General features: G+C 42.3%; 4 protein-coding genes across 10 annotated transcripts in view; all 4 read left to right on the top strand.

The window, feature by feature from the left end:
- LOC112227027 (cytochrome P450 7A1-like) overlaps positions 1–2531 on the top strand; it is a 4320-nt gene extending 1789 nt beyond the window's left edge. The window contains exons 3-6 of the mRNA XM_024391804.2: positions 1–175; positions 983–1113; positions 1253–1431; positions 1548–2531. The exon at positions 1–175 is cut by the window's left edge and continues 430 nt beyond it. Of these exons, the coding sequence (XP_024247572.1) occupies positions 1–175; positions 983–1113; positions 1253–1431; positions 1548–1847 (785 nt within the window). The 3' untranslated portion in view covers positions 1848–2531. The remainder of the gene's footprint in view (positions 176–982; positions 1114–1252; positions 1432–1547) is intronic.
- Positions 2532–37600: 35069 nt separating this feature from the next.
- LOC112227025 (xenotropic and polytropic retrovirus receptor 1 homolog) lies at positions 37601–81007 on the top strand. Its single transcript, XM_042307682.1, has 14 exons — positions 37601–38101; positions 47665–47716; positions 63754–63855; positions 64217–64437; positions 69769–69918; positions 70037–70202; positions 70474–70661; positions 71036–71215; positions 71549–71711; positions 72414–72614; positions 73067–73233; positions 75518–75657; positions 76640–76861; positions 77326–81007. Exons 1-14 carry the CDS (start codon positions 38033–38035, stop codon positions 77378–77380), a joined length of 2076 nt encoding a protein of 691 aa, XP_042163616.1. The 5' UTR covers positions 37601–38032; the 3' UTR covers positions 77381–81007.
- A 1035-nt stretch (positions 81008–82042) lies between these two features.
- On the top strand, positions 82043–86127 carry ttpa (tocopherol (alpha) transfer protein). 2 transcript variants are annotated; one of them, XM_024391802.2, is made up of 5 exons: positions 82043–82403; positions 83770–83923; positions 84377–84570; positions 85068–85178; positions 85401–86127. In XM_024391802.2, the coding sequence occupies exons 1-5, from the start codon at positions 82188–82190 to the stop codon at positions 85629–85631; spliced, it is 906 nt and encodes a 301-aa protein (XP_024247570.1). In that variant the 5' UTR covers positions 82043–82187; the 3' UTR covers positions 85632–86127. The 2 variants fall into 2 exon arrangements, with proteins under 2 accessions (XP_024247570.1, XP_024247571.1); XM_024391803.2 differs by having other exon boundaries at positions 82043–82391; positions 85401–86122.
- Positions 86128–94312: 8185 nt separating this feature from the next.
- Positions 94313–120185, top strand: LOC112227023 (aspartyl/asparaginyl beta-hydroxylase). 6 transcript variants are annotated; one of them, XR_002949810.2, is made up of 12 exons: positions 94313–94803; positions 103739–103894; positions 104240–104284; positions 105005–105073; positions 111142–111219; positions 112500–112562; positions 112762–113496; positions 113879–113980; positions 116338–116379; positions 116566–116610; positions 116833–116900; positions 117672–120185. XR_002949810.2 is itself a non-coding variant. In XM_024391801.2 (11 exons), the coding sequence occupies exons 1-11, from the start codon at positions 102562–102564 to the stop codon at positions 117677–117679; spliced, it is 1410 nt and encodes a 469-aa protein (XP_024247569.2). In that variant the 5' UTR covers positions 102453–102561; the 3' UTR covers positions 117680–120185. The 6 variants fall into 6 exon arrangements, 1 of the variants encoding a protein (XP_024247569.2); XR_002949811.2 differs by lacking the exon at positions 94313–94803 and adding an exon at positions 100537–100691; XR_002949809.2 differs by lacking the exon at positions 94313–94803 and adding an exon at positions 102447–102628 and having other exon boundaries at positions 113882–113980.
- The last annotated feature ends 23994 nt before the right edge of the window (positions 120186–144179 follow it).

Here is a 144179-nt window from a genome sequence, read left to right as displayed (position 1 = left end):
AGAACTTAAGCAAACGCCAGAACATATCAGACCTGATCTCATTGCGCATGCTTCTAAATGACACGCTGTCCACCTTCAATGACCTGAGCAAGGCCCGCACCCATGTGGCACTGCTGTGGGCCTCACAGGCCAACACACTGCCTGCTACTTTCTGGAGCCTGCTTTACATGATCAGGTATGTAGGGCTTAGTCTCATTCCCATCCTTTATGTCTCTTCTATAGACTTGTGTCATACGTTTGGCCAAGCTCACTCCATGTGAGACTAGTCAGGCCAGACTAGGTAGGCCAGAAAGTGTTACAAAGAGTTTAGTCTGTTAACCCAGAAGTAAAATCTTGCATAATGTGGTCAATTGCGTGAGTAACTTCTGTGTTCATACATGTTGAACACCCCCACCGGTTTAACCAAATCCTGATGCATCCAAATAACAAGTTACAACAACAACAAAAAGCAGAACTTATGCTCCTCGGATCTCACGCATCCCATTCAGTCCTGGCAGACTCTCTCGGTCTACACGCACATTCTGCCTTCCGGAGATTGGAAAGAGTTAACTGAACAGAACATTTAGTCCCGAAGAGAACACACAGAACAGTGCACACAGACACAGGCAACGCAGTACAGTACAGATAGCTGTTAGAACAAGCGATCTTGTTCTAACAGCTGGATATAGATGCTGTGCTCATTGTGGTGGAGTTAAGGCCAGAGTAATGTCTTTTGTAACAGTCCTGTACAGTACATTGGCATCTCAACAATGCTCTGACTGCGGCTTAGCACTGGCTCACAGTAACTCTTCGATAACAGAGGTGTCAAGAACCACTTATTAAATACAGTTGGAGAAACATAGCATTCCCTTTATGTCATAGAGCTGCATAGAATGACCATATCCTCCTCTACCAAATTGCACATTGAGAATATTGTGATTAATCAATCTGTATAGTCTGTACTTGATGGTTTTATTGACCCTATCTTGTCTTGTGTCTTCAGGAGTCCAGAGGCTATGAAGGCAGCCAATGAGGAGGTGAAAAAGATTCTGGAGAGTTCAGGTCAGCGTGTCGACCACAGCAAACCACAACTCACTCTCTCCCGGGAGGACCTGGACAACATGCCTGTAATAGGTAAGGGAAAGTTGCGATACACCTGGTGAAATAAAGCCAAAATTATTTAATAAATATTGTAACTAAATCATGTTTGATACCAAAGTCTAGCTGTCCATTCAATATGTGATTGTCAAAAGTATTGTCTTCTTGCCTACAGACAGCATCATTAAGGAGGCCATGCGTCTGTCAAGTGCGTCAATGAACGTCCGAGTGGCTAAAGAGGACTTCCTGCTTCACCTTGACAACCAGGAGTCGTACCTCATCCGCAAAGATGATGTCATCGCCCTCTATCCCCAGATGCTCCACTTTGACCCCGAAATTTACGAGGACCCCTTGGTGAGTGATGCTCGGGCTCTTTCTTTTAAAGGTGAAGGGGGTCTAGTATGAAGGCCTCTTAACTAGGGCCAGTTTTACTTGATTTTTCTAATACTCCTCTACCTGTCAATCCACAGACCTACAAATACGACAGATATTTGGATGACAATGGCCAAGAAAAGACAACGTTCTACAGGGAGGGGCGCAAACTGCGGTACTATTACATGCCTTTCGGCTCTGGGGTGACCAAGTGCCCCGGACGCTTCTTCGCAGTGCACGAGATCAAGCAGTTCCTAGCGCTGGTGCTCTCCTACTTCGACATGGAGCTCCTAGACCCAGCCGTTAAAGTGCCTCCTCTCGACCAATCACGTGCAGGCCTGGGGATCCTGCAACCCACCTATGATATTGACTTTAGATATAAACTGAAAACTCAGTAAGACAGACTCCACTGATCTACCTTCTCCATAATGTGAATTGCATATATTGTATATTTAAGAATTTAAGCCACAATGATCCCACTGGGCACACACTGGTTGAATCAACATTGTTTCCACATCATTTCAATGAAATTACGTGGAACCAACGTGGAATAGTCGTTGAATTGACGTTCGCACTCAGTGGGATTTAAATAAACTGAGATGTATTGTTATAATGTATTTTTAAAGTTGATACAGAGAGGTTTTTGTTAGCCTTAGAAAGGTAGCATTGGCGAAAAGGCCATTTTAGGAAGAGTCCTGTTTCAAAAGTGACTTTGATGGAACTCCGTACAAATGTTATCAGTAATATTTACTGAATCTTCCACGTAAGCATTATTACTGTATCACTATTGCCGACCGCAATCTTTGAACTATGAAATCATTCAACATTTCAGTTGTGCTTCTGTTTGTGACCTTCACAATCAGTAGTTGGTAATTGCCCCCCATTTACTGTGCTGTTGAATGACTCTTTTTGCGCTGATTGAGTAGTGTAATGTACATTCTAGTTCCGTTGAAGTATTCCCTATGCTGGGATAAAATAATTGTATTATCTGTATTAATGTTTACTGTGATATACCGTACAAAACAAGTATAAAAATGCATGTGATATTTACTTTACAAAACCAGTATAAATGCAATACATTTCTACAATGGTGTATTGTGCCACTAATTTCTTAATTTACCATTCAGTCATTACTTTGATCACTACTCACGCAAACATACACAAAGAAAAGCCACACTCATGGTATAGGTCATTCAATAAACCTCTAATAAAGTCTCTCTCTCTCTCTCTCTCTCTCTCTCTCTCTCTCTCTCTCTCTCTCTCTCTCTCTCTCTCTCTCTCTCTCTCTCTCTCTCTCTCTCTCTCTCTCTCTCTCTCTCTCTCTCTCTCTCTCTCTCTCTCTCTCTCTCTCTCTCTCTCTCTCTCTCTCTCTCTCTCTCTCTCTCTCTCTCTCTCTCTCTCTCTCTCTCTCTCTCTCTCTCTCTCTCTCTCTCTCTCTCTCTCTCTCTCTCTCTCTCTCTCTCTCTCTCTCTCTCTCTCTCTCTCTCTCTCTCTCTCTCTCTCTCTCTCTCTCTCTCTCTCTCTCTCTCTCTCGGGTCTGACAATCTGGATGGAAAATTACTGAGAATAATAGCAGGCGATATTGCCTGGAGGGAAGCTGAAGTCATTCCTCTACCCAAGAATAGTAAAGCCCCCTTAACTGGCTCAAATAGCTGACCAATCAGCCTGTTACCAACCCTTAGTAAACTTCTGGAAAAAATTGTGTTTGACCAGATACAATGCTCTTTCACAGTAAACAAATTGACAACAGACCTTCAGCACGCTTATAGGGAAGGACACTCAACAAGCACAGCACTTATACAAATGACTGATGATTGGCTGAGAGAAATTGATGATCAAATGATTGTGTGGACTGTCTTGTTAGACTTCAGTGCAGCTTTTAACATTACCGATCATAGTCTGCTTCTGGAAAAAACGTATGTGTTATGGCTTCACACCACCTGCTATAATGTGGATAAAGAGTTACTTGTCTAACAGAACACATAGGGTGTTCTTTAATGGAAGCCTCTCAAATATAATCCAGGTAGAATCAGGAATTCCCCAGGGTAGCTGTTTAGACCCCTTGCTTTTTTCCATTTTTACTAATGACATGCCACTGACTTTGAGTAAAGCCAGAGTGTTTATGTATGCGGATGACTCCACACTATACACATCAGCTACTACAGCGACTGAAATGACTGCAACACTCAACAAAGAGCTGCAGTTAGTTTCAGAGTGGGTGGCAAGGAATAAGTTAGCCCAAAATATTTCTAAAACTAAAAGCACAATATTTGGGACAAAACATTCACTAAACCCTAAACCTCAACTACATCTTTTTATAAATAATGTGGAAATTGAGCAAGTTGAGATGACTAAACTGCTTGGAGTAACCCTAGATTGTAAACTGTCATGGTCAAAACATATTGATACAGTAGTAGCTAAATGGGGAGAAGTCTGTCTATAATAAAGCAATGCCCTGCCTTCTTAACAACAGTATCAACAAGGCAGGTCCTACAGGCCCTAGTTTTGTCACAACTTGACTACTGTTCAGTCGTGTGGTCAAGTGCCACAAAAAAAGACTTAGGAAAATTGCAATTGGCTCAGAACAGGTCAGCACAGCTGTCCCTTGGATGTACACAGAGCTAATATTAATAATATGCATGTCAATCTCTCCTGGCTCAAAGTGCCCTGAAGTAACTTGTCCAGTCATCAGATCATAAAACATAGAGTTTTACATATATTTATGGATCAATGGATTCACATATTGATTTATGGATCCATATCTAGCTATCAGAGGTGGTGTCTACAACAAGGACACAGTCCACTAGCCATAACCATCCAAGGCCAGCTGTCGTCTGTACCATCCTGGCAGTGTATGTGTGCCAGCTGTGCAAGAGATCAACCCCAGGATGATAAGAGAACACTGTCACTGACACATTGTAACCCCAGCTGCAACCGTCAGCACAGCTGTCTCGCCAACATTACAACAGGCCAACAGGTTCATTTGTGAGCTATTGTCTTTCACAGCTGGAATGTAGTTATTGAATGATTATTCATGCCTTACTGTTGGTACAGCTGGGCTGAGCTGGCTTAATGATGAATGCAGCACAATTAATATGTTCGATCCTTTTTTATCTGTTTGTTGAAAAAAAAAATCTCAGCTTGATTTGATCACATAATATATATGATGCTCTCTCTGTGGTATCCTCTATGGGATTGGTGTCCCTATACCGGGACAGTTGAACTAACGTGCGCTAATGTGTCTAGCATGATGTTGTAAGTAACAGCAAACTTTCCAGGACATAGACATGTCTCATATGTGTAAAAAGCTTACATTCTTGTTAATCTAACTGCACTGTTCAATTTACACTAGCTATTACAGTGAAAAAAAACATGCTATTGTTTGAGGAGAGAGCACAACAACAACAAAACACTTTTATGACGGCAACTGGTTTGATACATTCACGTCTGAAGGTAAATAATGTACTTACATTCAGTAATCTTGCATTGATTTGTCATCCTGAGGGTCACAGAGATAAAATGTAGCATAGTTTTGTTTGATATACAGTATTCAAATGTAGGAACTGGGTTCTACAGTTTGAACCCCTGCTGTCTCTGGATCCACATCTACGCCGCCCGGCCATCTAGATGTGTCATTTTGGTATAAAAGGATCGGGAGACAGGCGCATGTCACGTTCTGACCATAGTTCTGTTATTTTATTCTTTGTTTTAGTATGGTCAGGGCATAAGTTGGGGTGGGCAGTCTATGTTTGTCTTTCTATGTTGGTTTTTGTGTTCAGCCTAGTATAATGAGGCAGGTGACGTTAGTTGTCTCTGATTGAAAATCATACTTAGGTAGCCTAGGTTTCACTGTTGGTTTGGGGGTGTTTGTTTCCGTGTGAGTGTTTGTCACCATACGATACTGTGTCGGTTTTCATTTTCATCACATCGTTTGTTTTGTATTTCAATGTTCAGTTCGTTTTTAATAAATCGTCATGAACACTTACCACGCTGCATCTTGGTCTGATCCTTACTCCTCTTCAGACGAAGAGGAAATCTGCCGTTACAGCGCAGGAATGCGTAATTTATTACCCCAAATTACAGCGTGCCATGTAAAGGCACAGGGACAAAGATCAAACACACATATACAACACACAGGGTTGAAACCCAAACAAAAGAGAGAGGAGTACCTCAAATAAATAACACTAGCGCACAATGATTATCACACGGGACGAGACCTGTAATCATCTGCGCACTCCACAATGGCACAAAAGTCAAAACAACACAGCACAGGTACTCACACTACAAACGGACATTGGAACAATAATCGACAGCCCACTGGTGAAATAAAAGGCACATTTATACAAATACAATCAGTGGGAATGGGGACCAGGTGTGCGTAATGACACAGTTACAGAGAGATCCGTGACAAGATGTGTGAAAGTTAGTGCATAAGCTAATGATCTATCATGTATGACATTCCTGGGAGTGTGTAAACTTAAATGTTGTATTACCATATAATTTTTGTATGTACTTGAACAAAATATTGTCCAGTATTGCAATGCTTCACTGGATCAATCTGAAACTTTGCACATGCACTGCTGCCATCTAGTGGCCAAAATCTAAATTGCTCCTAAATTCCTATATTATATTATGGCCTTTCTCTTGCATTTCAAAGATGATGAAAAAAATATATAATTTGAAAACGTGTTTTTTTGTTTGTATTATCTTTTACCAGATCTAATGTGTCATATTCTCCTACAATCATTTCACATTTCTACAAACTTCAAAGTGTTTCCTTTCAAATGGTATCAAGAATATGCATATCCTTGCAAGATCGAATCCCCGAGCTGACAAGGTAAAAATCTGTCGTTCTGCCCCTGAACAAGGCAGTTAACCCACTGTTCCTAGACCGTCATTGAGAATAAGAATTTGTTCTTAACTGACTTGCCTAGTTATTAAATAAAGGTCAAATAAATAAATATCTAGCCTTAATTCTTTGGAATTTGATCTGGTTATCTATAACCTGTATCCAAAAGTACATCCTTGATGCTAATGATGCTCCAGAAGTAAACATATACGCTTAGACTGATGTGCCCAGGATTTAATCTCGTTTAAACTAACGGGTGATTAGATTGTACAGCAATGGGACTCAAAGGTGGGTGCTCACAAACAAGACTCTAAACCTTGCGTGTGCCAGTTTTCACATAAAGGTTGGTATTGATCCATTTTGAACTTGACAGGTAAGTGTGTGTATCTCCACACAAATCTCAGACCATGCATGGAGAGTTGTATGGAGGAAAGGCGGAATTAGTGGCGGGGAGGATGGAGTCTCACAGTAAAAGCGATATGGATACTAATAGATATACAGTATATTTCCAGGCCTGAGGTTGATGAAGAGAGTAACCTCACAGAAAAAGAAGAAGAGGATAAGGAGAGTAAAGAAATCCGATGATGAGTTTGAATCTGATGAAGGTAGGGCTAGCCAGCTAGCTACCCCTGTCGGAGCTGGTGGGAACATGAAGGGAATTCAACATGGAGGACATTGTAGGGATCCCAACACCTGGGTGGCGGACGAAATTGAACATGACAAGAGTGAGGATGACTTTACCTGTAGTGATAGACAGCCGAGGTCGAACCTTGTCCCAATGATGATAAAGATGATTCTTGCCCAGTGTGAGTGAGAATTTGAGAGAATGGATAGTTGCCTTCTGACTTATCCATATTTTTTTATTTTTTTATTTATTTCACCTTTATTTAACCAGGTAGGCTAGTTGAGAACAAGTTCTCGTTTGCAACTGCGACCTGGCCAAGATAAAGCGTAGCAATTTGACACATACAACAACACAGAGTTACACATGGAATAAACAAAACATATAGTCAATAATACAGTAGAACAAAACAAAACAAAAAGTCTATATACAGTGAGTGAGTGCAAATGAAGTAAGTTAAGGAAATAAATAGGCCATGGTGGCGAAGTAATTACAATATAGCAATTAAACACTGGAATGGTAGATTGGCAGAAGATGAATGTGCAAGTAGAGATACTGGGGTGCAAAGGAGCAAAATAAATAAATACGGGGATGAGGTAGGTGTCAGGATGGGTGGAGACGAGGTTGGGGACTGAATCTCTTAATCTGAATCTGAAATGAGTTATAACTTCCATTAAGTGTTGAGGAGGGTCAACTGAAATGGAAGATTCCCGGTGTCTGTGATGCCTGCGGTTTGGTGCGACGCAGACCTGGTAGAGAGCGTGGTGAAACAGAGAAAACTCTACAAAGTCAAGTTAGGATGTGTCAGTTATCCCGTGAGAGCTTTTGTCCCGAACCCATTACAGTGTTTTAGGTGCCAAGCTTATGGTCATATTGCAGCAGTATGTAGGAGGGAGATTCCGAGATGTGAGAAGTATACAGGACAGCATGAGAAAAAGGGATGTGTAGTTTCGTGGGAAAAGTTGCATGTGTTAACTGTAGGGAGAAAGGCAGGTTGAGGTTTCCAGTGAAGAGTGTATTAGAGGAAGATGGGTCCAGGGCGAGTGAGTAGACTGAGGCCATTAGAGAGTGATAGGAATAACGTGCTTCAGTAAGGTTGGTATCTTAGCGTTCATAGCCATGGTTATCAACTGTACTGCAGAATGGAATGTAAATTATAGAAAATAGATGTTGTGGTGTCAGCTGCAGAGAAGTACTTGGGTGTACAAGATTTTACTGTGGAAGAGTTACAAGGTGTGTTGAACAATCGTGTCCTATCCTCCCAGGCTGTCGGGCTGGAGTAGGATCAGATAGGGCCAATTAGTGGAATAGTGGTGAGGTTTTAATGGCTGTAGGGGTAGTTGGTAGGGCAATTTTTCTTCCCCGTCCTTTTACCTTCCATTTTTGTGTCACAAAGTGTAATGAACTCACACTCTAGAACAGTAGGCAGGGATAGATAAGATAAATAGATTAATAGGGAGGCCGTGACCTGCATCACACACAGTAGGTGGTGGTGCATCCAACTTTCAGTTGGTTGCGATTCGTCAATAGAAATTTAAATAGAGTCGCGTGGAGACGAATGGATTTGGTTGTGTCAGTTGTCTTGATGAGCCCTTCCCAGCTAGCTAGTTTATGCTGGCTAGATGGCAACAACAACAGCATGGCACTAGTTAAAACTTATGAAAGAAAGTGATGTCTATTTTGATGGGCGAGGGAGAAATAACTTGTAGTATTGGTCACCATGTGGATGTCACCTTGACATGCCAATTATCTAAAGTAACGAGGTTGTATCAACGTGCTTCCCACTATTGCTTCTCAATGGGCTGCTGTTTCACATTTCGCTGGTGATAGCTAATGTGGCCTATTTGTTCCATCCCACTTAACTTGTAGTATTGATAGCAACTATCAAGATGTCACCGTGATTCAGTATACTGCTCAAAGGGGAGAGTTTGCACTGCAATCTGGCAACACAACAACACTGGACACCGTGTGTCCTTCATTCCTGCTTGCCGACGAAAACAGAGTACTGCTGTCCTGCAGTAAGGAGAGGGAAGTAGCTAGATATTGTAGCCATTACCAGGACAGGGTGCCAGCTAAAGCACATTTATTCTAGTGATTTTGACCGAAAATGTACATCTATGGCATTAACATTTACATTTTTGTAAAAAATATATATTACTTTTTTTTTTACTCAGATAAAAACTGAATGATTCTGAACACAAGATCATCTCAAGCAGTTTGTGGTTGCTGTGTATTGTGATGAACTCTCTGCCATGCAGATACTGGTCAAACGTGTCACATGCAAAAACAATGGATAGTTCTATCTCAATCTGTGCATATCCTTGTTGTGTCTGAGTCAATGTTCTGGAGGAAAATGCAACAGGATACAAACCTGTCTCACTGGCATCACACTGCAGTGTGACTTCATCACTCAGGTTGTAGTATTTGAGCACTGGGTGTTGTGTGACTAACTGTTTGATCGTCTCAACGGCTGTGTCATGCTGTGGTGTCCAGTCAATGTCCTTGTCAGTCAGCCTTCTGAGCGGCTCACACACATCAGATAGGCTGGGCATGAATTTTCAAGATAGTTAACAAACCTCAACATCTGCTGTAGTGACTTGATGTTGGTCGGTGTTAACCCATGTTCTGAACGGCTGTTATTTTCTCTGGGTCAGTGTGAAGGCCCTCTGCGGTGAGAAGATGACCCATGTGTGTCACACTAGGCAGCTTTAACCGGAGTTTATTTTTGTTCAGCTTCATGTTGACATCTCTTGCTGTCTGCAGGAGAGCTGTAAGGATTCTGTCATGATCTGCCATCGCCTCTTCATGTGTGTCACCACATCCACAGAGTAGAATGTCATCTGCGATCACACTCACTCCTTAAAGTCCCTGTAGTGCTTCACACTGTCTGTGCTGGTATTCAGCTGCTGGCTTGATTCCAAATGGCATTGTCAGCCATTTTCATCACATCACGTTTTTCATCTGTTATTTCCGGTCACAACTTGCAGACTTGTTTACGTGCTGCAGTGCATTTTGTTGCTAACTTTACTTTGCTACCTGACAAATTTACGTTTTTTACTTTTTAATTGCCGTTTATATTTTTAGTTTTTCCCTCACTCAACTTTTTTTTTTCATTCAACTTTTTCACTCCGGACGCTATATCTGGACGTGGTTCGTCAGGCCCTCCACCAGCAAGCTAAGTAGTAACATTAACATGATGCCTTCTAATTGCTGTCGCTGTACTCATAATATACAGGAGAACGACCGCCTTACGGCGAGGATAGCTGTGCTGCAAGCCTAGCTTCAGACGCGATCGTTAGGCAAGGGTAATTTCAGTGTAGGAAAGGATGAAACAGCGTCTATGCCACCAGTAAGTACAGATAGTAGTATAAATCCCCTCGTGCGGTCCCCGCAGCCGGACAACTTTGTCATGGTTTCTGAAGGAAAATGCTGTAGGAATGCTCAACCGGTGTCACTCATTCAGCCGACAGAAACTTTCAACCGGTTCTCCCCATTATGCAGCAAGTAGGAGTCAGAGGCCGAGCCTTCTCTGGTCTCTACTCCTCCCGTTACGGGGTCTGAGACGCCGAATCCTCCCACCATTAGCTCTGACAAATTGAAAACCCTAGTCATTGGCGACTCCATTACCTGCAGTATTAGACTTAAAACGAATCATCCAGCGATCATACACTGTTTACCAGGGGGCAGAGCTACCGACGTTGAGGCTAATCTGAAGATGGTGCTGGCTGAGGCTAAAACTGGCGAGTGTAGAGAGTATAGGGATATTGTTATCCACGTCGGCACCAAAGATGTTAGGATGAAACAGTCAGAGGTCACCAAGCGCAACATAGCTTCAGCGTGTAAATCAGCTAGAAAGATGTGTCGGCATTGAGTAATTGTCTCTGGCCCCCTCCCAGTTAGGGGGAGTGATGAGCTCTACAGCAGAGTCTCACAACTCAATCGCTGGTTGAAAACTGTTTTCTGCCCCTCCCAAAAGATAGAATTTGTAGATAATTGGCCCTCTTTCTGGGACTCAACCACAAACAAGACCAAGCCTGGCCTGTTGAGGAGTGATGGACTCCATCCTAGCTGGAGGGGTGCTCTCATCTTATCTACGAACATAGACAGGGCTCTAGCTCCACAATGAAATAGGGTGCAGGCCAGGCAGCAGACTGTTAGCCAGCCTGCCAGCTTAGTGGAATCTGCCACTATCACAGTCAGTGTAGTCAGCTCAGCTATCCCCATTGAGATCGTGTCTGTGCCTCGACCTAGGTTGGGCAAAACTAAACATGGCGGTGTTCGCCTTAGCAATCTCAATGGAATAAAGACCTCCTCCATTCCTGCCACGATTGAAAGAGATTGTGATACCTCACATCTCAAAATAGGGCTAATTAATGTTAGATCCCTCACTTCCAAGACAGCTATAGTCAATGAACTAATCACTGATCATAATCTTGATGTGATTGGCCTGACTGAAACATGGCTTAAGCCTGATGAATTTACTGTGTTAAATGAGGCCTCACCTCCTGGTTACACTAGTGACCATGTCCCCCGCGCATCCCGCAAAGGCGGAGGTGTTGCTAACATTTACGATAGCACATTTCAATTTACCAACAAAAAAAACTACGTTTTCATCTTTTGAGCTTCTAGTCATGAAATCTATTCAGCCTACTCAATCATTTTTTTTATAGCTACTGTTTACAGGCCTCCTGGGCCATATACAGCGTTCCTCACTGAGTTCCCTGAATTCCTATCGGACCTTGTAGTCATAGCAGATATTATTCTAATTTTTGGTGACTTTAATATTCACATAGAAAAGTCCACAGACCCACTCCAAAAGGCTTTTGGAGCCATCATCGACTCAGTGGGTTTTGTCCAACATGTCTCCGGACCTACTCACTGACACAGTCATACTCTGGACCTAGTTTTGTCCCATGGAATAAATGTTGTGGATCTTAATTTGTATTTATTTTTTTATTTTTCACCTTTATTTAACCAGGTAGGCTAGTTGAGAACAAGTTCTCATTTGCAACTGCGACCTGGCCAAGATAAAGCATAGCAATTCGACACATACAACAACACAGTGTTACACATGGAATTAACAAAACATACAGTCAATAATACAGTAGAACAAAAGAAAACAAAAAGTCTATATACAGTGAGTGCAAATGAGGTAAGATACGGGAGTTAAGGCAATAAATAGGCCATGGTGGCGAAGTAATTACAATATAGCAATTAAACACTGGAATGGTAGATCAGCAGAAGGTGAATGTGCAGGTAGAGATACTGGGGTGCAAAGGAGCAAAATAAATAAATAAATACCAGTATCGTAGGTAGAGGTAGGTAGATAGATGGGCTGTTTACAGATGGGCTATGTACAGGTGCAGTGATCTGTAAGCTGCTCTGACAGCTGGTTCTTAAAGCTAGTGAGGGAGATGTGAGTCTCCAGCTTCAGAGATTTTTGGAATTCGTTCCAGTCATGGGCAGCAGAGAACTGGAAGGAAAGATGACCAAAGGAGGAATTGGCTTTGGGGGTGACCAGTGAGATATACCTGCTGGAGCGCGTGCTACGAGTGGGTGCTGCTATGGTGACCAGTGAGCTGAGATAAGGCGGGGCTTTACCTAGCAGAGACTTGTAGATAACCTGTAGCCAGTGGGTTTGGCGACGAGTATGAAGCGAGGGCCAACCAACGAGAGCGTACAGGTTGCAATGGTGGGTAGTGTATGGGGCTTTGGTGACAAAACTGATGGCACTGTGATAGACTGCATCCAGTTCGTTGAGTAGAGTGTTGGAGGCTATTTTATAGATGACATCACCAAAGTCGAGTATCGGTAGGATGGTCAGTTTTACGAGGGTATGTTTGGCAGCATGAGTGAAGGATGCTTTGTTGCGATATAGGAAGCTGATTCTAGATTTAATTTTGGATTGGAGATGCTTAATGTGAGTCTGGAAGGAGAGTTTACAGTCTAACCAGACACCCAGGTATTTGTAGTTGTCCACGTATTCTAAGTCAGTGCCGTCCAGAGTAGTGATGATGGACGGGCGAGCAGGTGCGGGCAGTAATCGATTGAATAGCATGCATTTAGTTTTACAGTTGAAGGCCATGGAATGAGAGTTACAAGCTCGTCTGGAGGTTAGTTAACACAGTGTCCAAGGAGGGGCCAGAAGTATACAGAATGGTGTCGTCTGCGTAGAGGTGGATCAGAGAATCACCAGCAGCAAGAGCAACATCATTGATGTAAACAGAAAAGAGAGTCGGTCCTCACAATCCTGGACTATCGGACCACCATTTTATTACATTTGCAATCGCAACAAATAATCTGCTCAGACCCCAACCAAGGATCATCAGAAGTCATGCTATTAATTCTCAGACAACCCAAAGATTCCTTGATGCCCTTCCAGACTCCCTCCGCCTACCCAAGGACTTCAGAGTACAAAAATCTGTTAACTACCTAACTGAGGAACTCAATTTATCCTTGTGCAATACCCTAGATGCAGTCGCACCCCTAAAAATAAAAAACGTTAGTCATAAGAAACTAGCTCCCTGGTATACAGAAAATACCCGAGCTCTGAAGCAAGATTCCAGAAAATTGGAACGGAATTGGCGCTGCACCAAACTGGAAGTCTTCCGACTAGCTTGGAAAGACAGTACCGTGCAGTATCGAAGAGCCCTCACTGCTGCTCAATCATCCTATTTTTCCAACTTAATTGAGGAAAATAAGAACAATCCAACATTTATTTTTTATACTGTCGCAAAGCTAACTAAAAAGCAGCATTCCCCAAGAGAGGATGGCTTTCACTTCAGCAGTGATAAATACATTAACTACTTTGAGGAAAAGATCATGATCATTAGAAAGCAAATTACGGACTCCTCTTTAAATCTGCGTATTCCTCCAAAGCTCAGTTGTCCTGAGTCTGCATAACTCTATCTAGGATCAAGGGAGACACTAAAGTGTTTTAGTACTATATCTCTTGACACAATGATGAAAATAATCATGGCCTCTATAAACCTTCAAGCTGCATACTGGACCCTATTCCAACTAAACTACTGAATGAGCTGCTTCCTGTGCTTGGCCCTCCTATGTTGAACATAATAGACGGCTCTCTATCCATCGGATGTGTACCAAACTCACTAAAAGTGGCAGTAATAAAGCCTCTCTTGAAAAAGCCAAACCTTGACCCAGAAAATATAAAAAACTATCGGCCTATATTGAATATCCCATTCCTCTCAAAAGTTTTAGAAAAAGCTGTTTAGCAGCAACTCACTGCCTTCCTGAAGACAAACAATGTATACGAAATGCTTCAGTCTGGTTTTAAACCCCATCATAGCACTGAGACTGCACTTGTAAAGGTGGTAAATGACCTTTTAATGGTGTCAGACCGAGGCTCTGCATCTGACCTCGCTCCTAGACCTTAGTGCTGCTTTTGATACCATCGATCACCACATTCTTTTGGAAAGATTGGAAACCCAAATTGGTCTACATGGACAAGTTCTGGCCTGGTTTAGATCCTATCTGTCGGAAAGATATCAGTTTGTCTCTGTGGATGGTTTGTCCTCTGACAAATCAACTGTAAATTTCGGTGTTCCTCCAGGTTCCGTTTTAGGACCACTATTGTTTTCACTATATATTTTACCTCTTGGGGATGTCAATCGAAAACATAATGTTAACTTTCAATGCTATAGGGATGACACACAGCTGTACATTTCGATGAAACATGGTGAAGCCCCAAAATTGCCCTCGCTGGAAGCCTGTGTTTCAGACATAAGGAAGTGGATGGCTGCAAATTTTCGACTTTTAAACTCAGACAAAACAGAGGTCCCAATAAACAAAGAGATCTTCTGTTGAATCGGACAATTAATCTTGATGGTTGTACAGTCGTCTCAAATAAACTGTGAAGGACCTCGGTGTTACTCCTGGACCCTGATCTCTCTTTTGACGAACATATCAAGACTGTTTCAAGGACAGCTTTTTTCCATCTACGTAACATTGCAAATCAGGCATTTTCATGACAAAAATGATGCAGAAAAATGAATCCATGCTTTTGTCACTTCTAGGTTAGACTACTGCAATGCTCTACTTTCCGGCTACCCGGATAAAGCACAAAATAAACTTCAGCTAGTGCTAAATACGCCTGCTAGAATCCTGACTAGAACCAAAAAATTTGATCATATTACTCCAGTGCTATCCTCCCTACACTGGCTTCCTGTTAAGGCAAGGGCTGATTTCAAGGTTTTACTGCTAACCTACAAAGCATTACATGGGCTTGCTCCTACCTATCTTTCCGATTTGGTCCTGCCGTACATACCTACACGTACGCTACGGTCTCAAGACACAGGCCTAATAATTGTCCCTAGAATTTCAAAGCAAACAGCTGGAGGCAGGGCTTTCTCCTATAGAGCTCCATTTTTATGGAATGGTCTGCCTACCCATGTGAGAGACGCAGACTTGGTCTCAACCTTTAATTCTTTAGTGAAGACTCATCTCTTCAGTAGGCCCTATGATTGAGTGTAGTCTGGCCCAGTAGTGTGAAGGTGACAGCCCTTACTGTCTCTGCCTGGCCGGTTCCCCTCTCTAATAATATTACAGGGGCTGAGTCATTGGCTTACTGGTGCTCTTCCATGCCGTCCCTAGGAGGGGTGCGTCACTTGAGTGGGTTGAGTCACTGATGTGGTCTTCCTGTCTGGGTTGGCACCCCCCCTTGAGTTGTGCGGTGGCGGAGATCTTTGTGGGCAATACTCAGCCTTGTCTCAAGATGGTAAGTTGGTGGTTGAAGATATCCCTCTAGTGGTGTGGGGGCTGTGCTTTGGCAAAGTGGTAGGGGTTATATCCTGCCTGTTTGGCCCTGTCTGGGGGTATCATCAGATGGGGACACAGTGTCTCCTGACCCCTCCTGTCTCAGCCTCCAGTATTTATGCTGCAGTAGTTTATGTGTCGGGGGCTAGGGTCAGTCTGTTATATCTGGAGTATTTCTTCTGTCTTATCCGGTGTCCTGTGTGAATTTAGCCTGTAGTGACACCCCATCCCGTGAACGGGACCGTTATCATCATCTGACACTAATTAGCATAACGCAACGGACATAAATCTTCCTAGAAAATCTTCCTATTCATGAAAATCACAAGTGAAATATATTGGAACACAGCTTAGCCTTTTGTTAATCACCCTGTCATCTCAGATTTTCAAAATATGCTTTACAGTCAACTCTAGACAAGCATTTGTGTAAGTTTATCATAGCCTAGCATAGCATTATGCCTTGCTAGCAGCAGGCAAACTTGTCACGGAAATCAGAAAAGCAATCAAATTAAATCGTTTACCTTTGATGAACTTCGGATGTTTTCACTCACGAGACTCCCAGGTAGACAGCCAAAGTTCATTTTTTCTCAAAATATTATTTTTGTAGGCGAAATAGCTCCGTTTGTTCTTCACGTTTGGCTGAGAAATCGCCCGGAAATTGCGGTCACCACAACGCCGAAAAATATTCCAAATTAGCTCCATAATATCGACAGAAACATGACAAACGTTGTTTAGAATCCATCCTCAAGGTGTTTTTCTAATATCTATTCGATAATATATCCGTCGGAACAATTCGTTTTTCACTAGGACGATTGGAATAATAGTTACCTCTGTATTTTACGCGAGAATCTCTCTCGGAGCCACCATGTGACCACTTACACAATGTGGCCGCCTATGGCTATTCTTCAACAGAAATGCGTAAAACTTGATTGGATTTTTCTCAGGCTTTCGCCTGCAACATCAGTTCTGTTATACTCACAGATTATATCTTTACAGTTTTGGAAACGTTAGAGTGTTTTCTATCCAAAGCTGTCAATTATATGCATATTCTAGCATCTTTTCCTGACAAAATATTCAATATTTCATTTTTGAAAAAAAAACTTTCCCGTTTAAAACTTTTTTTAAACGGGAAAGTTTTTTTTTCAAAAATGAAAATACTGCCCCCTAACACCAAGAGGTTAGTTAAGTATGCTCTCTCTAATTCTCTCTCTCTCTCTCTCTCTCTCTCTCTCTCTTTCTTTCTTTCTTTCTTTCTTTCTTTCTTTCTCTCTCTCTCTCTCTCTCGGAGGACCTGAGCTCTAGGACCATGCCTCTACCTGGCATGATGACTCCTTGCTGTCCCCAGTCCACCTGTCCGTGCTGCTGCTCCAGTTTCAACTGTTCTGCCTGCGGCTATGGAACCCTGACCTGTCCCAGACCTGCTCTTTTCAACTCTCTAGAGACGTCAGGAGCGGTAGAGATACTCTCAATGATACTCCTGAGGTGCTGACCTGTTGCACCCTCGACAACCACTGTGATTATTATTATTTGACCATGTTGGTCATTTATGAACATTTGAACATCTTGGCCATGTTCTGTTATAATCTCCACCCGGCACAGCCAGAAGAGGACTGGCCACCCCTATAGCCTGGTTCCTCTCTAGGTTTCTTCCTATGTTTTGGCCTTCCTATGGAGTTTTTCCTCGCCACCGTGCTTCTACACCTGCATTGCTTGCTGTTTGCGGTTTTAGGCTGTGTTTCTGTACAGCACTTTGAGATATCAGCTGATGTAAGAAGGGCTAAATAAATACATTTGATTTGATTTGATATACCTACCTACAATTGTTAGATAGATGCTCACTTCATCAATTTTGACTTTCCATTATCCATCTTTGGCATTGAGTACTGAGAATACCTATGCGTTGGATATCTCTGGTAAAATCTCTTCTATTGTTGGCATCTGGAAGTGCGATCTCAGTAAAGCTTTGTTGAGTGCACTGGGGTCCATGTATATTCTTAGTTTATCAGGTTTTTCAATGACAACCATGTTGCTGATCCACGTTGTTGGCTGTGTGTGTTTCGTGATGATGTCTGCATTGTCCATTGAATGTATGGCCTTTGTGATCCTTCCCTTCAGTGGAATAGGTATGTTGATTAGAATGTATTTTTTTCAGCATCATTGAGTAGCATGCATACAGCTCCCTTCAGTGCATAGTAATGCCTTACTTGGCTCGCTCGTACTAAACACAGCAAAAAAAGAAACGTCCTCTCACTGTCAACTGCGTATATTTTCAGCAAACTAAACATGTGTAAATATTTGTATGAACATATCAAGATTCAACAACTGAGACATAAACTGAAGTTCCACAGACATGTGACTAACAGAAATGGAATAATGTGTCCCTGAACAAAGGGAGGGAACAAAACCAAAAGCAACAGTCAGTATCTGGTGTAGCCACCAGCTGCATTAAGTACTGCAGTGCATCTCCTTCTCATGGACTGCACCAGATTTGCCAGTTCTTGCTGTGAGATGTTACCCCACTCTTCCACCAAGGCAACTTCAAGTTCCGGACATTTCTGGGGGGAATGGCCCTAGCCCTCACCCTCTGATCCAACAGGACCCAGACCTGCTCAATGGGATTGAGATCCGGGCTCTACGCTGGCCATGGCAGAACACTGACATTCCTGACTTGTAGGAAATCACACACAGTATGGCTGGTGGCATTGTCATGCTGGAGGGTCATGTCAGGATGAGCCTGCAGGAAGGGTACCAAATGAGGGAGGAGGATGTCTTCCCTGTAATGCACAGCATTGAGATTGCCTGCAATGACAACAAGCTCAGTCCAATGATGCTGTGACACACTGCCCCAGACCATGACGGACCCTCCACCTCCAAATCTATCCCGCTCCAGAGTACAGGCCTCGGTGTAACGCTCATTCCTTCAACGATAAACGCGAATCCGACAATCACCCCTGGTGAAACAAAACCGCAACTTGTCAGTGAAGAGCACTTTTTGCCAGTCCTGTCTGGTCCAGCGATGGTGGGTTTGTGCCCATAGACAACTTTGTTGCTGGTGATGTCTGGTGAGGACCTGCCTTACAACAGGCCTACACGCCCTCAGTCCAGCCTCTCTCAGCCTATTGTGGACAGTCTGAGCACTGATGGAGGGATTCTGGGTTCCTGGTGTAACTCGGGCAGTTGTTGTTGCCATCCTGTACCTGTCCCGCAGGTGTGATGTTCGGATGTAATGATCCTGTGCAGGTGGTGTTACACGTGGTCTGCCATTGCGAGGACGATCAGCTCCCTGTAGCGCTGTCTTAGGCGTCTCACAGTACGTACATTGGAATTTATTGCCCTGGCCACATCTGCAGTCCTCATGCCTCCTTGCAGCATGCCTAAGGCACGTTCATGCAGTTAAGCAGGGACCCTGGGCATCTTCTTTTGGTGTTTTTCAGAGTCAGTAGAAAGGCCTCTTTAGTATCCTAACTGTGACCTTACTTGTAAGCTGTTAGTGTCTTAACGACCGTTCCACAGGTGCATGTTAATGAATTGTTTATGGTTCATTGAAGAAGCGTGGTAAAAAGTGTTTAAACCTTTACAATGAAAATCTGGGAAGTTATTTGGATTTTTACGAATTATCTTTGAAAGACAGGGTCCTGAAAAAGGGAGGTTTCTTTTTTTGCTGAGTTATTGTATCACACTCAGATACACTTAACAGCAGAGCCATCTATTGGCTTGGCGACATCTCGTAACAATAATCTATTGATAAACAAAATATTGAACAACAAGTTCATATTTTCCACAGAAGTGTGCTGTAGCATTTACTTTTAAATTGTTCAAAAAGACAATCGAACTTGCAGAATGTGCTGCCAGTGTTTGGCACTCATTATAGGTGGTATGCATTTTTTGAAAAAGTCACTGAAAAAGAGTAAAACATTCTGCCCACACCTCATACATGTGATCAAATTTGCCATTACGCTTTCTTTTAGAAACTACCATGTCCCAGTTTCAACATCTCCAAATCATCCAGCAAATGAGGGCTTTGTTTTACCATAAAAGGTGAATGGAGGACATTTTTCAGGCAGGGTTGTAACGCTCGTTCACAAGCGCAGAAATATAGTATGGCTCTGCTTTATCAATGAAAGCATGTACATGTTGCATGTGAGAGTTTGATAAATCCCAATAATTAGTTGCGCAAGCAAATCCTACAATCTCCAAGCACGACAGAATTTACTGAGAAATGTAGCTCTCTGTTGATAAATGAGGCCCCTGGTCTTACCGTTGAATTCCATGTTTGCTTTTCAGAGAGCAAAAGTTTCCTTATCTCTAGCTGATGCAGGAGTTGTTAGTGAAGGTTATGAAATAGGACAGTTGAGTTCACCACAGTCCAGATTCAAACCTGTCACTGCCAGCAGTACACATTTTGCAATGAGGCTGAGAGAAAATGTTGCAGTTTCAAAAGTCATTTCCTGTAATTCTAAATATTTTGCTATTTGAGGCAGGGCCCCTACCTCCAGGGTGCCCCCAACCCCCAAAATAATAACAGTAATCATATTTATTAAAAAATATATATATATTGGGGGCTGCCTACAGATCTGAGACAAGGCTAACCATTCCCACCATTCCAGTCTAAAGTAAACCTAAGACGAGGGCTATTTAGTAACACTAGACAGTGTGCCCGTTGAGCAGATGCAGTCATTGTGTTGAGGTCTGAGACACAAGCACAAGCTGAGAGAGTGTCTATGTGAGCTCATTTAGCTAGAACTTGAGGTTTCTCTGGGGCAAAATTTGAAACGCTATGAATAAATTCTGTACAGCTAGTAATTTCCACCTTTTGTTGTTGGGTGAATAAAGTTCAAACATTATGGAATTCCCCTAGTTAGGGGGTCAAGAATTTCAATAAGCATTTCTCTACAGCTTGTCATGCTTTCCTCCTGGCTAACCCAACCCCGGCCAACAGCTCCGCACCCCCCGCAGCTACTTGCCCAAGCCTCCCCAGCTTCTCCTTCACCCAAATCCAGATAGCAGATGTTCTGAAAGAGCTGCAAAACCTGGACCCGTACAAATCAGCTGGGCTAGACAATCTGGACCCTCTCTTTCTAAAATTATCCGCCGCCATTGTTGCAACCCCTATTACCAGTCTGTTCAACCTCTCTTTTGTATCGTCCGAGATTCCTAAAGATTGGAAAGCTGCAGCGGTCATCCCCCTCTTCAAAGTGGGTGACACTCTAGACCCAAACTGTTACAGACCTACTGTATATCCATCCTGCCCTGCCTTTCCAAAGTCTTCGAAAGCCAAGTTAACTAGCAGATCACTGACCATTTCGAATCACACCGCACCTTCTCCGATGTGCAATCTGGATTCCAAGCTGGTCACGGGTGCACCTCAGCCACGCTCAAGGTACTAAACGATATCATAACTGATAAAATACAGTACTGTGCAGCCGTCTTCATCGACCTGGCCAAGGCTTTCGACTCTGTCAATCACCACATTCTTATCGGTGTCACGAATACCACCGAAGGTGGCTCCCCTTCCTGTTCGGGTGGCGCTCGGCGGTCGTCATCGCCGGTCCACTAGCTGCCACGATCCCTTTTTAATTTTCGTTTGTTTTTGTCTAATTGTTTTCACCTGCTCCTTGTTGAGGTTTTGGGGTGGGTGTTATTTAAGTTTGTTTAGCCCGCTTGTGTTTGTGTGGGCTTGTGGTTATTTTACGTTAGTGGTGTTTGTGTACTTTTGGGTTTTCGCTGTCCGGTATTTTGGTAACAGTGGTTTTGGGTTTGTTGCGCCTGTGTTTTGGGCTTCACCCATGTTTGTACCTGTTACTGTTACTTGAGGACATTAAAGCGTTTTTTCCCGTCTACCTTCTGCTCTCTGCGTCTGACTCCACACCCATCACTCTCCCGACGTTACAATCGGCAGATTCAACAGCCTTGGTTTCTCAAATGACTGCCTTTCCTGGTTCACCAACTACTTCTCTGATAGAGTTCAGTGTGTCAAATTGGAGGGCCTGTTGTCCGGGCCTCTGACAGTCTCTATGGGGGTACCACAGGGTTCAATTATCAGGCAGACCCTTTTCTCTGTACACATCAATGATGTCGCTCTTGCTGCGGGTGATTCCATGATCCACCTCTACGCAGGCGACCCCATTCTGTATACATCTAGCCCCTCTTTGGACACTGTGTTAACAAACCTCCAAACGAGCTGCAATGCCATACAACACTCCTTCCGTGGCCTCTGACTACTCTTAAACGCTAGTAAAAGTAAATGCATGCTCTTCAACCAATCTCTGCCCGCACCCGCCCGCCTGACTAGCATCACTACTCTGGACAGTTCTGACTTTGAATATGTGGACAATTACAAATACCTAGGTGTCTTGCTAGACTATAAACTCTCCTTCAAGACTCATATTAAGCATCTCCAATCCAAAATGCAATCTAGAATTGGCTTCCTATTTTGCAACTAAGCCTCCTTCACTCACGCTGCCAAACATACCCTCGTAAAACTGACTATCCTACCGATCCTCGATTTCGGTGATGTCATTTACAAAACAGCCTCCAACACTCTACTCAGCAAACTGGATACAGTCTATCACAGTGCCATCCGTTTTGTCACCAAAGCCCCATATACCACCCACCACTGCGACCTGTATGCTCTCGTCGGCTGGCCTTCGCTACATATTCGTCGCCAGACCCACTGGCTCCAGGTCATCTATAAGTCTTTGCTAGGTAAAGCTCCGCCTTATCTCAGCTCACTGGTCACCATAACAACACCCACCCGTAGCATGCGCTCCAGAAGGTATGTCTCACTGGTCATCCTCAAAGCCTCCTTTGGCTGCCTCTCCTTCCAGTTCTCTAATGCCAATGACTGGAACGATTTACAAAAATTGCTGAAGTTGGAGACTTATATCTCCCTCACTAACTTTAAGCATCAGCTTAAAGCAGCTCACCGATCGCTGCAGCTGTACACAGCTCATATATAAATAGCCCATCCAACGATCTACCTCATCCCCATATTGTTTTTATTTACTTTTTTTTGCTCTTTTGCACATCATTATTTCTACTTGCACATCATCATCGGCACATCTATCACTCCAGTGTTAATTTGCGAAATTGTAATTAATTTGCTACTATTGTATATTTATTGCCTTACCTCCTTACTCCATTTTCACACACTGTATATAGATTTGTGTATTGTTATTGACTGTACTTTTGTTTATTCCATGTGTAACTGTGTTGTTGTTTTTTGTCGCACTGCTGGTTGTAAATGAGAACTTGTTCTCAACTAGCCTACCTGGTTAAAAAAAGGTGAAATATATATATTTTTTAAAAGGTGTGCACCCCTTTAATGAGTAGGAGGAAGTTATAGGGTAGCCAAGGACCATCCCCTTAATCAATGATTCATTAACCACGTTGTCACAAACAGCATGTAAAAATACTTTTGTCATATTGTGTTTTCTCCCAAAAGGAACGTGAACATATCCTGTTAAACTCTGAGCGGTTGTTTTAGGCCCGGCACCAGGTCCACGGAGGATAAGTGGTACCCACTCCCTCAATTTCAGGCAGAAAATAGAAAGTGACATATCATTCGAAAGCTACAGCACTTTTTGGAAATCAAACTCAAATCGTACTGCTGGAGATGCCCCAGCCCCAATGTGGTCATCAAAGTGCAATGCATTTCTTTTCCACCCACATTTAATATGACACTTTTGGCAATGAGACCCTTTATCTACTTCCCCAGAGTCAGATGAACTCGTGGATACCATTTTTACTGTATGTCTCTGCGTGCAGTTTAAAGGAAGTTGCTAACTAGCGTTAGCGCAATGACTGGAAGTCTGTGGGTATCTGTAAGCACACTAGTAGATACCCATAGACTTCGAGTCAATGTGCTAAAGCTAGTTGGCATTGGCTCACGAAACTACCTATAACTTCCTTCTTACTAGACACAGATACATAAAAATAGTATGGGGAAGTAGATAAATGTAGAGGCGAAAGAAACACACACCAGATTAGGTGAGGTGCTGGCTAACGGAGTAGAACACTTGGAAAAGAAAAGGAGAGCCGCACATTCTAAGAGCTCAGATGCAATAATTGAATAACCTAATAACCAACGTTTCAACAGACAAGCTGTCTTCATCAGGGTATAATGACAAACACTGTGGGTCACCAGTTTATAAAGTGTCAAAGAACACACACAGGTGTCTGTAATCATGGCCGGGTGTGACCTGATATCATTGGTTAATTCTCAGATATAAGAACATACAAAAACATGAATGGATAGCATACCATAATTAGATACAATTTCGATACATAGGCCTACAAACATTTACAATGAATAGCAAAATCACAATAATCACAAGAATGGCTTCAGCTCAAAGTCTACGTTTTGTAGGGTTAGGAGTTAGGTTAAAGAGTTAAGGTTAGGGTTAAGTTTGGGGGAAGAGTTAGCTAAAAGGGTTAAGATTAGGGTTAGAGTTAGGGGAAAGGTTAGCTAACATGCTACAGTATATCACAAAAGTGAGTACACTCCTCACATTTCTGTAAATATTTGAGTATATCTTTTCATGTGACAACACTGAAGAAATGACACTTTGCTACAATGTAAAGTAGTGAGTGTACAGCTTGTATAACAGTGTAAATTTGCTGTCCCCTCAAAATAACTCAACACACAGCCATTAATGTCTAAATCGCTGGAAACAAAAGTGAGTACACCCCTAAGTGAAAATGTCCAAATTGGGCCCAAACTGTCATATACAGTGCCTTGCGAAAGTATTCGGCCCCCTTGAACTTTGCGACCTTTTGCCACATTTCAGGCTTCAAACATAAAGATATAAAACTGTATTTTTTTGTGAAGAATCAACAACAAGTGGGACACAATCATGAAGTGGAACGACATTCATTGGATATTTCAAACTTTTTTAACAAATCAAAAACTGAAAAATTGGGCGTGCAAAATTATTCAGCCCCTTTACTTTCAGTGCAGCAAACTCTCTCCAGAAGTTCAGTGAGGATCTCTGAATGATCCAATGTTGACCTAAATGACTAATGATGATAAATACAATCCACCTGTGTGTAATCAAGTCTCCGTATAAATGCACCTGCACTGTGATAGTCTCAGAGGTCCGTTAAAAGCGCAGAGAGCATCATGAAGAACAAGGAACACACCAGGCAGGTCCGAGATACTGTTGTGAAGAAGTTTAAAGCCGGATTTGGATACAAAAAGATTTCCCAAGCTTTAAACATCCCAAGGAGCACTGTGCAAGCGATAATATTGAAATGGAAGGAGTATCAGACCACTGCAAATCTACCAAGACCTGGCCGTCCCTCTAAACTTTCAGCTCATACAAGGAGAAGACTGATCAGAGATGCAGCCAAGAGGCCCATGATCACTCTGGATGAACTGCAGAGATCTACAGCTGAGGTGGGAGACTCTGTCCATAGGACAACAATCAGTCGTATATTGCACAAATCTGGCCTTTATGGAAGAGTGGCAAGAAGAAAGCCCTTTCTTAAAGATATCCATAAAAAGTGTTGTTTAAAGTTTGCCACAAGCCACCTGGGAGACACACCAAACATGTGGAAGAAGGTGCTTTGGTCAGATGAAACCAAAATTGAACTTTTTGGCAACAATGCAAAATGTTATGTTTGGCGTAAAAGCAACACAGCTCATCACCCTGACCACACCATCCTCACTGTCAAACATGGTGGTGGCAGCATCATGGTTTGGGCCTGCTTTTCTTCAGCAGGGACAGGGAAGATGGTTAAAATTGATGGGAAGATGGATGGAGCCAAATACAGGACCATTCTGGAAGAAAACCTGATGGAGTCTGCAAAAGACCTGAGACTGGGACGGAGATTTGTCTTCCAACAAGACAATGATCCAAAACATAAAGCAAAATCTACAATGGAATGGTTCAAAAATAAACATATCCAGGTGTTACAATGGCCAAGTAAAAGTCCAGACCTGAATCCAATCGAGAATCTGTGGAAAGAACTGAAAACTGCTGTTCACAAATGCTCTCCATCCAACCTCACTGAGCTCGAGCTGTTTTGCAAGGAGGAATGGGACAAAATTTCAGTCTCTCGATGTGCAAAACTGATAGAGACATACCCCAAGCGACTTACAGCTGTAATCGCAGCAAAAGGTGGCGCTACAAAGTATTAACTTAAGGGGGCTGAATAATTTTGCACGCCCAATTTTTCAGTTTTTGATTTGTTAAAAAAGTTTGAAATATCCAATAAATGTCGTTCCACTTCATGATTGTGTCCCACTGGTTGTTGATTCTTCACAAAAAAATACAGTTTTATATCTTTATGTTTGAAGCCTGAAATGTGGCAAAAGGTCGCAAAGTTCAAGGGGGCCGAATACTTTCGCAAGGCACTGTAGTTTCATATAGAGCCAAAGCTGAATGGAACTTTTTACCAATCCTTATTTGTCAGGCAATAAGTAAATCCACCTTCAAGAAAAAAAAAAAAAAACATCTAATGTGATAGACCATATGACTGGACAGGAAATAGAAAGAACATCTAATGTGATAGACCATATGACTGGACAGGAAATAGACAGAACATCTAATGTGATAGACCATATGACTGGACAGGAAATAGAAAGAACATCTAATGTGATAGACCATATGACTGGACAGGAAATAGACAGAACATCTAATGTGATAGACCATATGACTGGACAGGAAATAGAAAGAACATCTAATGTGATAGACCATATGACTGGACAGGAAATAGACAGAACATCTAATGTGATAGACCATTAAAAACTGTTTATGCTTTGTCATTATGGGGTATTTTGTGTAGATTGATGAGGGGAAAAAACATTTTCATCAATTTCAGAGTAAGACTGTAGCGTAACAACAAAAAGTGGAAAAAGTCAACGGGTCTGAATACTTTTCGAATGCACTGTATAGCGCTTCTTAAACTTGCATTCAATGAGAATGACAGATCTATAACACTAATTTCTATGTGAATGTGGTCCCCTAAAAAGTTACATATTGCAGCTTTAAGTAAGCTTCTGTCTTATTTAACCATACCAAAGGTAACAACATATCATACTTATATGAGTGTCCTGTTTCAACATTTACTATGTTACATCTAGTCTATGAGACCAGGCTGCAGCGGTTTAATTAGAAGGCCACCCATTCAATCTCTCTATACTGTCCAGCTAGACTTGGATGTGGTGTAGCCTGCTGTCCACAAAGAGGCACATGGTTTGATGCAGGCTTAACTCCGAACAGATGATGTGGTTCCATCATAGGGAACTAGTAACTGAAAGTGCAAGGAAGAGGATAAGCAGAATATCAGGGGCATGTCTCTCTCTCTGTCCATAGCAAGTCTGTTTCACTATGTTATATGGCCATATATTCTGTTGAACATCAAGTTCACATTGTACAGAATATTGTGACAGGTTCATTATGGCATGACTTGCAGAATCTGAAGAGAAACAAATCATGTGTTTAGAGTGGACACGAGCACATCCATGGCTGGCCAAAGGCAATTACAAAAACCGAGCTAATCAGTCCATCCTAATCAATATAAATCTAACCTTCCTTCTCAGTGTGGCTGGATTTCTGTGAACTTTGTATCAACGTGCTGTGTGTGGTTATACTGCTCTCTAGTGGCAAACTCAGATCTGTACGTCCGTCACTGAATTATGCACACAGTTTATTTGAATGGCTCCTATGTATATCCTGTTAAGGGTTTGTACAATTTCTGATAGGCCTAATGCAAACGGCCCCAAAGTGTGTGCTGGATGGGTATTTGTCGAGAGTAGGCCTAATGGAATTAGGCCTACGTAATTGATTCGTGGTGTTTTTTCAAGTGTCATCGTGCGCAGTTATGTGCAAGCCAAGCATAGACACAAATGTTCACACTCTGCATATGAAAATATTGCTGACTTGTGCACATAAATATAGATGGACGTATTTGAAAATAGCTATTTGAGAAAAGGCTGGTAAAATTGCAAGTGCAACAGTCTCAAGGGCACAGGATGAGGACGAGAGGGATTTTGGAGCGTCTGGCTGCATAGTGACGTCACCGGCCCTGCGCGTAATCCTCTCGCGCTGAAAGGATGCTGAAATTGCCACCTTATTCTATCGTCTGGTCCAACATAATATAGTAAAACAAATCACCGAAGAAGAATGCTGAACGAGGACGGAGCCTATTAGATCAGATTTACATTTTTTAAATTCCGCAATGGAATCAGAATCCCTTGAATTCTGAAAAGGAACTCAGACGTGATAAGAGCTATGTGACTGGGGATCATTCCTGAGGAAAGAATGCGCCATGGACAAGAATAGCCTATATGCAGTTAAAAACCGATGCAGTTTTATTTTTGTGGGTTGCGTTTGAATAAAATGATGTTATTTCTCTTTCCAGAATAGACAACCTGTGCACGGTTGGTATTTAACAGCATTTGTACATTATTTTATACAGCCTAGCATTGTTACCCTTCAACAAAACACGGGTTACATTTGTACTCCTGTAGGTAATTGGTGTATTTATTTTCTTTGGGTTTTTCTGTGTATTAGGGCGTTGCAGAATTGTGAAATATTTGCATTCGATATCGAATTAGTGGTGTTGTAGGCTATGGTGGTTGTTGTTGTTGTTTGGCCTAGATGATCCCCCTTCCCATCTCTGAATGAATGATTGGGGAATAACGGCTTTTACTTGGTCTTTTTATGGGGTTATTGTAATCATCATATTATGGTGGTTAACAATTTTGCTTATGTTGTATTACAGGTGCGCAAGGACATTAAATGTGTTGTCGCTTTTCACTGTTAGGCGTTTTCATTGTTGTACAACCTCCAAAATCAGAGCAAGGACTAAAATGCAAGGCCTTGCCTGACCAATTTGATTCTCTTATAATGGCTGCCGTGGATTATCTCGTATGCGTATTGGTCCTTTCATTATGGATAGTCTAGGCTGAATTAACTATTTTTCAGGAGCAAAACATTATCCTAATTCGAATTGGAGACGGAGTTTTCAGGAATAGACAATGGAATTCTTGTTGACCGTTTGATCGCCCTAATTGGCTGTAACACCTTATATGGAAAATAGGTTATAGGGAATATTATGGATAGGCTTGCCTATCGAGACCGACGACGCCTTTTTCTCTCTGTCCATGATTTAGACTCCGGCTCCTCGTGTTCACGGCGGACCTTGATTTAAAGTCATTCAATTAAGGCACGCGGTGAATGCCAAGAGCCGAGCCCATACAGCACCAAATGGACGCGGTTAATCCATTATTTTGCGCGATGTTGTTTTGTTGTTGTTGTAATTTTATAGCATTGCATCTGTAGCCAAATTAATGTCGTTTGGGTCATCATAATAAATATAATTGCCCATGGAGATTTCACTCTGGTTCGTTGTCGTTGCAGAGAGACGTACGATTTGTGATTTCACGCCAACGTTATTTGGTGTGGCACAGAGGAGCTGTCCACGACGCGTGGTGCTGAATTTGACCAGCAGCGGAATGAGCGGCCATAGTGTCGTCATCATGGTGTTAGCAAGTCTCCTTTTGGCTGCTTAGAGCGACTCTGGGTGGATGTTTACATCAAAACCAAACAAACTCAACTCTTTTGTAATTGAAAGGCAAGAGTAATCTCAAATGCTGTCCTACATTGTGCATGGTGTGTTAGGCCCACTGTTTTTTGAGAATCACAGTTGTTTAACCTCATGCCTAATAAATATTTATTGAAAAAAAGTTGTGTTGCGGTATTTAAGAAATCTCTCTCTCTCACTCTCTCTCTCTCTCTCTCTCTCTCTCTCTCACACACAAATATACAGTGCCTTCGGAAAGTATTCAGACCCCTTGACTTTTTCCACATTTTGTTACATTACAGGCTTATTCTAATATATATATATTTTTAATCTACACACAATACCCCATAATGACAAAGGGAAAAGAGATTTTTTTTACATTTTTGGAAATGTAAAAAAAAAACAGATGCCTTATTGACATAAGTATTCAGACCCTTTGCTATGAGACCTTTGCTTCAGACCCTTTGCTATGAGACTCGAAATTGAGCTTAGGTGCATCCTGTTTCCATTGATCATCCTTGAGATGTTTCTACAACTTGATTGGAGTCCACCTATGGTAAATTAAATTGATTGGACATGATTTGGAAAGTCACACACCTGTCTGTGTAAGGTCCCACAAATTACAGTGCATTTAAGAGCAAAAACACAACCATGAGGTCTAAATAATTGTCCGTAGAGCTCAGAGACAAGATTATGTCCAGGCACACGTCTTGGGAAGGGTACCAAAACATTTCTGCAGCATTGAAGGTCCCAAAGAACACAGTGGCCTCCATCATTCTTAAATAGAAGAAGTTTGGAACCACCAAGACTCTTCCTAGAGCTGGCTGCCCGCCAAACTGAGAAATCGGGGGAGAAGGGCCTTCGTCGGGGAGGGGACCAAGAACCTGATAGTCACTTTGACAGAGCTCTAGAGTTCGTCTGTGGAGATGGGGGAACCTTCCAGAAGGACAACCATCTCTGCAATACTCCATCAATCGGGCCTTTATGGTAGAGTGGCCAGACAGAAGGCACTCCTCAGTAAGGGAAACAAGATTCTCTGGTCTGATGAAACCAAGACTGAACTCTTTGGCCTGAATGCCAAGCGTCACTTCTGGAGGAAACCTGACACCATCGCTACAGTGAAGCATGGGGGTGGCAGCACCATGCTGTGGGGATGTTTTTCAGCGGCAGGGACTGGGAGACTAGTCAGAATCGAGGCAAAGATGAACGGAGCAAAGTACAGAGAGATCCTTGATGAAAACCTGCTCCAGAGTGCTCAGGACCTCAGATTGGGGCAAAGGTTCCACCTTACAACAGGATAATGACCTTAACCACACAGCCAAGACAGCACAGGAGTGGCTTCGGGACATGTCTCTGAATGTTTTTGAGTGGCCCAGCCAGATCCCGGACTTGAACCCGATTGAACATCTCTGGAGAGACCCGAAAATAGCTGTGCAGCAACATTCCCCATCCAACCTGACAGAGCTTGAGAGGATCTGAAGAGAAGAATGGAAGAAACTCCCCAAATAGAGGTGTTCCAAGCTTGTAGCATCATACCCAAGAAGACTCAAGGCTGTAATTGCTGCCAAAGGTGCTTCAACAAAGTACTGAGTAAAGGGTCTGAATACTTATTTAAATGTGATATTTCAGTTTTGTATTTTTTTATATATTAGCAACAATTTCTAAAGTCCTGTTTTTGCTTTCTTTGTTATTATTGTGTGTAGATTGATGAGAAAACAACAACAATTTAATACATTTTAGAATAAGGCTGTAAGCTATCAAAATGTTTAAAAAAGTAAAGGGGTCTGAATACTTTCCAAAGGCACTGTATTCACAGACACACATGCACGCACGCACGCACATGCGCACGCACACACGCACACACACACATTGAAGTCAGGCAGGCAGGTAGCCTAGCGGTTAGAGCGTTGGGCCAGTAAACAAAAGGTTGATGTGCTCATGCGCAAGGCACTTACTCTAATTGCTCCAGAGTTGCTGTTGATAACAGAAAACCATGACCCAACTGCAGAAAAACATATTTCAATTCAACATGAGTATAATACATGTGTGAAATAGGATTAGTAAGCACCCACATTATTACATACAGCACCATTGCTAAACAGTTATATAACAGTACCAGTTTTACACAACAGGAGTGGAGCTGACTTCTGCAGCATATTCACTCATTTTCATGGCCAACAGGATATATACCCTGAGTCAATGCATGTTAGAATCACCTTTGGCAGCGATTACAGATGAGAGTCTCTCTGGAGAAGTCCCTAAGAGCTATGCACACCTGGATTGTACAAATATTTGCATATTATAATTTTTTGAATTCTTCAAGCTCTGTCAAGTTAGTTGTTGATCATAGCTAGAAAGTCATTTTCAAGTCAGGAATATTCAATGTCATCTTGGTAAGCAACTCCAGTGTATATTTAGTCTTGTGTTTTAGGTTGTTGTCCTGCTGAAAGATACATTTGTCTCCCAGTGTCTGTTGGAAAGCAGACTGAACCAGGTTTTCCTCTGGGATTTTGCCTGTTTTCTGTTCTGTTTCCTTTGAAGTCACCATTGGCCTCATGGTGAAATCCCTGATCGGTTTCCTTACTCTCCGGCAACTGGGTGTATTGATACACCATCCAAAGTGTAATTAATAACTTCACCATGCTCAAAGGGATATTCAGTGTCTGCTTTTTATTTTATTTTTACCCATCTACCAATAGGTGCCTTTCTTTGCAAGGCATTGGAAAACCCCCATGGTCTTTGTGGTGGAATATGTGTTTGAAATTCAATGCTTGACTGAGGGACTTTACAGATACTTGTATGTGTGGGGTGCAGAGATGAGGCAGTCATTCAAAAATCATGTTAAACACTATTATTTCACACAGTCTATGCACCATATTATGTGACTAGTTAAGCAAATGTTTATTCCTGAACGTATTTATGCTTGCCATAACAAACAGGTTGAATTCGTATTGACTCAAGATATTTCACCTTGTAAAAATGTCTAAAAACCTAATTCCACTTTGACATTATGGGGTTGTAACACAACAAAATGTGGAAAAAGTCAAGGGGTGTGAATACTTTCTGAAGGCACTGTAGCTTCGTGAGATCTTGTCACTCTTTCATATAGGGTTAGCATGCAAACCAACCTCTTAGGGAGTCAGTACTAGATGTCCTATTGATAACAGCACTTTGAATCCTTACAAGGAAATCTAAACATTTACCAAAAAAGTATGATTTAAGAGAATTACAGAGAATGACGCTGCCCGCACCGAACTTGTCTTTTTCTCGTCATTTAGACATGTAGTAATGGTCTTTGCTTGCAGTCAGGGGCCGAGCCCAGGGAGACAGGCATCATTTCCCATTAACATCTACTTTCAATACATGATACAACCAGTGCCATATACTTCAATGAGACGTTATTTCATCCCATTATTCACTTTCATTCAAACACCAGACCTTGTTGTAATAAACTATATAACCAAGTCATCATGACGGTAGCTGCCTGTACCTATGGGCACCGTTTGGATAAATTATGCTCTAGGCCTTTATCTGATATTCACACTTGAGGGCGCTGTTGCCACAAGAAAAACTTGACGTTCCTGTTTTGTGTTCAGGTCACTTATATAAAGAGTTATTTGGATATTTCAATGGTAAATATCGACAAATTAAAGAGCCTCTCAAAAAGCCTGCTGGTTTCGTCTGCGTGTTTTAACCAAGCCCTCTCTGTGTTCATTGTCATGCCAAAGAAGTATCTAAATGGGTTGACAAATAAGAATTACAGTCTAATTCATGTTGGTCAGGCTGAAACAGTAAAGACTGGAGATTACTGCAACTCAGTCAATGAAACAATGTAGCATGGAGTATGACCTGGGGTTGAATTTAGATTTTGTATGTGCTGGAGGACAGAAAACAGGCCTGACCCGGTGTTAGTGTAAGATGTAAACAAACCTTCTCAGGACACTGGCCCACACCCAGGGGTTAATAAAGGTCCAATGCAGCTCTTTTCATCTCAATATCAAATCATTTATGGGTAACAATTAAGTACCTTGCTGTGATTGTTTCAATTAAAATAGTCAAAAAGAAACAAAAATAGCTTCTTAGCAAAGAGCAATTTCTCAAGCAAGAATTTTGCTAGGATTGTCTGGGAGTGGTTTGAGTGGTGAAAACTGAAAACTAGCTGTTATTGGCAAAGAGGTTTGGAACACTCTTTCTTATTTTTCTATTAACTAATTTACCACCTGGCGATGTCACCAGGCAGGCCAAAACCCTAATCCCACCAAAACAGGCTGAAAATTCAGGTGGTCTTTTTAAACAGCTGTTACACAAAAAGGGAATTATCATCATTTTCACAATTTTACAGTATTATTCCTATCTTATAGTGTGGAAATACATATAAAACACAATAAAATTAACTGCACTTTCAACAGAGGGCTACAAAGATTATTTTATGAATGATTTGTTTCTCAAAATCGATTTGCAGGCCAGAAAAAGGGCAGTTATTTGAAATGAGAAACTGGGTGGTACGAGCCCTGAATGCTGATTGGCTGAAAGCTGTGGTATATCAGACCGTATACCACGGGTATGACAAAACATTTATTTTTACTGCTCTACGTTGGTAACTAGTTTATAATAGCAATAAGGCACCTCTGGGGTTTGTGGTATATTGCCAATATACCATGGCTAAGGGCTGTATCCAGGCACTCCGAGTTGTGTCGTGAATAAGAATAGCCCGTAGCCATAGTATATTGGCCATATACCACACCTCCTCGGGCCTTGTTACTTAAATACATTGGTCCATTATCATTTCTACCAGTGGAGGCTGGTAAGAGGAGCTATAGGAGGACGGGCGTGTTGTAAAAACTGGAATGGAATAAATGGAACAGTATCAAACACACAAAAGATATGGAAATCACATTTGACTCCGTTCTAATAATTCCATTCCAGCCATTACAATGAGCCCATCCTCCTATAGCTCCTCCCACCAGCCTCCGCTGATTTATACATACTTTCTATCTAGTTTAAGACATTCAAGTGTAGCCTGGAGTGTGTTTCTTTAAGCCAAAATATAAAAACAAATCATTGTCCACACCCCAAACAATTCTTCACAGTAGTTCCTCTCACAGAAATAAGCTTACACAGCAACAACACTGCACATACTACACATGACCTTCAGGTACAAAATGCTCTGACCTGAACATATCTGAGGAGTGATTTTATACCATTTAATTGTTCCCCAATAATTACGGTCCCCTGGGAACAGAGACTGAAACTATGGTTAGTACCCTTTCACATTAGGTTACCACCTTACAGTAACACGTGTATCCTGATGTACGATGCTCATGATAGAGTAGTTCACCATATAATGGTGACCTAACCCTAAACTCAAAATGAAGAGAAATTAGTTCATGTACTTGCTCTTTAAATCTGTACATATTGATATATTTTTTGGTGTCACCTCCCTCTATTTGAGTGCACTACCACCTCTGCCAAGAGGAGGTCTCGAGCTCTTTTGCCCTGTATATGCAAAGTTATTGGTTGAGGTCCTACTCTAGCTCTTCCCCTCAATCACTATGTTACTGGCAGCACTGAGATCATCCCTGTGGTCTCTCATTTTGTTGGTCTCTCATTGGGGTTGTGTGCGGGCCGTGTCTTGAGAGAGTGGGAATAGTGTAGTCTCCCTGTATGTATGCATAGCCAGTGCTTGACTTGGACTGAAATAGCTTCCGGTACTCATTGTGGGTGCCGGCCCAGTACTGTTTATATTTAGGTGCAGGAGCTCCACAAATTCTTTGGTTAATTTTCTGAAAGAAGAAGAGGAGTTTAGTTCATTAGGATCTACATTAGCACCTGCACATACAGCAGCTACTCTTCCTGGGGTCCACATAAAACGTACAAACACATGACAAAGTACAGAACAGTTATAGACAAGGACATTATTATATATATTTTTATATGTGTACAGTACCAGTCAAAAGTTTGGACACACCTACTCATTAAAGGGTTTTCTTTATTTTTACTATTTTCTACATTGTAGAATAATAGTGAAGACATCACAACTATGAAATAATACATATGGAATCATGTAGTAACCAAAAAAGTGTTAAACAAATCTAAATATATATTTTATTTGAGATTCTTCAAAATAGCCACCCTTTGCCTTGTTGACAGCTTTGCACACTCTTGGCATTCTCTCAACCAGCTTCACCTGGAATGTTTTTCCAAAGGTGTTGAAACAGTTCCCACATATGCTGAGCACTTGTTGGCTGCTTTTCTTTCACTCTGCGGTCCAACTCATCACAAACCATCTCAATTGGGTGGAGGCCAGGTCATCTGATTCAGCACGCCATCACTCTCCTTCTTGGTCAAATAGCCCTTACATAGCCTGAAGGTTTGTTGGGTCGTTGTCCTGTTGAAAAGCAAATGATAGTCCCACTAAGCACAAACCAGATGGGATAGTGTATTGCTGCAGAATGCTGTGGTAGCCATGCTGTTAAGCGTGCCTTGTATTCTAAATAAATCACAGACAGTGTCACCAGCAAAGCACCCCCACACCATCACACCTCCTCCATTCTTCACGGTGGGATCTATACATGCGGAGATCATCCATTCACCTACTCTGCATCTCACAAAGACATGGTGGTTGGAACTCAAAATCTCAAATTTGGACTCATCAGACCAAAGGACAGATTTCCAATAGTTTTCCATTGCTTGTGTTTCTTGGCCCAAGAAAGTCTCTTCTTAATATTGGTGTTCTTTAGTAGTGGTTCCGTTGCAGCATTTTGACCATGAAGGCCTGATTCACACAGTCTCCTCTGAACAGTTGATGTTGAGATGTGTCTGTTACTTGAACTCTGTGAAGCATTTATTTGGGCTGCAATTTCTGAGGCTGGTAACTCAAATGAACTTATCCTCTGCAGCAGAGGTAACTCTGGGTTTTCCTTCCCTGTGGCAGTCCTCATGAGAGCTAGTTTCATCATAGTGCTTGATGGTTTTGGCGATTGCAATTGAAGAATCTTGAAATCTTTTGGATTGACTGAGCTTCAAATCTTAAAGTAATGATGGCCTGTCATTTCTCTTTGCTTATTTTAGCTGTTCTTGCCATAATATGGACTTAGCCCTATTTGGTAAAAGACCATCTTTTGTATACCACCCCTACCTTGTCACAACACAGCTGATTGACTCAAATGCATTAAGAAGGAAAGAAATTCCACAAATTAACTTTTAACAAGGCACACCTGTTAATTGAAATGCATTCCAGGTGACTACCTCATGAAGCTGGTTGAGAGAATGCTAAGAGTGAGCAAAGCTGTCATCAAGGCAATGGGTGACTACTTTGAAGAATCTCAAATATAGAATATATTTAGATTTGTTTCACACTTTTTTGGTTACTACATGATTCCATATGTGTTATTTCATAGTTGTGATGTCTTCACTATTATTGTACAAAGTAGAAAATAGCAAAAAGTAAAGAAAACCCTTTGAATGAGTAGGTGTGTCCAAACTTTTGACTGGTACTGTATAGAAAAAAAAGAAGGTATATATAAATTAAACATTAAACAAATTATAATAAAATAAATAAATAAGAGTTATATATTGGAAAGACATCAAAAGACAACAAAAATACAATTTACACACTATTCATACATATGAATATTCTTGTATACAGTTAAATTACATTTTTAGAAAGAGGAGGAGGCACATCTATTTATTTGAAGTTAAACCTGCCTGAGCAACCTCTTTTGGCAGAGGTTGTTCTTAACTGACTTGCCTAGTTAAATAAAGGTTACATTTAAAAAATATATATATTTAACAAAATTCCATGATGACTTGACTCTATACTTAACTGAGTGACACATTAAATCTTCTTTTTTTTCAGTAGCTCAAATAATAGAACATCTGAGGTGCCCGTAGGCCTCCTCGGCTCTTGTGAGCTCCTGCCCAAATCAAGTACTGAGCATAGCCATAGTGCATTTGCCCTGTGCAGGATTTTTGGTTCAAGTCCTACTCTGACTCTTTCCCCTCAATCACTACATTGGTCCTTATTTTAACATGGCCATCTAGTGACTTCATCACATAAAGATTTGTGCATTTTTATGTTGGTTGCTAAACCAATGAATAGTCTAAGCTCTGTTCACCTTGGTGCCAGACCTTCTTGGGGCCAATCAAGCTCTGATTCATAGTCTGTTGATAAATATACACTGCTCTAGGAGACACTGATGTCCACAACGCAAATGTATGATAGGTCTAACCTTCTGGCAAGGGTTTGGACTTTAGTTTGTGAAACCAGTGGTTTAGAGTAGAAATTGTGGGGAAGGCACATGCTCTTGCCGTTTTCCAAATGAAGGGGGCGGTGAGAATTTAAAATCCACTTGCTGTTGTGTTTTCTATGAAGAGTGACGCCACATCCACGTCACTTTCTGCCCAACGATGGCGACTCAACGACCTCACAGCACAAGAGGCTAGGGGCTGTTACCTCAGAAACAATGTAGTCCAAGTAATAATCAAAGGCGAAAAAACATGTTATTATAGTGACAACGTAGCTAGTTAAGATAAAGGTGGAGAGGAGCATTTTCTTGAAGTAATGTTTCGTGGCTGTCACTCACGTTCTCCGACCATAATGTGAGACGGAGAAAAGGGGATCTTCGACCGAGCAGCACAGTCATAATCTGGATGACAAACATTGCTTAGTGGTGATTCTCTATCAAACCGGACTCGCTGGTTTTATTTTAGCTGGCTGGCTAGCTGTATGATATCCTCCATCGCAAAGAAAGTCATCTGACAGCAAGTATTTCAACGTCGAAACCCCAGAGGGGAACCACTGAGGAAGGATGAAATTCACGGAGCACCTTTCGGCGCACATCACCCCTGAATGGAGAAAACAATACATCCAGTATGAGGTAAACGGCTAGCTCGCGTTAGCTAGCTAACTGCCAAGAGAGGGAACTCTTGATAGAGCTCCGTTTTTATAACACACACAGCTAGTAATCATTACTAAGTCATGTCAGTTTATCTGGCTAGCAGATAAAGCAGCTAGCGAGTATAACAAATAACGTAGCATGAACTCCTAATGTTAGCGGTTAGCCGACAGTCTGCTAATATTGCTGGGGGGGGGGTTGCATCTAATGGGGTTTGCAGTGTGTGACAGTGAATGAACAGTTTTTTGAGACATTGAATGTCAAGCGTTTGAGCTATTTAGCGTATTTTACAAGTATTGCTTGACCTAATGTAACTCAGCGAGCCATACTAGACGTTACATTAGATGTATGGTTCATAATTCTTATTCTCTACCTTATTTTGCCAACATTACCTAGATAGAAAACTCTCTTGCAATTCAATTCTACAATTCCAACCAAATAGCTAGCTTGTTTAGTAGCGTTATAACGTTACAGTACCTGTAATACAGTGCACACTATTACACTGATCCCCTAACATTCTTCAGCACGGATCAACTACAAAACCCAATGCCCCTGTTTGATGGAGATGATTGAATATACCTGCAATCAATGGAACTGGTGTGGATTGCAGCAACATAGCTCTGCAATGAACACCTGCATTTGGAGGTGATCACTGCTGCAGTCCTCAATTCTACGCATTGCTGCTGCTTGCACCAGCACTGTCATGTTTACTGACACAGTCCCTGGGCTGGGTCCAATTCAGACCGCAGGACAAATGGCTACCTTGAAAATATTTGCTGGCAACCATCCTCTCATGTATCAACACCAACAAAGTCAAATTCAAGGACACTGACTTTTAATTAAAAAGCTCTGGAAAGGGTCAGCTTGCTCATTTCCAGTCTGCTGGAAAATATGTGCGCAAAATGGGTCCAGACCAGTGGTCCCTAGAGCATTTCTTTGTTATGAAGTAAGCATGCCAAATACATTTATGGCATATAGATCCAAAATAATTGTTATTGAGCTTGCATTCCTCAATGATAAACATTGTCTTTTTGAATTATGATCATGCAAGTGTGTGAAATATGGTCTAGTTGTGTCCACCATATCATCACTCTAAAACAGCAGTGCCCCTTTTCTACTCCCCCCACATCAGCACTCTAAAACGGCAGCACCCCTTTCCTACTCCCCCTACATCAGTACTCTAACCCCCCCACATCAGTACTCCCTCTGACTGCAGTACACATAATTGAATCATTTCACATCAGTGCTGCTGAGGTTTCTTCCGTTGGATTAGCCTACTGATTAGAGATGGTCAGGGCTAGAACAGAGAGTGAATGATGGCTCTGTGGCTCTTGCGGGGTCAGTTCTCCACACAATGATTACACAATTTGTCTTTCCAGACTCCTGCCAGTTGGCTAGAGTTGCACAACACATTGGGACGAAGTATCACTCGTGTATTGGTTTTCGGAAGTGTAGTCTCTTCATGTAGTGGTTTTCGGAAGTGTAGTCTCTTCATGTAGTGGTTTTCGAAAGTGTAGTCTCTTCATGTAGTGGTTTTCGGAAGTGTAGTCTCTTCATGTAGTGGTTTTCGGAAGTGTAGTCTCTTCATGTAGTGGTTTTCAAACTGTTTGTGAGAACATCAACCTAAGCCTGTTCATGACAACTTGTTTGTGAGATTCTGCCTAGGTGTGTGTGCGTTTATCTGTATGTGTTTGAATGTGTCCGCCCATACACATATATGCATGTGTGTGAATGCATGCATGTGCCGCTCTGAGAATATATTCTAATTCCTTGTAAAGGTGTTGTATTTGGTCACTGCTCTCTCTCTCTCTCTCTCAGTTCAAGAGGATAGCTGGACTCTGCACTCAACATTCTGTATGCGCAGAGCACTGTACTGCCTAAATTAGATTCATCAGGGAAACAGGCTGAGGCTTATTGTATTCATTTGCAGGCAGCAGACATTTTATGTCTGTCATTGTACTGTTTATTCTTGTCTGAATTCATGCGGTGCATGTACATGTGTGTTTGTGTACCATGTTCATGTCTGCCTTTATTCATGTCTGTGTGTCTGTGGTTACGGTTCTTGTTGAGAATAATTACCACTGCCTGTCTAAGTGACCTCTGTTATTTTTGTATCTTTTACTCTTGTGGAGACGATTTTTCTGGGTCATATTCATTATGGCAAAACAGTTTGCTTCTGTAAAGTGTTTCTTATTGGATACATTCTGGTAGTCCCTTCCTGTTTCAGTAAGTTTTTTTTTCAGTTCGGTGCCTGATGAATATGACCCTGATTATGGCTTACTGTTTTCTGAGCTCAGATTGGAGACGTGCAGTGGCTAACTCACCAGTAGTTAATAGCCTAATAACCACCTACTCCTTCATCTTGGCTTGTGCGTCATATATTTAATCCTATTATATATGCGTGACATGACACTCAAATACTTATATATATAATGTGTGTATATGGCAGTTTTCTTTTAGCTTATTAGCCTATTTGGCAGTTGACTGCAGTGAGATTGGAGGCAGAGAATGTGTAGCCAGTTGTGGTCAGAGAAGTCACTCAACGTTCATTCTAACCAGACTCTGTCTCGTAGGCTACTAGTGTAGCCTAACAGACACCATATCTCCACAGTCCACACTGCCTTGATTTTGTCTGGCCTTGTGTTGTAGTTTGGCCTGTATTACGGCCCTAAATGTGTAACACCCCTAGCAAGATACCACAGACCTGTGAAGGGCCAACAGGAGTACAACGGTAGAGGAGGGAGGGGGGCTGAAGGGATAATCGTTTGCCTGTAGTGGTCTGCTTTGTTTAGGAAACTTACGCTTTAGAACCCGCTGATGAACTTAGTGTACACTCACACAGGCTCAAGCATGGGAAGTTGCCCTTTCTGTCAAGTACAAACACCATACACACACACAAACATACACAGTGGGTAGTGTGGGGAAACAAGGCTTTGGCTACACTAGTAGCACCCTGCTGTGTAGGCTCTGTGCTGAGTATTGCATGACAGTTGGTGATCTTTGTAAGCACACCACACCATGCCATTCCTGTCTCTGTTGCTGTTATCATTCCTACGATCTCTGCCACAAACGGTTTTCTGCTCCGTAAAAACACTACCTGTTCCTCACATTCACCATTTAAAACAGAGCTAGGCTAGGGAAACACTGCTGCTAGTTCGAAAGTAGTGCAAAAAAGGGTTGATTTAAAATTAAAATCAAACACCTGCTCACGGTTTAACCTAAGGGCTAAATTCTCCCGTGGTTTTACTTACTAGCAAAGATTTGACCGCAAAGGGTCTTTGTCAGGCCTTCTCTGTGGTTAAAAACAAAAAACGCTTCTAATTAAACTACTGGAGCATTTAAACAGAGGATTGTCCCATTTATATTAGCTTGCTCTCACAGTGACAGTCCCACGATCATATCAGTGTCTTCTCTTACTGGCTGGCTGCTTGACTGGCTCAGCTCCAGGGAAGAGTAAGATACTGGTTGCGTTCCAGCCCGTCGCACTGTGCAAATTCTCACAATGCCTGGAGTAGTGTTTTAACATCTCAAGAACCACATTAATGATATAGCAGTCTTATGATATGCACAGTCCAACGGTGTAAAGATGGGCTGGAACGCAACCAGCGCCTCACAGAAGACCTTAGCTAACAAGCCAGCTACGCTACACCATAGACATTAAAACCAGAAGATAGTAGCGCTGACGTCATCCACATATTCCTATGGAAATGTCCCGATGGCACATGAAGCTGGAAATATTTGAATTTGAAGCGCGCCATATTAATGATTTGAGGCTGAATGGCACCAAAAAATTGCTAAGGATCATATTGAAAGTGGCCGTAACTAGCAAAGGATCATGGTTGATGTAGTCATTTTCATCCAGCCTGAGTTATGCACAAAGAGCATGCATGAGGGCGCAAGCCTCATCCGATTTTAGAGCTCAAAACACCATACAGAAAAAAAATTCTATTTTACATAGGCTTTCGAGTGAAGACAATGGGATTTTGGCACCGCTAGGTTTCTACACAGTAGCCCACCAGCAGAGCTCGTGACTTGACATTCCAGACCGGACACTGAGGGCCCGCACTACACACATTGCTATCAGTATTGTGTCAATGTGAAGTTCTTCCTGCTACACCAGAAACCAACCAAAATCAACTATTTTCTCATTTATTTCCATTCACAAGATAGAATGAATGTGTGCGTTAGGCATAGAGAATTGAACCTCAGCAATTCTTGCACTTTGAAGCTGCCATTGGATGTGACACAATGCGGGCAACATAGCAGCTTTCATTGATTTCAAAGGAATCATTCCCTAAATGACTGATGGCAATGCCGTGCTCCGATAGATCTAATGTAGCAGGGCTGTAAAATGGAGGACCATAGACTGGCCCCTTGTCTGTTGGTTCTCACTCTCTCACTATTTATGAGATTCTATATAGACAAGTTCCAAGGGGATAGATGCTAGGGGCCTTTTGGGCAAACATTTCTAGTGTAGGTAATTTTCCCCTCATAGATAGATAGATAGGTTGGCTAGACTTTACCCCCAGTCTCTTGTCTAGACTCTAGGAACAGTATTTCTAATAGCCCCCAAAGGCTTGGATTAAGGCAGTGAAAGCTGACCCTAGGCCTTTGCCTAGGAGTAACATTTATTTGGACACTCTAGGGGCATGTTTTGGGCTGGAGAACTGAAGAACCAGTAAACCAGCTTGTTATTGTAACCTGATGTTGAAGCTGTTGTTCCATGGTGTCACGTGATGAGAGAAGGAAACAAGCATGTGAGAATTGATCTACCTACATCTTTGTTGGGAACAGTGGGGGTTTATGGTGTTGGACAAGGATACAGTAAGTATGGAACCCTGATAAACGGCCAGCAATCATTACCGATTGATCGGTAATGATTGATTTGGGATTCCCGCTGTAAGATAATACACACACAACACAAGCATGCCAAGCAACTTTTAAAATGTGCTCAACTGACTTGACTAGTAAAATGAGAGCATTTTACAACACATCTTTCATTTAGGAAATAAAAAAACAAACTACTTTGTTTTAAATAAAATAAAAAATCTTGACCTATACCAGCCATGAATGAACAACAGAAAAGCCATTGGGCTTAGTAAACATTTTTCCAGTGACTGTAGATGTCTGGGTTAAAATATGACTGCCCATTTACAACTTTAACATTTGGAGGCTTTTCTTCACAAAGAGGACCAGCTTGGCTTTGTCACGAGAGTCTGTGTCTTTTTTTGTCTACAATGTGTGAAGCTGCACTGAAAAGGTGCTCACTGGCTACACTAGTACAGGGAGCACCAAGATACTTGTGCACAGCTTTAGCTAGGATGGGGAAACAGTGCCTGTTACTTCTCCAGTATCCAAGTGGAGGGGAATAGTAGCTTCTGCAAATAATGGGAAGGGGGGTCCTCTATTATTCTTGCATTCCAAACGTTCATTAGTCATAGATCAACATTGGCAAATGTTGGCCGATGTAAGTGTAAGTGTCACTCTCACACCCACTGACCAAAAAGTTATTTTGTTGGCATTTGCGTATGTCCCCATTACCAGTAAAACATAATCAAAACCTATTTTCAATTACTTGCTGTGCTGTTTTGTTAATTTGGCCAGTCGTTTCATTCTCAACCTGGATTTCCTCATACATGTCAAGCAGTGAAGTTTCAGCCCTGCCTGTCTGTGGCCTCTTCTGTCGTGGGTCCTCTTTGGTGAGCAGTGTCACTGTGTCCGTTTCCATCTTGTCCAGCTGTCTGTGTAACATTTCACATAAACCCTGCTTCTTGTCTGCATCGAAGTAGCGGGTCTTGTTCCTAGCATCAAGCATGGTGGCGACACAGTAAAGAGGCTCAGAGAGAATGCCACCGAATCACTTGTTCACAGCGTCTAGTAGAGTACTTTTGCAAGTTTTGACCCCATGGTCTGTGTCGGACGTTTTGTTGAGCAGAGAGTATCACGTCTGCTGCAGACTCAGTTGATGAGCTTATTTCTCGAGTCAGTTGTTCAAATGGAGCTAGGAGTGTGTTCATGTTTTCAATGAGAGTCCACTGGTTTGTACTGATTGTTGCAGGTAACTCATAGTCAGCTGCATACACGCCAAGCACTCATTTTTGTTCCAGCAGGCTCTCCATCGTGTAAAAAGTACTGTTCCATCTGGTGGAAACGTCTTGCTTAAGCCTTTCTGTTTTCACTCCAAGCTGCTTGTATTGCTTGCAGGTGGCTGTATGCTAGCTGTGAGTGTTTAACATAACCCACTATCTTCTTACCTGTTGCCACTGTCTCAGATATGCTGCGTTGGGCCAAAACATCTTTGTTCACAGCCAGTTCAAGCGTGTGTGCCATGCATGGCAAACTGGCGACTCCGCATTCTTCCAAAGCCTTTGTCATGTTACGTGCATTATCACGTAGCACAGCATGTACTTTGTTCTTTGGAATTTTCCAAGTTTCAAACATTTTCACAAATGCCATTGAAATTGCAGAAGCGGTATGAGAACCAGCACATTCTTGAGCATGCAATATTGCTTTCCTCAATACGAAATCCTTGTCGACCCACTGTGCTGTCAGACTCCGCATGTTCGTGGGGCTCACGTCGCTAGTCCAAATGTCAGTCGTGAAGCTAATAGCAGTGACGCCCATAGCAAGTAACTCGTGGATGTGCATTTCAACAATACTGTGTAACTCCGGTAGCACAACATCTGAAAAATAGTGCCTACTTGGTAGTGTGTACTGGGGCTCGAGGTGCTTGACCAGTCGGCGAAATCCAACATCATCCACAACAGAGAATGGTTGATTGTCAAGGGCAATGAATTCCATTATCTTGGCTTTAATGGATTTCGCCTTTGAGTTGTCTCGCTAAAATGTTCTTACTCTTTCAAATGACTGCTCGACTTGAACTTGTTTAGTTGTTGGAAGTGTGCGCTTAGTTTCTTTTCTGCTTTTGTTCCAAGTAGTCGCTGAACATCTGGGGGTGATGCACGTTCAAATGAGTAATTAGGTTTGTGGTATTGAAAGATTTCACTTTCTCCCCTCGGGAAATAATAGCAGTACAAACGTTGCATATGGCCATTCTGTTATCTTCCTTTGAAACGTCAAAATAGATCCACACAGCAGACATTGTGGGCCAGGTTAGGAATGCTGTGTTGCACATGTAGCGCTGTATTTTTCGTGGCGTCATTACGTCACCGACCTACGTTATATAGGTATACACTTCAGCTTTGACATCGGTTTTCGACATCTGCGTTAAACTAGACATCGGGCCGTTGTCAATGTCGTCATTTTTGGCTAATATTGTCCGATTCTGATATTCTCACCGATATATCATGCATCCCTATTACCAATGTGTTATCTTCCAGGACACTAGACTTCTTTCCCAATCATTTGTTAATTTCTCTTCATTCGTTGCTCTTGTTTGTAAATCTACTGAATCCACTCATTCATCAGAGCATGAGTGACCTTGACCATGCAGCTCTATTGGCACTGAGGACTTTCATTGTCCTCAGACTTGCTTGCTTTTCCACAATAATAAGTGACTTCTTGTTCTCTACTCTAGGGCACAGAGAGCGACTGTATAGCAAGGGTAGGCAACTAATTTCAGCAGAGGCTGGATGGTCGGGGGGCTGGAAAATAATTATTATAATTTGTGCAGTGCAAATTAACCACAACTAATCCCAATGTGTTGTATTTGAAAATAAAAATAATTTCATTCCTTGATTACATTGAGATGATCACATTGTGGGAATGCTTGGCAACAGATTTCCTAAACTAATACATTTGAGCAGAATTCATGGTAATTTGTCATCATGTAGTAACCAAAAAGGTGTTAAACAAATCAAAATATATTTTGTATTCTTTAAAGTAGCCACCCTTTGCCATGATGGCAGCTTTGCACACTCTTGGCATTCTCTCAAGGACAGCCAGGATGGAACACTTACCCCTTTTCACCCTTCTTCTTCTCTATTGTTATATCTATTGTTATATTTACACCCCTGAATATCATGACCTGTTTTATCCCTCAACTTTCTGCTGCTTCCTCTGGCCTTCTGTCTGTCTGTATACCAACATGCTGAAAGAGTATTGTACAGTGTAGCTTCCCTTATAGGTTGGAAAGGGTTTACTATGAAACGTCTGCCTGGCCGCCTGCTTGCTCCTGGGCAGAAATTCCCTGGCTGTTTTAGCTAGTCGGTGGTACAATAATCTGGGTGCCCATGTTAAAGAGGGGCTGAACTCACTGATTTGGCCTGGCTTTTTAGCTTGTCTATTAAGAAATGCAAGAAGCCATGTATAGTACTAATGAGTGAAATCAATAGTTACATGTCAGGATACTATTTTTGACAATATACTGTATATTAATATTATTTTTGACTATTGGAATATTAAACAGCCACCACTAACATTGAGTGGCTGCTGCCAACACACTGACTCAACTCCAGCCCCTTTAATAATGGGAATTGATGGGAAATTATATAAAATATATCACTAGCCACTTTAAACAATGCTACCTAATATAATGTTTACATACCCTACATTATTCATCTCATATGTATATACTGTACTCTATATCATCTACTGCATCTTTATGTAATACATGTATCACTACCCACTTTAACTATGCCACTTTGTTTACATACTCATCTCATATGTATATACTGCACTCAATACCATCTACTGTATCTTGCCTATGCCGCTCTGTACCATCACTCACTCATATATCTTTATGTACATATTCTTTATCCCCTTACACTTGTGTCTATAAGGTAGTAGTTTTGGAATTGTTAGTTAGATTACTTGTTGGTTATTACTGCATTGTCGGAACTAGAAGCACAAGCATTTCGCTACACTCGCATTAAACATCTGCTAACCATGTGTATGTGACAAATAAAATTTGATTTGATTTTGATTTGATATTATGTTTGTGCTAGCTGTCTGTACCTGTACCTTTCCCTCTTGTCTCTCAGCAGCAGGCATGGTGACGAATATATGTTTGGAACATCGAATCACTATGAAATCGCAGTATCGCTTCGCAATGCATATAGAATCGTGAGAATTGCAATACATGTCGTATCAGCACCTAAGTATCGTGATAATATCATATCCTGAGGTCTCTGGCAATTCCCATCCCTAGCGTATAAAGTTCCAGCAACCCAAATGTTGAATGTTCGAATCACATCATGGAGAACTTTAGCATTTTAGCTAATTAGTAACTTTGCAACTACTTACTACTTAGCTAGCATGTTACCCAACCCCTCACCTTAAACCCAGGCCTAGCTAACATTAGCGCTAGATTAGAGCAAATACTGGAAGTTATATCCCTTTTAAGCAGTGGCAGCTGCTGACTCATACACTACATTACATCATGTGCTGCTCTACCACATTGAGCTGTTGGCTTACTTGGTGTATTGCTGCATTATTGAAGGAGTCCTAGTGTCGAAACACAAGTGATGTTACGTTGAACACAACACAATGTCTGCAGTTCATTTTATAAATGTGTCATCCCATTAGTTAGGTCAGTGACTTTATTTTTTACCCCTTTCTCTTGTTTTTCTCTCTCTGTTCTGCAGGCTTTCAAGGATATGCTGTATTCTGCCCAGGACCAGGCTCCCTCTATCGAAGGTAAAATAAGATGTGTGTGTGTGTGTGTGTGTGTGTGTGTGTGTATATGTTCGTGCATTCTGCACACTATTAGGGCCTGTCACCCTCCCCCCCCCACCCCCCACATCTTCCCAATTCTACTATTACAGTGGGGCAAAAAGTATTTAGTCAGCCACCAATTGTGCAAGTTCTCCCACTTAAAAAGATGAGAGGCCTGTAATTTTCATCATAGGTACACTTCAACTATCACGGACAAAATGAGAAGGGAAAGAAAATCCAGAAAATCACATTGTAGGATTTTTAAAATTAATTTATTTGCAAATTATGGTGGAAAATAAGTATTTGGTCAATAACAAAAGTTTATCTCAATACTTTGTTATATACCCTTTGTGGCAATGACAGAGGTCAAACGTTTTCTGTAAGTCTTCACAAGGTTTTCACACACTGTTGCTGGTATTTTGGCCCATTCCTCCATGCAGATCTCCTCTAGAGCAGTGATGTTTTGGGGCTGTTGCTGGGCAACATGGACTTTCAACTCCCTCCAAAGATTTTCTATAGGGTTGAGATCTGGAGACTGGCTAGGCCACTCCAGGACCTTGAAATGCTTCTTACGAAGCCACTCCTTCGTTGCCCAGGCGGTGTGTTTGGGATCATTGTCATGCTGAAAGACCCAGCCACGTTTCATCTTCAATGCCCTTGCTGATGGAAGGAGGTTTTCACTCAAAATCTCACGATACATGGCCCCATTCATTCTTTCCTTTACACGGATCAGTCATCCTGGTCCCTTTGCAGAAAAACAGCCCCAAAGCATGATGTTTCCACCCCCATGCTTCACAGTAGGTATGGTGTTCTTTGGATGCAACTCAGCATTCTTTGTCCTCCAAACACGACAAGTTGAGTTTTTACCAAAAAAGTTATATTTTGGTTTCATCTGACCATATGACATTCTCCCAAACTTCTTCTGGATCATCCAAATGCTCTCTAACAAACTTAAGACGGGCCTGGACATGTACTGGCTTAAGCAGGGGGACACGTCTGGCACTGCAGGATTTGAGTCCCTGGCTGCGTAGTGTGTTACTGATGGTAGGCTTTGTTACTTAGGTCCCACTTCTCTGCAGGTCATTCACTAGGTCCCCCCGTGTGGTTCTGGGATTTTTGCTCACCGTTCTTGTGATCATTTTGACCCCACGGGGTGAGATCTTGCGTGGAGCCCCAGTTCGAGGGAGATTATCAGTGGTCTTGTATGTCTTCCATTTCCTAATAATTGCTCCCACAGTTGATTTCTTCAAAACAAGCTGCTTACCTATTGCAGATTCAGTCTTCCCAGCCTGGTGCAGGTCTACAATTTTGTTTCTGGTGTCCTTTGACAGCTCTTTGGTCTTGCCCATAGTGGAGTTTGGAGTGTGACTGTTTGAGGTTGTGGACAGGTGTCTTTTATACTGATAACAAGTTCAAACAGGTGCCATTAATACAGGTAACGAGTGGAGGGCAGAGGAGCCTCTTAAAGAAGAAGTTACAGGTCTGTGAGAGCCAGACATCTTGCTTGTTTGTAGGTGACCAAATACTTATTTTCCACCATAATTTGCAAAGAAATTAATTAAAAATCCTACAATGTGATTTTCTGGTTTTGTTTTCTTCTCATTTTGTCTGTCATAGTTGAAGTGTACCTATGAAGAAAATTACAGGCCTCTCATCTTTTTAAGTGGGAGAACTTGCACAATTGGTGGCTGACTAAATACTTTTTTGCCCCACTGTAGCTAACCCTTAGCCTTTCAGTATCAAACTAATTCTGCAGAAATCAATGCAAGAACAAAGTCAGTCCTCTAGGAGAGATGAGCAAGTGAAAAAAACTGAGAAAGAGCGAGAGGAGGAAAAGAGTGTTGAGCCTGGGAGAGAAAGCGACGTGCACAATAATCACATCTCATCAAGTACCCCTCCCTCTAAATGAAGCTTCTGGCTATCAGTCTTTGGTCTAACAGCGAGGAGAATGACAATGCATTGCTCATGCCTTTTTCTAGTGTCGCTGGCTACGTCATAGCCGCTTTCAGTTTCATTGGAAGGCTGATCTGTTTCTACAGCGGGATTCTCAGTGAAACACCTCGTGTCCCTTTTAAGAGTTCCCTGTGGTGTTTCTGCATGGCATTGTGTGCTTGGAGACTTAATCCAACTTGTTACGTTTGACTAGCAACAGAGGCTACTCTGAACCACTGGTGGGAACTGCAGTATAGACATATATAGGTGGAGGATTGTATAGTGTAGCTATGCTCATTAGGGTAGCAACCCTCAGATGAGCCTGAAGTTAGACATAGGCGTTAGGCTAGGCAAAGTTGGAAGGATCTCAAGCAGACATGTAGGTGGAGGATTGTACAGGGTAGCTTCTCTCAAAAGAGAATGGGTTTACTAAACCTGTGTATGTCTCTGTATCAGACCTGGGTTCAAATACAATTTTAAAACATTTCAAATACGTTAGTCACCTACCTGGCACTCCAGGCAGGCGAAAGCAAACGCTCAAAGTACTTGAAACGGTTCAAATATTATGTGTGTGTGCGATAGATAGATAGATATGAGCCTGACTGATATGGGATTTTTGAGTCCGATACTGATTTTAGGGAGCTAACGATATATCTGCCGATACATGTTTTTTAACAGGTAGAATGAAAAACAGACCTTTTTTTTCACAAATTGTGCTCCAAAGGATTAACAGATACTCTAAATTATGATTTCGTAACTAAATATAAAAATTTACATTATTTAAGAACATTTAGTTTTTTAATTTTTTAAAAAGCCAATTCGACAGAATTGGCTGTAGGGCAAACTATTTTCAAGGGAAGTGGGTGACAACTATCAGCCCTCAACAAACTGTTACGATCAGTAGGCTTCCTGTAAAAATCAGTGTATAGAACATTATCTTCACACAAGATCAGAAGATCAAGAATGCATAGTGAATCTCAGATGCTCAGAACAGTAGTTAAGAAAAGCATGGAACGCCTGGAGCTGTTTTGCATCACCCCTCCATAGAACAAAAATATCATCAATATACCGTTTCCAAATAATGATGTGAGGCAAGAATACTTATGAAAATAAGGTATTTCTGTTTTTATTTTTAATACATTTGCACAAAAAAAATCTAAAACTGTTTTTGATTTGTTATTATGGGATATTGTGTGTAGATAAAATAAAATTAAAAAGCCATTTTAGAATAAGGCTGCAACGTAACAAAGTTGAAAAAGTCAAGGGGCTGAATACTTTACAAAGGCACTGTATATCCTCTATAAATACAAAGTCAGTTTAACACTTGTTCAGTTTACCTTCTTAGTTACAACTTAAAGATGTCTGTCTATGGCTGTGGATAAGAAGGCAGAAGTGTTTGTGCGGAAGCACCACAAGTACACTAATAAACAAGAAGGGCTGAATGAATTGAGCTTTGTCTCAACGTTAATCTGATATTAAATCTGAATCTGCACTGTTCACAAGATCACAAACTATGCAGTGAAATCATGTAACATGCAGTTCATAATGTCACCACTTTAGCATTCACTACGGTGCTTTACAACAGTCAAAGGTCATGTAAGGAAACACTTTGGCAACCTGCAATGAGAGCTTGTTCAGAGATACTTTTAAGGAGATGGGGAAACTCCATTGGAATTGTATCAACGGCAGGTTGTGTATGTTTTCCATGCGTCGTCAATGGACTGCTGTGCATTCTGGGCGATTCCCGGGGCAAGAAGGGCTGTCCTTCAAGGAGTGCAGGGGTCAATTAGGCACTAGCTCAAAACTCAACATTAGCATGAATTTCACCAACAAGAAGTACAACATTACATTTAACTTGTTATCTGTAATATCGTTTAGCTTTGAAATTGTGACATTACATACTTTAGAGGAAAATAGGCAGGTTTCTCGACGCATACCCTGACTTTGAGAAGGGGCTGCATGATGATTAGCAACCGCGTGAGGCAGCATGACAACCTGAATGCAATTGGCCGACTGTCTGCTGTGTGAGGTGTTATATGTTCCTCCATTCATTGCCCAATGGGATTCCTAGCTCTTCTTTTCTCTGTCTTTGGCTTGTTGTTGCGTAATGTATTGTGTATTATGACAAGCACATTCTAGCTGTTATTTAATTTTTTTGTATTTCATTTTATTAGGATCCCAATTAGCTGCTGCAAAAGCAGCATCTACTCTTCCTGGGGTCCACACATTCATTCCGAAAATGTTTTCGTACACTGTTATTCAGTACAAAACGTGTCTGCTATATATTTCAACTGCAAATGGCTTGTGCTGATGACTGAAACATTAATGCAGGAAGATGCTTGCCGCACTGGTTTTAGTCACACATGACTAATTGAACTAGCTGGCTAACAATCTTCTCTCATCATGAATTAAGCAGACAGACTGAATTCTAGATCTGCTCCAACTAACTAAAAAAATCCCACTAACACAATAAGCCCAGACAGTAACAGTGTTCTTTTGTGTGAAGGATGAGTCAGTGTTGACTGTCGTCAGTCCTGTGTTCATGAATAAATAGCACAGATTGCTTGCTAGCTAGCTAGCTAGGCTAAATACATTGCTGGTTAGCCAGTGAACGTTAACCAAATGAGCATGTGATGAGGACTTTTGATTGAAGGATGAAGTGTACTTTTGATTTACTTATCCAAATACGCTGTCCCTGGCAAGCTACTCAATGTCAAACCACCATGCTCACTCTGACTCTCACGTGGTGATTTACAAGCTGAATGATGTTAAATGAGCAGCTCGTAGAGCGCTCTCTTCAGGCAATCATTACCTTTTAATAATGACGATTTTAATATCGGTCTACCGATTTATCGGTCGGGCTCTAATAATATCCCTCTGGGTTTATTTTTGATTTAATCATAAAAATCCCATTGAGAAGGGAGACCTGCCTAAGATGGCAGCAGCAATCAATACAACATTTTATTAATTCAATCAGCACAACAATACAATGCAGCATTCAGGAAACATTTACTCTACTCCTGAACAGAGTTTTGTACCAGAGTTTTAAACTCAATGAGGGTCACTAGTACATCTAGTTTTAGTATACTTTGTAGAAAATTCCATGCCTCAGAGGCCATTTCTTCTGAGCAACAACAAACACAGATTCCTGTGGTCATCTGAGGTCATAGTTCAACCAGCACTATCATTGATAGGATTGGCAATAAACATATCTAGCCTACCTTTGGGTCTGTGTGTGCTGTTGCTATGGCTGGACATTGGACACTAGGCCTGGAGTGTTGCCAATGTTAGAAGTCAACTCATCAGTGTATCAGTAAAACAATCTCCGGACACTGTTGTGCTCCCAGTGTGTTTTAATATAACAACGTTGTAACCAAGCAGTGTTATATAACCAAGAGAACGCCGCAGTCAGCACACAGTGAAACACGTACTCCCAACCAAGCGTTTGTTTTTTGTTAATAGCCTTAGCTCTTTGTTCAGTAGGCCTACCTGCAATTATCCTTGTTTAAGTTGCTTTAATACACCATAGATACATTTCATTTAAAAAAGAATGTAGGGTTTTAATGGTTCACCAAACCCACTGTTCGGTGCCTATTGCAGTTTTTGGGTCACGGTTCGGTTTTGGTACAGAGCCAAAATTAAAATGCCATGGAATTTACCAGTTGTGAAGTCATAAATACCAGTTAAGAAATGCCGATTGGCTAATGGCCAAAAAGCTGTCAACCATAACATTAAAATACAGCTATCATGCTTGTAAACACATTTACAGTGTTAATAGATTTCTTTTTCTAAGTAATGTTTTGTTGTTGCATTTAACTGCCAAAAATGTTGTTATAGAGGCCATTTCCTAAGTAGGTGACGTCAGAGGACACCATGTGGGAGAAGTGGATGCTCAGGATGATAGACGAGTTTCCCACTAGTAATTACCAGTTTGAGGGCTGTTCAAGTGGATTTTTCAGAGTCGTGGTAAATTCCCACTTCCTATTTGGTTAGGAACGCACCATGCCGCTGCCTCCTTCAGTGCCAGATGCGTACTTGTGACTCTCATAACGCAGGCATGTCTGTAGCTCTACATCTCCCACTCAGGGGTAATGTGATGGGCTTTCACTGTTTAAAGGTCCGATGCAGCTGTTTTTTTATCTCAATTTCATTTACTTTCTGGGTAACAATTATGTAACTTACTGTGACTGTTTTCAATTAAAATGGTCAAACAGAAACAAAAAAAAGCTTCTTAACAAAGTGTGATTTCTCAAGCAAGAATTTTGGCCAATTCTTTGAAAACTTTAGCTTTGGTTTGCTTATATAAAGTGTGTACTACATGTTTGCTAAAATGGGTGCAATTGGGAAGTTCGTAACATGGCTCAAGCACTTTCAGGGGGGTCTGAAACTCCCTATTCTCAACTACCGAAAAAGGGCGCATATCCACAGCTATAAACCAAAGACTGTCAAAAAAGATAAACAAAATAGCCTACCTATCGCTCTTGTAATTTCTTTGGCCAGTCAGAATCAGCTGCCAAGGGCTGCTTGAATGTAGAAGGTAAACGATGGTGTGTTTGTTTATTTGTGTTTCCATCTTGCTCCTGTATACTGGAGTGATGTCGGCGTAAATGTGTCCACATATTTTAGGTGTTGGCAGCTGCGTATGCTATTCTCGTTGAGTGGCGACATACTGTTAATTTTTTTCTACACAACTCTCTGCCCATTGTCAAAATGTTACCAAACCGGAGATTTAAATGGAGGATCCTCCAATTCTGGTTTATCGACCCTACCACATGCCATCGTACAGTACTAGTTTCCTGCTGCCCCTCACAAAAGGACAGTTTGAAATGTGCCAATTAATATTAGAGTTTTGATTACAATGTCTGCATAGGCTCTAGTTGTTTTAATGGAATAGCCTGATGTTTCAGCTCAGATTTATTTGAGGCATGTGCCTACAACGCAGACACGGTCGCCAGGTGGAACGATGTGCAAACAATGTGGCAAATAGAAGTGGCAATATCTTCAATATCTTCAATAAGCACACTATAGAGGGTGTTCCCTCAGGCCTGGAGGGAAGCTAAAGTCATTCCACTACCCAAGAATAGTAAAGCCCCCTTTACTGGCTCAAATAGCCAACCAAATCAGCCTGTTACCAACCCTTAGTAAACTCCTGGGAAAAAATGCGTTTGACCAGATACAATGCTATTTTGCATGTCACATCGTTTCACCTCTTCCACACTGACTTTACGGAATTCAAAAGTAAAATTCTTGTCTTTCATAATTTGTCCGATATACTTGGATGTGTAGTGTTAGTGTTTGTTGCTGGCATGTCATCCCTAAGTTTGCTTATCTTGCCAATGAAAAAGTCAAAGTAGTTTGCAATATCAGTGGGCTTTGTGATTAATGAGCCATCTAATTCAATAAATGCAGGGTTGGCTTTTTTCCCCCAAAATTAATTTACGGTGCCCCAAAGCTTTTTACTATCATTCTTTATATAATTTATCTTTCATTCATAGTGTCGTTTCTTTTTATTTAGTTTAGTCACATGATTTCTTAATTTGCAGTATGTTTGCCAATCAGTTGGGCTGCCAGACTTAATTGCCATACCTTTTACCTCATCCATCTTAACTATACAATTTTTCAATTCGTCATCAATCCAATTGGATTTAACAGTTTTTACAGTCATTTTCTTAATGAGTGTGTGCTTATTAGTAACTGGAATAAGTAGTTTCCTAAATGTTTAAGTGCAGCGTCTGGTTGCTCCTCATTACACACCACAGACCAGCAAATACAGTTGAAGTCGGAAGTTTACATACACTTAGGTTGGAGTAATTTAAAACTCGTTTTTCAACCACTCCACAAATTTCTTGTTAACAAACTATGATTTTGGCAAGTCGGTTAGGACATCTACTTTGTGCATGACAAGTCATTTTTCCAACAATTGTTTACAGAGATTATTTCACTTAATTCACTGTATCACAATTCCAGTGGGTCAGAAGTTTACATACAGTAAGTTGCCTGTGCATTTTAAACAGCTTGAAAAATTCCAGAAAATGATGTCATGGCTTTAGAAGCTTCTGATAGGCTATTGACATCATTTGAGTCAATTGGAGGTGTACCTGTGGATGTATTTCAAGGCCTACCTTCAAACTCAGTGCCTCTTTGCCTGACGTCATGGGAAAATCAAAAGAAATCAGCCAAGACCTCAGAAAAATAATTGTAGACCTCAAAGTCTGGTTCATCCTTGGGAGCTGAAGGTACCACGTTCATCTGTACAAACAATAGTACGCAAGTATAAACACCATGGGACCACGCAGCCGTCATACCGCTCAGGAAGGAGACGTGTGAATGAACGTACATTGGTGCGAAAAGTGCAAAGCAATCCCAGAACAGCAAAGGACCTTGTGAAGATGCTGGAGGAAACAGGTACAAAAGTATCTATATCCACAGTAAAACAAGTCCTATATCGACATAACCTGAAAGGCTGCTCAGCAAAGAAGAAGCCACTGCTCCAAAACCGCCATAAAAAAACCAGCATATGGTTTGCAACTGCACATGGGGACAAAGATTGTACTTTTTGGAGAAATGTCCTCCGGTATGATGAAACAAAAATAGAACTGTTTGGCCATAATGGCAGCATCATGTTGTGGGGGTGCTTTGCTGCAGGAGAGACTGGTGCACTTCACAAAATAGATGGCATCATGAGGATGGAAAAGTATGTAGATATATTGAAGCAACATCTCAAGATCTTAAAGCTTGGTCTCAAATGGGTCTTCCAAATGGACAATGACCCCAAGCATACTTCCAAGGTTGTGGCAAAATGGCTTAAGGACAACAAAGTCAAGGTATTGGAGTAGCCATCACAAGCCCTGACCTCAATCCCATAGAAAATGTGTGGGCAGAACTGAAAAAGCGTGTGCGAGCAATGAGGCCTACAAACCTGACTCAGTTACACCAGCTCTGTCAGGAGGAATGGGTCAAAATTCACCCAATTTATTGTGGGAAGCTTGTGGAAGGCTACCCAAAATGTTTGACCCAAGTTAAACAATATAAAGGCAATGCTACCAAATACTAATTGAGTGTATGTAAACTTCTGATCCACTGGGAATGTGATGAAAGAATATAAGCTGAAATAAATCATTCTCTCTACTATTATTCTACTAATACATTTCTGCAGTGTATTAGTCCCAGCCTTTGGAACTTTGGATACTGCTTTAAAGCAAATATCTGCAGCATTAATACAAATGTGATCAATACATGTTGATGATTTAATATAGAGGTTGACTGATTATGATTTTTTTCCAACACCGATACCGATTTATTGGAGGACCAGCATATGCCGATACCGATTAATCGGCCGATTTTTACATGTATTTATCTATTTGTAATAAATGACAATTACAACAATACTGAATGAACACTTTTATTTTAACTTAATATAATACATCAATAAAATCAATTTAGCCTCAAATAAATAATGAAACATGTTCAATTTGGTTTAAATAATGCAAAAACAAAGTTTTGGAGAAGAAAGTAAAAGTGCAATATGTGCCATGTAAAAAAGCTAACGTTTAAGTTCCTTGCTCAGAACATGAGAACATATGAAAGCTGTTGGTTCCTTTTAACATAAGGCTCGTATTTCTTTGTGTTATTATGTTATAATTAAGTCTATGATTTGATAGAGCAGTCTGACTAAGCGGTGGTAGGCAGTAGCAGGCTCGTAAGCATTCATTCAAACAGCACTTTCGTGCGTTTGCCAACAGCTCTTCGCTGTGCTTCAAGCATTGAGCTGTTTATGACTTCAAGCCTATCAACTCCCGAGATTAGGCTGGTGTAACCGATGTGAAACGGCTAGCTAGTTAGCAGGGTGCGCGCTAATAGCGTTTCAATCGGTGACGTCACTCGCTCGGAGACCTTGAAGTAGTTGTTCCCCATGCTCTGCAAGGGCTTTTGTGGAGAGATGGGTAATGATGCTTCGTGGGTGGCTGTTGTCGATGTGTCCCTGGTTCGAGCCCAGGTTGGGGTGAGGAGAGGGACGGAAGCTGTACTGTTACACTGGCAATACTATAGTGCCTATAAGAACATCCACTTGTCAAAGGTATATGAAATACAAATGGTATAGAGAGAAATAGTCCTATAATAACTACAACCTAAAACTTCTTACCTGTGAATATTGGAGATTCATGTTAATATGGTCAAATCCGGAAACTATCATTTCGAAAACAAAATGTTTATTCTTTAAGTGAAATACGGAACCGATCCGTATTTAATCTAATGGGTGGCATCCATAAGTCTAAATATTCCTGTTACATTGCACAACCTTCAATGTTATGTCATAATTACGTAAAATTCTGGCAAATTAGTTCAAAGCAAGCCAGGCGGCCCAAACTGTTGCATGTACCCTGACTCTGCGGGCAATGAATGCAAGAGAAGTGACACAATTTCCCTAGTTTAATATTGCCTGCTAACCTGGATTTCTTTTATCTAAATATGCAGGTTTAAAAAATATATACTTCTGTGTATTGATTTTAAGAAAGTCATTGATGTTTATGGTTAGGTACATTCGTGCAACGATTGTGCTTTTGTCACAAATGCACTTTTGTTAAATCATCCCCCGTTTGGCTGTCTTTATGGTTAGGTACACATTGGTGTAACGACGGTGCTTTTTTTTTTGCGAATGCGCTTGTTAAATCACCCGTTTGGCAAAGTAGGCTATGATTCAATAATACATTTCACAGGCACCGCATCGACTACATGCAACGCAGGACAAGCTAGATAACTACACATGGTTGATGATATTACTAGTTTAACTAGTGATTATGTTAAGATTGATTGTTTTTTATAAGATACGTTTAATGCTAGCTAGCACCTTACCTTGGCTCCTTGCTGCCCTCGCATAACAGGTAGTCAATGTAATTGGCCATCGGTGTCCAAAAACTTGAAATCGGCCCTAATTAATCGGCCATTCCGATTTAATTGGTCGACCTCTAATTCAATACCAATAAGTCTGCCATTTTCACCCCATTCTGTGATTTTTGAGAGTTTATGACATAGCCCCTCTAGTAATTTAATATGATCTCTGTGGCTTAAACAATAACTTCATATCTGAAGTCATGCACTTTTTCTATTGATTGGTGTGGTCTCTGTGTGTATGTGTGTGTATGTGTGTGTCTCAGAGTCAGCGAGAACGGGAGCGAGGATGTGGCCTACCCATGTGTGGTTAATTACTGAATTGAATGGCTGTGGTTTATAAATATGTATGTGTAGGGGTGTGTTGATTATCTCTGTTTTTGTGCCATAACGTAGCTCTGCGTGTGTGCGTGCGCGATAAGAGTCACTGACTCAAAGCCACAAGAGGATAGAAAATATTTCAAACGTTGCTTTTTCGGGGGAGGTAGTTGCAGAAATGTTATAATGGTTTAGTCGACTTCCTCAATGGTTGGTCCATACCTGTTATTTGCCATGGCAGACTGATGATAATCACAGGGCCATTTTAGGCCAAATTGAATGTAATTGAAAAGTTAATGATGGTCCTCCCAAACGGCTGATGTTTGCGGACCTGTGAGGTCGGTTTCACCCGTTCATTTTCACACGGACGCCATGATGTCACTTACCTTACCAGCATTCTCACAAGTCTGACTTCACTGGCACCATCATCATAGTCTGCCCACTCTGTCGAAACTGTTTTAATGTTTTTATAAACCACTCTGTGTGCAAAGAAATGGCGCAAAATTGCTTTCTTCAACTCTAGCCTGATAGGCAAATGTTGAAATACTGAAATTGTCATGAGGCTAATCTTTTGCTGGAAACATCTGGAAACTGAAACATCAAAAAATAGACCAATGTTTCCCCTCTGTGATTTGTCAGTGTGTCATCCAGCTGTGCATAGATTGGTTACAGGGTATCTCTCTAATCTAGTCAGCTCTCCTCAGGGCCCAGTCGGCCCCAGTGACCCAGTTCTATACAGCTATATAGAGTTACCTAAACTAGTTTTATATAGGGATTGACTCAGTCAAACCAGTACTACACTAACAGCTGGGATGCATTACTAGTGCTGTTGCCATTCCCTGGGGCAGTTGACAACCTTGATCAAATCCGGAGTTCAACTTGATAAACAACATCACACCGGATAAGTGTTTTATTGAGTAGGTATAGAAGGGACGGCCTATAGCCTATTAAGATTGTTGGTATTGTGACAATGTCATCTGCCCCCATGTCCAGTTGCTAAAGGAACATTTTGAGGAAAACAGTAATAATTTTGTCCATGATTCAGCCTGTGTCAGGATCACTCTGTCTGCTATAAAATAGCATCTATTTTAATCAAATGAGCTGTATTTAATCTGCAGACTCACAACAACTCGTTTGGAGAGTCCCCACTCACATTTTGTCAGCATGTGTCACTGTATATTAAAACTGGAGTCATAACACATACATTTATGTGAATAAAAATGATACAATCATGGCATTATCCATCAATGTGAAGTATCATTTCTTCCTACTTTGAACTTGTTTTGTCTCTCTTCGGATTTCAATCAAGCCCAATGGACTAAAGACTTCACCAAAGCTTGGAGAACAGTCAGGGAAAAACACTTTGTCAAAATCCTTTATGGAGTCTGTGAAAATGTTTACATTCAGACCTATTACATTTCTCTGACCTTTTCACTGAGGGAAAGACACTGTGCAAAACAGTCTGAAAGGCCAGTAAAGGGATATTTGGAGACTTACCAACGGCACTAACACAGACTTAACATCCTGTTCAGGCGTACCGTTCCAGAAGGAGCGTTCTGAGTGGTATTTTTTGGCTATTAATATTCATCTGCACCCATCCATCATTCTACCCATTCTCTCTTCCTCATCCAGTGGTTTCAGGCTCTAACGATGGCCTCTCTTTCTCACTCGCTCACCGCGTGACTCCAGATAGCATTTCTGGTCCCAAAACTTTGCAGACCAGTGATTAACTTTTGCTGCAAATGTCTGAACACGAGTGCTCGCATGTGTAATGTATTCATGATTGGCTCATTCTGCAGAAAACAGGATGGGCAGTTTTTGTTATGAATCTAGAGTTTCTCATCTGATGCAGGGCTATTAGGATGATGAATCCTTGTCCTCTTGCCTATTATGAGATTCTGTGGATTTGGTCCCAGTCATAGACCCATATAAAGAGGCCAGTATGCCCAGATCCTCCCAACCTATCACAGCCTCTCCCAGCCTATCACATTTCAAGTTCAGTTCAGCATCTTTGGTCCTACATGGGATTACGTGCAGTAGTTTAGAAACTGATACCGGAATACATCTGGAGTTATCAGAAGAACACTTTCGTGATATGGCAAGTTACAATTTGCTTTTTGAAAGTCCTATATCTTGAAAATTTGATTTGCTGACATGCAACAAAAATGTGTGACCGTATGGACTAACAGTGGACTAATGAAATAAATATTCCTTTAATACAGTGCATTCGGAGTATTCCGAAGTATTCAGACCCCTTGACTTTTTCCACATTTTGTGAAGTTACAGCCTTATTCCAAAATGGATTAAATTCATTGTTTTCTTTACCAATCTACACAATACCCATAATGACAAAGCAAAAACCGGTTTGTAGAAATTTAGGCAAATTTATAAAAAAATATACAACTGAAATATCACATTTACATAAGTATTCAGACCTTTCACTCAGTACTTTGTTGAAGCACTTTGGCAGGGATTACAGCCTCAAGTCTTCTTGGGTATGACACTACAAGCTTGGCACACATGCATCGCTGCACAGCTATTTTCAGGTCTCTCCAGAGATGTTCGATCGGGTTCAAGTCCAGGCTCTTTTTAGCAAATGTATAAAAAATGCAAAACAGACCTTATTTGCATAAGTATTCAGACCCTTTGCTATGGGACTTGAAATTGAGCTCAGGTGCATCTTGTTTCCAATGTTCATCTTTGAAATGTTTCTATAACTTGATTGGAGTCCACCTGTGGTAACTTCAATTGATTGGACATTTGGAAAGGCACACACCTGTCTATATAAAAACCAAACAATAAGGTCGAAGGAATTGTCCGTAGAGCTCAGAGACAGGATTGTGTCGAGTCACAGATCTAGGGAAGTATACTAAAACATTTCTGTAGCATTGAAGGTCCCCAAGAACACAGCCTCCATCATTCTTAAATGGAAGAAGTTTGGAACCAAGACTCTTCCTAGAGCTGGGCGCTCGGCCAAACTGAGCAGTCAGGGGAGAAGGGCCTTGGTCGGGGAGGTGACCAAGAACCCGATAGTCACTCTGACAGTTCCTCTGTGGAGATGGTTGTCCTTCTGGAAAGTTTTCCCATCTCTGCAGCACTCCACCAATCAGGCCTTTATGGTAGAGTGGCCAGACGGAAGCCACTCCCCAGTAAAAGGCACATGACCAGCCCGCTTGGAGTTTGCCAAAGGACACCTAAAGGTCTCTGACCATGAGAAACAAGATTCTCTGGTCTGATGAAACCAAGATTGAACTCTTTGGTCTAAATGCCAAGCGTCACATCTGGAAGAAACCTGGCACCATCTCTACAGTGAAGCACGGTGGTGGCAACATCATGCTGTGGATATATTTTTTAATGGCAGGGACTGGGAGAATAGTCAGGATCGAGGCAAAGATGAACAGAGCAAAGTACAAAGATATCCTTGATGAAAACTTGCTACAGAGCTCTCAGTACCTCAGATTGGGGCAAAGGTTCACCTTCCAACATGACAATGACCCTAAGCACACAGCCAAGACAACGCAGGAGTGGCTGCTGTACTATTCTCTGAATGTCCTTGAGTGGCCCAGCCAGAGCCTGGACTTGAACCCGATCGAACATCTCTGGAGAGATCTGAAAATAGCTGTGCAGCGACACTCCCCATCCAACCTGACAGAGCTTGAAAGGATCTGCGGAGAAGAGTGGGAGAAACTCCCCAAATACAGGTGTGGCAAGCTTGTAGTGTCATACCCAAGAAGACTCGAGGCTGTAATCACTGGCAAAGGTGTATACTTATGTAAATGTGATATTTCAACAACAATTTTTTTTTAATACATTGGCAAATTGTCTAAAAGTCGGTTTTTACTTTGTCATTATGGGATATTGTGTGTAGATTGATTAGGTAAAACAAACTATTTTATCAATTTTAGAATAAAGCTGTAACGTAACAAAATGTGGAAAAAGTCAAGGGGTCTGAATACTTTCCGAATGCACCATACATGGGTCAGCATTCTCCACAACTCCAGTCCTTTTGTTTTATCCTTACTCAAATGCTCCAGATAAAACATGAGCTTGTAAGGGGTAATGAAAGTGACTCCTTGAATTATCCCAGACACCCACCCAGTTTTTTCCTGACTACAGAGTCTGGCTGTTCTGACTCACAGATAGTCGTCAGACACTGAGTCAGAGGTGCCTGTCTGGACTACCCATAGCCCTACAGTAAGTTAACCTACTTCTGTTACATTGGGAATTACCGGGAACCAACCTGCGGGCTCCTGCCCTCTGCCGTGGCTCCTCCTGGTGGCCCTTTGGGGTATTACAGGAGTGAGGTAGCAGTGTATCAAGGCACATAATGCACTTTCTCAATTATTTTAGGCGTTCCTAGTGAACTGCAATGTGTGCAGGGTTTGGTCTCACATGCGTCACTCTTTTTAAACACCCAATTCAACTAATCCACAAGACTGATTAGTTGAATCCAGTGTTTTGGTGCTGGGCTGGACACATTGTTCATTATAGATTTTCTACACAATGTTGTGCCACCTGAATGTGCTGAATAAGCCAAGAGAGGTTAAATAATAACTGTGTCATGTATGTACAGAAGCCTTGCTCAAAGCTGAGTCTCCAAAATAACTAACCACTTCTTTTAAGACGGCCTCTCTCAACACAGTCTTAGGGATCCAGTCGTTTTAAACATGTTTGATGGAATCCCACTAAACAAGGGCTTGCTGATTTAGTTGACTAGATGGTAGAACCGTGGGTGCTTGTGTTGAAATACATCAAATGTGAAATGAATGGGATATCACAAGTGGCAAAAATAGCAAGCTCTCAAAGACATTTGCAAACCCCTTGAAAATTCGTCAGCTTTTCTGTAAGAGATAAGATGAATAACACCTCGTTCTTTCCAGTCACAGACGAGGACACAGTCAAGAGATACTATGCCAAGTTTGAGGAGAAGTTCTTTCAGGCGTGCGAGAAGGAGCTGGCCAAAATCAACACATTCTACTCAGGTAACTGTACAATTGTGTACAACAATGTGTTGTCATTTTATGTTGTTCATTTATGTCATCCTGCACCTCATATAACCACACCACCGTGTGTCTCTCTAGTTAGCTAGCCGTTTCTATGATTGTACAAAAAAACTACAGCACATTCACATTGCGTGATTAGCAAAAAGTTACACGCTCCTCCACTGTCCACTACTGGCCTAGGCCACTAAAGGCCCATCTGTTCAGAAGACAAACATTTAAACCCTTAGGGAGATAATCTCCCTGCCAGAAACCAACTTACTCAATCTCCATCTCTCTCCTTCCCATGACCCTTCCTCCTCTCTCTGGCTCTTCTCTCCCCCTATTTTCTCCCCCTCTCCAGAAAAGCTAGCCGAGGCCCAGCGTCGTTTCGCCACTCTCCAAAATGAGCTGCAGTCGTCGCTGGACGCCCAGAGGGAAAGCAGCATGCAAGGCCTCCGTCGCCGCCGCAAAGCCGTGTTCCACCTGTCCCAGCAGGAGCGCTGCAAACACCGCAACATCAAGGACCTGCAGCTGGCCTTCTCCGAGTTCTACCTCAGCCTCATCCTGCTGCAGAACTACCAGGTTAGTATCCTAAACCCTACACACTACCCCTAGACCACAGGAGGCTGCTGAGGGGAGGAAGGCTCATAATAGTGACTGGAATGAAGTGACTGGAAGGGTATCAAATGATGAGTTTGATTCCATTTATTCCATTCCAGCCTTTACTATGAGCCTGTCCTCCCCAAATAAGGTGCCACCAACCTCCTGTGCCCTAGACACTATCACTAGATACTACCTCAGCCTCATCCTGCTGCAGAATTACCAAGTTATTAGACACTACCAGGGTGGGAAATGAACTTTTTGGTGGCAGGTAGATTTTTTTACCAGGCAATTGCTTTTTTCTTGTTGTTCCTTCCTAATGTTTCTAAACTATTACTAGTAAGAAGTAATGGGGTATATTGCTTAATTTCATTTTTGTGACATGCGTCTTTTTACCAATTATGTTTAAAATAAATATTTTTAAATCTAATATTAAAAACAGATAAACAGTTCTACAACTGAACATCTACAACAATTCTAGTGGCATATTTTGGTTAAACTATCCCCAATTCAATGGAATTGCAACCCTCAATGCACAGCGCATTCTACCATCACCTGTGCAGTGCACTCTTCTATAGCATGTACAGCTGATTATCAAGATCTTGCACAAGAGATGCTATTGAGCCCACACTACTACACTGTCTGAGACCAGGACTATATGCTTTCTGGTAAGTTTTGATTACAGTACTGGGTGGGGTGGATATTTTATATGACATAATTTTTTGTTAACTAGTAAATAGTAGCCTACAGCAAGGTGTTTTAAAATCATTTCTAACTTGTTAACAATTTCTGCTAGTTAGTTTTTGCTACCATGTGGGTTTTAGCTTGCTTGAACCTGCTAACTGAGGGGTGTTCATTCACCTGTTTCCATACATGTTTCATTTTAAAACATGTATCTTACAAAGGAGTTGTTTGATCTAACTGCTTAACTATTTATCTGTACATGGAATTGTATTTGGGGGTTTTTCCCCAAAAATGTTTTCCTAATCTTCACAGGAAAATGCCATGGGCACTGTCTGGTGTGTGGAGACATTTCACTGCAGCTAATGAAAAGGAAAAGCTGTGTACATTTGATAATACTCTGTTGCATTCTTCACATATGATTTGGCAATGATGCAGAATCATCTGGCTAAGTGCATCAAGTTCCCTCAGCGCTCACAACAAGCAACCTCTGACAAAGGTCCCTCTACTTGTATTCGAGGTGAAAATGATGAATCATACATCTTATCGATAGCAACAGCTCATGGTCCTCCTGGAATCAGAAGTTTTTTTGACTCAATGGAGGAACATAGTCAGATAAATGCTGATGAATGTCTTGCTTGAGCTGTGTATGCAACTGCTTCACCTCTGCTCACAGGCAATGTGTATTGGAAGAAATTTCTGAATGTTCTTTGACCAGCATACTCACCTTCAAGTGAAGGTCAAGCAAATCATAGAGAAAGCAGACTGTATTGCAATCATCTCTGATGAGTGGTCAAATGTTCCTGGGCAAGGAATAATTAACTACATCTCAACCAGTATTCTACAAGAGCACAGACACAAGGGACAACAGACACACCGGTCTCTACATTGCAGATGAGCTGAAGGCAGTCATCAATGACCTTGGACCACAGAAGGGATTTGCACTGGTGACAGACCATGCTGCGAACATGAAGGCTGCTTGGTCTAAAGTGGAGGAGTCCTACCCTCACATCCCACCCATTGGCTGTGCTGCTCATGCATTGAATCTGCTCCTCAAGGACATCATGGCACTGAAAACAATGGTTACACTCGACAAGAAAGCCAAGGAAATGGTTAGGTATGTGAAGGGTCATCAAGTTATAGCAGCAATCTACCTCACCAAGCAAAGTGAGAAGAATAAGAGCACCACATTGAAGCTGCCCAGCAACACCCGTTGGGGTTGTGTTATCATCATGTTTGACAGTCACCTGGAGGGGAAGGAGTCTCTCCAAGAAATGGCCATATCACAGTCTGCCAATATGGACAACAGCCCCATCAAGAGGATCCTCCTGGATGATGTATTTTGGGAAAGAGTGGTAAGCAGCCTGAAACTCCTGAAACCTGTAGCAGTAGCCATTGCACAGATTGAGGGAGACAATGCCATCCTGTCTGATGTTCAGACTCTGTTTGCAGATCTAAGAGAAGAAATCCATACTACCCTGCCCACTTCACTGTTGCTCCAAGCAGAGGAAACTGCAGTTCTGAAATACATCAAAAAGCATGAAGACTTCTGCCTGAAGCCCATACACACCGCAGCGTACGAGTTGGACCCCAAGTATGCTGGCAAGAGCATCCTGTCTGGTGCAGAGATCAACAAGGTCTATGGTGTCATCATCACTGTGTCTCGCCACCTTTGCCTGGATGAGGGCAAGGTTCTTGACAGTCTGGCGAAATACACTTCCAAGTAAGGACTTTAGGATGGAGATGCAATATGGCCGTCGTGCCAACATATCTCATCAGCCACCTGGTGGAAGGGACTTTGTGAATTTGAGACTCTTTCCCCTGTTGCCTTCATTATCCTCCAGATCCCACCACCATCAGCCGTCTCAGAGCACAACTGGAACTTGTTTGGGAACACACACACCAAAGCACGCAACAGGCTGACCAATACAAGGGTTAAAAAATTTGTGGCCATCCGGGCAAATTTGAGACTTTTTGAGCCTGACAACGAGCCATTCTCAACAAGGTTGGAAAGTGAGAGTGAAGATGAGGCTTCAGAGTCTGTTCAAGACACCATTCTGTATACATCTGACCCCTCTTTGGACACTGTGCTAACAAACCTCCAAACGAGCATCAACGCCATACAACACTCCTTCCGTGGCCTCCAACTGCTCTTAAATGCTAGTAAATCGAAATGCATGTTCTTCAACCGATCGCTGCCCGCACCTGCCCGCCCGACTAGCATCACTACTCTGGACGGTTCTGACTTCGAATATGTGGTCAACTAAAAATACCTAGGTGTCTGGTAAACTCTCCTTCCAGACTCAAATTAACCATCTCCAATCCAAAGTTAAATCTAGAATCGGCTTCCTATTTCGCAACAAAGCCTCCTTCACTCATCCTGCCAAACATACACTCGTAAAACTGACTATCCTACCGATCCTTGACTTCGGCGATGTCATTTACAAAATAGCCTCCAACACTCTAGACAGCAAATTGGATGCAGTCTATCACAGTGCCATCCGTTTTGTCACAAAGTCCCATATACTACGCACCACTGCGACCTGTATGCTCTCGTTGGCTGGTCCTCGCTACATATTCGTCGCCAAATCCACTGGCTCCAGGTCATCTGTAAGTCTTTGCTAGGTAAAGCCCTGCCTTATCTCAGCTCACTGGTCACCATAGCCACACCCGTAGCACGCGCTCCAGCAGGTATATTTCACTGTTCATCCCCAAAGTCAACACTTCTTTGGCCACCTTTCCTTCCAGTTCTCTGCTGCCAATGACTGTAATGAAATGCAAAAATTGCTGAAGTTGGAGACTTGTACCTCCCTCAATAACTTTAAGCGTCAGCTGTCAGAGCAGCTTACCGATTGCTGCAGCTGTACACAGCCCATCTGTAAATAGCCCATCCAACCAACTACCTACCTCATCCCCATATTTGTTTTTGTTTTTCTGCTCTTTTGCACACCAGTATTTCTACTTGCACATCCTCATCTGCACATCGATGACTCTAGTGTAAATTGCTAAATTGTAATTACTTCGCCACTATTGGCCTATTTATTGCCTTACCTCCTTACTTCATTTGCACATACTGTATACAGATTTTTTTCTATTGTGTTGTTGACTGTTCGTTTGTTTATTCCGTGTGTAATTCTGTGTTTGTGGCGCACTGCTTAGCTTTATCTTGGCCAGGTTGCAGTTGTAAATGAGAACTTGTTCTCAACTGGCCTACCTGGTTAAATAAAGGTGAAAAATAAATAAATGAAAGGTGGACATTGAGGAGGTCCAGGGAGAAGACATGGAAGCCTGAGAGGAAAACAGTCTAGAAACTAAAGCTTAGGATATCATTTTACAGATGTATGTTGAAAACATTTTTGGGAGATGCGATGGATCATTGGGGATCATTCAATATTCCCTTTCTTTTGTTGTTCAGTGAAATCATCCCATGTGAAGAGTCAACTCATTTAATTAAAGTTCAATTCGTAACTAAATTGTTTTTAAAATTTCTATTGGAAGGATTTAATTATTTGCAAATATGTCTACTTATGATAAAGGTATGTATGTTTGTCTGTATTTGTATGTATGGTAAATATATCCAATGCAAAAACCATCTACATTTAAATGGTGTTAATATTAATTAGCATATTTCCATTAATTCCCATATATTCCCGTTATTTCCCACGGAAAGTTTCCACCTCTGAATATTCCCCAAAATGTGCAACCCTAGTAATGACCGTGCTGTTTAACCAGCTTCTTGATGTGCCACACTTGTCAGGTCTTGGCAAAGGATAAATGCTCACCAACAGGGATGTAAACAAATTTGTGCACAAAATTTGAGAGAAATCAGCTTTTTGTGCTTATGAAACATATCTGGGATTTTTTATTTCAGCTCATGAAACATGGGACCAACACTTTACATGTTGAGTTTATATTTTTGTTCAGTATAGAAGCACACAAGTAAATCTACGAGATTATTGACAAAAGTTACGTTTTTTGGGAGTGATTCATTATTAATCAAGCACAATCATTAGGTGAGACAAATGTTCAGCTGCCTCCTTTAAGGGCTGTAACCATGGTAACTTTCACACTTGCTTATCTGTGGTGAAAAAAATATCAGACTGTGATTTCTTCCTAGCAGCAGAAAGTTGCAGCAAACTCTAACGTTGAAAAACAACCTAGCATGTGAACAAAACAATGTAACTTGCCAAAGAAAAAGTCACGACAAAGTCACGTTTTAGTAGCCTGCCGTGTCAATTTGGCCAACTTCCACATATGGGCTTCGGATAAAACAATTATAATCCTAAATGTTGTGACCACCTTCCAATTTGGCTGGTGAAATAGACATTCTTACCCGCCAATGACGATCTACCTGCATTTGGCTGGTGTTAATTTCCAACCCTGGATACTACCCTTAGATATTACCCCCTATACACTGTTCCTGGTTACTACCTCATCCTGCTGCAGAACTACCTGCGTTAGTTACCAGCCCCTAAACACCAACCTTAGACACCCTACCGCTAAGCATAACCTTGTTGTTTTGTGTCACCTGATCAATTGCAACAGGTTTTGTCATATGGGAGGGATCCGAAAAAAGAATCTGAGAGACTCCTACTTATAACCATTCAACTGTTTCTCCTCTCGTCTCCCCAGAATCTGAACTTCACAGGTTTCCGTAAAATCCTGAAGAAGCATGATAAGATCCTGGAGACGTCGCGGGGGGCCGACTGGCGCGTGGCCCATGTGGAGGTTGCCCCCTTCTACACCTGCAAGAAGATCACCCAGCTCATCTCTGAGACTGAGGTACTGGACAGCCATTTTGTTTTCCCCTCTTATCAATGAGAAGTATTAGCTCGTAGCAATGTACTATAATCATTTCAGTTTTTGTCTTTTAGCTGTGACACAATCTCTCTCCTCGCAGGCCCTGGTAACACAAGAGTTGGAGGGAGGAGACAGACAGCGAGCCATGAAGAGGCTACGAGTGCCACCACTGGGTGCTGCACAGCCTGCTCCGGCGTGGACCACCTTTAGGGTTGGGTTGTACTGTGGAGTATTCCTAGTCCTCATGGTCACCGTCGTCATCACAGGTATACCTGTCTTCCCTGCCTTTCCCCTATTCTCCTCCTACCCTCTGTCTTACTGAAGCTCTAACACAGGTTTTAAACCATGGTGGTGTGAAGCGCTTTACAATGTGAAAAGATTGGCTTGATAGTGAGATTTTCTATGTCGATTTTTCACATTATTTCATACAGGCCCTAGTCCTCTAGTTCAGGGTTTGATAGCTCAGTTATCGACAAAGTTACCATTATTGTGTTATTAATATGTTATGAATTTGTTATTAACCGTCCTGCCCGCTAGCTGCGGTTGTGATAGAGAATGCTAACGTGTGGCCACTGGTGAGGATCTACCGCGGCGGCTTCCTGCTGATCGAGTTCCTCTTCCTGTTGGGCATCAACACGTACGGCTGGCGCCAGGCAGGGGTTAACCACGTGCTAATCTTCGAGCTCAACCCACGCAACAACCTCTCCCACCAGCACCTCTTTGAGGTAGGAGTTTGGGGCTCTATACAGTGGTTGGATACTGATTGTGTTTTAATCATACAGCTCTGGATATTAGTTGTACCTATGTGGTTGTTTGTGTTCACATTTACTGTCATGTTACTGAATCTATCTTTTCACGTTAGTATCAAGTAATTTGCTTGAATTATCTTTCTCTCTCCCCTTCTCTCGCTCTCTCTCCTGCATCTCTCTACCCCTATCTCTCTCTTTCTTTGTCTCAAATTTGAACTAGCTTTATGGATGTGAAATTAGCCATCAATTGTTGCCAAAGCAATAAGCAATAGAATGGAATGACACAGTAATAGATTGAAAATGCAATCAAATTCCAACACGAGCTAACCTCTCTTCTCTCCTCCACATAGATTGCTGGTTTCCTGGGGGTGCTGTGGTGTGTGAGCATCCTTTCCTGTCTGTTCTCCAAATCCATCCTGGTGCCCATGCAGGCCAACCCGCTGGTCCTCTACGGCTTCTTCTTACTCTTCCTCATCAACCCCTTCAAGACCCTCTACTACAAGTCACGCTTCTGGCTCCTCAAACTGCTGGTGAGACGCTCAGAAAGCTGCTGAACATGTCTCAATGTGCTTGGCATCATGATGGGGGAAAAATATTGACATTTGATGTTGACAAGTGGTGTGTCCTGAAAAGTAATATATAGTTATCTCTTTTCCCCTGTCTTTCTCTCTGCCTCTCTCTCTCTACCCCTCTCTCTCTCTCTGTTTCTCTCTCTCTCGGTTTCTCTCTCTCTCGGTTTCTCTCTCTCGGTTTCCCTCTCTCTCTCTCTCTCTCTCTGGGTTTCCCTCTCTCTCTCACTCTCTCTGTTTCTCGCTCTCTCTGTGTTTCCTTCTTCTCTCTCTCTCTGCCCCCCTCTCCTCCAGTTCCGTGTGGTGACAGCCCCGTTCCACAGGGTAGAGTTTGCAGACTTCTGGCTGGCTGACCAGCTCAACTCTCTAGGGGTGGTTCTGATGGACCTGGAGTACCTAATCTGTTTCTACAGCTTCGAGCTCGACTGGAAGCAACAGGACGGGCTACTGCAGGACAGTAAGCAATGGATATACGAGTACACATGGATACACACACATACACATGCCAACATACAAGCACTGAGACACAAATACACACCCCAAGCTCCATTGAAAATAAGCTTGTTAGTTTCAGACCTTCAATTTGGACTTTTCTTATTTCTGATGGTTACTTTTATTTTTCTTTCCTCTCCTTTGTCCCTCTCTCCTCTCTCTGTCTGTATATATATCTTTCTCACACACAACTAAACACAACACAACCCAACACAGCCTTATCCAAACACACAAAGCTCAGCCAAAACAAGCCTACAGCCTGATCTAGCCCACACTAAACATACCCTCAAGACGTTCGTCCAAACAAACATAGACTAGTCCACACACACAATGCAAACACAACAAACATTATCCAGTCCAAACAAACATACACACCACCACCTAACCCTGTTCCAACACATGTTTTACCTTTATGTTATTGATTGCAGGTGAGAAGTGTTGGAGTCAACTCCATTTTAAACTCAAGTCATTTGTGTATATTGAATTGCATTCCTATAAAGAAAATGTCTAATCCATCTAACAGAGGGGAATTTCAATGGAACATATTTGGTGGATTTTATTGGTTGATTGATAATCATTCTGATAGGTGGAGGCATGTGTCACTCCTACTCATATAACGTGCTCATGATTTGATCTGTTAATTTCTAATCCATGTGTATTCTGATAGGTGGAGGTGTGTGTCACTCCTACTCGTACGGTGTGCGGGCCGTGATCCAGTGTCTACCGGCGTGGTTCCGCTTCGTGCAGTGCCTGCGCCGTTACCGTGACTCCAAACGGGCTTTCCCTCACCTGGTCAACGCCGGGAAATACTCTACCACTTTCTTCGTGGTCACCTTCGCTGCCCTGTACAGCACTCACAAAGAGAATTGTGAGTGTTGTGATACTGTATTGTACTAGTGTACTCCTCAGACATTAATACAGTTACAAAGGGAGGGTATATTACTGGAAACTTTAGAAGTTTACCAGTAAAGTACCAGAATGTTGGTTTCTTTCAAGGATTTGATATAACCTAGCACAATATATCTAGTGGCTCTTTTGGGTACCTCAGATTATCACTGGTGTATTTAATCATCTTTGGCCCTCTGTGTGACCTTATCACATGTCAAATATATCAAATAATTGAATAAGATTATAAACTTTTGAGAAAAATGTAATGACAAAGCTGAAAAACATTATCCTAAATATAAGCCATCAACTTAGTGAATACCATTTCATGTTTTAATGAGGATGAAACTATGTTTACACACTTATTCATTTGACCTTGTCAATTAGTTTGTGTTTTCAATATTTTGGTGTCAAACTGGTATTCCTCTCTCCTAGCTGCGAGTCACAACGAAGCTAAGATCTTCTTCTACCTGCTGATTGGCTGTTCCATAGTCAGTTCCTGTTACACCCTGGTGTGGGACCTGAAGATGGACTGGGGCCTGTTTGACCGAAACGCAGGCGATAATACCTTACTCAGAGAGGAGATCGTCTACCCCCAGAAAGTTAGTGTGCACCTTTGGGGGAAAAAAGCTATACCAACCAAAATGTTGAATATTGATTTAATCATCTATGAACAAAAATATAAATGCAACATGCAACAATTTCAAATATTTTACTGGGTTACTGTTCATATACATACATATATTCATATACATATATAAATAATTGAATTAGGCCCTAATCTATGGATTTCACATGACTGGGAATACAGATATGCATCTGTTGGTCACAGATGCATACAAAAACAAAGTAGGGGTGTGGATCAGAAAACCAGTCAGTATCTGGTTTGACCACCATTTGCCTCATACAGCGTGACACATCTCCTTCCCTACAGTTGATCAGGCTGTTGATTGTGGTCTGGGGAATATTGTCCCACTCCTCTTCAATGGCTGTGCGAAGTTGCTGGATATTGTCGTGAACTGGAACACGCTGTCGCACACGTCAATCCAGAGCATCCCAAACATGCTCAATGGGTGACATGTGGTGAGTATGCAGGTCATGGAAGAACTGGAACATTTTCAGCTTCCAGGAATTGTGTACAGATCCGTGGGACATGGGGCCGTGTGTTATCATGCTGAAATGTGATGGCAGCAGATGAATGGCACGACCTCAGGATCTCGTCACAATCTCTCTGCATTCAAATTGCCACCAATAAAATGCAATTGTGTTCGTTGTCCGTAGCTTTTTCCTGCCCATATCATAACCCCACCGCACCATGGGCTATGCTGTTCACAATGTTGACATCAGCACACCCCTGTACACGTGATCTGTGGTTGTGAGGCCGGTTGGACTTTCTGCCCCAAAAGAATTCAAATAAATTGATAGAAATATGTTTTTTTGTGCGAATGGAAAATGTCTGGGATCTTTTGTTTCAGCTCATGAAACATGGGACCAACACTTTACATGTTGCGTTTATATTTTTGTTCAATATATATACACTACCGTTCAAAAGTTTGGGGTCACTTAGAAATGTCCTTGTTTTTGAAAGAAAAGCTATTTTTCCCCCAATTTAATAACATCAAATTGATAAGAAATATAGTGTAGACATTGTTAATGTTGTAAATGACTTGTTGCTGGAAACGGCAGATTTTTATTTTAATGGAATATCTACAGAGGCGTACAGAGGCCCATTATCAGCAACCATCACTCCTGTGTTCCAATGGCACCTTGTGTTAGCTAATCCAAGTTTATCATTTTAAAAGCCTAATTGATCATTAGAAAACCCTTTTGCAATTATGTTAGCACAGCTGAAAAATGTTGTTCTGATTAAGGAAGCAATAAAACTGTCCTTCTTTAGACTAGTTGAGTATCTGGAGCATCAGCACTTGTGGGTTCGATTACAGCCTCAAAATGGCCAGAAACAAAGAACTTTCTTCTGAAACTTGTCAGTCTATTCTTGTTCTGATAAATGAAGACTATTCCATGCAATAAATTGCCAAGAAACTGAAGATCTCGTACAACGCTGTGTACTACTCCCTTCATAGAACAGCGCGAAATGGCTCTAACCAGAAATAAAAACAGGAGTGGGAGGCCCCGGTGCACAACTGAGCAAGAGGACAAGTAGATTATAGTGTCTAGTGTGAGGCGTCTGGTTCTCAAAAGTCCTCAACTGGCAGCTTCATCAAATAGTACCCACAAAACACCAGTCTCAACGTCCATAGCGAAGAGGCAACTCCGGGATGCTGGCCTTCTAGGCAGAGTTCGTCTGTCCTGTGTCTGTGTTATTTTGCCCAGCTTAATCATTTATTTTTATTGACCAGTCTGAGATATGGCTTTTTCTTTGCAACTCTGCCTAGAAGGCCAGCATCCCGGAGTTGCCTCTTCACTGTTGATGTTGAGACTGGTGTTTTGCGGGTACTATTTAATGAAGCTGATCAATTAGCATTTTAAAACGATAAACTTGGATTAGCTAACGCGACGTGTCATTGGAACCCAGGAGTGATGTTTGCTGATAATCGCCTCTGTAGATACAGTATTCCCTAAAAAGTCAACCATTTCCAGCTACAATAGTCATTTACAACATTAACAATGTCTACACTATTTCTGATCAATTTTATGTTCTTTTAATGGACAAAAAATTTATTTTAAAAAACAAGGACATTTCTACGTGACCCCAAACTTTTGAATGTATATGTGTGTGTGTGTGTATTGTTGGGGAATCATTATGCCTCAAAGAGGAACAGAGAAGTGTCTGATAATGTAGTAAATCACCATAAAAAAACATTTTCTTATTATTTCAGAAGGTTTGTATGTGATTATTTGATGTGTGTGTGTGTGTGTGTTCAGGCCTACTACTACTGTGCCATACTGGAGGATGTGTTGCTACGTTTTGCCTGGACGATACCCCTCTTCCTGAGCACAGTCAGTGGGATACCCTCTGCTGCAGACATCCTGGCCACCATCCTAGCCCCTCTGGAGGTCTTCAGGTGAGAACAGACTACATCTCTCTACCTCGCTCTATATCTCTCTATATATCTCTCTACCTCGCTCTACATCTCTCTACCTCGCTCTACCTCCCCCTCCCCCACTCAATTCAATTCAAAGGGCTTTATTGGCATGGGAAATATATGTTTACATTGCCAAAGCAAGTGAAATAAACAATCAAAAATGAACAGCAGACATTTTAAAATGTCATTATGGCTATATACAGTGTTATAATGATGTGCAAATAGTTAAAGTAAAAAGGGAAAGTAAATAAACATAAATATGGGTTGTATTTACAATGACGTTTGTGCTTCACTCTGTGCCCTTTTCGTGTGGTATTTCACCCAATAGATATGGGAGTTTATCAAAATTTGATTTGTTTTGGAATTCTTTGCGGGTCTGTGTAATCTGAGGGAAATATGTGTCTCTAATATGGTCAAACATTTGGTTAGGAAGTGCATCTGTTTCCACCTTATTTTGTGGGCAGTGTGCACATAGGCAGACCTGGCGCTCAAGAGAAGACAGGCTATGGTGGCCTCAGTAGCAAGGCCATGCTCACTGAGTCTGTACATTGTCAAAGCTTTCCTTAATCTTGGGTCAGTCACAGTGGTCAGCTGTTCTGCTACTGTGTACTCTCTGTTTAGGGCCAAATACCATTCCTCTCTCTGTTGTTCTCTCTGTCTCTTGTGTTCTATATTTTCTTTGCATTCTCTCTTCCTTTCACTTTATTTTTCCCTACCCGCTGTCTCTCAAACACCCTTTTCCTATGCCAATATCTTATTTCTTGTAAATGGACATTTCAGGGCTGACTACTATTGTGTTGACCTCTAGGTAGAGCTCTTTCCTGAAGATTTTAAAAGGCAAACATTTAGCCACTAAATACCTCAAGGACATTTCATACATAATTCTCTCTTCCCATACGAACATTGAAACACCTCAACAATATTTCACTTGCTATTCTCGTCCTCCCCCTCTCCACTGCAGGCGTTTTGTCTGGAACTTCTTCCGTCTGGAGAACGAGCACCTGAATAACTGTGGCGAGTTTCGAGCCGTGAGGGACATCTCAGTGGCTCCACTGAACGCTGACGACCAGACGCTGCTGGAGCAGATGATGGACCAGGAGGACGGAGTCCGGAACCGCCTGGGCAAGAAGAACTGGAAACGCTCCTACAGCATGTCTCTGAGACGGCCTCGCCTCGCTTCCCAGTACGGTTATAGAAGAGCTACACACACACATTGGCATGCATACACACCCACACAAAGCTACAGCATGTCCCTAAGACGGCCTCGCCTCGCTTCCCAGTACGGTTATAGAAGAGCTACACACACACATTGGCATGCATACACACCCACACAAAGCTACAGCATGTCCCTAAGACGGCCTCGCCTCGCTTCCCAGTACGGTTATAGAAGAGCTACACACACACATTGGCATGCATACACACCCACACAAAGCTACAGCATGTCCCTAAGACGGCCTCGCCTCGCTTCCCAGTACGGTTATAGAAGAGCTACACACACACATTGGCATGCATACACACCCACACAAAGCTACAGCATGTCCCTAAGACGGCCTCGCCTTGCTTCCCAGTACGGTAATAACGTACACACCTTATATAAAACTTATGGCTGTGTTGCCCTCTACTAAACTTTCTCTCTCTCCCTCTCAGGACCAAGACCCGAGACACCAAAGTTCTCATCGAGGACACTGACGAGGACACCTGACATCAGGCCAGACCCATTGCATCCATAGCATGGGTTCAGAACCTCTTCAAAGGACCACGCCCCTCCTAGGGGCACGCCCCCTGACCCCCTTCCTCCCCCATCAATCAGTCGATCGTTTGATTGACCTGCCCCCTCGTCAGCTTCTCCAATCAGTCCATCACAGAGCTGCCTATCTGCACCTTACATGTATTGACATAAATACACATACACACACACAGAGAGAGAGAGGGAGTACAAAGACATGAATATAGGAGTAGGTAGAGGAACAAAATATTACACCCCTTGGAACAGCTACTTTTAAGAAACTTTCTTTTTGTTACATTCATGGACCATTTAGGACTGAGTTGACGTCACCCGTTATTTTTCAGATTCATGGGAATGAGACGAAACAACAAGACTGTACATGTTGATGTAGATATCAGGAAGAACAAACGGGTGGACTAACTTTTGATTTCAAGATGGCTAATCAGAAATGATCGAATATAAAAAAAAGACTGAGAGCGTTGGACTCTGAACAGTGATTGCAGAGGAGTGTCTGACCAGTCTGGTTCTTTGACTTCCTCATTCCATGTTTTGATGAACATGATGATGAAGATGACTATATTAATGTGGCTGTTCTTTCCATGTGCTAGAAGTTCTTCCACGAATACCTTGGTTCTTATTTTATTTTGTTGAATGTACATTTAATTGTTATTTATGCGAGGGGAGAGATGCCTAAAACATTTTGGGAGTGAATTATTTTAAATTAAAAACAAAATGGGTGTTTCTGATTTGAAATGGCTTCTAAAGTCTCTGCCTGACGTTGCCCATAAGAACTGTTCCAGGACCTGTTGGGGATTGGGATTCATTCTAATGGTTAAGTGGGTCGGCCTGAATATAAGTGATCAGAGACCAATGTTTTTTGGGCATCTCATCCTATAAAAGGACTTTGTATGTTCAAAAACCCTCAGGAGGCTCCGATGTAGACAATTCTCTCAAAACAAGCCACCCCCTTCCCTGTCTTCAGAACCTTCCAATCTGGGTTAACTATAACATTGTGTTTACTTTCATGCCAAATCTAGTATTTTGTCTTTTTAGATACCAGTGTGAGCTAATGCAATCTCTCAGTAAGCTGTGTGAGAATGGCAGGATTTTCTACTATCGTTATATCGCTTGCTCTTTTCAGAGCTGGCCAAATATCTGCAACATTCCATTGAGAGCTGGACTGTGCTTCCACGGCACAACGCCTCCGTAAGTCACATAGCACAGCAGATATAAATAGAATCTATAGAAGATATTTCACTATTAACAGCCCTCACTTTTTCTTGGTCATGTGACATGAGTTGTCAGGTCACATGGTCAGGAGAAAATCAGAGCCCTACTCACTTTTTAATATATACCTTCTGTTCTAGACATCTGAGTTCTATCTGCGTTGCTTCGCAGCCTTGTGTCCCCATACAGCATAACGCAGATCTCTGTTGTCAACTTCAGTTTAGCCATCTTTATTGGCCCTGTGTTGTTCCCGGTCCGGTCCATTCCATTAGATCTCAGGGCAGCACACCCAATGCCAGTTAGGAGTCCGGTGTCGCATGTGTCTGGGGGTGTGCAGGGATTGGCCTCTTCACCAACCAATCATCTCCATTCTGATCCATCCATCCTGTTCATTCTGATGTCCACTTCCTGGTGTGTATAGCGTCTTTTTTATTTTTTACTAGATAACTGAAATGAATATTTTCAGTTGAATTAAATTTTAAAACATCATTATATTCCTCTGTAGTAGAAATCTAAGTCATTCCATCCATTCAATAGTTTTTATTTGTTCCTAGTTGAACACTTCTCACTTTGGGTCATTTGTTGAATGTATCATTCTGTTAATAATTCCAGCCAACAAACACGATGTGTGTGCGTTCTCACATTTAGTCCCGAAGAGAAGTGTCTGTGTTGACTCACCTAAGGAGTCTTTAATATTCGAATGCAGTCAATGCATATTCTCAGTTCTAATGAAGGCAAAAGCTTTAAATGTTCTACTCTTACTGAGTAAACACAATTTCCTAGAATTCCTGCCTCTCCCAAAAGCCACCTGAGGGTTTTAACCCCCATTGTGTGCCCTGGTAGATTTACTAACTCTGTAAAGATATAAGCAATCATTTAGGGCAGAATCCTAACTTGATATGCCCGGATAACTCGTCTCCCATTGACATTAATGCACAATATTCAAAGGTTTGAGTTAACCCAGGTGTATCTCAGGTTAGGATTTGGTCCATACTTCTTGAAGTTCAAGCTGCATTTGTAGTGTAGAGGTCAACCACAATAGTGATTGTGGAAAGCCTGATGGAGCTTAAATGTCTGGGGAAACATAAATAATGGGATGAAGAAGATAGACAACACGGTGTTCTATTTGTGGCTCCATCCGAAATGACATCCTATTCTCAATATAGGGCACTTATTTTTAACTTAGGGTACTATATAGGCAATAGGGTGCCATTTCAGATATGTCCCTGTGATGCTTGAGCTTTCTTGTCGACCATGTCATGACCAGCTCAAAGGGAGCCGACTTTGGAGGCTCTTAGACTTGAATGGAGCTGGTTAGCAATAACAGCCATGCATTATCCCTGTAATAAGTCATAAGTATAAAGTGATGTTTGCAGCAGAGGGAGGAGGGACCCCAGTGCCTCAGGGCAAACTGTTGGTTTTCATTGGGCCTCAGTGTGTTGTAGATCAAATAGTTCCTATTTAACTAGAGTCACCTCATTGGAATGATTTGCCAGAAATGCACTTTAGCTGCTAAAAAGAACCATAGTAGACACAGAATAAACAGAAACGCAGAAGCTGGGGCCCAATGACAACTAGTAACAATTCAACACCCTGTGCACCTTGGGTCCCCCCGCCCCTTGAAAAGATTGTGATGGTCACCTGTTGTTACTTTTTCAAATATTGTGGTCTCTACCGGTCTGGAGACTGTACCACCTAGGTCAACCAATTAACCTAGTGGGGAAATAGAGAATATCTCTATATTTTTGTTACATTCCTAAAGTAACATCTCACCCTTGAGAGAGTGAGCTGGAGGACCCACACACACACATACAAAGCCTTGTAAATATTAATGCACACTCTCGCTGAAGTGCTTACACACACCCTACTTACAATTATACCCTGTACACACACTCAAACACCTTGCTTGGAGTATGTTCCAGCTATGAATGCTAAGAGTGGAGTTGCACTGGACCTGTCTCCCTATAGCTTCTCATTGGATCACTGAGCTGTCACTCAAATAGATCCTCCTATGGAAGAAGAGTGGAACCTACTGTACCAAAAGCCTGGACCAAAACAAAGCTCTTTAGAAAGTTACCGTGTTTCCCAACTGCTTAGAACTCTACAAAGACGGAAAAACCCCAAGTGAAGGAAGGGCCCTGTATGAACTATATGAAACGGACTGTTGCCCATGTCCAATATGTCCCGCTAGCGTTGTTTTTATGTTCCAGTTTTTTAATATGCTCGCCCTATGTACTGTCATCATACCCTGGTCACTGTAACTACTACCTTTAGAGTACTCCTCGTGCATTTGGCATTCTCTGCTAACTGAGGTGCCTGGATTGACTCACTGTCCCTGTTACATGGTTTTTGAGTTTAAAAAAAGTCTAAACATTTCTGTACTTGTAGCTGTTTATTTCCATCCTTCTGTACCCATTTATTTCCACTTTATCCATTCTCTTCCACTATTTCTTTGTCCTGCGGGTGGCGCTGTTTTATGACCTTTAGAGGGCATTCTATTCCATAATGTTTGAATGTGGCTGGCCTAATGGTGAGAACATTTTGCTATATATTTTGGTTTCTTTTGCATAAGGAGGTGTCAAAGAAATGTATTCGTGTAGCTTACTCAAAGTAATAGACAACGTTTCTTGCCCATGCTTGGCAGGCTGAAACCTTTTTAATAGGTGTAAGAGAAATTCGATGAAATATTGTAATATTTGAATACTGTTCACCAGGTTTAGGCAAGGGCAAGCCACAAATTTGATTTGGCACCAAAAATTATGCCCAAGCCTAGACGTCCGCTATCAAATGTGGTCAATACGACACCGCCCTTTCGTGGAAGAAGGTTGAAACACTTTATAACAATGGATACACTTAGTCTAGAAAAAAAATACATTTTACAGCCAGTTTGTAACGTTACAAGCTATTCCTGATCATTCTTCACTGGAAGTATTTAATTCCGTTTAGGGAGTGATGCATGCGGTCTAAGGCACTGCATCTCAGTGCTTGAGGCGGCACTACTGATACCCAGTTTCGATTCCAGACTGTATCACAACCGGTGATTGGGAGTGCCATAGTGCGGCGCACAATTTGCCCAGTTTCGTCCGGGTTTGGCCGTAAATGTAAATAATTTGTTCTTAGTAACTGACTTGCCTAGTTAAATAAAATGTATGACCAAATAGACAACACTAGCCTGCCTTATTTGAGTGTTTGAATTGTAGCATAATGGAACATTTATTTAGTCTAATAGCTCAAACATTGCTCAAGTCGCTGGACTAGTTTTTCCACTGTCTTGCCCTACTGCCACGTATCATGGCAGTGGACTTTAGGTCGACAAGTACTTGAAAACATAGTTTTACCCCTGACCAGTAAAGGGCTGTACAGCCTTGATTTCGTCGCATAAAGTATTTGCCTTGTTGTACAGAGGTGAGTAAGTGAGCCGCGTGCGCGTTGACGAGCGAGACTATTTCAGTAGCCTATTCTGATTGCGCCGAAGGAAGTTTCTTCATTCTCCGTTGTGTAAATAGAGTAACTTACTTTTGTATGTGATGGGCGTGAAATGTGATACAGTACCGACATGAAGTCCGGAGAGGAGACGGATTACGAGGGAGACCTAAATAGTTTGCCCGACGACTCCAACTTTGTCCAACCTTATTTATTAGAGCTGAGACAGAGGGCACAGAAAGACATCATCGACCCGCAGCAAAGCTTGAATTGGTCAGACAGTTTTCTAATAAAGTTTCTGCGAGCGAGAGACTTTAATGTTGAGCTGTCACTGAAGGTTGGTATCTCGGTGGGTTAAAGGTATTGAGAAATTGAAACTGTTTAGGCTATGCCGCATGTTGCCCAGCTAGCACATTGGTTCCTTCGAAGTTGTGGGAACGTACGTTTTTGGTATCCCATTGGTCAGAACACTTACGAAGCCGTAACTGTTTTGACCGGTAAAACTGAAAACGTTTGAAATGTTCTGAGAACAGAAGTTAAAATTTCGCCTGTTTATAGTTTTTTTTTTAATTGCAGGGAGGTTCTGAGAATGTTTTACTATGGTTCCCTGAACATTTTCCTAGGTTTTATGAACTTTCTGAGAATGGAAATTATAGGTTATTTGAAGATGATTAACATTCTGATAACCTTTTCAATAACTCAATAAAACTGATAGCCTAGTTTAACTATTTTGAACTCCAAGCACAGATAGGACACATGGAAATTAATTCCCAAGGAATTAATCATGCAACCATTTATTTTTTTGTGGCATGTGTGTTTAAAAAACATTACTTTAAATGACTTTAAATAGAACCATGATAGTCTGTAGGAAATGTTAAGCTGAAGTACTGAAATTCTCAAAGAAGAATGTTGTTTCTTAATGTTCTCAGAAAACAATTTGAGAATTACTTTAAATAAAACCATGAGGTAGAAACCTGGAGGAAACATGCTGAAGTACTGAAATTCCCACCTAAGAAACATAGTTCTCAGAACGTTATGTGGGAGCTGGTTATCCTGCACCATTTCCAGAAAATTGTGTGAAGGTTGTATGCAAAATAACCATAAGACTAAGCTCAAAGAAACATGGTTCTGGGAACGTTTATGTGCTAGCTGGGTTTCGATGCCTATCGCACTTGTTTAGAACTTGGACTCAAAAACTGTTTGTCACTGAAAGAAAGTTGGGTCCATGCCAACTGGGCTAACGGGGAAAATAAACTATTTGGGCTACAGGTTGTCGCTATGTGAGGAAGTTTTAAACGACCAGATTGCATCCCATGCATGGATAATGTCAAAAACCATGTCAAAAAAGACATTTTGCTTTGCAATAGTTGGACGTTTTGGACCTCTCCAAAACTAAACATTCACTGTAGGATAGGCAATGCAGGCATAGGAGTGTGAATTATATTGTATCATTCATGGTTTAAACACTTGTGAGTTCGTGTTTGTATGTGTCTTAACTGCATTCAACAAAATGTGTGGCATAGTTCATGTCTGTAGCCCTGTATCCTGTTCATAGCCTACAAATGTCAGTCAGTGCACCTAGGTTTGGAAAACATTTACCAGCTTGGCGCTTAAGTGTCCACACAGCCTGACATGATTTGACAGGATGACAGCTGGCTGTGGGTCCTCTGTTGCAATCCCCAAAATATTTATTTTCTTTCTCTTTCTATCTATAGCTACTCTTTAATTACCAGCGTTGGAGGAGAGAGTGCCCAGAGATCAGTGCCAACCTGCAGCCGTCCTCTGTCCTGGGACTCCTCCAGAATAACTACCATGGAGTGCTGAGGGACCGGGACCTCAGCGGCAGCAGAGTGCTCATCTATAGGATCGGTTAGTTCTCACCTCTTATGGTCTCATAGGGTGTGGTCTGGGTGTCAGGCAAGGCAAGCGGTACCACTGCATAAAACCACCTAAAATGTGCTTTGAACATAAATCAAAAGGAATAATCTGCCCATGGCTGTGTAAAAGGCTATGTAAGGAGATGGAATACTCTTCAATATAGGTTACTCTATAGTAGGGGTATTGAACTTTTAACATACGAGGTCTGGAGCACTGCTGGTTTTCTGTTCTACCTGATAATGAATTGTACCCACCTGGTGTCCCAGGTCTAAATCTGTCTCTGATTAGAGGGGAATCACTCACCTGGTGTCCCAGGTCTAAATCAGTCCCTGATTAGAGGGGAATACATTTTTTTAAAGCAGTGGAACTGGCTTCGAGGTCAAAGTTTGAATTTGAGGGCTATCTATAGGGTGTCATTTGAGATGTGTTGGCTTTTCTCCTCAGGCCAGTGGAACCCCAAAGACTTCACAGTGTACGAGGTGTTCCGTGTCAGTCTGATCACATCTGAGCTGATCGTCCAGGAGACGGAGACTCAGAGGAATGGACTAAAAGCCATTTTTGACATGCAGGGATGGTGCTTCGCTCACGCCCTCCAGATCAACCCCTCCCTGGCCAAAAGGATCTCCTCTGTGCTCACGGTAGGTTATCTGTTGAACTGGGTCATGTTCATTAGGACACTCATTTTCAACTACTGTTTTAATGGGCCCGTTCGCTGGTTTGAGAAATAATCTTTGTATGATATGTGTTAGAATAACATGATCAGTAATTGTAAAGGTCTAAGGATACGGTTAGTTCTGGATCCAGAGTTGCCGAAATCTCATATATTACTCTTACAGAATATACTGTAAGTCTGTAATAATACTGTACTAAAGGTAGAATTAGCAAGATGATGTAGATGCACAAAGCAAACAACAGTAATTAGTCAATATCCGCAACAACTAAGAGCGTTGTAGTGTGAGGCTGAACTTCTCTGTTGTAATGGGAAGCACACCCGTGCACATGCACAGATACTTTGTGTGACTGTGTGAGAGCAAAGTGTTGCTCCCCGCTCATCTCAATATCTGTGGTGCTGCTCGTTGCAACATCATCTAGCTGAGTCTAGCTTTAAGCCTCTATTTAAATGTGATCCCCTCAGGACTCGTTCCCTCTGAAGGTGCGAGGAATCCATCTGATCAACGAGCCCATATTCTTCAGACCCGTCTTCGCCATGCTCCGCCCATTTCTGCCCGATAAGATCAAACAGCGGGTCAGTCGCCATGCTTCATCATTCACGTTCTTGCACCGACTCTTGTTCTCACCTGGATACATCTCTTTCATACATTCAACGGGAGTGATGGAGATGATGTTAGCGACCTTCGATGTTGTTTAGAGCAGGTTCTTATAACCGATGATGATGATGTCTCTGATGATAGTGACAACAATGTTGATCATGACGGCAGTGATACTAATTCATGTCAATTACTCCTAGATCCACATGCATGGCAGCACCTTCAAAGAGACTCTGAGGGATTTTTTCTCCGAAGACATCCTCCCCCAGGAGTACGGGGGCAGCGGCCCCTCCATGGAAGAGGTGTGTCAGGAGTGGACCTCCCACATCCTGCAGTCTGAGGAACTCCTCATCCAGCTTTCCATCTACCCTGCAGGAGATGAGGTCACCTCTGACCCAGAACCTGATAGCCAGTCTGCCTACAGCTCCTGACTCCCCATAGACTACACATCCCAGAGTGCATCTCACTGACCAACCACACAACTCGTAGCATCCTTCTGAAGTCCAATTCCAATTTCTTATTCCTTCCTTCACCTTCTTTTTTAAGGGAAGTCCAATCGATATGGTTGGGGTGCACAACTTGAGCTCTCTGTATAAGATTGTCTGCTAGTTTTGAGTTTATATGAGCATCCTGTTTATTTATTTAAAGTTATCAGTAGTCGATGAAAAGATAGGATGATGACGAGGGATGCTCGGTAGGAGCTAGTGCTCAAAATAGTATCATAACACATTGTGTTTCAGTAATAACACACTGGAATTGGGCCTAGACTACTTTTCTCCATCTCATCTGTTTTATGGGTTTTGCAAACATTTATATTATTGGGACGGCAGGTAGCCTAGCGGGTGGGAGCGTTGGGCCAGTAACCGAAAGGTTGCTAGATCGAATCCCAGAGCTGACAAGGTAAAACATTTAATTCTGCCCCTGAGCAAGGCAGTTAACACACTGTTCCCCGGGTGTAAAAGTGTTGATTAAGGCAGCCCTCCGAGGCTCTCTGATTCAGAGGGGTTGGGTTAAATGCAGAAGACACATTTCAGTTGAATGCGTTCAGTTGTAAGACTGACTAGGTATCTCCCTTTACTCAACCAACTGCTTCCATAATGTGTTAAAACAAAAGACAAGGTTAAATACATATTTTAGCTATTTGTACAGTTCTGTGAATGTCCACTGTAGTAGTGAAGTGTATTTTTATACAATGATTGGTGTTTTAATTAATTAATTACGAAGATTAAGTGCTTAGTTCTTTACTCAAATCAGTGTAAGCTGAGCCAGCCTGTTCTTGGAAAGATCCGTTAACCCAGATTGATAATACAAGATAGCAAAAATCCCTGAATATCCTTTGCCCAGTCTGTAGTAGCAAACTCAGAGGAAATTGATTCAGTTCTTTGCTTTTTTGTCTTTTTCTCACAGACGATTATGAAAGAAATGTGTCCTCAGAAATGTTCACATTGTAGCAAAATTGGAGAGATTAAAAAAATTTTTTTAAAGAAAGACAATGTTTTCAACATCTCTCTCACTCAGATGAGAGAAGTGCTAAATATGTCTCTGTTTATTATTACAGAAGCTCTAGTCCAGTGAAGGCTGCTGAGGGGAGGATGGCGCATGGTGGCTGGAATGGAGTCAATGGAATGGTACCAAACACATCAAACGTGTGGTTTACATGTGGTTGATACCATTCCATTGACTCCATTCCAGCCATTGTTATGAGCTGCCCTCCCTTCAGCAGCCTCCACTGCTCTAGTCCATTCCCTGTCTTTATGTGAAACAGTCCAAAAGTCTAAATGCCGTCCAGAGTGGCAGTGTGTTGAGCTTAGTTAGGTTCTCTCACAACATTGTGTTGAGCCTGGCTGGGATCTTTCTCAGTCTACTGTGTTGAGTTTGGCTGGGCTCTCTCCCCTCCTGACCTTAGGCCCTCAGTAAACTCAGTAAATAAGCCCTCTGTCCATGTATGAGGAGATTTCATCACATTTGGATGGCTTCATTTAATCATGTTCAGTTATGCTTTATTTGTGTCCATTTGTTTGGAGTTTAGGAGCAAGACGAGCAAAATGATTTTTGATGAAGTGCCTCTGTGTTTCTCTATTGATATTCTACTTGAGGCTTGTTGGAACACATTGCTTGCTACATCTTTATGACCAATCTCATTGCATTGAGGAAATGTGAACATACCAGTAATTTAAAATAACTTTTGTAAGCTTTGCATCATACAGTGGTTCCTGATAGACCGTCATCTTGCTTCCTCATGGCAAAGGTTTACTTTTCCTACTATTATTAGCTATTGGAATAGTACTGTAATTAAACAACTTGCACTATTGAAAGTTTATTAAACCGCTATAGAAGGTGAATATTTTATTAAAATATCAAATTAATATTACCCTCATTGTCTTGACATTTGTAAATATTTTTAAAATACCTTAAAGTACTACTTAAGTAGTTTTGGAGTATCTGTACTTTACCATTTGTATGTTTTACAACTTTTACTTCACTACATTCCTAAAGAAAATAATGTACTTTTTACTCCATACATTTTCCCTAAAACCCAAAAGCACTTGTTACATTTTGAATGCTTAGCAGGACAGGAACATTGTCTAATTCACACTCTTATCAGGTGAACATCTCTGGTCTTCCCTACTGCCTGTGATATGGCGGACTCACTAAAAACACATGTTTAGTTTGTAAATTATGTCTGGGTGTTGGAGTGTGCCTCTGGCTATCTGTAAATTTAAAAAACAAGAAAAGGGTGCTGTCTAGTTTAAATTATTTTTACTTTTGATACTTAAGTATATTTAAAACCAAATACTTTTAGACTTTTACTCAAGTAGTATTTTACTGGGTGACTTACTTGAATTATTTTCTGTTAAAGTATCTTTACTCAAGTATGACATTTGAGTACTTTTCCCACCTCTGCTTGTTCTTACCAATTACATTTTAACTTCCAGGTTTTCTGAATTTCAGTCTATGCCCTCTGCTCTAATTGAAAGAAATGCATAGAAGTGGGAGGGAAAGCAACGCACGAGTCTATTACCATGTATTTATCTAGTTCCTTTGTGAAAATTGCCCTGTAGTGCAACTGTTTTCCCTCCTATGGAATTCCCTTACTTCCCTGGTGAATGAGTATGGAGGACGAAGAACTTTCAGTGGGAAGAATTTGAGTGTCCACAGACAATGTTTTCCATGACATTTCATAAAATGACTAGGCTCAAAAGCATAGAAAAATAATCAGTCACAGAACGGTAGTTACTGGATTTTTAACTGGTCTAGTGTTGCCATCTAGTGGGGAAAATATGAGTCCAAAGGCTTATGAGTTAGTATCTCCACATCCTGAATTCTCTCCACTATGCTGTAAAATATTTCTGACTATCAATTCTCCATGTCAAATTAGTCATAAGTATGCCTACTATTAGACCTGACGCCATGAGCTGTACACAACTCCATAAACACACTGTCAAGATAATATCATCTTTATTAAATGGACTATTTTACAGACCAAAATTATTATTAAAATTACCAATTTAATCCTCTGGAGGATAAAGAGAAATCTGTCTTGTTCTTGGCATTGAGGCCCAGACAGCCAGACGGACTAGAAGAGATAAATGTGACAGATTTACATGCTATAAGTTCACATACAGTACCAGTCAAAAGTTTGGATACATCTACTCATTCCAGGTTTTTCCTTTATTTAAAAACAATTCTACATTGTAGAATAATACTGAAGACATCAAAACTATGAAATAACACATGGAATCATGTAGTAACCAAGAAAGTGTTGAACAAATCAAAATATATTTTATATATATTTTCAAAGTAGCCACCCTATGTCTTGAAAACAGCTTTGCACACTCTTACCATTCTCTCAACCAGCTTCATGAGGTAGTCGCCTGGAATGCATTTCAATTAACAGGTGTGCCTTGTTAAAAGTTATTTAGTGGAATTTATTTCCTTCTAATGCGTTTGAGCCAATCCGTTGTGCTGTGACAAGGTAAGGGTGGTATACATAAGGTAGCCCTATTTGGAAAAAGACAAATTCCATATTATGGTAAGAACCGCTCAAATAAGCAAAGAGAAATGACAGTCGATCATTACTTTAAGACATGAAGGAAGGTCAATCCGAAACATTTCAAGAACTTAAAGTTTCTTCAAGTGCAGTTGCAAAAACCATCAAGCACTATGATGAAACTGTCTCTCATGAGGACCGCCACAGAAAAGGAAGACCCAGAGTTACCTCTGCTGCAGAGGATAAGTTCATTAGAGTTACCAGCCTCAGAAATTGCAGCCCAAATAAATTCTTCACAGAGTTCAAGTAACAGACACATCTCAACATCAACTGTTCAGAGGAGACTGTGTGAATCAGGACTTCATGGCTGAATTTCTGCAAAGAAACCACTACTACAGGACACCAATAATAAGAAGAGACTTGCTTGGGCCAAGAAATCTGTCCTTTGGTCTGATGAGTCCAAATTTGAGATTTTTGGTTCCAACTGCCGTGTCTTTGTAAGAGGCAGAGTAGGTGAGCGGATGATCTCTGCATGTGTGGTTCCCATCGTGAAGCATGGAGGAGGTGTGATGATGTGTGGGTGCTTTGCTGGTGACACTGTCAGTGATTTATTTAGAATTCAAGGCACACTTAACCAGCATGGCTATCACAGCATTCTGCAGCCATACACCATCCCATCTGGTTTGCGCTTAGTGGGACTGTTATTTGTTTTTCAACAGGACAATGACCCAAAACACACATCTAGGCTGTGTAAGGGCTATTTGACCAAGAAGGAGAGGGATAGTGCTGCATCAGATGACCTGGCCTCCACAATCACCCGACTCCAACCAAATTGAGATGGTTTGGGATGAATTGGACCGCAGGGTGAAGGAAAAGCAGCCAACAAGGTCTCAGCATATGTGGGAATTTGAAGCTGGTTAAGAGAATGCCAAGTGTGCAAAGCTGTCACCAAGGCAAAGGGTGGCTACTTTGAAGAATTTAAAATATATTTTGATTTGTTTAACACTTTTTTGGTTACTACATGATTCCATATGTGTTATTTAATAGTTTTGATGTCTTCACTACTTTTCTAAAATGTAGAAAATAGTTTAAAAAAAGTCAAATTAAAAAATGTAAAACTTGAATGAGTAGTGGTGTCCAAACTTCTGACTGGTTCTGGACATATAATAACAACACCTAGTAGTCAGGATCAGTCAATCAAATGTATTATCAGCAGATGTCACAATGTGCTATACAGAAACTCAGCCTAAAACCCCAAACAGCAAGCAATGTAGAAGCACGGTGGCTAGGAAAAACTCCATAGAAAGGCAGGAACCAAGGAATAAACCGAGAGAGGAACCAGGCTCTGAGGGGTGGTCAGTCCTCTTCAGTAGGATCCTGTCAATGGAAATACTATGTTTCACAGACCAATTGACTTTCTTCATATTTTGTTACGTTACAGCCATATTGATTAATTGATTAAATCGTTTTTTCCCCTCATCAATCTACACAAAATACCCTATGACAAAGCAAAACATATTTTTTTGCTAAAAAAACATATTTAACTGAAATACCATATTTACAGAAGTATTCAGACCCATTACTTAGTACTTTCCTGAAGCACCTTTGGCAGTGATTTATATATATATATATATATATTTTTTTTATTTTTTTACCTTTATTTAACGAGGTAGGCTAGTTGAGAACAAGTTCTCATTTACAACTGCGACCTGGCCAAGATAAAGCAAAGCAGTGTGACAAAAACAACAACACAGAGTTACACATGGAATAAACAAACATATTATCAATAATACAATAGAAAAAGTCGATATACAGTGTGCGCAAATGAGGTAGGATACAATAAATAAGGCAATAAATAGGCCAGAGTGGCAAAATAATAACAATATAGCAAATAAACACTGGAATGATAGATGTGCAGAAGATGAGTGTGCAAGTAGAGATATTGGGGTGCAAAGGAGCAAAATAAATAAAATAAATAACAGTACGGGGATGAGGTAGTTGGATGGGCTATTTACAGATGGGCTATGTACAGGTGCAATGATCTGTGAGCTGCTCTGATAGCTGGTGCTTAAAGTTAGTAAGGGAGATATGAGTCTCCAGCTTCAGTGATTTTTGCAGTTTGTTCCAGTCATTGGCAGCAGAGAACTGGAAGGAAAGGTGGCCGAAGGAGGAATTGGCTTAGGGATGACCAGTGAAATATACCTGCTGGAGCACGTGCCATGGGTGGGTGCTGCTATGGTGACCAGTGAGCTGAGATAAGGTGGAGCTTTACCTAGCAAAGACTTATAGATGACCTGGAGCCAGTGGGTTTGACGACGAATATAAAGCGAGGGCCAGCCAACGAGAGCATACAGGTCGCAGTGGTGGGTAGTATATGGGGCTTTGGTGACAAAACGAATGGTACTGTGATAGACTGCATCCAATTTGATGAGTAGAGTGTTGGAGGCTGTTTTGTAAATGACATCACCGAAGTCAGGGATCGTTAGGATAGTTTCAGTCAGTTTTACAAGTGTATGTTTGGCAGCATGAGTGAAGGATGCTTTGTTGCGAAATAGGAAGCCGATTCTAGATTTCATTTTCGATTGGAGATGCTTAATGTGAGTCTGGAAGGAGAGTTTACAGTCTAACCAGACACCTAGGTATTTGTAGTTGTCCACATATTCTAAGTCAGATCCGTCCAGAGTAGTGATGCTGGACGGACGGGCAGGTGTGGGCAGCGATCTGTTGAAGAGCATGCATTTAGTTTTACTTGCATTTAAGGGCAGTTGGAGGCCATGGAAGCAGTGTTGTATGGCATTGAAGCTAAGAGAAAGAGTCGGCCCGAAGATTGAACCCTGTGGCATCCCCATAGAGACTGCCAGAGGTTCGGACAACAGGCCCTCCAATTTGACACACTGAACTCTGTCTGAGAAGTAGTTGATGAACCAGGTGAGGCAGTCATTTGAGAAACCAAGGCTGTTGAGTCTGCCGATAAGAATGTGGTGATTGGGGGCATCCTGGGTGTGCCATCAGAGACTCTGGGTTCGAGCCCAAGCTCTGTCGCAGCCGGCCGCAACCGGGAGGTCATTGGGGCGACGCACAATTGGCCTAGGGTCGTCCGGGTTAGGGAGAGCTTGGCCGTTAGGGATATCCCTGTCTCATCGCGCACCAGCGACTCCTGTGGCGGGCCGGGCGCAGTGCACGCTGGCCAGGTCGCTAGGTGCACGGTGTTTCCTCCGACACATTGGTGCGGCTGGCTTCCAGGTTGGATGCGCGCTGTGTTAAGAAGCAGTGCGGCTTGGTTGGGTTGTGTTTTGGAGGACGCATGGCTTTCGACCTTCGTTTCTCCCGAGCCTGTATGGGAGTTGTAGCGATGAGACAAGATACTAACAATTGGGGAGAAAGAGGGGGTAATTTCTTTATTTAAAAAAAGATTGTGGTGATTGACAGAGTCGAAAGCCTTGGCCAGATCGATGAATACAGCTGCACAGTATTGTCTCTTATCGATGGCGGTTATGATATCGTTTAGGACCTTGAGTGTGGCTGAGGTGCACCGATGGCCAGCTCGGAAACCAGATTGCATAGCGGAGAAAATACGGTGGGATTCGAAATGGTCGGTGATCTGTTTGTTAACTTGGCTTAGAAGACCTTATTAGGATAGATATAGGTCTGTATTGCAGTTTGGGTCTAGGGTGCCTCCCCCTTTGAAAAGGGGATGATCGCGGCAGCTTTCCAATCTTTGGGGATCTCAGAAAGAGAGGTTGAACAGGCTAGAAATAGGGTTTGCAACAATTTCAACAAATAATTTTAGAAAGAGAGGGTCCAGATTGTCTAGCCCGGCTGATTTGTAGGTGTCCAGGTTTTGCAGCTCTTTCAGAACATCATCTATCTGGATTTGAGTGAAGGAGAAATGGGGGAGGCTTGGACAAGTTGCTGTGGGGTGTACAGGTCTGTTGACCGGGGTAGAGGTTGCCAGGTGGGAAGCATGGCCAGCCGTAGAAAAAGCTTATTGAAATTCTCAATTATCGCAGATTTATCGGGGGTGACAGTGTTTCCTAGCCTCAGTGCAGTGGGCAGCTGGGAGGTGCTCTTATTCTCCATGGACTTTACAGTGTCACAGAAGGTTTTGGAGTGTTTGCTACAGGATGCAAATTTCTGTTTGATAAAGCTAGCCTCTCCTTTCCTAACTGCCTTTCTTCACTATTATTCTACAATGTGGGAAAAAATTAAAAATACAGACAAACCCTGGAATGAGTAGGTGTGTCCAAACCTTTGACTGGTACTGTAAATATATATACACACACACACATTTCCCTACTTCAATCAACAATTGTCCAGTTGTGCGGTTGTATTCCGGCAAAGCATGTCTAGAATTCTCTGCCTGCCACGAACCCATTTAAGGATGATGTGGACTCCTGCATGACTGGGCACGTGAGCGCAGGTTTAGCACAAGTGTACGTCACATAATTTAATATTCAACTGGAAAGTCATTATTTGTATACTGCCGCATACTTGCAGTGCATGAAGGGAGTACTTTACTTTGATAATTATAGATATCCGTTTCTGAAGAATTAGAGCAGAATCAGCATTGTGCTGACACTGGATTTAAGTGTGCAAACACTAATGAGCTCATGGAAGCTACTAGGCTATGTAATTAATTGGGCTTGTTCGAAATTGCAGCCGACCGTGCAGGCAACTGCCGACTGGTTGATCTACAAAAAACGTTGCATCAATAATAACTACTCATTATTATTTGTAGATCAGTCAGTCACAATTTACCCATGACACATTACGGTTTTGATCCTCTCGAACACGGCCATTCTCTACACACGTCTCTCGTCATGTTTGTGATAACTCACTTTTAGTAGGCCTTTCTATCAAATGCACATCTAACATGCGCCATTAATAAAATTCCGTCACAAGGTAACGTGGCTTTAAGCGACATATTTGTTAAAAACGGTTTACAACTGCCCTATGACTCCGTGATTACATAGGTTACGTAATAAAGAGCTATTACAGTACTGTGAAGAACACCGTCTAGTCTCGCGATGGATTTATCTTATATCTTGCCACGTTCCAGTCCAGAAAAAAACGGGCATGAACGAGGGTTTTCTCTAGAAGGGATACAACTTTTGTCAAAATTGACTTTATGTAGCAGGTTTACGAGAATTTACGCAGCAGATTAGGATAATTAACGTATCAGGTCCGGAGAATTAGGTCAAGGTTAGAAAAATAGTTAAGGTTAGGGTTAGTGAAAACCTCCTTTTGAGGTCAAATTCGAGAAAAACTGTATCCCATCTAGACATGACCATGGACGAGGTGGTTCTAACCTGCGGGTATCCACACGATTGAATAAGACAACATCCTCTGAAAGCGAATTGGACGACATTTCCCTTTCTCCGCCCATCTTGTCTTCGTAAAACCCTCACTGGCTGAGGGCGCAGTCACTCAAAAGTCGACGGGGTTGCTATGGGCTTCGGTTTATGAGGGCAGAGAGATTTGATTTCTACTGGGCCACCTTTATTGCAAGAAATTGACAGTGACGCTCGCTAATTTTGAATTTCCACTTGAATTCAAGCAACTTCGAATAGCCATGGTCACGAAGAAAAACCCACGAGGACAGAAACTGAAAGGTTCGTAAATTCAATTTCAGTAATGGCAGTGGTGCATGCAACCAACCTTCACTTGGCTACAGAAGGCCTTAGAAAGTTAATCGGCCGGCAAGATTTATCTTTTCATTTAGGCAATGCAAGTTAGCCTACAATACTATAGACTCATAACTGGACAAGATGTAGCACAACGTCCACAATATACCCCAAAAGTTCCCAAACAATTGTGTCCCTTTTTATGGAGTCACCACCAACTATACATTTGTCGAGTTATAGTAAACATCCCAAGTGTCTTTGTATCCAGATGATAGGCGCTTTGCCTCTCTGCTACATTGTATAACGGACGAGGCATTCGTTCGATTTGAAGCATTGTTGCAATTCGTCAGGTTGCAGAGAAGCATAGCTTGAGAGGGTATCAGGTCAATTTTTGATTAAAATTGAGCGGCCCGTGCACTAATGAGGACTTTGAGTTCTATCATTCCCAATTGTGCCATTGTACGCAGCAAGGCCAATTAAATATCTCCCTCGTAGACTACAACAGAAACTACATCAGTAGACTAGGGTATCGTCCCCTTTTTTCGTTTTCGGTCATTTCTCCAAGTGTTCACGTGTCAATAATGGAAGAACGTGGGAGGGGTTACACGTGGCTTCTATCGTTGTCGGGGTTTCAAACCAGGACCCCTATGGAGACGTTTTAATAATATGGCGCCGCTACCCAAGTTATCAAGATAATACGTTACAATGGCGTGGTCTGAGCCCCATACTTTAAACGTTAACCAGTGGTTTAAGGGCAGCCTGACTGCAAGGGGGCGCGGGCTTTACATGTAGCCTACGAGTCATGCTAAATGTATGTCCCCTTTGCAAAACTCCAGTTGCATTGTGACACGTGGCCGTAGAAAAGTGTACCCGAAATGTGTGTTGGCATATGACGTAGTCGTAGAATGTGTTGCACATTGTAAAATATTGGCATAATCTCATAACATCATTTTCAGTGCCCTTCCTACAATAGGCTAGGCTACTTCTAGAAATGTATTTCTAAATCCAATGACTTCATTCATCCGATACAGAACGCCTGATGTCCACTGTTTTGTACTCTTTAAAGAAATATGATAATCATCAGGCCACTATTCATATCGATCATATCAGTGTGAATGTTACGGGCCAGACTTTTGACTGAGCTGCAATAGTAAAACGTTTAGAAAAGTAATCAAAAAATGAATTACAAACGTTATATCAATTTAGTGGTTGAAAATGAGTTGAAGATGGGTCAACACACGTCGCATGTCCAGTGATAAAGGTAGAATGATGTTTTTTTTTAAACTTTGGAACATTATGTACAGTTATCAGAGTATTTCACAAGACAGCCGCCTCCTCCTTCATGTATGTTGACCGTTGATCAGGAAGTTGCAGAAAGAAATGTAGTGTAATATGTAGAGGTGACATAATTTACTATTCTACACGACCGAGAAGCATCTGTCATACATTTTATGAGTTAACATTGGTTACGTTGCACTGCCCTGAACAGCCCTCATACTCACTGCCCAACGTCTGACTATGAACTGCCTGCCTATAGCTATAGGGATGTGACTTATTGATACATGAAAGTGAAAGCTGTTTTCGATTCTGCATTTATGATTATGTAATAAGCAGGTAAAAGTATATGCCAAGTCAAATTCTGTACTTTATGACCAATCTAAAAATGTATGTAACCAAATATTTTCAAATGTTGTCTTTTGTGCATTTTTTTCACCATATTGTTTGTTTCAAGGTTTGATTGTCAATGATATTCTACAATGGTTTTCTATGGACATTTTATTATGTATTATCAAATTGATATTTCTAAAAAATGAAATTGCCCCATCCCAGGCCTCCTCATCTCTCAGATGCTTGGTTTAATTGGACGAAGGCCAAAGAACTGGTAAAGGCAACAACTGCTTGCCCTGACCTGTGTGAACATGTTTTTTCTTTGCAGTGTGTTTACCCCAAACTAAATGCTACTCTTGAGGAATAATCTTGCATGTGTGGTGTGAGTTTGTTTGTATGGGATGTTTTGTTTTAGCTTACTTGTACAAGAGTGTCAGGATTGGAAAATGTTGTATAAACTTTGCACATGCTCTTCAGCAATGCTGAAGTTGTTTGTTTTTGCCCTCACTGATGCTTGAGTTAATTTTACTGCTATTGAATTGATAACACAGAAGTATTAATATTTGAATTAGAGTTCATCTGCCCATTTTATTGCTAGAGTCCTGCGTACAGTATGTAGGCCTGCTGCATCTCAGAGCCTGGACACGGTTTGTTCAGTTTGAACTATGGTTATGCATTTCGGGGTTCTACAACTATTGAAGGAGAGACAAGCTAGTCTTTATGGAGAGTCAGTAATATGGTTTTGAGATGATTTTAGCTATTTGCCTTTTAAAATATTCATTTTTAGTGTTGTCACGATACTAGAATTTTGACCTCGATACAAAGTTTAGTATTTCGACAGTAGCGGTGCGTGGATGAAGTCACGGAGGATGCCAAGTCAGGAAGAAAAGCCATATTACAATCTATGTGATGTGGTAATAGCGTTGTTTATAACCTGTTAGTTCATATCCCTTACCACTGTGAGATAGATAGATAGATAGATACACACACACAACACACACAGTGCATTCAGAACGTATTCCGACCCCATGACTTTTGGAATGCATCGTTTTTTTCCTCAGTCTACACACAATACCCCATAATGACAAAGCAAAAACAGTTTTTTTCCTCAGTCTACACACAATACCCCATAATGACAAAGCAAAAACAGTTTTTTTCCTCAGTCTACACACAATACCCCATAATGACAAAGCAAAAACAGTTTTTTTCCTCAGTCTACACACAATACCCCATAATGACAAAGCAAAAACAGTTTTTTCCCTCAGTCTACACACAATACCCCACAATGACAAAGCAAAAACAGTTGTTTTTTTTGCGCATTTATTTAAAATAAATGCGCACACATTTACATAAGTATTCCGACCCTTTACTTAGTACTTTGTTGAAGCACCTTTGGCAGCGATTATAGCCTCGAGTGTTCTTGGGTATGACGCTACAAGCTTGGCAAACCTGTATTTGGGGAGTTTCTCCTATTCTTCTCTGCAGATCCTCTCAAGTTGGATGGGGAGTGCCGCTGCACAGCTATTTTCAGGTCTCTACAGAGATGTTCGATCGGGTTCAAATCTGGGCTCTGGCTGGGCCACTCAAGGACATTGAGACTTGTTGTAAAGCCATTCCTGTGTTGTCTTGGCTGTGTGCTTAGGATCGTTGTTCTGTTGGAAGGTGAACCTTCGCCCCCGTCTGACAAAAAATAAACACTGCCTTTCACAGTAAGAACCTCATATCAACGGTCAAGCATGGTGGTGGTAGTGTGATGGTTTGGGGTCAAGCATGGTGATGGTAGTGTGATGGTTTGGGGTCAAGCATGGTGATGGTAGTGTGATGGTTTGGGGTCAAGCATGGTGATGGTAGTGTGATGGTTTGGGGTCAAGCATGGTGATGGTAGTGTGATGGTTTGGGGTCAAGCATGGTGATGGTAGTGTGATGGTTTGGGGTCAGCATGGTGGTGGTAGTGTGATGGTTTGGGGTCAGCATGGTGGTGGTAGTGTGATGGTTTGGGGTCAGCATGGTGGTGGTAGTGTGATGGTTTGGGGTCAGCATGGTGGTGGTAGTGTGATGGTTTGGGGATGCTTTGCTGCCTCGGGACCTGGAGGACTTCCATTAACAGGAGGAACCATGAATTGTGCTCTGTATCAGAGAATTCTACAGGAGAATGTCACGCCATCCGTCTGTGAGCTGAAGCGCAGCTGGGTCATGCTGTAAGACAATGATCCAAAACACACAATCAAGTCTACATGAAAATGGTTAAAAAGCAAGAAATATTAAGTTTTAGAATGACCGATTCAAAGTCCAGACCTAATCCCAATTGAAGTGTTGTGACGGGACTTGAAACGAGCAGTTCATGCTTGAAATCCCACAAATTTCTTTAAGTTAAAGCAGTTCTGCATTCCTCCACAACGATTTGAGAGACTGATCAACAACTACAGGAAGCATTTGGTTGCAGTCATTGCAGCTAAAGGTGCCACAACAACCAGTTATTGAGTGTAAGGGTGTAATTACTTTTTCACACGGGGGAACTGGGTGTTGCATAACTTTGTTAATTAAATAAATAAAATAAGTATATATATTTTTCGGTTATTTGTAAAAGTTACCTAAAATGAATGCAACCCGGATATAGATGGTCCATGAATCGGCGTATGTGAACGTGAGTAGATTACGTTTAAAACAAGATCTGACATCTTGGACACGGTCTCTAGTTATTATACCTAGGCGTTAGCAAGCCCAGACAAATGTGAAGTGTTTCACATGACTTTTGGGTTGTAATCATATTTAAAATGCTCACAAGAATTTCATACTAAAGATATTTTCATGACAATGTCACTCAAAAATAATTTGAATTCAGTTGCTAGTAGAATAACGTTACAATGCAAATGTTATGTGTGAAATCGTTTTTTTTTTATGTTGTTTTGGAACTCAACCTCCCTTGCACTGCACTGCACTGCTTTGTAACATATTTTGCTTAGTTGTTTTGGTGGGCTGGCCCTCATCTGCTCGCTAAGCAAAGTATTTATATAATTAGCTTCTGAAGCCAGAAGTTTGGCTTGCTTCTCAAAAGTGGCTAGCACGCGCTGTCAGCATCATGCGCAAGAAGCCTGGCTAGCTTACTACTGCCCCCATGAGAAGACAAGTAGCCTGGCTAGCTTACTACTGCCCCCTTGAGAAGACAAGTAGCCTGGCTAGCTTACTACTGCCCTCATGAGAAGACAAGTAGCCTGGCTAGCTTACTACTGCCCCCATGAGAAGACAAGTAGCCTGGCTAGCTTACTACTGCCCCCATGAGAAGACAAGTAGCCTGGCTAGCTTACTACTGCTCCCATGAGAAGACAAGTAGCCTAGCTAGCTTACTGCTGCCCCCTTGAGAAGATTCAGACAAATTACTAGACAGATTCCATCCTCTCAATCTGTATTCCATATATGACGAGACAAATTTGACAGACGTACTGAAAGTTTTAAATATTTCTAGTACTTAACCGTTTTTTTGTGTTCTAGTGTCGAAAAAGTACAGACGTTTCGGGTATACCACGCAACACTATTTATTTTAGATTTCAACATTGTTAGGCTAATTTCCTGATGTTCCCACATAGCATTATATAGGCTATCACAATGCTGTTACGTTACTGGTAATGTGAGTAGTATCACTAAAGGTTACTTTGGTTATACATGCAAACTAGTGTGTTGGCTCCATGTGTTTAGAAGGAGTTTTCAGCAATATGGTAACCCTGTATCTGGTCTGGAGTCTCTTTTAACTCTACTATCTGTGAACTTGGTGACTTGGGACTGGCCCTTTTAACCAAACCATTACAGTGTATAGGTGTATGAGGGTGGGGCATCATGTGTGGGATGGATACCAAGCAGGTTTTATGGTTATAACCTGAGGGCATTCTCTGCAAAACTGAACACATCATGATTAGATCAAACTGGCCTTGGGAGAGTCTGGGGGTGGGGGGGGGATCGAGGACGGGAGTAACATTAACTTGTCACCTTGACAATAGTCACCCATTTCTGTCCCAAAATGTCATGGTGTGTGTTTTGAGGGTGTGTTTGTATGTTTGAAAGAGAGAAAAGAAGGGGAGTGTGTCAAAGCAGACATTCCACAGGATCCTTATGTAAGCTCAGACTGAACAATATGTACTCACAAACGTCAAGCAGAGACCGAGAACAGGGAGAAGGAGTCTGTTTCCTCCAACTAACTTACTAAACATTTGAAAAGAGGTTAGAGTGGAACTACTGGGGTGTTGTGGTCATGGAGCATTCAGCCGAAAGACACGGTGCGTGTGGTGTGCTTGTGTGTTGAATACATTCACACTGTAAATGTTATTTTTGCATCAGAGGATGTGTGTGTGTGTTAATACGTGTCTGTGATAGGTAGTACACAATGGCAGCCACATTCAGTTGGTAATCTTTACTTTTCCCTCCTACGAGCACTGACTTTGCTGATAGCTACTTTGAGGAAAAATGAACTTACTATGACTGATATATGTGGTCGTCCCACCCAGCTATATTAAGATGAATGCTCTAGATAAGAGCATCTGCTAACTGACTACAATGTAAATGTCGGGGGGAGTTGGTTATGAGGCTCTCCAGAGAGTTGGTAGGGAATGGTGTGCAGTAAACGCCTGCACAAATGGCTCAGGGGACATGAGAACCAGGTCTGCTAGATTAGGGCAGCACCCTTTTCAGGATTGTCAGTACCAATGTTCTCATGAGGATTGCAAACCGTTTAGAAAGTTTGTCTGCCTACTTAGGCTTTTTTCATTCTGTTGTAATATTGTGTAGGCTTAGTGTTCAGAACTGTATGCCTACATCGAGTAGCAAATACTTTAAACCAAACAGATGAAAATAGTGCGAAAGATTCTGGTTTTAACATGACCAACAACTTTCTGACCAAGGTTTGGACAGTGACCAGGGTTCGGACAGATTAGCCTGCCTAGTGGTTGATTGTTTCTACAGTTTGTACGGCCTCCCAAGTATTTGAATGTGATTTTCATGTGTGCTTGGCAATGTGTGGCTCATTGTGCATTCATGTGTTTGCTTGCTGTTCCTTGCTATGATTTGTGGTCATGCAAGGGATGTTCTGGATGAGCAACATTTAACACAAAAAATAACCCAACCCCTTCACCCAACTTGCACACTGTTTTTCAGCAGATTGTCCTATGTCACAGGTAAGGTGCATTTGTCACAGGTAAGGTACATTTGTGAAAGGCGTTGTCCCTCATTTCCTGAGTAGGCAGAGTAGTCGGCAGTTTTGAAATGCCTCCACTCTCTCTGAGCCTGCTTAAACCGCCCATGTAGGGCTAACAAGTATCCCCCTGACAACCAGGCAAAGTCACTGAAAGCCAGGATTTGCATGGCCTGTAGCCTTTAAATCCCTCTCCCTCAGTCCGCTCAATCACACGGCAGTATGTGTGTGTGATTAGGTGTCAGCCAGTTCTCCTAGTAAAGATCTCCCCCTCTCTACCTGATGCTGTTCTATTGTTACCGGAGCGGGGGGCAGCTGGTGATGGGGGAGGGGGGCGAATCTATACCGTATCGATTTTATTCATAATTATTTTGCAAAGTAGCATTAGCGAAGGCTAGTTTGATCATCCATTTTTAAATAGTGAGCCAACCTTTTTTTCAGCACTTTTATTTCCATGACTGGTCAAAACTACTTTTTTCATGCTGTCTCTTCTCTCTACAGCAGGCATATAGTGAGCAATAAGTCTGGAACATCAAATCACAATAAAATCGCATTATCAAATCGCAATACACAATACATATTGAATTGTGAGAATCGCAATGTAAAAATCATATTGGCACCTAAGTATCGAGATAATATCATATCGTGAGGTCCCTGGCAATTCCCGGCCCGAGAGGCAGCACTATAATGACAGCCAAGAGGGATGCTGGGTAATGTCCCGTTGGCATGGCGTTAACAGAGCCTCTCCATATGAGTGCCTGAATGTCTTCTGGCTGGACAAGAGGACAGCTCTAAAAATAGCCCTATTTGCTGGTTCAGGTCCCATATCAGGTTCCGGCTGAGTTTGCCAGGAACAAAAAGAGGAGGAGGGCACAGAGGTTTGGGGGAAGGAAGTATAAGGGTGATAAGAGACGCACGGAGGCTTTTCCCAATCGGACTGGTCAGGGTAGTCTGCACAGATGGAAGAGCCGATAGTGGAACCCACCCGGGTGCTTGAACCCGCGGTGGTTGTCGAACAGACCGAAGGTAGATGGAGCGACTCTGTCACATAACAACTTGGAATATATAGATGTATACATATATGTTGATTCGACCCGTGGCATCTGTTTTTGGTGATGGTAGAGAAACCGAGGGGTCCAGACCTTGAGAAACTGTTTTTTCTGAGGGGTCCAGACCTTGGGGTAATACTTTGGCTTTTGTTCTGCTCAGCTTAGGGGACGAGAAGAACAAAGGACACCGCTCTGTGGAAAAGGATTGAGTGTTTGGGTTGGTTTTGGTGCAGATGTGGAGCAACTTTATTTAACTTTTAGAATGAAACATCAGAAACTGTAGTGTGTGGATGGATTTGCAAAAAAGTGAAGTTGACTAATAGGTGCATTAATTATGACAGAGGGCAATGGGATATTTTGTTGGGACTTACCGAGACATATTTTTATAACTGTCACGACATTGACATGAGCAGGTGCTGTGTATCTGAATATGGTGCATCTGCCTATGTGTGAATGGTTTGACCTAGCTTGAGGGTAGGGGACTCGGCACCTGTTCATTCTTCCATTGCCATCTCTTCGAATACATTGGTATTTTTACCCATAGTGCTCTGTGTACAGTGTCAAATGCACCCAGAATAACTAGCTACTCTACTGATTTTTTCTTGTTGCCTCTCTAAGGACAATCATAGATTTATTGGGCTTTTGCTTGAACATTCACACACTGAATTATAATTCAGTTAGTTGAAAACTCTCGGCCTATGTTTAATCCTCGTGAGGTTTGTGACATTCATTTAGTTTTCGTGCTCTTTTTAGGCAATACTTTATATACCATTTGCTCTTGTAAGTGGCAAAAAAGTAGTCAGTGGCATGGGTGTTCTCTATTCTTACCCATTTACTTCCTTTTTTCTATATGAATGCAGTAACAAAACAACATATAATCCAAAGTATTATGGTGCAGTATCTCTCTTAGCTGTCAGCTTCTTTTAACTACAAAGGCTTTCTGATTGGGATAACATTTAGGCCTGTATTTTGACCATCTCACAACTCAAATGGAACAAATTGTGTTTGTGTGAATTTGTGTGTAGCCATTATCCTGTACAGTATTGGCTTCAGGTCTGACTCTTTTCTCTCTCGCCCATCGTTACAGAGGGCAAAGCACAGCTAGCCAGTAAGAATGGCAAGAAGCCTGAGGGAGCAGGTGGAAGCTCCTTCTTCACCTGGTTCATGGTGTTGGCCCTCCTGGGGGTCTGGACCTCCGTGGCCGTCGTCTACTTCGACCTGGTCGACTACCAAGGCACCATCGGTAAGTGACACCTTGACACGAAAAACAACTGTTAACTGTAGGAAGGCTACATTTCCTACTAGCTACAGCAAGCAGCCTGTCACAGTCTGTTGACAGAACTTTCAGCCTTCGCCAGTCACAACATCATTGAGTAATAACCCAAAGTGATACTGAGTGCTTTGATGCATCTTAACATTGAACTTTAAACTTTTCAACCTTGACGTTGTTTTACCTTTGGTGCATGTGTGCACATGCTCAGTGTGTGGCTCGCAATATGCCTGTACACTAATCATGTCTGGATTCATGTTTAAATAATGTCATTTCTCCAATGTGAATGTTTTCGTCTGGTCTTAATCTTGCATGCAGCCAAGGCAAAGGACATGCACAGTACCCTCTCTGAGACACTGCAAGGTATGATATTTGTTGTGCCTATGATCATGCCCCCTCAACCATTTCACTCACTAACCTTCCTGTCCCAATTGAAATAATCCATTTGTTTCCCATCATCTAATCACTTGCTTTTGACTCAATTCTTATCGAAGAAAAGATAACTCATTTTAAGTTTTGCATTAGTCTTAAATTATCATCATAGGAAAGACTACCTTCACACTGTATTTCTAATTATTAATATCAATTAAATACATTCCCACTGCCATAGATACAATGCAATGTAAATGAACAAATGTAATGCAAAGCTGGCAAAATAATATTATTTTTAATGCTGAGCTAGACAATTTATAAAAATAATACTTAGCCCTGCTATGTTGTGATTATACCTCATAATTAAAAGTAAATAAATATTGAAATGCTAACATGATACTATAATGCTAATGTGATTTTACCAGAAACACTAGTATGATCATTTAAATAATTGCTCATGATAACATTGCTAATGATAATTAATAGCAATTTAACGATGTAACTTCTGGAAATGCAGAAATGAATGTTAATGATTATACTAATAATCATGTAAGAGTAGTGGCAATGAACATGTTATTATAACTTAGATGCTATTGTTTCCCCATCCCGCTTTCGATTCAATTGCATAATGTATTATCCCACCTCATTTCACCATTCATACCCAACCCCCATTGACCCGTGGCTAAAGACCGGCTCCTGTTTCTTTGCTAGGTAAACTTTCGTCCTATGACGCCGATGGAGATGGTGACTTCGATGTGGAGGATGCTAAAGTATTACTAGGCAAGTTCATCGATTTTACTGGATTGTTATTTATTGACGTGTTTGTGTGATAATCAGGGGAGGCTGGTGGGCTGTGCTATAGGAGGATTGGCTCATTGTAATGGCAGAAATGGAACGGAGTCGAATGTGATTTCCATATCGTTTGTGTTTGATTCCATTCCAGTCATTACAATGAGCCCATTCCAATGAGCAGCTCCACCCACCAACTGATTTGGGTTTTCTTTTGCATGACTGACTTGGCTTATCAGATCTCTACCACGAGACTATTTTAGTCAATTGTACCAAATGAACTGAACAATGAATCCACGAGGTCTGCATGTGCATGGTGTGAAATGGTGTCTGGAAATGGATTCCATGCTGACCATTGTGTTTCAGGCCCACACCACTGACATGACATCCGTTTATCAATAGACATGCACAACAAATAGCACAGGGCCAAACTGCTGCATGCTTTAAGAATAACTTAACCAGGACGTAGATGTGGTGTTCTCTCATCTCAAAGTCGCTTGTCATATCTTAAAGTTGCTATTTTCTTTATAAACAAAAGGGAGAGAACTTACTTCAGGAGTGTTTTCACCAAAGAGGTGGTCCCGTGTTCTGATATTGTCTCCTCTGCCGCTCTCTGCCATAAAGACTCCTGCTCTGCTTTGTCGCCCAGACCACTGCCTGTCTGGCACAGCTGTTGTCCCCCTGCTGCTAGTGATAGATTCTGTAGAGTCCCACTGCATGCCCCTCTCTAGGCTCTTCTATTGCTATCCTCTCCTCTCTTTAGTTTCTAACTCTGCTTCATGCGACCTTAGACCTACATATAGTTTCCCTTGCTGCCTAACCTCGCTTAAAACTTTCCACCCTCTCCTTTCCTCCTTTTTTCCTGCTCTACCACATCTTTCTCCTCTCTTTCCTTTTCTCCCTTCCTTCCTCTCTTTCCTTGTTTTCCCCTCTTTGCGTAGGCCTGACCAAAGATGGCAGTCAGGAAAGCTCGGACTCCCTCGAGGAGGTCCTGGATATGTTAGCGGAGGAGGGCTCTGATTGGTTTCAAGGCTTCTTCACCTTCCTCTATGGCCTCATAAACCCGTTTGAACCATTTGAGGATGAGGAGGGAACAGCGGAGGAGGAGGAAGAAAGTGCTGGCACTTCTCAGACTGACGAGGTTCTGCGAAAGGGTTGTGTGATCTTAGGTCTCCACAACCAGTAACCAGTAGCCATATCCCTCTTGGTATGAGGTCCCAACTTGTTGCTCCTTTAGACTTGTTTCCCATTGCTTGAGGAGCAAGCGTTTGTGGAAAACCACTCCTTAAAATCACCAATCCCTAGTAGAATACTTTTTAAAGGGTTTTATCATGGCACAGTCAACCCCTCAAGCCTCTTTTTGAAGATTTCCTATAGAGGGACGAAGACTATGCCTTCAAGATTTTTGGAGCACTTTCCAGACTGGATAATGCTTTTCTAGGATATGTGCATTTCCACTGAGAAGACTGCTTGCAATGCCCAGCAAACTACGAACGTATGCAATGAACAGTTGCACTTTGACAACCGATGGTTGTCTCCTTTTTCCAACTACAGTACTGCATGCCCTAGGGTTCTACCACAGCACATATTTATCCACTTAGCAGGAATTATATTTGTATTTTTTTTACTTGAGTTGTTCATCATTCCGTGTTAGTTTATTGAAGCTTGTTGAAGTGTATTCCCTCATTATGGTATTTCTTTGTCTCTAGGATTACTATTCATTTTCCATGTTTGTTGGTTTTTAAACGTCTTCGGGAGCTATTTGTCCCCGTCTTTCCATTTTTGTCTTCATCATCAATTTGTTAAACACAATACAAATAGTGTGCATTTGTGTCTGGATAAGTAGTGCATTTTGATGTATTGGCCAAGAGACTGCACATATGGTCGTGTACTGTTAGATATTCAGAGACCGGCTGGATGAAGGACCCATTACACAGGTGTTAATCATTTGTTAAAGCAAACCCCTGAGAAACTAGCTTTTGGCTGTTCCTTAAACCAATTGTCTAGAAGTCCTAAAACAAGGTTATGAAATATGAGGTCGTTTTGGGAAAGCGTGCTCCCTGTTGAGGATTCCATGCATTTGGAGCCTGACTCAATGGCTAAAATGAGTTCAAGGACTTTTACCAAATTCCACACCCCATGAACATTTTACCTGATTTGAGACACAGAAGATATGGCATTATCCTCATGTCAACCCCAACGTCAGAACCTCAACCCCAGATCTCTGAGACAGATCAGTGCTGACTCACACTCACACCCTAAAGAGACTCACCCAGCTAGCTTAGTCTTTAAATGCTAAACATTGTAGCCTATAGGTGGAACTCAGCAGCTGGAGAGGGAAGTTCCAGTCTTTTGTAATTGCATGGTAAAATAAATGTGTAATCTATGACAACATTGAACGTTTTTTTGTAAAAAACACAGGCTTCTAGTAAGTATTAGCAAACACAAAAGGTACAAGGAATAGCACTGTTGAAGATGCAAGAAACCTGCTGAACAAGCTTTTGGGTGGAGCCCATTCAGATTTCATATTGGCTTCAATAATTTAGAATTGACTTGGTGCTCAAGTCCAATGACTAAACAACGACAGTATAGCTACATGACAGGTTCAACTGGTGAGGTTAATGGGGGACTACCGTCTATTGTTTTATTTGGTCTTTGGCACCATTAACAGAAGGGTCAATGATCCTCAAATTGAATGAATATGCATCCAAATGTATTGGTTAGGTGTAAAATTCCTTATACAGTCATGATACACTCACGTGGTCGTCATTTCCGAGTTGTACACACTCCTACAAGTAATGTAATGAAACCATCAGAATAGGACATATGGGTAAGCACTACGCAGTCGTGAGTGTGTTAGCATGTGTTGTCTATGAGGTGTAGCATGGGCATGTTTTGAGTTGTCAAATATTCAGATAATTTTTTTAATGGTCATCTGATTGTTAGCTACTAATGCCATGTTCCTTTTGAAAAATATCAGATGAACCTCGACGCGATCGGAAAAGAGCGAGACACAGAGGTACCCCACCCCAATTATCTCTGCTGAGAGTAAAACGTCAAGAAGCTCTGAGTAGCCGACTCAGCCAAATGTCTACTTTTTAGATGTGTGAATGCATGGCATCACATTCATGGAAAGCTGGTCTGCTAGTTAGAGAACCTGTATATCCTGCTAAAATGTTGAAAACTTAACATGACTAAGTTAGTGATGATTTCTTTCAGTAGTCATTGTTTTTTCTTTTCCCTATCGACTTAGTTGAAACAGAATCTCCAAAAACAAAGTTCAAGAACAATAAGGCGACAGAAGGTACTTTATCGTGGATCAATGTCCAGATTGCTTTGTAGGTTGCCTAGTTATAGAATTGTGTCAGCTTTTCGTGTTTTGCCTATAACTCAGACTCTATGATTGAGGTCTGGCTCATTTTGTTTTTGAATTCATACTGAATTTGCTCCTAAATTGTGACTATACCCCAGCTGCTATGGTACAAATTACTCTTAATACGCCAAAAGCTGTATGTCAAAGGCTTTACTATTAGATTGTGAAAGAAAAGCTTAGCCCCGCTAGATGATAAATATTTTCCTGTGTGTAAGCTTACCAATGGTGTGAAAGCTGAGCGGGGTACAATACTTCCATCTGTTATTGGTTGAGCTTGGTTTTGTTCTGTTGTAATAGTTGCTCTCCCCTACTATTGGTAGGCTTTTCGATTCGGCTGTTCCTATTGGTGGGTGAGTACCAAGCAGATACACCCGTCTGAGACTATAACCGTATTTAACTTGTTTTCCTAAACCTCAGATGAAAAGCCAAGACATGCTGCCAAGAGAGAAGCCCAAAAAGGTATTGCATGAGGAACCGTGTGTGTTCCAGTGTACAGTAGCTAAAAAGGTATTGCATGAGGAACCGTGTGTGTTCCAGTGTACAGTAGCTAAAAGGTATTGCATGAGGAACCGTGTGTGTTCCAGTGTACAGTAGCTAAAAAGGTATTGAATGAGGAACCGTGTGTGTTCCAGTGTACAGTAGCTAAAAAGGTCTTGCATGAGGAACCGTGTGTGTTCCAGTGTACAGTAGCTAAAAAGGTCTTGCTTTCGTTCTAATAACCACATTGTGGTCTTTAGAATGTCTATTTACTAGTAGAATGAAGTTTGAATTGATATTGAATTGATAAAAATTACGATTATGCTTCTTGGCATAAACACGTGAATTGGATTCTAGTCGCATGCTCTATTTGACTACCACTTTTGTAGTAATCGGGTATTTGGTATGAAATCATTGAAATTCACCTTGTCAGTGGTGTGCTAGGTGTTATATTGGACAGCATCATATAACTGTTGGACTAACTGAATCCCATCCGTGTAGTAAGAGGTGTCAGACCAAGCCCCTATATACCTTATATTTTGACAGGGTCAATTCTAGCGACACCTTTCTAAAGTGCAGAAAGATGCCACTTGCTGTTATCCTAACACTCCCAGTCAGCAAATACAAATACCCAGGGTGCTTTGCAACCTACTAAATGCTTGGAGTGAGGTCCGACAAATGCTTGCAGTGTGATCCTAGCAGCCTGGCGGCGAATCTTTTTTCAAAACAGCTAAATGGTGTTCTCGTATCCCAGAACACCCTCTGACCAAAGATGTGGGCTGGAAGCTGAGGGAGGCCCTGAAACAGCAGCTAGCCATCATCCATGAGCGAGTGGAGGCTAAAAAGATTGCCAAGATGGCGTTGGCCGAGGTGAGGAACATCCTGGCCAGGGAGGAGGAAGAGAAGGTCCTGGGGCTGACGAGGGATGAGTCGGCAAAGAAGGCCAAGGTGGCGGTGGCAGCTAGGATGAAGGAGGAGGAGGAGAAGATAGAGAAGGAGGAGTTTGAGAAGGCCTTGGAGAAGATTAGGAAAGACAAAGAGCAGGAGGAAGAGAAGGGCAAGAAAGATAAGAAGGAGAAGAAGCCAGAGAAGAATTCAGGGAAAGAGGCAGAGGCAGTGAGGCAGAAGGCAGAGAAGAATTCAGGGAAAGGGGCAGAGGCCAAAAGTAAAGAGGCTCCCAAAGCTTCTGCTAAAAAGCTCAAGGTGTCTGATAGGGGGGTGAGGAAATGATGCGAGACTCTTCACACCTGCACTGATGTCGGTGATCATTCAACCGCCCCCGATGACAGTGACACAGGATGTTACAAGATCAATGAGAAACCCCTCCTGTGAGAGGTCTCACTCCAGTTACAAACCTCTGCGAATGGGAGTAGGAAACCCCCTAGTGTGCAGGGTGCCCATTCCCGCAATGTATAGTGCATATTGTTTTAGCTACTCCCTGCTTGTGAGAATCACAATGCTGTCCTCTATAGAAGTATGAACTGTTAAATGAACGGTGCCCAGAGGACCACGAGGTGCTATAATCTTACATCAGAAAGATGACATTCTTTAGAGGCACTCTAGAATACAGTAGTAGAATTGGACAAGGACGCAGTCATTTATTTTGCATTTAGTGGAGATGAAACTCGTGCTTTTATCCAGGGACAAATGATAGATTTGAAAGGATCAGCTGTGTGTGTTCCGTGTTAATAAAGTTGCTGGATACTTGAAGGTTTCCTGTCTTCAAGTGCACTTGTCTCACACGGTTCAATAAGATGCTTTGGTGTTACACAAATGGGCATCACATGTATACACAAGGTGCCGAAAAGGAACTTTCTCCTGTTCTACTGGAACACTCTTCTTTTGTTCTCCTATCCTGATCTCTCTCTCTCTCTCTTAGCACTATAGACCTCGCTTTTTCACAGCATATTGGAACACAATACAAATTCAGTGTTGAAGCGCAAAAGTCAACCCAAATCAGCCTTTAAATGTTATCTTTTTTTTTGTTGTCCTTTTGAATGATGTTTGTTTTCTAAAAGTTGATACGTAAGACCTCCTAAATCTCAAACCTAATGATACTATATTATTACTAGCCATGAATATTACTAAGCCACGTAACCAAATACAGTATACATGATATGGAGTTGTGGCCTTCATAAAGGCACTTCTCCTGAACATGAGTTGTTGCCATGTCATCCTCATCCCCCTGCATCACATGTAAAACCCCCAGGACTGAAAGAGAAGGCTACTGTCGACATTAGCAGAGAGCGAGCACCAGAGGAGGCTCCTGCAGCACCTGTGGAAGAAGGTACAACTCCTGCGGGTCTGCACACACACACGTGCACACACACAGCAGCATTTAATTGTAGTAGATGCTCTCTCAATGAATCCCACCCAAAGGAGAATACTCCGGCAGCATCGGTGGTGGGCAAATCCCTTGAAAACCATACAGATGCCACAAACACATTCACATTTGAATCATTTAGCAGACACTCTACCACACTGTTGTATACCTTCTGTACATTAAGAATGTGGCCATACTCAAACATAGCCTACTACCTAATTTCCTCATATTACAATTATATTACTTTCCCTTGTCAGATGTTTATGCAGTATCCTAATTGCTTAAACATGTAAGTTATTCCTCACTATTTTTATTGAATTTGAACTGTGGGCTGGACTAGACAAAATTAGAACTAGAATCTCACAAGCGCTCTTAAGGCTGACTCGCTCTTAAGGGATGGTCTTTATGAAACCTTTAGCCTCAGTAGGACCGTGTCCACCACCAAACACCCACATGGTGCTGCTGTAGCTATCTATGTCAAGAGTTAATCAGTAAAATCATTGTACAAACATGTAGACTCTATTTATTCCATATGTCTGCCACCTGTCCAGTCTACACATGTTTCCCCAGAGGGGCTGTCATTGGTTGAGGGGACATAGGCCTCGTCTACCATTTATCCATTGGCTCTGATAATCTGTTTTTTCCAAATACCTGGCACTGCTGTTTACACGACATGCTTTCACCTACTAGACTATTAGACACCTATACCTGTTGTGACGTAATACAAGCTAATGTACCAGAGCTATACCTACCATGGTTTTAGTCAGCAGTTTCTGTACTGTAGGTCTAGAGATTCATGTTTTATTTGAGCTTTTAATTTAATTTTTACCTTTTATTTTACTAGGCAAGTCAGTTAAGAACAAATTCTTATTTTCAATGACTGCCTAGGAACAGTGGGTTAACTGCCTGTTCAGGGGCAGAACGACAGATTTGTACCTTGTCAGCTCAGGGATTCGAACTTGCAACCTTTCGGTTACTAGTCCAACGCTCTAACCACTAGGCTACCCTGCCGCCACATAGTAAAGGAGCATACACTTTTTTGTCTTTCTTATTCTTTATTGACACACAAACTTATCAGTTTCTTTAATGTGTCTCAAGGAAGACATTTGAAATGTTCTGTGCTAGAGGAAGACTATGAAGTATGCCAGGTAATGCCTTAGTTCAAGTTAAGGACCAGGTGGATGGTCTTAACGGTTCCCCTCTGCTCCCTTATCTCTCCCCGCTGCCCCATTCATCCACACCAGAACACGTTGTTGAAGAAGTGATCGAGGCCGCCAAAGCAGAGGAAGCTGCTGCTTTCCCACCAGGTGTGTGTGTGAGCCTGACAACATTTTCTAAGATGTTTGAATGGATTGTGGCTTGAAATTGTCAAGTTTAAAATGAAAAAATGTCAACCAATATCATAGACTCGTATAACTTAGTGTCATGTTCAAACTTGCTTTAGTTGGCTTTGTCAGGAAATCCACGTTATCAGCTAAATTGCTTAACACTGTCTTTTCCCTACAGAGCCTGAGGTTGTTGAGGAGGAAGAGCCTGAGATGGATGTGCCTGAAATCTTTGAGGAAGAGCCTGAAGTTCTGGAGGATGATTCTTCTCCCTTCGAGGAGCATTCTTCTCCCTTCGAGGAGGATTCTGCTCACTTCGAGGAGGATTCTGCTCACTTCGAGGAGGATGAGCCTCAAATCGAGGAGGATGAGCCTCAAATCGAGGAGGATGAGCCTCAAATCGAGGAGGATGAGCCTCAAATCGAGGAGGATGAGCCTCAAATCGAGGAGGATGAGCCTCAAATCGAGGAAGAGCCCGAAGTACTGGAGGATGAGCCAGAGGATGAGGAGGAGGAGGAGGTTATTGAGGAGTCCGTACCAGTTGAAGAAGAGGCTGCCCCTGTGGAGGAGGTAGTTGCCACTGTAGAAGAGACCTTCGAGGAAGAGGCTGCCCCCGTTGAGGAAGAGGTTGTAGAGGAAGCCGCCCCAGTCAAGGAGGAAGCCGCACCTGAGGATGAAGAGGATGAACCTGTTGAGGAGGTGGTTGATGAAGAGGCCACACCTGAGGAGAAAGAGGATGCACCCGTTGAAGAGGAAGCCGTCCCAGTTGATTGGGAAGTCGCTGCCATGGAACAGGCTGTTGAGGAAGAGGCCAACCCCGCAGAAGAAGAGGCTGCCCCAGTTGACGAGGAAGCTGTGGAGAAGGAGCCAGCAGCAGAGGAGACATTGGATGAGGAGGCAGCACTAGCAGAAGGGGGTAAGGAAAGATAATCCAGAACAGAACAATAGGCTTTTATTCCAGGTAGGCTTAATCTGGGTCTAAAAAGTATTGAACCAAAAATCCTTTCAAGTGCTGATGAGTCATTTTTCTTCACACTGCTCTCAGAACGAGCACTGTTGAACGCCTGGTGCTGCATTGCTGAAGTGTATGACACATTATCTGCTGAGAATAGCTACATGTATGTAGAGAGATCATGCACAGGCCCTTCTCACATCTCATCTTGGGGTAGTGAAAAGGGCACTCAACGTCTCCTGTCCGTTTTTCATTGCTTATGTCACCTTTTGGAAAATAATAGATTCAATCAGTGTTTTGGAAAATAATGGTGTTTTCTTATATCCATTGTTGCTTTGCCCCAAAGAAGAGGTAGAAGAAGAAGCAGAAGACGAAGAAGAGTCTGAACAGGAAGTAGAAGCTGAATCAGAAGAAACTCAGGAGGAAGCTCTTCAGGAAGAGCTTCCAGGTAGGTGTTTGTGTGTGTGTGACTACGTATGAGCACATGCAAGCATATACAGTTGAAGTCGGAAGTTTACATACACCTTAGCCAAATATATTTAAACTCAGTTTTTCACAATTCTTGAGATTTAATCCTAGTAAAAATTTCCCGTCTTATGTCAGTTAGGATCACCACTTTATACGATTGTGAAATGTCAGAATAATAGTAGAGAGAATGATTTACTTCAGCTTTTATTTCTTTCATCACATTCCCAGTGGGTCAGAAATTTACATACACTCAATTAGTATTTGGTAGTGTAACGGATGTGAAACGGCTAGCTTAGTTAGCGGTGCGCGCTAAATAGCGTTTCAATCGGTGATGTCACTTGCTCTGAGACCTTGAAGTAGTAGTTCCCCTTGCTCTGCAAGGGCCATGGCTTTTGTGGCGCGATGGGTAACGATGCTTCGTGGGTGTCAGTTGGTGCAGAGGGTACCTGGTTCGTGCCCGGGTATGGGCCAGGGGACGGTCTAAAGTTATACTGTTACAGTAGCATTGCCTTTAAATTGTTTAACTTGGGTCAAACATTTCAGGTAGCCTTCCACAAACTTCCCACAATAAGTCCTCCTGACAGAGCTGGTGTAACTGAGTCAGGTTTGTAGGCCTCCTTGCTTGCACATGCTTTTTCAGTTCTGACCACAAATTTTCTATGGGATTGAGGTCAGGGCTTTGTGATAGCCACTCCAATACCTTGACTTTGTTGTCCTTAAGCCATTTCGAAACAACTTTGCAAATATGCTTGGGGTCATTGTCCATTTGGAAGACCCATTTGCGACCAAGCTTTAACTTCCTGACTAATATCTTGAGATGTTGCTTCAATATACCCACATCATTTTCCATCTTCATGATGCCATCTATTTTGTGAAGTGCACCAGTCCCTCCTGCAGAAAAGCACACCCCCAACATGATGCTGCCAACCCCGTGCTTCACGGTTGGGATGGTGTTCTTCGGCTTGCAAGCATCCCCCTTTTTCTTCCAAACATAACGATGGTTATTATGGCCAAACAGTTCTATTTTTGTTTCATCAGACAAGAGGACATTTCTCCAAAAAGTACGATCTTTGTCCACATGTGCAGTTGCAAACCGTAGTCTGGCTTTTTTATGGCGGTTTTGGAGCAGTGGCTTCTTCCTTGCTGAGGGGCCTTTCAGGTTATGTCGATATAGGACTCATTTTACTGTGGATATAGATCATTTTGTACCTGTTTCCTCCAGCATCTTCACAAGGTCCTTTGCTGTTGTTCTGGGATTGATTTGCACTTTTCGCACCAAAGTACGTTCATCTCTAGGAGACAGAACCCGTCTCCTTCCTGAGCGGTATGACGGCTGCGTGGTTCCATGGTGTTTATACTTGCGTACTATTGTATGTACAGATGAACGTGGTACCTTCAGACGTTTGGATTTGCTCCCAAGGATGAACCAGACTTGTGGAGGTCTACAATATTTTTTCTGAGGTCTTGGCTGATTTCTTTTGATTTTCCCATGATGTCAAGCAAAGAGGCACTGAGTTTGAAGGTAGGCCTTGAAATACATCCACAGGTACACCTCCAATTGTAGCTTCTAGAGCTATGACATCATTTTCTGGAATTTTCCAAGCTGTTTAAAGGCACAGTCAACTTAGTGTATGTAAACTTCTGACCCACTGGAATTGTGATACAGTGAATTATAAGTGAAATAATCTGTATGTAAACAATTGTTTGAAAAATTACTTGCGTCATGCACAAAGTAATGTCCTAACCGACTTGCCAAAACTATAGTTTGTTAACACGAAGTTTGTGGAGTGGTTGAAAAACAAGTTTTAATGACTCAAACCTAAGTGTATGTAAACTTCCAACTTCAGCTGTACCTCCAGATGTTGCAATCGTGAATGTAATTTACTTTCATTCTTTCTTCAGTGCTCTCTTTCTCTCTGTCTTTCTCTCTGTGCCTCTCTCTGTGTCTCTTTCTCTCTCTATCTCTCTGGTCTCTTTCTCTGTGTCTCTTTCTCTCTGTCTCTTTCTCTGTGTGTCTGTGTCTCTTTCTCTCTGTGTCTCCTCTCTGTGTCTCTTTCTGTGTCTCTGCATCTCTCTCTCTGTGTCTCTTTCTCTCTGTGTCTCTCTCTCTGCGTCTCTTTCTCTCTGTCTCTTTTTCTCTGTCTCTTTTTCTCTGTGTCTGCGTCTCTCTGTCTCTTTCTCTCTGTGTCTCTGCGTCTTTCTCTCTGTGCCTCTTTCTGTCTGTGTCTCTGTGTCTCTTTCTCTCTGTGTCTCTGTCTCTCTGTGTGTCTGTATGTCTCTCTCTTTCTGTTTCTGTCTCTCCCTCAACTAACTGCAACTGTTGCTTTTCTGTTGCAGAGGAGGTAGATGAATTTGATGAGCCATTTGAGGAGTTCACAGGTTGGTGCTAAGATAACTCAGTCCAGTGTCCTAACTAGGAACAGCTCTTCTCTCTGTGTTGTATTCTTTCATAGTGGCCATTGATCCTGTTCTCTGAAAGCATGGCCAGTAGTACTGCTCTGTAGTGTACTCAAGACTGTTGAAGCTGTCTTTTAGTTCCAGCTGTGGTTTGTTTTGTTTCTACAGAAGAACATGCCGAGGTAGAAGAACATATTGAAGATGCACCAACAGGTAAACTTGAACTAAGAATCAACATTTCACAGAATCTACATTTTCCAGCTGGATGTAGCCCTACTATACTGAGTACATAATCATTGTTTAATAGATAGTTTTCCGTTTGGATATTAATCAGCAGTACAGTATCATACGGTATTGTATCATGCTATCTAAGAAAACATGTCCCTAGAAACCCATCTTTTCCAGTGAGTCTGACCTTTGGGCTTGTTTCCACAGCAGACCAAAAATAGCCTGTCTGTGTATATTGTACGATAAGATTTTCCTGACTTCGAAGCCCATGCCAGGTAGGAAACGCTTGATCAATAGGTAGTGTTGTCTATAATGTGTAGGCCTTATGGCACGTTCTGCCAAAGAGAAGACCCATTGGTCACACTATTTGGCATTATGGTTTTATTGTGTTGTGTTGAAGCTTAATATGGACTTTGTGTAAGCAATGTTGACTGCAATTATTGGTCAGTGGATTAATCCTATCAAGATGGGTTTTGTTCAAAGGACTTAACGCTCAGCTAGTGCTAGCCGTGATCCTTACCCTGACCCTTACTTAAACTTACCTCGTAAATTTCAACTTCAATGGGGTTACTTACATCAGTTGGGATGTCCCAAGGATCCCGTTTAGGCTTTCCCTTAACTCTTCCTTGTGGTGTGTAATGGAGGCCAGTGCAGCTATTTGTAGTGTAGGCTGTAGCACCCCCTTGAGGCTGGTTTATGAAACAGTTTATAAAATGGCTTGGGCAATTCCACTCATTTGACATATTTTCATATTGTTTAAGGGGATTTTTTGATCCTATTAAACAACTTATTGCAAGATTACTTATGATGTGAGTAGAACTGAAATGGAGGGCATCAATTCTGTTTTTATCACATTGATTGTGCTGTCATTTTGTAGCAATGATGTAGTAATCATATACATTGTATTAGTACATTATGTTGTCTCAATATTTTCTCTACAAGATTGTAATTGAAATATGAACTAAATTGAATGATAACTTTGATTTGAATTCTGCTGTTGTCCTCAGTGAGGTCAGTAAGTGACAGTGACTATCTTCTTCCCATAGAAACGTAGAGCCTACGGTCTCAGCGCAGTAAGACGGAGCGAGGACCAGCCCACTGAGCACGTGTAGCCGTGCTTCCCCACCTCCAGAGAAAGAGTAGCGTTGCCACGACTTTCGCCACTGTCTCCGTTTTTTCACTCACACACTCAGAATTACGTTTTTCTTCCATTAGTGTAAAATCTCACTGTTCCGTTACTTGTTTGATTAGTATGTTGTTTTTCTCTCTTGCCTTTTTGTTTTGTTTTCTGTTCTACTTTGTTTCCACGTCTTTTAGTTTAAAGAATTCCCATTTTCTGTATTGGAAAGTATCAATGAATTTCTCTTCTGTATGTGTAGGTAGATCATTTGAGTTGTAGGTTGTTTTTCCTTTCCTGTGTATAACAAGCAGAGGCACGTGTTGCTTTGCTAGTGAAAGATCTTGACATGTCTGAACCGAGTTCAGCAGTGTGCTTTCACCCTGTTGAATCGTGGGTCAGAACTTCAACATTTTTAATGGATTTTGTTGTTGTTAAACGTGAAGGTATTATGCAAAGCTGCACTGATCTTTCGTGGCAATTTCACTCTAAGTTTTGTATTACCAGTGTGTAGTGAGTCTACTACATGTGGAAGGTAAACTCGGACAAGTCAGGTGACGTGTTGGGCGAGTGTGTGTGAGCTTTAGTGTGTATGACTGAGAATGTGTGTAGATGTTTTGTGTGTGCGTGCGACTGTGTGTCTGTAGACATATCACTTTGAAAAACAATCCCTATTAGCCGTAGTTCTCATTAAGATGTGTTTGAGACTCTTCCTCATTTCGTTTTGGTTTGTTCCAACTCCTAGTACCTCTCCCTCTGATATTTCTTAAGTACTGAAAGTGTTTTTGACTCACTCAGACCTCGAGCCACAACAGTGAACATCTTTTTGTATTTCTTAGGATCTATGGGAACACATTTATTTTCCAGCAGTGCAAGTTTTTTTTAATTGAAACTTTTTTTTGTCACTTTTGGACAGTATTTCAGTTGGAAGTAAACTCTCCAAATGGAAGATATGTTGGCGTATGTTATTTTGTTCTGGGAAAAACAGATACAAAAACAACACAGGGAGATGAGGGAAGAGCAGGGTGTCCGAGTATATGGTCGTAACTCTTAGGTTTAGCTCAGTGTGGATGTAGCTGCTCTGGTCTAACGGTCTGACACAACCCCACCCAGTCTCCTGGTGAAACAGACACTCCTGACTGCTGTGCAGTGTGTGTCCCAGGTCCTCCCAATAGGTCTGCCACATACACACACCTGGTCCAACAGGAATCTGATTCATCCAAATTCATAATTCAATACACTTAAACAAAAAAGTCTGCGTCAACAATGTTCATAAACTTCTGTTCCATTTCTCTCTAAATGTACAGGTCCACTTTCACTTGTATATTAACTGGCTCTAGCCCAGGGTAAGTGCTTCATTTGGAACAAAGATTTATGAATGTCTGGGATTGTGGAAGATTTTAGCAGACACCAGGAACACATCTTGTTGTTGTCCCTCTGCATGTATTTCAGTGCAGCCCCTAAAACCAGCTGGAACCAACTGTTCAAAGAGAAATGCTGTAGTACGCCTAGAATGGAACGTGGCTGTGTAACCTGTTAACTAATATCCTAACCACACCCAACTCGAATTTGGCTAGCATTTACTATTGACGTTATTGTCATTAAGGTTGTCATTGTTGTTTTTACTACAAGGACAATGCTAGCTCGTGATCTGGACTTGAGGCTGGAGGGTTAAGATCATGTTTATTATTTTGAAGGAGTTACGCGTTTAGTCTGTGTTCAAACTCCTCCGTAATGTTTCTGTGAATTCAAATTGGTGTGTTTTTGTTTTTGAAATCTTTCCATTGTAGCAGTTTTCTGTGCATTGTGGTATTAAGGGGCCAGATGATATGATGCTGATTTAATGTGATGGACTGTAGGAAATGCTGAAATGCAAGTCTTTTCTGGGGGGGAAACGATTTGTTTTGACATATAAAACAAGTCAAGTGGTTGCAATATAGTTTTTAGTACATATTTTGTCTTTTTTCTATAACACTAATGGGTATTTTTCTATTCCCTAACACTTTTGAAGTTGATGTGAATTTTTAACGTGGTGTTAATTTTACATTATACAAAACTTTACGAGATCTGTTCTAGATTTTTAAATAAAAATACACTTTCTAGGATCAAAACTTTTTTCTGAATTTTAAAGAAAGTGTTCAACCTTTTTGAAAGCCATAAGTGAAAGGTGGTGCTGCTCAGAACAGACCTGATTAACTCCAAGGGGAAGCCATTGCACAACTAGCAATAACAGAAAACATCACTACAATCTCAAATTGCAGTTCACATATGAACAGAAGTTCACACACAGAAAAACATGTCAGAGGTTTACGTAGTATCCTGCTATACAGGCTAGAAGGTTTTTAAATGATTGTGAAAATGCATCCTGTATGCAGGGTTGGATGACTGTCACAGTTTCTGTAAATGTTCTGTTGAGGGGCTGCAATAAAGGTTTGGGACAACACCATGGTGTAATTTATTCTCGTGCTTACCCCTCTCTGGGCACAGTAGTCCACCAAACCATGCATGGTAACACTTTTTATACTAAGGTACCCTTTTTTTAAGTCTGTTGAAAAGGGTCAGCCGTATGTAAACCCAGTCATTCACAAGCACCGAAGTTGTTTGTTAATGTCTGTCTAGAAATGACTTAGAATTTACACCCCCCATTAAAGGGTACCTTATAGTAAAGTGTTACCCAGTGCACTACACAATCATCTGAGGATATTACCACAATAAAAGGCAGCTTTGATGCAGAGGTAAAGCAGCAAGAATAATAGAAAGTCCACTGACCCACTTTGGTGTAACCTAGTGTTCAGTATAAACTACATCCTTGGTAAAAGATCATATACTGTACTTCTATGCCTTGTTCCTCGTTCCACCACCAGATTGCACGTTTTGTAAAGTTCCCGAAAGATATATGCTATGTCGAACAAACATGCCTCTGACATGTTCAATAAGGAATCACGTCATCGCTATTCGTGACATTTCTGTCTGCAACGTTTGACAACCTTTGGCAACGGAATGTGGCCCAGAAAACCTCTCTTTGAAATCCTCAACCAGATCCATTTTTGCCATTTGTAGTCCATCTGTTCACAGGTGCACGTGGAGATTCTCAATCCAAAAGTTCAGGCTGGCCTACCGTTTTATTATATAGTAGCCTAACATGGATTATGGGTAAGTATTAAAGGCTATTGTGTGATTTTTATTGCGCCTTGTTGCTTCACTTTGGGCAAGTTCATTTTGAATAATTGAATTGTTGCATAATCTTATTTTTCGGGCAGGCTTATGCTAATTGACGTAGACCTACAGTACTTACAGTGCATTCGGAAAATATTCAGACCCCTTGACTTTTTCCACAATTTGTTATGTTACAGCCTTGTTCTAAAATGTAATTTTAAAGAAATGTCCAATCTACACAATAGCCCATAATGACAAAGCAAACACAGGTTTTTAGAAATGTTTGCACAACTTTTTTTTTCAAAAGAACGGAAACATATTTACATAAGGATTCAGACCCTTTACTCAGTACTTTGTTGAAGCACCTTTGGAAGCGATTACAGCTTCAAGTGTTCTTGGGTATGACGCTACAAGCTTGGCACACCTATATTTGGAGTTTCTCCCATTCTTCTCTGCAGATCCTCTAAAGCTCTGTCAGATTGGATGGTGAGCGTCGCTGCACAGCTATTTTCAGGTCTCTCCAGAGATGTTCGACCGTGTTCAAGTCCGGGCTCTGGCTGGGCCACTCAAGGACATTCAGAGACTTATCCCAAAGCCACTCCTGTGTTGTCTTAGGGTTGTTGTCTTGTTGAAAGGTTAACCTTTGCCCCAGTCTGAGGTCCTTAGCATTCTGGAGCAGATTTTCATCAAGGATCTCTCTGTACTTTGTTCCGTTAATCTTCCCTCAATCCTGACTAGTCTCCCAGTCCCTGCCATTAAAAAACATCTCCACAGCATGATGTTGCCACCACCAAGCTTCACTGTAGAGATGGTGCCATGTTTCTTCCAGATGTAACGCTTGGCATTCAGCCCAAAGAGTTCAATCTTGGTTTCATCAGACCAGAGAATCTTGTTTCTTATGGTCTGAGAGCAATTAGGTGCCTTTTGGCAAACTCCAAGCGGGCTGTCATGTGCCTTTTACTGAGGAGTGGCTTCCATCTGGCCACTCCACCAATCAGGCTTTATGGTAGAGTGCTGCAGAGATGCTTGTCCTTCTGGAAGGTTCTCCCGAGGAAATCTGGAGCTCTTTCAGAGTGACCATTGGGTTCTTGGTCACCTCAATGACCAAGGCCCTTCTCCCCCGATTGCTCAGTTCTAAGAAGAGTCTTGGTGGTTCCAAACTTCTTCCATTTAAGAATGATGGAGGCCACTTTGTTCTTGGGGACCTTCAATGCTGCAGAAATGTTTTGGTACCCTTCCCCAGATCTGTGTCTTGAAACAATCCTGTCTCGTAGCTCTAAGGACATTCCTTCGACCTCATGGCTTGGTTTTTGCTCTGACATGCACTGTCAACTGTGGGATCTTATATAGTCAGGTGTGTGCCTTTTCAAATCATGTCCAATCAATTTAATTTAACACAAGTGGACTCAAATCAAGTTGTAGAAACATCTCCCTGATGATCAATGGAAACAGGATGCACTTGAGCTCAATTTCGAGTCTCATTGCAAAGGGTCTGAATACTTATGTAAATAAGGTATTTCTGTTATTTATACATTTTAAATTTGGAAAAAACTGGTTTTGCTTTGTCATTATGGGTTATTGTGTGTAGATTGAGTTTAAAAAAAATCTATTTTAGAATAAGGATGAAATACAACAAAATGTGGAAAAAGGGAAGGGGTCTGAATATTTTCAGAATGTACTATACTTATTAGCTAGCATGATAACACATGACATTTGAAATATCTTTATTCTTTTGGAACTTTTGTGAGTATAATGTTTACTGTAAAAAAAAAAAATGTTTATTTGACTTGTGTTTATTATCTATTTCACTTTCTTTGGCAATGTAAACATATGTTTCCCATGCCAATTAAGCCCTTAAATTGATTTGAATTGAAAACAGAGGCTACAAGCTGCAAAACTGTAATGATCGCTACTGATAAGCAGATGTAGTCTGGCTGTAGTCTTTCACTATACAAACAAGTAGTAAAAACGACCTGATTACTATTGAAAAGCCTGTGTAGTGAAACTGTAGTGTTTTGACTACTTATTTACTACAAACGTCAAGTAGTAAAAGTCTTTACCTGGTTACTACTGGAAACACAACTGTTTTCCTACTGAATACTACAAAACTCTACTTGTGTGTATTGAGTAGTATAAACTACACAATTCTTACAAAAATCTACATAGTCACCACTGCACAAATAGTTTTTGTATAGTAATTCGGTAGTACTTTTTTCATGAGGGTATACACCTATCTCAAAGGATAGAATAGGTGGAAACGACGTGGTGGAAAACCTCTTCACTGAGCCCACAGGAAGGCTAGGTGGAGCTATAACCACGTTATAGCCATCCTTTCAGATCCATGTGTCCAGGGGAAGGGGTTAGAAGTTGATTTGGGACTGATAATGTGTCCCCTCTCATTAAGACAATAATAAAGTACTTTGGAGTAGATCAAATATATCCACGTGTCTTTTAAATGAAAAGTGAGAACAGAAGGATAAGGAGAAAAGATACGGAGAAAATACTCTCTGGAGAATTAAGAGCGCAACAAGTCTTTATGAGGAAAGGAGAGGACGGCAACAAGTCTTTATGAGGAGAGGACGGCAACAAGTCTTTATGAGGAGAGGAGAGGATGGCAACAAGTCTTTATGAGGAGAGGAGAGGACGGCAACAAGTCTTTTTGTTCTGTCCTCGTGATATCACGGCTCCACCCCCTCATTACGCACAGGCTCACTAGCAGGGGGAGGGAGGAGAGGTAGAGGGGGAGAGTTGTTTTGTTGGAAGGGGGCTCAGCCAGAGGGGCTCTTTGTGTTATACAGCGATGTGGTTAATCTAAAGACCTATCATGGACGTCACAACCCCACTTTCCTCCTCCCCATCCCTCAGAGTCCTGGGTGGTTAGGGGAGGGTATGGATGGCGTGAGGAGGGGGGGGGGGTTGATGAGGCTCGTGGGAGGTGATAGGCCATTAGTCAGCATGGTGAAAAGCAGCAGGAGATGGGATACTTTTTCATACTTCTCTCTGTCTCTCTCACTTTGTCCTCCATCTCTTCCTGTGAAGTAGATAATATACAAAAGTGAAATAAAGAATAAAATTAACAGTAAACATTACACTCACAGAAGTTCCAATATAATAAAAACATTACAAATGTCATATGTATATATACAGTGTTGTAGCGAGGTACAAATATGGGTTGTATTTACAATGGCACACTGGGATTTTAACCTAGTAGATATGGGAGTTTATCAAAATCGGGTTTGTTTTTGAATTCTTTGTGGATCTGTGTAATCTGAGGGAAATATGTCTCTCTAATATGGTCATACATTTGGCAGGAGGTTAGGAAGTGCAGCTCAGTTTCCACCTCCTTTTGTGGGCAGTGTGCACATAGCCTGTCTTCTCTTGAGAGCCATGTCTGCCTACGGCGGCCTTTCTCAATAGCAAGGCTATGCTCAATGAGTCTGTACATAGTCAAAGCTTTCCTTAATTTTAGGTCAGTCACAGTGGTCAGGTATTCTGCCACTCTGTACTCTCTGTTTGGCCCCATGGGAAGACTTTGCCTTTGTTTTGGTTTGTTTGTTTGTCAATTAGGGTGTACAGGGGGAGTACGTGGTCTGTCGTACAATAATTTGGTAAAAAGCCAATTTCACATTTGCTCAGTACATTGTTTTCACTAAGGAAATGTCTGCTGTTAATGATAATGCAGAGGATTTTCCCAAGGTTGCTGTTGACGCATATCCCACTGTAGTTATTGGGGTCAAGTTTGTCTCCACTTTTGTGGATTGGGGTGCTCGGTCCTTTGTTCCAAATATTGGGGAAGATGCCAGAGCTAAGGATGATGTTAAAGAGTTTTAGTATAGGCAATTGGAATTAGTTGTCTGTATATTTTATCATTTAATTGAGGATACCTTCAACACCACAGTCCTTTTTGGGTTGGAGGGTTTTTATTTTGTCCTGTAGTTCATTCAAGGTAATTGCAGAATCCAGTGGGTTCTGGTAGTCTTTAGTAGTTGACTCGAAGATTTGTATTTGATCATGTATACGTTTTTGCTGTTTGTACTTTGTTATAGATAGAGCCAAAAGGATTGGAGAAGTGGTTTACCCATACATCTCCATTTTGCATAGATAATTATTTGTGTTGTTGTTTGTTTAGTGTTTTCCAATTTTCCCAGAAGTGGTTAGAGGCTATGGATTCTTCAATTACATTGAGCTGATTTCTGACGTGCTGTTCCTTCTTTTTCCGTTGTGTATTTCTGTATTGCTTTAATGGGGGGGGGGTGGATGTGGATGGTGGTGCTGTGGTCTGGATGTAGGTCCTCTATTGGATCTATCAATCTAAATTACTTCACTACTATGGCCTATTTATTGCCTACCTCCTCACGCCATTTGCACACTCTGTATATAGATTACATTTTTTTCTATTGTGTTATTGACTGTACGCTTGTTTATTCCATGTGTAACTCTGTGTTGTTGTTTGTGTCGCACTGCTTTGCTTAATCTTGGCCAGGTCGCAGTTGTAAATGAGAACTTGTTGGTTAAATAAAAGTGAAATATCTATATTATTTAAGATCTGTTGCTCCTGTGTGAAGTGTTGAGGCTGCGTTTGAGCGCGATGTCCTTTAGGGCCCGGGCGAAGGTGGGTACTGCTGCCTTGTAGAGGTGGACCTGGTCGTAAAGGCTGTTCAAGTCCAGGGTGGAGTGGTGGGCCAGGTAAACATTTGGTTTTGAGGCACCGTCACAGGAAATACTTGCGTTTAACCACTGTATGGTAGCAGGGTAGACAATGTGGAGGCTATATACAGGGGGTACCGGTACAGAGTCAATGTGGAGGCTATATACAGGGGGTACCGGTACAGAGTCAATGTGGAGGCTATATACAGGGGTACCGGTACAGAGTCAATGTGGAGGCTATATACAGGGGGTACCGGTACAGAGTCAATGTGGAGGCTATATACAGGGGGTACCGGTACAGAGTCAATGTGGAGGCTATATACAGGGGGTACCGGTACAGAGTCAATGTGGAGGCTATATACAGGGGGTACAGAGTCAATGTGGAGGCTATATACAGGGGTACCGGTACAGAGTCAATGTGGAGGCTATATACAGGGGGTACCGGTACAGAGTCAATGTGGAGGCTATATACAGGGGGTACCGGTACAGAGTCAATGTGGAGGCTATATATAGGGGGTACCGGTACAGAGTCAATGTGGAGGCTATATACAGGGGGTACCGGTACAGAGTCAATGTGGAGGCTATATATAGGGGGTACCGGTACAGAGTCAATGTGGAGGCTATATACAGGGGGTACCGGTACAGAGTCAATGTGGAGGCTATATACAGGGGGTACCGGTACAGAGTCAATGTGGAGGCTATATATAGGGGGTACCGGGAGTCAATGTGGAGGCTATATACAGGGGGTACCGGTACAGAGTCAATGTGGAGGCTATATACAGGGGGTACCGGTACAGAGTCAATGTGGAGGCTATATATAGGGGGTACCGGTACAGAGTCAATGTGGAGGCTATATACAGGGGGTACCGGTACAGAGTCAATGTGGAGGCTATATACAGGGGGTACCGGTACAGAGTCAATGTGGAGGCTATGGGGGTGGAGAGTCAATGTGGAGGCTATATACAGGGGGTACCGGTACAGAGTCAATGTGGAGGCTAGAGTCAGAGTTAATGTGGAGGCTATATATAGGGGGTACCGGTACAGAGTCAATGTGGAGGCTATATATAGGGGGTACCGGTACAGAGTCAATGTGGAGGCTATATATAGGGGGTACCGGTACAGAGTCAATGTGGAGTCTATATATAGGGGGTACCGGTACAGAGTCAATGTGGAGGCTATATACAGGGGGTACCGGTACAGAGTCAATGTGGAAGCTATATACAGGGGGTACCGGTACAGAGTCAATGTGGAGGCTATATACAGGGGGTACCGGTACAGTGTCAATGTGGAGGCTATATATAGGGGTACCGGTACAGTGTCAATGTGGAGGCTATATATAGGGGTACCGGTACAGTGTCAATGTGGAGGCGATATACAGGGGGTACCGGAACAGTGTCAATGTGCGGGGGCCCCGTTGTTGAGGTAATTGAGGTAATTATGTACATGTAGGTAGAGTTATTAAAGTGGATAATAACAGAGATTAGCAGCAACGTGTGTGGGGGGAGGGGTGGGGGCAATGCAAATTGTCTGGGTAGCCATTTGATTAGCTGTTTAGGAGTCATATAGCTTGGGGGTAGAAGCTGTTTAGAAGCCTTTTGGACCTAGACTTGGCGCTCCGGTACCTCTTGCAATGCGGTAGCAGAGAGAAAAGTCTATGACTAGGGTGCCTGGAGTCTTTGACAATTTTTAGGGCCTTCCTCTGACACCGCCTGGTATAGAGGTCCTGGATGGCAGGAAGCTTGGCCCCGGTGATGTACTGGGCCGTACGCACTACCCTCTGTAGTGTCTTGCGGTCGGAGGCCGAGCATTTGCCATACTAGGCAGTGATGCAACCCGTCAGAATGCTCTCGATGGTGCAGCTGTAATAAACAAAAGTTAAATTAACTTAAAATCTGAAATGAACAGCAAACATTACTCACAAGTTTCAAAAGAATAAAGACATAGTTCTGTCTATTTAAAGTGTTGTAACAATGTGCAAATACAAAAGGGAAAATAAATATTATTTTCTTGTGGCAATAGTTCACACATCTTGCTGCTGTGATGGCACATTGTGGTATTTCACCTTATAGATATGGGAGTTTATCAAAATTGTATTTGTTTTCAAATTCTTTCTTTCTCTAACACACACACACACATACACACGCACACTCAGCCTCTCCCACACACACCACCCCCTCTGCGTTTGACAATGTTGTCCCCTCTCGTCCACTTAATGACAGTGTGAGTGTGAGAGGAGTCTCAGTGTGAGGGCCCTAGCTGCCCTCTCCCTCAGGCGCTGGCTCTTTGTAGTGTAATGTAGTGGCAGTGCTAAGCAGGTGGCTGGGTCTGTAAGTATGGCTGCTAAACAATCAGCAGGACCCTCTCCTCATCCCCTTAGCAACAATATAAGATGGGGATTGGAGGGGTGGGGGTTGGAGTGATAAACACACATCAATGTCCCAGTGTGTGTTGCAGTGATGTCAGGGCAGACAGCATGAAAAAATAACTGTAATGAAAAATATACACTTTATTAATAATAATTTTGTCATCTTCATGTTTCATCATGTCTTTTCTGCATAACATTTCTGAACTAGTACTTACTTCCAAAATGTGTGGTGATGTGGTACAAAATGCGCAAGGAGGCCAGGGGATGTCATGTATTGTCATATTATGTCTTGTTCCTGTTCTTTCTCTTCACTCCGTTTCCCTCTGCTGGTCGTATTAGGTTACCTTCTCTTCCTCTCCTTCCCCCAGCTGTTCCTCATCTTCTCTAACTACCTCGTTCACCCTTTTCCCACCTGTTCCCTTTTTCCCTCTGATTAGGTCTCTATTTCTCTCTCTGTTCCTGCTTCTTTCTTTGTCAGATTCTCGTTTGAGTTTCTCATGCCAGAACCAAACTATCGTCTCGTTTGCTTCACCCTTGTCCCATCCTGTCGGAATCTGCCTGTTCTTCTGATGCTACGTGTGATCAGGTACCTCTGTCCGCTACGACCCGCGCCTACCCAGAGAGACCAGCAGTCTGTCGCCGCAACCCAGCTATTCTCCTCTGCTGCTAAGAAGGGGACTCTTTTGTAAATATCAGAAGGACTTTCTGTTTCATTTGTCGCCCTCTCTGAGGGTTGTCTATTTTGCGATTTTCTACATCTGAAGAGGATCTATGTCTTCCCTGTGTTTTTACATTAAAGGACTCTGTTTTTGTTAAACCGCTTTTGGGTCCTCACTCAAGTGCACAACAGGGGAAAGGTAGCCTTTCTCCCGCCCTTCAAACTCCATTGACATGAATTCTACCTTATACTGCCAGCTAACAGATGCCGAAAGGCAGGCAGAGCGCTTCACTGGCTTTCATGTGTCAATATTTCCCATTCATGGCCTCCGAATGGAGCAACGGTCTAAGGCACTGCATCGCAGTGTTAGCGCCGTCACTACAGATCCGGGTTTGATACTGGGCTGTGTCGCAGCCGGCCGTGACCGGGAGACTCATGAGGCGGCGCACAATTGGCCCAGTGTCATCCAGGCTAGGGGAGGGTTTGGCCGGCCGGGATGTCCTTGTCCCATCACGCTATGCACGCTGACTTCGGTCTTCAGGTGTACACTGATTCCTCTGACACATTGGTGCAGCTGGCTTCCGGGTTAAGCGAGCAGTGTGTGTCAAGAATCAGTGCTCTCGACCTTCGCCTCTCCCGAGTCCATAGGGGAGTTGCAGAGATGGGACAAGACTGTAACTACCAATTGGGGAGAAAAAGTACAAAATAAAGTAATTAATTTTCATTGCACTCAAATAATAAATGTGCATGTGTATTAGCATGAAAAAAGTAATGGGAATGGCAGGAGGACAGACAGAAGGACAGGTGGGAGGATAGGCGGGAGGACAGACAGGAGGATAGACAGAAGGACAGGTGGGAGGATAGGCGGGAGGACAGACAGGAGGACAGGTGGGAGGATAGGCGGGAGGACAGACAGGAGGATAGACAGAAGGACAGGTGGGAGGATAGGCGGGAGGACAGACAGGAGGACAGGTGGGAGGATAGGCGGGAGGACAGACAGGAGGACAGGTGGGAGGACAGACAGGAGGACAGGTGGGAGGATAGGCGGGAGGACAGACAGGAGGACAGGTGGGAGGACAGACAGGAGGACAGGTGGGAGGATAGACAGAGCTCGTTCTGCCTGTGAACGTCACATGTCATATATTTAGTATCTGGAAACAGTTTTCAAAGATGGATTTTCTAACAAAACAGTGTGAGCTTAGGGACCTACAGTACATCAATATAGAAGGTTTATGTGTGTATGTGCACTGTGCAGGCTAAGCATGTATATATGCACTGTGCAGGCTAAGCGTGTGTATGTGCACTGTGCAGGCTAAGCGTGTGTATGTGCACTGTGCAGGCTAAGCGTGTGTATGTGCACTGTGCAGGCTAAGCGTGTGTATGTGCACTGTGCAGGCTAAGCGTGTGTATGTGCACTGTGCAGGCTAAGCGTGTGTATGTGCACTGTGCAGCCTAAGCGTGTGTATGTGCACTGTGCAGGCTAAGCGTGTGTATGTGCACTGTGCAGGCTAAGCGTGTGTATGTGCACTGTGCAGCCTAAGCGTGTGTATGTGCACTGTGCAGGCTAAGCGTGTATATATGCACTGTACAGGCTAAGCGTGTATATATGCACTGTGCAGGCTAAGCGTGTGTATGTGCACTGTGCAGGCTAAGCGTGTGTATGTGCACTGTGCAGGCTAAGCGTGTATATATGCACTGTACAGGCTAAGCGTGTGTATGTGCACTGTGCAGCCTAAGCGTGTGTATGTGCACTGTGCAGGCTAAGCGTGTGTATGTGCACTGTGCAGGCTAAGCGTGTGTATGTGCACTGCAGCCTAAGCGTGTGTATGTGCACTGTGCAGGCTAAGCGTGTATATATGCACTGTACAGGCTAAGCGTGTATATATGCACTGTGCAGGCTAAGCGTGTGTATGTGCACTGTGCAGGCTAAGCGTGTGTATGTGCACTGTGCAGGCTAAGCGTGTATATATGCACTGTACAGGCTAAGCGTGTGTATGTGCACTGTGCAGGCTAAATGTGTGTATGTGCACTGTGCATGCTAAACGTGTGTATGTGCACTGTGCAGGCTAAGCGTGTGTATGTGCACTGTGCAGGCTAAACGTGTGTATGTGCACTGTACAGGCTAAGCGTGTGTATGTGCACTGTGCAGGCTAAGCGTGTATATATGCACTGTACAGGCTAAGCGTGTGTATGTGCACTGTGCAGGCTAAGCGTGTGTATGTGCACTGTGCAGGCTAAGCGTGTGTATGTGCACTGTGCAGGCTAAGCGTGTGTATGTGCACTGTGCAGCCTAAGCGTGTGTATGTGCACTGTGCAGGCTAAGCGTGTGTATGTGCACTGTGCAGGCTAAGCGTGTGTATGTGCACTGTGCAGCCTAAGCGTGTGTATGTGCACTGTGCAGGCTAAGCGTGTATATATGCACTGTACAGGCTAAGCGTGTATATATGCACTGTGCAGGCTAAGCGTGTGTATGTGCACTGTGCAGGCTAAGCGTGTGTATGTGCACTGTGCAGGCTAAGCGTGTATATATGCACTGTACAGGCTAAGCGTGTGTATGTGCACTGTGCAGGCTAAATGTGTGTATGTGCACTGTGCAGGCTAAACGTGTGTATGTGCACTGTGCAGGCTAAGCGTGTGTATGTGCACTGTGCAGGCTAAACGTGTGTATGTGCACTGTACAGGCTAAGTGTGTGTATGTGCACTGTGCAGGCTAAGTGTGTGTATGTGCACTGTGCAGGCTAAGTGTGTGTATGTGCACTGTGCAGGCTAAGCGTGTATATATGCACTGTACAGGCTAAGCGTGTGTATGTGCACTGTGCAGGCTAAATGTGTGTATGTGCACTGTGCAGGCTAAACGTGTGTATGTGCACTGTGCAGGCTAAACGTGTGTATGTGCACTGTGCAGGCTAAGTGTGTGTATGTGCACTGTGCAGGCTAAGTGTGTGTATGTGCACTGTGCAGGCTAAGTGTGTGTATGTGCACTGTGCAGGCTAAGTGTGTGTATGTGCACTGTGCAGGCTAAGTGTGTGTATGTGCACTGTGCAGGCTAAATGTGTGTATGTGCACTGTGCAGGCTAAATGTGTGTATGTGCACTGTGCAGGCTAAATGTGTGTATGTGCACTGTGCAGCCTAAGTGTGTGAGCATACATTAAGCGTCACTGCCAGAATAATGTAGCGACCTCATCAAGGGGTTTTGGACCTCTTAGCGTAATGGTGAAGGTGTTGGCTAGACAATCACTGGACCCGGGTTCTAGTCTCGGTCGGGGCTACCCCCTGAATTTGCTACAATATGTCTGTGCAGGCTTGGATGTTCTGCCCACCAGTGTTGTTGACATTATTATGGATGTAATATTTGTCCTCCATTCTTGTGAAGCTTTCACCATACTTCTCTATTTTTTGGGATAGTGACTGAATAAATATCAGAGGAGGCTGGTGGGACTGTGGGAGGACGGAATGGAATACATGGAACGGAGTCAACACACAGAGAGAGAGAGAGAGATGACTCAATTAAGCCCCAAAACAAGACAGACTGGGAAGTATGGACATCGCTCAGCTCACAGTGGAGATCCATCTTGGCCCAATCAATATTCAGTGTCATGAGGTAATTTATGGGGCCAGAATCTTTATGAGAAATGAGACAGAGAGAGACATGATAAAACACTGTAGCAGCTGCCTGAAGACGGATGCCTCTAAAAACCTGTGCTCATATTTCACCAGGCCTCTCCTTTAATTTAACACCTGGGTCCCAAAATCTGAGAGACAGATATCGCCCAGGTAAAGTATGCGTAATGAGAGTATCGGCATGGTTCGATTTTACTGTGAAATACGGCGCCCAGATAAGGTCTTTATTGTGAATTACTGCACCCTTAATCCCAATGGTCTCTCAAAGATATGGGATGTTGGAATGCTGGGATTTACTTCCTGTTTGTTGAAAGTTGATTTGAATTTCAGAGATAGGAGTGATTATTGATTTTGTAGGAGTATTTATTTACATCAGAATGTCTCTATGAAATACAAAGGTTTATATCATCCAATCAAACACAGCCCCAAGATTTCTGGGATAAGTCAAACACACCTGAAATTGCTTGTGGTGAAGGATTATGTGCAACCATTCAATGCGTAGTGCTGAAGATCTGGGCTACAGCATGATTGAAATTTAAAGGCAAAGTTTGCACATTCGCAGAGACCGCATTCACAGTAAACACTGCATATTCCGGCTAAATCAAAAATGACTTAAACATTTCAATCACGCCGTAGCACAGCTCTTCAGCTCTAGGGATTGTATCTAGCCCTAACTCAGCAGTACATTCATTAAACACACTTTCCCACCTTGTGGGGAGAATGTAATTTACTGACTTTCTCCAGGAATCCAGTTTCCATTTTTGATTGATTTGGGCCCTGAGTCTTTGTTATGCCTTCAAGCTATAGGGAATCCCAATGGTTACATACAGTTTCTTTCTGATTTCACAGTTGTATATCTGCCCCCAATGCCAATTCAGTGTTTCCCAAACTCAGTCCTGGGGACCCCAAGGGGTGCACGTTTAGTTTTTTTGCCATAAAACTACACAGCTGATTCATATTATCAAAGCTTGATGATTAGTTGATTATTTGAATAAGCTGTTTAGTGCTAGGACAAAAAACAAAAATGTGCACTCAGGGGGCCCAAGGACCGAGTTTGGGAAATCCTGCGTTCATTTGAGTCTGGCCCTCAAGCTACAGAGATGCTTTCACTGACTAATACAGCACAGTCTCTCTTGGGCCTCAGAGCTACAGAGATGCTTTCACTGACTAATACAGCACAGTCTCTCTTGGGCCTCAGAGCTACAGGGAAGCTTTCACTGACTAATACAGCACAGTCTCTCTTGGGCCTCAGAGCTACAGAGATGCTTTCACTGACTAATACAGCACAGTCTCTCTTGGGCCTCAGAGCTACAGGGAAGCTTTCACTGACTAATACAGCACAGTCTCTCTTGGGCCTCAGAGCTACAGGGAAGCTTTCACTGACTAATACAGCACAGTCTCTCTTGGGCCTCAGAGCTACAGGGAAGCTTTCACTGACTAATACAGCACAGTCTCTCTTGGGCCTCAGAGCTACAGAGATGCTTTCACTGACTAATACAGCACAGTCTCTCTTGGGCCTCAGAGCTACAGGGAAGCTTTGCTGTGAAATATGGTTTATTTTCAGATTTCACAGCTACAAGAGGGAGACTTTCCAAGGTTTTAATATCCCTGAGATATACTGTTTCCTCACTCGGGCCCTAAAACTACAGGGAAGCGGAATTTTACTACTATAAATTCCCTGGAGGACCATTGAGTGAAAGGCCCCTGGTTGGTTTCTCTCTCTGGGTTTTCACAGTTAGAGTGGCTGCTAAACTTCAGAGTGAAATCTGGTGTCACTGTGAAGGCCTTAAGTGACAGTACTGGAGGACTGTGTGTGGGTGCGTGTGTGTGTGTGTGTGTGCGTGTGTGTGTGCGTGCGTGTGTGTGTGTTATGTCTCCATAGAGTCCAAAAGGACAGAAGAGCCAACACCCATCAATGAAACCATGATGAGTCACCACCTCAGGCCTGATTCAAATGACAGCGTTGTGCTGCAGCATATCTTAAACGACATATTCAATTTGCTAATAATATAGAATTATAGGACAGAAGTACATTGTGCTGTTGTCAGGGATTGTATCAAATCCTAGAGTTTGTGCTGTTGTCAGGGATTTGATCAAATCCTAGAGTTTGTGCAGTTGTCAGGGATTGTATCAAATCCTAGAGTTTGTGCTGTTGTCAGTGATTGTATCAAATCCTAGAGTTTGTGCTGTTGTCAGGGATTGTATCAAATCCTAGAGTTTGTGCTGTTGTCAGGGATTGTATCAAATCCTAGAGTTTATGCTGTTGTCAGGGATTGTATCAAATCCTAGAGTTTATTTGTACCCCTTATGTATGCTACTTGACCCAAACCTTCCCATAATGCTGGCTAACTGCATGAATGACAGCTGACAGGAAAGTCGAAGAGCATTAGCAAGGTGTGGAGGTGAATAGTACTAACAGGGGTCTTCTATTGCAGTGTGAATACTGTACAGGGTTTGTGCTGTTGCTCTTTCAGCAGAAACCTCACCTAGCATCCAGGGCCTGATGGTTGGTTCTCTGTAAGTGAGAAAGTGTGCATGCATGAATGTCAGTGTGTAGGTGTAGGAGGGGGGAACTTATGTACACATGTGTAAGCGTGAGTGTGTTTTACTGCCCCCAAATGTATGTGTGTGTGAGTGTTTGTGTGTGCGCATCAGTGGGTCTTTGAATGTGTGAGGCAGGGGAGCAACTTTCACTGGGGACAGGAGTGACATGTCCCCCCACATTCTGAAATGGCATTTTTGTCCCCCCAGTTTTGTCATTGGAATGTGATATAAAACTAGGCTCCGGTGTGCTTTAGGACCATGCGCGCGCCTCCGAGCGTCAGACAGGCTGTTTGGAGTGTTTATCCGACTGAATAAAAAATTACAATAATTATGTCCCCCCACTTCTAAAACCAATGTGTGTGTGTGTGTGTGTGTGTGTGTGTGTGTGTGTGTGTGTGTGTGTGTGTGTGTGTGTGTGTGTGTGTGTGTGTGTGTGTGTGTGTGTGTGTGTGTGTGTGTGTGTGTGTGTGTGTGTGTGTGTGTGTGTGTGTGTGTGTAGTGACAGGAGCAAGATACTCATCATGCAGCCCGCCCTCAATGTCACGCGCCACTCATCCGTCTCCCGGGGAACCGGGTGGTGTGAGAGCGTGTGACACTTTTAAATCCCCTCAGGTGGAGAGGAGGACATCTGCCCCCTCCTCTTTTCTCTCCTTCCCCCTTTCCCACCCCTACCAACCGGTGTCTCCAGCACAGGTTACTGCGATCAATCACGTTGCCGTGACTGCGAGGCCCCGGGTCATCACGGCGATTGCAGATGGCTCTTTATCTGCGAGGAGCAGAGCCCCCGCCGCCATGGATGGGCTGAATTAGGATTTATCCGGCTGGTCTGCACTTTCAACAAACAGCCTTCTGGATTGACTAGGGCTGCAGCCTGCAGCAGGATCTGGTGAGAGGTGGACCTCTGGGCAGCTTTAGGCCTGGAATAGCTATTTTGACGGTCGAAATACTGGACTGACCAGATCTAGTTTGGAATATCTATTCTTTCTGTTGAAAACTAGACTGGGCAGTTCTAGGTCCGCAATGTCTATTGTATTTTGTCTGGTGAATGGGTGGGCTGGCTGAATATAGCCCTGGTGTTGTCTACAGATCTATCAGGCGTAAAGGTATATACGTAGATAGTAGTAGCTAGCTGGTAGCTTACCTAGGCTAGGGACTATGTAAATTCACTAGTACTAGTATATTCTCCAAATAATGTGAAATAGTCTGAAACACACTAGATTATATGCAGACACTAGGTTTGTATGCAGACCAATGGAAAGGTGCGTGCATGCAGAAGTAGGCCCAAATGGCATCCACGGATGTGTATTAACTCATTAGGGCCTCGCAATTAGCATTAGTCTCACTCCAGCAGGCCAGCCTTCTATCCTGAGCACTGAGCAGTCACAGGCTGCATCTCAATAGTGATCATGGTTTCCTCTCCTAGTCTCCTTATCTGCACTTATGTGAAAGAGCTGAACAGTACAAGAGAGATTCTCTATAGTAGGACATTGCATTGCTTTCACCTATCCTTTGTTTTCAGGATCAGTGCAGATGAAATGAAGATATTTTGGAGAGGAGGCCGTTTATATACAAAACCATTGAATAACAGAATCAGGAAGGTTAACTTGCTTCTGTCAATCTTGACATGCTTTTAGAAGGTTTGACCTTGTTGTATTGAAGTGACATTAGGGATGTGAGGGAGCCCTGCACTTCAATGAAATCTAATCTAGCCTACAGTAATTATTCTGCTCTTTGAATCTAGCGTACAGTGTACACTCAGCCTCCACTACACTTAACCTTGAATAAATGCAATATGTTTGTCCTGTTAATAAGTACATGAATTTGGGGTGTATTGAATAATGGTTATAAAGCTGTTATCATTGTGTCATATTAAATGCAATAACTTTACATACAGTTGAAGTCAGAAGTTTACATACACCTCAGCCAAATACATTTAAACTCAGTTTTTCCACAATTCCTGACATTTAATCCTGGTAAAAATGCTCTGTCTTAGATCAGTTAGGATCACCACTTATAAGAATGTGAAATGTCAGAATAATAGTAGAGAGAATATTTATTTCAGCTTTAATTTCTTTCATCACATTCCCAGTGGGTCAGACGTTTACATACACTCAATTAGTATTTGGTAGCATTGCCTTTAAATTGTTTAACTTGGGTCAAACGTTTCGGGTAGCCTTCCAGAAGTTTCCCACAATAAGTTAGGTGAATTTTGGCCCATTCCTCCTGACAGAGCTGGTGTAACTGGGTCAGGTTTGTAGGCCTCCTTGCTCGCACACGCTTTTTCAGTTCTGCCCACAAATTTTCTATGGGATTGAGGTCAGGGCTTTGTGATGGCCACTCCAATACCTGGACTTTGTTGTCCTTAAGCCATTTTGCCACAACTTTTGAAGTATGCTTGGGGTCATTGTCCATTTGGAAGACCCATTTGCGACCAAGCTTTAACTTCCTGACTGATGTCTTGAGATGTTGCTTCAATATATCCACATAATTGTCCATCCTCATGATGCCATCTATTTTGTGAATTGCACCAGTCCCTCCTGCAGCAAAGCACACCCACAACATGATTGCCACCCCCGTGCTTCACGGTTGGGATGGTGTTCTTTGGCTTGCAAGCCTCCCCCTTTTTCCTCCAAACATAACGATGGTCATTATGGCCAAACAGTTCTATTTTTGTTTCATCAGACAAGAGGACATTTCTCCAAAAAGTACAATCTTTGTCCCCATGTGCAGTTGCAAACCGTAGTCTGGCTTTTTTATGGCGGTTTTGGAGCAGTGGCTTCTTCCTTGCTGAGTGGCCTTTCAGGTAATGTCGATATAGGACTTGTTTTATTGTGGATATAGATATTTTGTACCTGTTTCCTCCAGCATCTTCACAAGGTCCTTTACTGTTGTTCTGGGATTGATTTGCACTTTTCGCACCAAAGTATGTTCATGTCTAGGAGATAGAACGTGTCTCATTCCTGAGCGGTATGACGGCTGCGTGGTACTGTGGTGTTTATACTTGCATGCTATTGTTTGTACAGATCAACTTCAACTGACTTCAACTGTATCAGATAAAATGATTTTACAATACAACATGCAGTAAATAACCTGTCTTTATTCATTGGTGTGTTGCTCAAAATTTTTATATTTCAGAATATGTTCCATTAGTCATCTGATAAAATTGAGGTGTTTACCACATCGGTCACCGGCTTCGTTAACAAGTGCTTCAACAACCTCGTCCCCATAGTGACTGTACGTACATACCACAACCAGAAGCTATGGATTACAGGCAACATCCGTACTGAACTAAAGTCTAGAGCTGCCGCTTTCAAGGAGCTGGACACTAATCCTGACGCTTTTAAGAAATCCCGCTACCACCTCCGACGGGCCATCAAACAGGCAAAGCTTCAATACAAGACTAAGATCGAATCCTACTACACCAGCTCTGACACTCAAAGGATGTGGCAGGGCTTGCAAACTCAAAGATTACAAAGGGAACCCCAGCCGTGACCAGCCCAGCGACGCGAGCCTGCCAGATGAGCTAAATGCCTTCTATGCTCGCTTCGAGGCAAACAACACTGAACCATACATGAGAGCACCAGCTGTTTGGGACGACTGTGTGATGTCGTTCTCCGTTGCCGATGTGATTAAGACCTTTAACCCATAAGAGTCAAAGCCCTGTCTAAGCCAGGGAAGAAAAAAAAATGTTTATAAAAAATTGTATTTGGCCTTAGTGTTATTAGCCCACACAAACACATTGAATAACAAATTCACTACATTGAACACCAGATAGTTCCCCCCAAAAATCAAAAGGAAGTGTCTGTCCTATATCTGAAAAGATAAAATATATATTTTTAATCTTCTTTTTGGCACTAAACAGTCTCCATATATACAGTGCATTCGGAAAGTATTCAGACCCTTAGACTTTTTTCACATTTTGTTACGTTACCGTCTAATTCTAAAATGGATTACATCGTTTTTTAGCCCCTCATCAATCTACACACAATACCCCATAAGGACGAAGCAAAAACTGGTTTGTAGAAAATGTTTCACATTAATATTAAATCAGTATAAGTACATAAGTATTCAGACCCTTTTCTCAGTACTTTGTTGAAGTGCCTTTGGCAGCGATTCTTCTTGGGTATAATGCTACAAGCTTGGAACACCTGTATTTGGGGAGTTTCTCCCATTCTTCTCTGCAGATTCGCTCAAGCTCTGTCAGGTTGGATGGGGAGTGTCTCTGCACAGCTATTTCCAGGTCTCTCAAAAGATGTTAGATCGGGTTCAAGTCCAGGCTCTGGCTGGGCCTCTCAAGGATATTCAGAGACTTGTCCCAAAGCCACTCCTGCGTTGTCTTGGTTGTATGCTTAGGATCATTGTCCTGTTGGGAGGTGAACCTTGGCCCCAGTCTGAGGTCCCGAGAGCAGGTGTTCTCTGTACTTTGCTCTGTTCATCTTTCCCTCAATTCTGAATAGTCTCCAAGTCCCTCCCTGCTGCTGAAAGACATCCCTACAGCATGATGCTCCCACCACCATGTTTCACCGTAGGGATGGTTCCAGGTTTCCTCCAGATGTGATGCTTGGCATTCAGGCCAAAGAGTTCAATCTTGGTTTCATCAGACCAGAGAACTTGTTTCTCATCTTGTCTGAGAGCCATTAGGTGCCTTTTGGCAAACTCCAAGTGGGCTGAGGAGTGGCTTCGCTGAGGAGTGTTTTCCGTCTGGCCACTACCATAAAGGCCTGATAGGTGGATTGCTGCAGAGATGTTTGTCCTTCTGGAAAGTTCTCTCAACCCACAGAGGAACTCTGGAGCTCTGTCAGCGTGATCATCAGGTTCTTGGTCACCTCCCTGACCAAAGCCTTTCTCCTCCGATTGCTCACTTTGGCCGGGCAGCCAGCTCTAGGAAAAATATTGGTGGTTCCAAACTTCTTCCATTAAAGATGATGGAGACTACTGTGTTCTTGGGGACCGTCAATGCTGCAGAAATGTTTTTGTACCCTTCCGCAGATCTGTGCCTGTCTCGGAGCTCTACGGACAATTCCTTCGACCTCATGCCTTGGCACTGTCAACTATGGGAATGTATATATATATAGACAGGTGTGTGCCTTTCCATATCATGTACATTACATTAAATGTACCACAGGTGGACTCCAATCAAGTTGTAGAAGCATCTCAAGGATGATCAATGGAAACATGTTGCACCTGAGCTCAATTTCAAGTCACAAAGCAAAACATTTCTAAAAACCAGTTTTCACTTTGTCATTATGGGCTATTGTGTAGATTGATGAGGAAAATGTTTCATTGAATCCATTTTAGAATGAGGCTGTAAGGTCACAAAATGTGGAGAAAGGAACGGGGTCTGAATACTTTCCCAATGCACTGAATCTCCTTCATTTTTTCAACTGGTACCGGGGGACCTTAAGGCAAGTCTTGTGAGGCCTGTAGGCGTCCTAGAGCAAAACAACCAACATGCACATGTTCATGAGAGTCTCACCCTTCCACAGAGGGGTCATATTAGAGTGTGTAGCCCAAACTGTACGGACGCTGCAAATCAAATCAAATGTTATTTGTCACATACACATGGTTAGCAGATGTTTAATGCGAGTGTAGTGAAATGCTTGTGCTTCTAGTTCCGACAATGCAGTAATAACCAACAAGTAATCTAGCTAACAATTCCAAAACTACTGTCTTATACACACAAGTGTAAAGGGATAAAGAATATGTACATAAAGATATATGAATGAGTGATGGTACAGAACGGCATAGGCAAGATGCAGTAGATGGTATAGAGTACAGTATATACATATGAGATGAGTAATGTAGGGTATGTAAACAAAGTGGCATAGTTTAAAGTGGCTAGTGATACATGTATTACATAAAGATGCAGTAGATGATAAAGAGTACAGTATATGCATATACATATGAGATGAGTAATGTAGGGTATGTAAACATTATATTAAGTAGCATTGTTTAAAGTGGCTAGTGATATATTTTTACATCAATTTCCATTATTAACGTGGCTGGAGTTGAGTCAGTGTGTTGGCAGCAGCCACTCAATGTTAGTGGTGGCTGTTTAACAGTCTGATGGCCTTGAGATAGAAGCTGTTTTTTAGTCTCTCGGTCCCTGCTTTGATACACCTGTACTGACCTCGCTTTCTGGATGATAGCGGGGTGAACAGGCAGTGGCTCAGGTGGTTGTTGTCCTTGATAATCTTTCTGGCCTTCCTGTGACATCGGGTGGTGTAGGAGTCCTGGAGGGCAGGTAGTTTGCCCCCGGTGATGCGTTGTGCAGACCTCACTACCCTCTGGAGAGCCTTACTGTTGTGGGCAGAGCAGTTGCCGTACCAGGCGGTGATACAGCCCGACAGGATGCTCTCGATTGTGCATCTGTAGAAGTTTGTGAGTGCTTTTGGTGTCAAGCCAAATTTCTTCAGCCTCCTGAGGTTGAAGAGGCACTGCTGCGCCTTCTTCAACACCATCATCCCAGACACCCTGGACCTACTCCAATTCACACACTGCTCCAACAAATCAAATCAAATTGTATTTATCACATGCGCCAAAAACAACAGGTGTAGACCTTACAGTGAAATGCTTACTTACAAGCCCTTAACCAACAATTCAGTTTTAAGACAAATAAGTGTTAAGAAAGTATTTACTAAAATAAACTGAAGTTAAAACAAATAAGAAAAAATAAAATATACAAATAATTAAAGCGCAAGAATAAAATAACAGTAGCAAGGCTATATACAGGGTGTACCGGTACAAAGTCAATGTGTGGGGGCATAGGTTAGTCGAGATAATTGAGGTAATATGTCATGTAGGTAGAAGTAAAGTGACTATGCACAGATAAACAGAAGCTGTTAAGAAGCCTTTTGGACATCAACACCATTATCCCAGAAACCCTAGAACCACTCCAATATGCATACTGCCCCAACAGATCCACAGATGACGCAATCTCTATTGCACTCCACACTGCCCTCACCCACCTGGACAAAATGAACACCTATGTAAGAATGCTGTTCATTAACAACAACTCAGCATTCAACACAGCCTATAGGGAGGAGGTCAGAGACCTGGCAGTGTGGTGCCAGGACAACAACCTTTCACGACAGCACCTATTCCCCACTCAGGAGACTGATAAGATTTGGCATGGGTCCTCAGATCCTCAAAAGGTTCTACAGCTGCACCATCAGAGCATCCTGACGGGTGGCATCACTGCCTGGTATGGCAACTGCTCGGCCTCCGACCGCAAGGAACTATAGAGGCTAGTGCGTAAGGCCCAGTACATCACTACCAGATGGTATCAGAGGAAGGCCCTGGAAATTGTCAAAGACTCCAGACACCCTAGACATAGACTGTTCTCTCTGCTACCGCACGGCAAGTGGTACCGGAGTGCCAAGTCTAGGTCCAAGAGGCTTCTTAATAGCTTCTACCCCCAAGCCATAAGACTCCTGAACAGCTAATAAAATGGCTACCCAGACTATTAGCAGTGCCTTACCCCCTTTTACGCTGCTGCTACTCTGTTTATTATCTATGCATAGTCACTTTTTCTCTACCTACATGTAAATATTACCTCGACTAACCTTATATTTCTTAAAACTGCATTGTAGGTTAAGGGCTTGTAAGTAAGCATTTCACTGTATTCGGCACATGTGACAAATACAATTTTGATTTGAGTCCAGGTAGCCATTTGATTAGCTATTTATCAGTCTTATGGCTTGGGGGTAGAAGCTATTCAGGGTCCTGTTGGTTCCAGACTTGATGCACTGGTATCCGCTTGCGGTAGCAGAGAGAACAATCTATTGCTTGGGTGACTGGAGGGGAATAGGCTTTGTCGTGCCCTCTTCTCACGACTGTCTTTGTGCGTTTGGACCATGATAGTTTGTTGGTGATGTGGACACCTAGGAAGTTGAAGCTCTCAACCTGCTCCACTACAGCCCTGCCAATGAGAATGGGGGCATGCTCGGTCCTCCTTTTCCTGTAGCCCACAATGATCTCCTTTGTCTTGATCACATTGAGGGAAAGGTTGTTATCCTGGCACCACACGGCCAGGTCTCTGACCTCCTCCCTATAGGCTGTCTAATCGTTGTCGGTGATCAGGTCTACCACTTGATGGTGTTGGAGTCGTTCCTGGCCATGCAGTCATGAGTGAACAGGGAGTACAGGACTGAGCACACACCCCCGAGGGGCCCCAATGTTGAGGATCAGCGTGGCGGATGTGTTGTTACCTCCCCTTACCACCTGGGGGCGGCCCGGCTATATTAGCCACAACTTACCATTCTTTGCGCAGCTTCAAATGTCGAACAAAGTTGGAAGTTGTTGCTCCTCCATCTGATGTTTCCTTCATGTTCTGCAAGTTGCAATACGTTTTTTGTTGATACAGCGTCGTCTTTATATCCGAAAATAATCATTTTGGGTATCATCTTTCCAAGGGCTCCATCTGAATTCACCTGCTGACATTCCTCTGCACTGCCATGCGCAACATCTCTCAGCTGGCACAATTTGATTGGCTGCTGTCCGATTCAACCTGTAATCCGTTAAATGAAGAGTTGATGCGCTGCACACTTTTTAAAAATAGCATCATTTTAAAGTTTGGGCTTGGGGAGGGTATCATCGGCTATGAAAAGGCAACTGACATTTACTCCTGAGGTGCTGACCTGTTGCACCCTCGACAACCACTGTGATTATTATTATTTGATCCTGTTGGTCATCTATGAACATCTCCACCTGGCACAGCCAGAAGAGGACTGGCCACCCCTCATAACCTGGTTCCTCTCTAGGTTTCTTCCTAGGGAGTTTTTCCTAGCCACCGTGCTTCTACACCTGTATTGCTTGCTGTTTGGGGTTTTAGGCTGGGTTTCTGTACAGCACTTTGTGACATCAGCTGATGTAAGAAGGGCTTTATAAATACATTTGATTGATTGATCAAATCAGTCCAAGATAAGTCACGAGTCATTGGTGTTAAAGTCAAAGTTGAGTTGCAAGTCATCATATTTGTGACTCGAGTCCACACCTCTGGTACATAGGCATGTTATTTTTACTCGTAATTTATTCACTCTGTATTTGTGTCACTATTTCCTTTTTTTCATCTTTAACTCTGCATTGTTGGAAAAGGACCCTTAAGTAAGCATATCACTATTAGTGTACACTTGTTGGCTTCGAAGCATGTGACAAAGACAATTTGATTCGATTTTGAAATTATTTTTCCTTTTCAAGTGTCCCTGTCTAACACGGAAAGCTTCCCAGACACAATGAATGCTGGGAAAGCACAGGAGAACAATGTATTTCACGACCCACTTCATCGAGAGAGCGCAATTATGAGAGACGTCTGTCAGAGGAAAACCAGTCGCCCCAAGCAGTCTCCTCTCCATCCGCTAGAGTAGACACACACACAGGGTCTCCAACTCCCCACCACACGGACTGCCTCGTCTGCCCCTCCTGTCAGTATGTGTCATATCAGTAG

The sequence above is a fragment of the Oncorhynchus tshawytscha genome, linkage group LG28, assembly GCF_018296145.1.
Source record: "Oncorhynchus tshawytscha isolate Ot180627B linkage group LG28, Otsh_v2.0, whole genome shotgun sequence".
NCBI lineage: Eukaryota > Metazoa > Chordata > Actinopteri > Salmoniformes > Salmonidae > Oncorhynchus > Oncorhynchus tshawytscha.
The sequence above is the reverse complement of the archived record's forward strand: the minus strand, read 5'-3'. Positions and strand labels throughout refer to the sequence as shown.

Excerpts from the sequence above, each read along its gene's own strand:
- LOC112227025 (XM_042307682.1), top strand. The coding sequence starts at position 38,033 with ATGAAATTCACGGAGCACCTTTCGGCGCACATCACCCCTGAATGGAGA. Across the intron at positions 72,615-73,066 it reads CAGCACTCACAAAGAGAATT|CTGCGAGTCACAACGAAGCT; the intron begins GTGAGTGTTGTG and ends CCTCTCTCCTAG. Across the intron at positions 73,234-75,517 it reads AGATCGTCTACCCCCAGAAA|GCCTACTACTACTGTGCCAT; the intron begins GTTAGTGTGCAC and ends GTGTGTGTTCAG.
- ttpa (XM_024391802.2), top strand. The coding sequence starts at position 82,188 with ATGAAGTCCGGAGAGGAGACGGATTACGAGGGAGACCTAAATAGTTTG. Across the intron at positions 83,924-84,376 it reads AGTGCTCATCTATAGGATCG|GCCAGTGGAACCCCAAAGAC; the intron begins GTTAGTTCTCAC and ends TTTTCTCCTCAG. Across the intron at positions 85,179-85,400 it reads CCGATAAGATCAAACAGCGG|ATCCACATGCATGGCAGCAC; the intron begins GTCAGTCGCCAT and ends AATTACTCCTAG.
- LOC112227023 (XM_024391801.2), top strand. The coding sequence starts at position 102,562 with ATGGAAGAGCCGATAGTGGAACCCACCCGGGTGCTTGAACCCGCGGTG. Across the intron at positions 104,285-105,004 it reads CCTCTCTGAGACACTGCAAG|GTAAACTTTCGTCCTATGAC; the intron begins GTATGATATTTG and ends TTTCTTTGCTAG. Across the intron at positions 113,981-116,337 it reads TCTTCAGGAAGAGCTTCCAG|AGGAGGTAGATGAATTTGAT; the intron begins GTAGGTGTTTGT and ends TTTCTGTTGCAG.